The 142,410-nt window shown below is 39.9% G+C and overlaps 5 protein-coding genes across 10 annotated transcripts; 3 read left to right on the forward strand and 2 right to left on the reverse strand.

Moving 5' to 3' along the window:
- Positions 1–7,600: 7,600 nt before the first annotated feature.
- Positions 7,601–20,072, forward strand: PLK4 (polo like kinase 4). Of its 2 annotated transcripts, none has more exons than XM_030948290.1 (16): positions 7,601–7,810; positions 8,243–8,338; positions 8,773–8,868; positions 8,965–9,079; positions 9,974–11,006; positions 12,526–12,626; positions 13,869–14,260; positions 14,691–14,795; positions 15,173–15,275; positions 15,718–15,867; positions 16,189–16,319; positions 16,704–16,795; positions 17,022–17,160; positions 17,950–18,090; positions 18,968–19,074; positions 19,464–20,072. In XM_030948290.1, the coding sequence occupies exons 1-16, from the start codon at positions 7,781–7,783 to the stop codon at positions 19,561–19,563; spliced, it is 2,931 nt and encodes a 976-aa protein (XP_030804150.1). In that variant the 5' UTR covers positions 7,601–7,780; the 3' UTR covers positions 19,564–20,072. The 2 variants fall into 2 exon arrangements, with proteins under 2 accessions (XP_030804150.1, XP_030804151.1); XM_030948291.1 differs by lacking the exon at positions 7,601–7,810 and adding an exon at positions 8,053–8,106.
- Positions 20,073–20,641: 569 nt separating this feature from the next.
- MFSD8 (major facilitator superfamily domain containing 8) lies at positions 20,642–31,625 on the reverse strand. The gene is made up of 12 exons (XM_030948397.1): positions 31,510–31,625; positions 30,414–30,499; positions 29,432–29,475; positions 27,906–28,146; positions 27,271–27,384; positions 26,528–26,672; positions 25,873–25,931; positions 25,170–25,278; positions 24,010–24,144; positions 23,533–23,636; positions 23,184–23,443; positions 20,642–22,065 (listed from the first exon to the last, which is right to left on the reverse strand). The coding sequence occupies exons 1-12, from the start codon at positions 31,611–31,613 to the stop codon at positions 21,850–21,852; spliced, it is 1,617 nt and encodes a 538-aa protein (XP_030804257.1). The 5' UTR covers positions 31,614–31,625; the 3' UTR covers positions 20,642–21,849.
- A 107-nt stretch (positions 31,626–31,732) lies between these two features.
- ABHD18 (abhydrolase domain containing 18) lies at positions 31,733–51,419 on the forward strand. 3 transcript variants are annotated; one of them, XM_030947865.1, is made up of 14 exons: positions 31,733–31,820; positions 33,860–34,003; positions 34,778–34,886; positions 37,441–37,525; positions 38,028–38,128; positions 39,729–39,807; positions 39,898–39,982; positions 40,456–40,483; positions 42,263–42,401; positions 44,133–44,222; positions 44,505–44,606; positions 45,500–45,878; positions 47,838–48,000; positions 48,640–51,419. In XM_030947865.1, exons 3-14 carry the CDS (start codon positions 34,795–34,797, stop codon positions 48,689–48,691), a joined length of 1,395 nt encoding a protein of 464 aa, XP_030803725.1. In that variant the 5' UTR covers positions 31,733–31,820; positions 33,860–34,003; positions 34,778–34,794; the 3' UTR covers positions 48,692–51,419. The 3 variants fall into 3 exon arrangements, with proteins under 3 accessions (XP_030803725.1, XP_030803726.1, XP_030803727.1); XM_030947866.1 differs by lacking the exons at positions 31,733–31,820; positions 33,860–34,003; positions 34,778–34,886; positions 37,441–37,525; positions 38,028–38,128 and adding an exon at positions 38,137–39,474; XM_030947867.1 differs by lacking the exons at positions 31,733–31,820; positions 33,860–34,003; positions 34,778–34,886; ... (3 more) ...; positions 39,898–39,982; positions 40,456–40,483 and adding an exon at positions 40,493–41,855.
- Positions 51,420–53,897: 2,478 nt separating this feature from the next.
- Positions 53,898–78,901, forward strand: LARP1B (La ribonucleoprotein 1B). 3 transcript variants are annotated; one of them, XM_030948034.1, is made up of 19 exons: positions 53,898–54,121; positions 61,262–61,323; positions 62,047–62,106; positions 63,888–64,056; positions 65,453–65,596; positions 67,724–67,867; positions 67,972–68,140; positions 71,882–72,026; positions 72,228–72,402; positions 73,181–73,353; positions 73,522–73,893; positions 74,760–74,880; positions 75,404–75,609; positions 76,000–76,106; positions 76,580–76,737; positions 77,047–77,191; positions 77,683–77,792; positions 78,016–78,143; positions 78,384–78,901. In XM_030948034.1, exons 1-19 carry the CDS (start codon positions 53,899–53,901, stop codon positions 78,576–78,578), a joined length of 3,006 nt encoding a protein of 1,001 aa, XP_030803894.1. In that variant the 5' UTR covers position 53,898; the 3' UTR covers positions 78,579–78,901. The 3 variants fall into 3 exon arrangements, with proteins under 3 accessions (XP_030803894.1, XP_030803895.1, XP_030803896.1); XM_030948035.1 differs by having other exon boundaries at positions 76,583–76,737; XM_030948036.1 differs by lacking the exons at positions 53,898–54,121; positions 61,262–61,323; positions 62,047–62,106; ... (2 more) ...; positions 67,724–67,867; positions 67,972–68,140 and adding an exon at positions 68,522–69,129.
- Positions 78,902–83,636: 4,735 nt separating this feature from the next.
- Positions 83,637–96,094, reverse strand: PGRMC2 (progesterone receptor membrane component 2). The gene is made up of 3 exons (XM_030947851.1): positions 95,713–96,094; positions 85,889–86,044; positions 83,637–84,870 (listed from the first exon to the last, which is right to left on the reverse strand). Exons 1-3 carry the CDS (start codon positions 96,041–96,043, stop codon positions 84,773–84,775), a joined length of 585 nt encoding a protein of 194 aa, XP_030803711.1. The 5' UTR covers positions 96,044–96,094; the 3' UTR covers positions 83,637–84,772.
- Positions 96,095–142,410: the final 46,316 nt, after the last annotated feature.

The following is a 142,410-nucleotide window of genomic DNA, read 5'->3' on the forward strand; positions in this document are numbered from 1 at the left end:
TTTTTATATCCAGCATCCTTGCTACAATTTAAAAGCTCCTCAAAGTCTGCATTTCATCCAGGCTTTGCATCCTTAGATCTCAATAAATAATACAGTATTTCAGCTATATTTCACAGGACAGGTTTGGAATTTTGGGGTGGGGAAAGGTCCTTCCTATTGAAAGAACTGTATATATTTACATGTATATAAATGCTCATATGTAGTGCAAATGTAAAAATGTACACTAGAAATCAACTTCCCCTTATCAGTACAGGGGAAAATACTGCCCTTAACCTACTCTGCTGTTTCAGCATCTCAGACCACTCAACCAGCTCCTTACTCCAATATTTCCCAGCTGTGCAAAGATGTTCTATCCCACTGTCACACAGCAAAAGGACTGTTATAGCAAAATAAGGTGAATGTTGAAAGAATCACAGAGTATCCTGACTTGAAAGGGACCCACAAGGATCATCCAAGTCCAACTCCTGGCCCAGCAATCCCACCTAGAGAATTGTCCAAATGCTTCTTGATCTCTGCCAGGCTTGTTGCTGTGGCCACTTCCATGGGGAGCTTGTTCAGTGTCCAGACACCCTCTGGGTGAAGAACCTTTTCCCATTACCCAACCTAACGCTCCCCTGACACAGCTTCAAGCCGTTCCCTTGGGTCCTGTCAGCTGAAGGTAGCCAGCTAAAACTCTGAAGGAATTAAAAACACAGCCACGATGTAAGGCCAACAGTATTTCCATCAAAATGCTTAAGTACATTGTGAGGCCCTAAATTACAAATTTTCCCTGAAAAGCAGCTTCTCTGAACTGTAATATCCTAACACTGCCTCAGGGGGTTGGCTGGGTGCAGTTTCAGGGAGAAAAGAGCTGCTTGCAGAATAAAAACAATTTATTCACAGGGACGGTGTTTGTCACAGAGCTTCTGAAACAAGAGTGTCCCTGTGATCATTACCATGGCTGCAACTAAATATTATCCTTTACTTTCTCAGCTTAACTCTGTCCTACATTCTTCATTCTCCCTGCAAATATCAATGTGCTCTTTCTTTTATAAGGTTAATTAGATTTTCAGTGGTGCTGAAGCATTTACAATTACAAAGAAGAAAATGACACCTTCTACAGCAAACACAATGTTTAAAAGCTACTGGTCAAGAGCATTTTACTTGCAAATTTCTTCAGAAAATAGCCTTATCCTCACATGAGAGAACACTCCAGGAATAAAACTGAGCATTTTATAAGCATTGAAAAGACAGAAGTAAATGTGGGTTACTAATTATGCCTCTGAAGGACAGAGAAATTAAGTGATGCATTCAAGTCACAAAATATCTACAGCAGGGGAAAAACATGCTACATTCCCAGAAAAAGAGCCAACACCACCAGGAAGGCAACACACCAGCACAAAAATCCTAGCCAGAGCTTTGAGTTCCTCCTGTGAAGCATGGCAGCAACCAGCAGAACTACTCCTGGAAAATAAAATGACAAAACAAAACAGGAAACATTTGTCTTGACAATACTACAGGAAGATGTGGCCCAAGAAGTCTCCTTCCTCAACCAAAAATAACTTTTCCCATTTTACTTACTCTTTTCACATCTTTCAAATCCTCCTGTTGCAATAAATATTCCCCACCTACTCCATCATCTACCTGTGCTGCCTTGTCTACAATATCAAGGCAGGACAGAATACTCTTACATGGTGATTTTGGCATAGAGAGTGGAGATGGAAAATGTGCAGACTGTGTGATGGATTTAATGATAATTCCAGACCAAGCTAGGTCTTACTAAACAGGTCAAATACTGAGACCACCCTTTTTCATGGAATTTATTTTGACTTGCAAAAGTTTTCCCTATTAGAAACTATCACTTAGTGCTCACAAGTGCAGTACAATCAAAAGAATCACAGAAAAGGCATCTGGAAAAATCTGCAGAGTGGTTCATGTCCTGCTCAGGAACAGGGCACGATCTGGGGTTGTGTTCCATACAGCAACAAACACAGACACCTACAGCAGAGGCATCAGCCAAATGAGCAAATCCTTCCAACGACCTCATTGTTTCCATAACACAGGCATGATGTCAGCCTGGCTCTGGTGCTCAGTCACTGACTAAGCTCACCCCCGGTATCCACAGAGAGAAGCTCGACTGTAGCACAGTCACAAATTCTCTAACGTCACTAAGACGGACAGAAGATCTGAGGGGGGAAAAGCTTATGCTGGCATAAATGGTAAAGTCCCACTGGGCTACCAAATGCTGCCAGTACAGTCCAACACAATCAGTAAAAATAAAATAGCCACCTGCCTTTGACAGCACTAACACAAGCAACACAATGGTCCTGTAGCATAGGCTTAAGGCCAGTAACTTCATAGGAGGGTTCAAAGTTGGAATGTTCATAAAAAGGTGTTAGTCAGCGCAACAAAGCCTTCTGCCACACCAAGCATTTTACTCAAAACAGATTATATTTAATAACCAGCTTCTCAGAATCATTCTTTCAACAAACTATTTTTTTTCTTCACTTATATTACAAATGACTTCCCTTCAGCCAAGGATGAAACATGTCACTTTTACAGATGAGTAAACTAAATCACATGGCTAACAAGTTTGACTTGTTTCTTAAAGATACAGATTTAAATAAAAATTCTTTCTCTGAAATAAACTGAATTTCACTACCAAAGAAGTAGGGGAGGTGAGGAAACAATTTTTTCCACATCTTTTTTCTCAATCAGCACAGTAGTGGCACAGTCAGTTCCAGGATGAAGAAGTTTTCAGTTATTTTTTTCTGTCTGGAACATGTTCCCTCTGGAGAACTCGCCATCATAGAGACAGATGAGAGCTGCAGCCCTTTCCTGTGTGAGGCAAAGCATCAAAAGTGATCCAGGTCTCAAGATATTTGTTCAACTCCAAGCCTGTCTCAACACAAAGATTCTGCCATCTGAAATCACATTTCCTCTGAGCATGCTGAAGACAGAAATGTCATTCTCTTGAGCAGCTATTGTAAATTAGGGCAACCCCGACGAAGGGGAGGAATGACAAGGAGGACTCTATGGATATCAGAAGGTTAATTAATCACTTTATTATATTATTCTATACTATATTACACTACATTTAAACTGAATTTGTACAAGCACTCAACCTCACTCCACTGCTCAGAATTTCGTGACTGTCAGCTCATAGTCCCAACACACACACATGGATTTAATGGGTTAATGAATCAAAACACTCACAATAGAATCTAATTACTAATTTCTTTTAGGTAAACAATCTTCTACAATGTATTCCACTCGTAAACAACAAGAGGAGCAGCAACTGAGGTAAGAATTGTTTTTTCTTTCTCTGAGGTTCAGAGAATGTGAACCTCAGAAAATATCCTGGGGAAGTTGTGCTTTGCTTTTCTCTGTGAAGAGAGATGCGGCGACAAGCAGACACATGAGGAATCTGAAGTGGAGAAAGTTTAAAAAAAACAAAACAAACAACTAAAACTTGGGCTACTGCAAGTGTACTGCACTGTAGCTATGGTACTGTTAGTCAGACTTCAGCAATAAACATGTCATGGAAAGTTCTCAAGGAAACCAGTCCGGTCTCCCTGGCAGGAGAGAATATCAGGGAGGAGAACTAAGAGCTCAATAATTAAAGCTGAGCACAGGCTTTTGGCTAAGAAAGGAGTTTCAAAGCTAAGCTTTGAACACACTGCTTCATGTACCTCCAAACTTGAGGTACATTGCAAATATACCCCTGGCAGTTTGAAACCACCTTGTTTGAGTCCTGTTGCAGCCACAGCAGCAAAAAGCTCAGCACAGGCTACTGAATCCTCAAACACAGGCCCAGCCTCTGGCCCCAGTAAAACCAGGCACACGTGGTTGTCATGGAAGTGACACAGATGTGAAGCAACTAACTCCAAGTACTTCTGAGAATGGAGCATGCAGGAAAAAAGCCACAAACAAACCAAATGTGAATTTCACTGGGGGAAAAACCCCCATTATTCTGATTTTGCCTCCTGTTCAATATGAGCAAGGCTCTTCACTATTGAGCTGCAAACGTCACAGAAGAAATATAACATCCCTGCTTTTGAAAAATTTAAATCCCAACTAGGAATCAAATTGCACCTTTGTACAAAGCTATACAACTTCTCTAATTTCAATGGAACTACAGCTGCTTATGTTTACAGCTGAAAATAGTCCACTAGAGTCTCTGTCCTTGGAAAATACTGTCCTTTGATTGCTCCAGAGGAGCTGCATGGTCTAAGCAGGCACTTCAAATTTATTTTCAGCCAAGATGATGGGAAATAACCACATTCATTGAGTCAGTGATTGGTTCTATTGCTAAAACTGACAGAAATCTTATTCTCTTTTCCCAAGCTCCTCTTATTTTAGAGGAAGAGGAAGCTGAGGTTGTTACAGCCAAGCAGCTATGTGAACGTCCCAGGTTGTCTGGGATCCCAGGAATACAGCAATGGTCACTTCAGCTTGTTCATTGCCACCACAGAGCTTCTGTGCTTCATGTGACACAAGGTAATGCCTGATGGCTGAGGGAATAATCCTGCATATTCACAGCACACCTCCTACTGTGCTGCCTGTGACAGGTACAGATAATTCCTTCTTTGCTGCTTGTTTGAAGCACAAAGAGTAAATCCATTCATTCTCTTCTGACAGAAGAAGGAATAAACAGTTCTACCAAGGCAGATTAACTCATTTTTTTTACCCAGGATGTCTTAAAAGAAGATCTGTACTCAATAAGATGTAGGCTTTTTAACTCTAAAAGACTGTTGAGATATGAATGCTCCAATTATTTAATATAAAAAGTGTTTCTTACTGTATCTTCCTGCATGGAGGCAATAAAGTGCCATTCAAAATCCAGTTCTTTTTTATTCAGAGGTCTTTTTGCATTCTGTGGAATACAGACAAAATTCATGTGCTCACAGTAAGCTCACTGTACAGGTAAGTGCTAATCCCTGAGTTCTGAAAACATATATAAGAAGAAATGCTAATTAAAAAAGAGATTAAAATATAAGACAGTAATTGCTCTCATGACTGTTGCACAGTTTGATATGGCTTGGAAACACCATTAACAAAGGAATTGTGCCTAAGGGAGCAGTCCACCTTTGCAAGTAAGACTAGCTGTCAACACTGGCAGCTACACCCTCTGCTGGCAATTGAATATTCATCAAGGGAGACCAAGGAAAACTCCAGCCAACACCTAAATAAACTCTCAGGAAGATGGAAACAATGCTGGCATTGGGCATGGATAAAAACAGCAGAGCAGCAAATCCTCAGTCACCAAACCACACTGAGTGCACACCTCAGCCAGTGCCTATCTGCAGGGCTGCATTTCCAGTGACCACGGCTCTCAGTTGCCAAGAGAAATGGAAAAAAAACACAGGAGAAAAGGTTTACAGAGCAGGAGACAAACAGGTAAAATTCCACCTGAGGATAAACTGGAGACCAGCATCACCTGTGGATATTGTGATGCTCAAGATGGAAAGAGAGAGAAATAGTACACTGAAGACTTAACATGAATAAAGTGCACTGGCAATAAATTGATGCTGCAGTCTTCTCATTTTTCCAGGCTGAATTCAGCTCAGATTAAGTCTGAGGTGGAATGTGCCTTGCATGAGCATTTTTTGGTTTGGTTTGGTTTTTTCCCATGTTATATTCTGAGTCATAGAAGAACACTAAATTATTTGGCTAGATTGTAACTTAGAGCACAAAATAAATTTACAGACAGTGAAGGTGTGGATAATACCCATAAGGAATAGGTCATATACTCCTAATGGAGCACAGTCAGAGACAAAACTTTTAATGAGTTTTACTCCAAGCTTCAGCATAATCAAGACAAAGAGGTTTTGTTCTCACACATTTTGGCCCAGTGCATTTTAAGATCAAGTATGTGAGTGGAAATCCTTTCTTCTGCTCATCTGTAAAATGTACTTATTGCAATTATGACTAAGAAGCAGGGTATGAAGACTGCAGACCACTGTAAACAGTGAACACCCAGCAAGTATGTTCCAAAATTCATGATCAAACTGCTGAAATACCAGACTGAAACAAGTGCCTGGAAATGAATTGTTACTGACAGAAATCTTGCTTTTCACCACTCAAGTTTTAATCAGACAGGTGATTCTAAATGACAAGAGCAGGGTTCCTCATCTCTGAAAGCAAAGCTGAAAGGTGAGCTCCAAGAGCATTTGTGTGGGCGGGCATAAAATCAAAGCAAATTCTCATTTGATAAAATTTTCTATTCTTTGTAGAAACACAGAATTCAATTTAGTGAAAAAGAGACAGAAGCAGCCAAGTCTCCATGATCACGTATTTTCCCTTTAATAAAGTAAATTAACAAAAAACTACACAATAAACCCACCGCAAACATAACATGGATTTGTGTCCAAGACACAAGCAGAGCTGCAGAGCAACAAACGAAGATGTATTACAATTTTTAAAATCTAACTTTATGCTGCCTTTTGCTTTTTATCATCCTTCCTACTCAGCTCCTTTTTACTTTTGCTGCTAATCAGACTTCTCCACTTGATGATGTCCAAAATCTTTACATTTTGGTCATGCAATAGTTGAAGGAAGGCCTGCATGCCCTATTTTAAGAGAGTCCTTTTACTCTCCTAAAACTCTTTAAAGAAGATTTTATCATAGCATTTCTAGCAATGCTTAAGCCTTGAAAACAAGATTAGGTATCTGTGCTCTGTGATAAAAAGTGTTAGCAAAGGATTTGTTCCATGGTTGGTTTGTCTCACGGGCTGTGCTCGCAGCAGATGCTGACCCCTGCAGTCATAAATGCAACCCAACAACAGAAGAGTGATTCCAGTTCCTTTTTAATGGAACAGAGGAAAGCATCATTTCACTGCACGTTGCAGGCCGGGCAATCAGTGGAGCTGCACCTTCATCATTCTTCAGGGAAATAATCTGGCCTTGAAAATAAATTAAGTCTCTTTTTTACTAATCTTCCACCCTAGTTACTCAAGCCAGTGATGTTAATTCCCACAGCTCCTGGTTTATCTGTAAGGACTCTCAGTGATTAACACAAACGCTTATCCACAATCCATTTTACACCCATGAAGGAGGGCATGAAGGAGAAAGTGCAGCTTGATTTTAGCTGTATTTTATTTCAACAATGAAATTTGATAGGTCTCGGGGAAACTGCTTGAGTTTACAGCCACAAGCTGGCAAACACTGGAGAAGCTGAAGCGCTAATTCACTCCACCTCCTCCTTTCATCCTGAATTCCTGCCGTGGCGAAAATAACATCGGGAGCATTCCCCTGCTACAGGAGACAACAAGACGTTTATGAGGTGGGATAATTCAGGGGGCAAACAGAAACCAACAAAAATAAAAATCTTTTCCCCAGCCCAAACCAATTCTAGTAACTTGATGCAGGGGGTGTGTCCCTGCCCCTGGCAGCGGGGAGAGTGACCAGAGGATTTTCAGGATAACCCCAAATACTCCAGGACTCCCCCATTGTGGGACGCCCCGCGCTGAGGCGCCACGCGCTCCCCTCACGGCGCACGCGCCCTAACGGCTGCCCGGGCACGCCCCGCGCATGCGCGGCGGCTCCTCCGCCTCCCAGCCCGGCCGCTGCGTGACGCGCTTGCGTCAGACGCAGCCTCGTCCCGGGTCGGGGCGGGGCCGGGAGGTAACGGCGCGACTTTTCAAAATGTCGGCGGGGGGGGCGCGGAGCGGCCGCCCCCGGGCCCGGGAGCGAGCGGGGCTGCGCCGCGGCGGGCGGCCCGGGGCGCCCTGATGGGTTAACCGCGCCCCAGGCTCTCGGCACGACCGGTAGCGGGACCCGAGGGAGAACGGCCGGCGCCATGGCGACCTGCATCGGCGAGAGGATAGAGGTGCGGCGCGCAGCCCTCGGGGCGCGGAGGGGCCGGGCGCGGGCTCGCCCCGCTGTCGGCGGGGGTTGGTGGGAGCGCCATTCCTCCCGCGCCTTCGCCACGGCCCCACGTGTTGGCGGGGAGCGGTGCTGCCATGGCAGCCGGGGGCGGGGGTATCCCGCGTCCCGGGAGCCGCGGCGGGAAGGCCGCGCCGGCCCGGGCAGCGGCAGCGCGGTGCCGGCAGGAGGATGCGGCGGGGGTGGCTGTGCGGGCCGGGCGGGCCCCGCCGCCGCCGCGCCACGGAGAGCTGCCTGCAGGTAGCCCCGGTTCGCCCCGGGTTTGCCCGCATCTCGGGGGTGCGGGGACTCCCCGGAGGGTCCGCGTCGGGAGGGGCGCTGCGAAGCTTGAGTGACAAAGGCCCAGGGTAACGAGCGCGGTTTGTTGGTCTTGCAGGATTTCAAGGTGGGGAACCTCCTGGGGAAGGGCTCCTTCGCGGGGGTCTACAGAGCAGTGTCCCTGAAAACCGGCCTGGAAGTGGCCATCAAAATGGTAAGGCAGGCGGCCAGGAAGTATCCGTCTCCTTAGAGACCGAATGGGTTATGCAGTTGGGCACTGATGTTTGGGTTGAGTGTTTGTAAATAACGGACGTTAAGATCGCAGCTCGATCCTGAAAGATGCACCATAACCAAAAAGACTTAGTAACTAATAGAAATGCTTTTTAGTGTTGACTATATTTAGCCTATCTGTGTAGCAAAATGAGATTTAGGTTTCTCTGCTTAAGTATTTCAGGAGAAGTATTAATAAATGTTAGTGTTGATCATGTTAATGCTTGGCTGCTTTCAGTTGTGGTGTTCCTCCAATTATCTCTAATACTTGTTCATTAAGAGAGTACATTAAATTAAACTATGTGAAAACTTTATATTTAAAAATTGTCAGGCGAACAGGCACCGAACATCTTAAGTTATGCTGTGATCCACTTACAGATAGACAAAAAAGCCATGCACAAAGTTGGAATGGTCCAGAGGGTTCAGAATGAGGTGAAAATACATTGTCAGCTAAAGCATCCATCTATACTCGAGGTAAGAACCTTGGGGTTTGTGGAGAGGGCTGTATATGTGACTTGATGCAGGGTCTGCAAAATGGAATTTCATTTTTTCTTTGGTTTTTTTTTCCAGCTTTATAACTATTTTGAAGATAGCAACTATGTGTACTTGATACTTGAGATCTGTCACAATGGCGAAATGAGCAGATACATAAAGAACAGAAAGAAACCCTTTTCAGAAGATGAAGGTGAGATTTTTGTTTTTGGTCTGTGGAGCCCTCTGCATTACTAATTATTAATATTAATAAATATTAAAATCTAGATGAAGTGTGTTTAAACCTACCATCAAAGTTTCTATACCTTAAAATCTCGTGCTAAGTGATAATCTAAAGATTGATTATTATTGTGCATGTATTCACTTGCATTTCTATATACATTTGTTTCTGTTTGTGCTGTTTGGAGTATAAAAAGATGGTGATCTGAGAAGGCAGACAGAAAGTAGAGCTTACCTTTGTACTTAAAATTGTGTTGAAATGTAGGTTAAGACTGGGAAGAGGAAAGAAGAAGAACAGAACATTTGTTTCTTTTTGTGCTATATGGAGTATAAAAACATGGTGATTTTAGAAGGCAGAGACAGAGAGAAAGTACAGCTTATCTTTGTACTTAAAATTCTGTTGAAATGTAGGTTAAGACTGGAAGAGGAAAGAAGGAGAACAGGAAAACTGGCAACTTCTGCCTTTACTTCTTCCAGACTCCCCTGACTGCTCAACTCTCGCTCAGTTCTTCCAGCTTACTTTCTTCTCTATCAGTTTCCAGTTTAATTCTATGATTCTGCTATAGATAGGGATTTTTTGGGACCCAGGCCACAAGACTGGATTAATGGGGTATTGCTATAAAGGCATCATTAGTTTAACTTGTATCTGTTTCCAGAAGTGATGAGAAATGTTCTTGTATTACATAAAGAACAACGTTGTGCCATTTTGCTTAAAGCAGAAAGGTAATTCCAGTTTCACTAGTCTGACACCTAAACAGCTTTGTAAGAAAAAATAGAAGCAAGACAAATAGCAGGCTTAAAGTTGAGTTTCATCTTCAGAGCTAGGATTTCAAATGTAAGAGTGCAACGTGTGGTTTTGTTTTGACAGCGCGGCACTTCCTGCACCAGATTATCACGGGTATGCTGTACCTCCATTCCCACGGAATACTGCACCGGGACCTCACCCTCTCCAATATCTTACTCACCAGCAACATGAACGTCAAGATTGCTGATTTTGGCTTGGCCACTCAGTTGAAGATGCCTCACGAGAAGCATTACACCATGTGTGGAACTCCCAATTACATCTCCCCGGAGATCGCCACGAGGAGCCCGCACGGGCTGGAGTCGGACGTGTGGTCTCTGGGCTGCATGTTTTACACCCTGCTCATTGGCAAGCCGCCTTTTGACACGGACACGGTGAGGAACACGCTGAACAAAGTGGTGCTGGCAGATTATGAGATGCCAGCCTTCTTGTCCAGAGAGGCACAGGACCTCATTCACAGGCTACTGCGCAAAAACCCCGCCGATCGCTTGAGCCTTTCCTCCGTCTTGGATCATCCTTTTATGGCCAGGGGTGGCTCTGCACGGAGCAGAGATCTGGGAACCTCAGAAGATTCCATGGACAGTGGGAATGCCACCATCTCTACGACCTTCATGGGCTCTTCCAGCATCAGTACCAGTGGTAGCTTGAAGGAAAAGAAGAAGCTGTTAGTTGGACAGCCGCTCCCAAATAAAATTACTTTTTTTCCTACAAACAAGAATTCCAGTAATAATTCATCAGGAGATGCAAGTGGTTCTTTCCAACAGTGGGGAATTCAGGGAAAGGAAACTGGAGTAAGTGGCAGGGGAAGAACCACGCAGCCTGCTGAGGAGAGGCCGCATTCCCGCTACCTCCGAAGAGCGCACTCCTCAGACAGGTCTGGCACATCCCACAGCCACACTCAGGGCATATCCAACATCATGGATCGATGTCACTCCTTGGAAGTGCTTTCCAAGCCTAAAATAGGAACAAGGGAAAACACAGAATACTTTTCACCTGCCAACAGCTATACTGATATAGGAGAAATATTTAAGGAGAAGACTTCTAGTACTTCTGGTTCTTTTGAAGAGCAGATATCTCCACCTGTAAAAGATCAACCACAGTAAGAATCAGTTTTTTTATTCCTTTATTGTCTTCTTTCCACTTGCAACAAGTTGATGATTTCTTTCCCTACAGTAATTGTAGTAGAGAGCCTTGCTGGTTGTTCTTTGTAGAAGAGACAGATGAGGGGAGAAGGCATTCAAAGTGCAATTATCAACATTTTTACTTGCTCATCTCTTGAGGTGATTTTTATTTATGCTTGGAGAGGATAAAACACAAATTTAGTAAAGATTAGGCAATAGATTATAGAGATGTGTACCAGAAGAAAAGTGTCATAGATCATAGATAATTATCTGAAATTGAGTCCTGTACTTATTTGTAACTTCTTTGGGAAAATCCTGGCTCCTTTTCTATAGACTTTCTATGAGCAGAATATCAAAAGAATAATTTTCTGTTTTAATATAAGGTCTTCCATATCTTAGTTCCTGCATTTCTCTCCACATTAAGAACTGGCATAATTTCCTATGTTTTCTCTTTGCAAATCAGTTGAAGGAAAAGACAAACAAGAAACTGTAAAAAAAGTAAATGGAGTAAGAAGTTTTTCTTGACTATTCTCAGGTGTATGACATAAGCAAAGTTCAGCGGGCATGTGCACTCTTTCTATGAGAAAGAAAGTATGAGAAATGTTTGAAAATCAAAAGTTTATACAAATGTTACTGTAATGCTTACTTTTGTTCCCCATGACTTCACAAAGCCATGCTGAATGTAAACATGAGAGGATATGAATGTGAGTGTGGGGATTAACTTAATGGTTACAACTTTTTTTTTTAATAATAATTGATTATAGGAAAGCTTCTTACACCTGAACTTAGCTTGCACATCAATCTTAAATGCAAGTCCTAAGACTTGAATTAGATGGTTTATATTCTGTGGTTTTGGGGTGGTTTTGGTGATAAATGAGCCCTTGCCAATGGTGAAGTCATCATCATCACTATAAGAAAGTGCAGACAGGTTCAGGCTGTGGAGATAAAAAAACCTCACAGGAGCTTAGTGTGAATTTACAACAGATCAGTGACTCTGCAGTAACTGGTTTTGTGTGTATTCTTTATCCTTCACCACGTGGATTCTATCACCTGTGGCTACATATATGTGATCATCTAAAAAACTGGTAAAAAATCATTATAATTTCTGGGTTTGGCTGTATTTTATACAAATTCAAATTATTTTGGGCGGTAAGATTGGCATCTTTGAGCTGCATGTTTGTTATGCTGAGTGAGACACATGGGGCTCAAGGGTGTCATGTCATCACTGGGTCTTCTCCAAGGCTGTGAATTAAGAGGTAGATGTAAGAACAGCTACTGCTGGCAGCATTATCATCACTTTTCATTCCATTTGGAAACTATTTTATTTGAAAATAAAATAAAAAGCAGCACTTTCTATGCTGCCTAGAGCTACAAAATGCCACCTGCATTTCCTAAATGTTCTAAGTGTTGTGATTTCTGCAGCTGTAGCATTTTAACTTTTGTTGTGCGAGTGTCTTTGATGCAAACTTGATAATGTGTGTAACTTTTATTTTGTAGCCCAAATTATCTGTGCCCAGTGAAGCCCCAGGTTGGTTTGTTAGAGCAGAAGTCCCAGGCTGAGACAATGCAGCAGTGGCTTGGAAGCATGCAAACAAATGGTGTGTTACTCATCACTTCTGTATTTTTGCAGTCAAGTTAGAGACTTGTATTAGTTTCAGTGGGATTTTCTATTCTTCTTTTATTTCTTTGTACATTGAATTCGAATATATAGTTTCCTAAAACAAGCTTGTTGTTTTCTACTACAATTTTAGCAAAAAAAAAAAAAAAAAAAAAAAAAAAAAAACAAACAAACAAAAAAAAAAACACCAAAGAAGAAATCAGAATTTTAGACCCTGACATAATTACTCAGTTGTGTAAATATGTCAGAGTAAATATATGACAAAATATTAGCAGGTGACTTGAAAGCCCTGTTAATTTAGTTGTGCAATTACAATTAAATAAGAGAAGATGGGACCTCAATGAATGAGAAAGATAATAAGGCTGCAGAAGGATGGGTGGAGAAAGGACAAAGACACAGAAGGGAAGGAGGTGTTCTTTGTTGTGCATCATATTACATCATTTGCAAATAAAGTAATTTAATCATAAGAATAAACCATAAATCCATTCTGGCCTTTTTTGGATTGATATTACTGGACTCCTTCCCTTCCTGTCTACAGGGATTTGGAATCAGAGAACATATGGTCTGAATAATCCTATTTAATTTTTGGTCCCTTCTCAACTGTTCAGCCACACAACAGAAGGAGCACAATAGTGATGTGGGTGAGGTGAAAGTTGATCAAGGACTTAAATATCAAAACTAGGGAAGGAGTTATAGGAAGGTTAAATCTAAAACCAGATGTTTAAAAGAAATAAATACAAGAATTTGGAAAATAAAACAAGGGTTTTATAGTATGCATTTAACATTTTGAGTACTAAAACCTCTGGGAGATGGTAAAACACTAGTTAGATCAACTGGAACTTAGGAAATTTGCTACTAGTGGTTATCTGAATGGTAAATAAGCTGTTTTTCAACAAATTAAACTAATTCTTGTATAAGAATCTGTTTGAAGTCCTAGTATTTTGTTTATAAATTATTCTTAAAAACTACTTGATGTATAAAAACTGAAGACCATCATAACTGAAATGTAGGAACAGCTTAAAGTAGCACTGGAATTTTGCTAGCATTGGTATTGATGGTACTAAAAGGCCTGATGATTTGGACTGAGAATTAAAGAAATCCCATTCTTCCCTTAAATAAGCCTTTAAGACAATCCCTTGAAAAGCTTTTAAAGCCCTATTAGAATTTTTTCCTTCTGGCTCTGACTCTTTGAATCTGCAATGTGCCTTTGTGGTGTTTTCAGATGCTCTGGGACCACCTGCAGACCTGAGTGGCAAAAGCAGCGCACAGGGAGGCTTTCGGTACCACCTGGATGTGCAGCAGGATGCACCAAGGAATGCATGGAACACCTTGAAAGACATAAGGAATCATGGAGCAGCTGGGGACTGTCCACATTCTTTAAACCAGAGAAACCCAAAGCAATGCATCCCTGGAGTTGTCTGCAAAAATGAGAAAATTCAGCCTGGCCTCTGGCTGAACTCCAGAGTGACATGTGGCCTTTGGTCAGCTCCAGAGCAAGACCAAACTTGTGGCCAAGAACCATCAGCACACCAGAAACCTACACTGAGAAGTGTTGTGTCACCTCTCACTGCTCACAGGCTGAAACCCATCAGGCAGAAAACCAAAAATGCAGTGGTGAGTATCAGTTGTGAAAATGGGAACGATTGAAGTGCTTAATATGGTGTGACTGCCTCTTAAAAATCACTTGGTAAAATAGAAATAGATGTTTTAGGAAGCTGAATCTAGAATAATTTAATTTAAAATCACAGTAGTAAGATGCATCTTATCTTTTGTATAGAGAATACTTAAAGCATAATAGAGCAGAGCTGTCTATGTTTGCTTTTAAGAAGCCTCAGCCTCAGTTACCAGGCTGATACCCTTCAGTCATCTTGAAGTGCTCTGCTTTTAAAAAAGTAGCACTAATAACAAAAGTTACTGTAAGAAGCATTTATCTGTTTGAAGTGCATTTAAGGAAAAAGAAGAGCATTTATTAAAGCATTAGTGAGGAAAAAAAAGTGGTATCTTACCTTTTGCAGAAAATAAATTCATGTTTAATATATTTTAGGTGAGCATTCTAGATACTGGGGAAGTGTGTATGGAGTTTCTGAAAGAACACCGCTCGCAGGAACTTGTGAAAGAAGTTCTCAGAATATCTTGTGATGGAAATGTGGTGAGTACATTTTGGATTTCTTCACTGTTTTCTGAAGTGCTTGGAATTCATTCAGAGCTGGTTTTTTCTTTTTAAGTGATTATTTCTTTTGAAATCCACTGTTTATATATGCACAGCTGTAAACTCTACCCCTCCATAATAAAGCCATATAAATATAGGGAGCAAGCAATTATTTCAGAGAAAAAATTGGACTTGACTTTTGGAATAGGTGAATTATTGGTGAAGAAGTGCTGCTGTTAAATAATTACTTAGAGGAATAAAGCTTTCATGGTGAATCATAGTAATTCATTAAAATGTGAATTATTTCCATACCTGTTAAAAGTGCACAGTGCTGTAATAAGTTGCAACTACACACAATTTTTGTTCCCTTTTTGTAGATTGCAGTTTATCATCCAAAAGAAGGAAGAGGTTTCCTTCTTGATGACAGACCTCCTCCTCCTCCTGAAGGCATCTGCACATATAATTTTGACAACTTGCCAGGTAACCTGAAATTTACTTAAAAATTATCATGATTAATGTGATATTTTAAGTGAATCTTGTGACTTTATAGCTTTTATCTATTACTTTTCAGATAACTCTGAAGTAAAACTCCTTTCAGAATTAGATTCAAACTACAGTTTAACTGGAAAATGTTTTGAAACTTCACAAGGAAGTGTAACCCACAGGTTTTGATTCCTTTTAAATGGAAGCTTTAAGGAGTCTCCCCTTTACAATGTAGTGTACTAAAATTAAAACTCTTGTAATCTTTTCCTCATTCATACCGGGAGCTGTTGGTGGAAATAAGTCAGTTTCTCTAAACATGCCTGTCAAGTACTTAAATACTGCTCACAACTTTCAGCTATCAAATATATAATTTAAATGACTTCTCTTCAAGCTGGTGCACGAGTGTTTAATCTGCTAAATTCTAAATTTTCTTTTTTAGAAAAGTACTGGAAAAAATACCAGTATGCAGCTAAGTTTGTGCAGTTGGTGAGAACAAAAACCCCCAAAGTGACATTTTATACAAGATATGCCAAGTGCATGTTGATGGAAAATTCACCCCCTGCAGATGTTGAAGTTTGTTTTTATGATGGTATGTATTCATTTTTGCAGTTATGCAAATAGCTAAATCATGATTTTAGGGCTGCACTAAAATATTACCTAACACTAAACAACCACCACTCCAGTTTGAAGAAAATAGTGCACTATAAGAAGGTTTTTGGACACCCTGCCTTTATTTTAGCACTTGTAGATTGAATTGATTCTTTAATTCCTTACTGATATTTTTTCAGGAAGTACATGTTACAAAAGTGTAATTTGAATTATATTTTGGTTTTATTCATAAGCTCTTCTTTCCATGGTTGAACTGTTATTTTATACAGCTCACACTGAAAGTGTTCACATTTTCTTGCAGGAGCAAAGATCCATAAGACAGCTGGTATAACTCGTGTGATTGAAAAGTCAGGGAAATCCTTCACTTTGAAAGGAGAAAGTGAAGCAGGGTTGAAGAAGGAAATCCAGGCTTATATGGATCATGCAAATGAGGTAAGGTGTTCTACACAGACCTTTTCCAAGCAACTTCCTGAAAATTCACCTTCCCTTTCACAAATGTGCTTCCTGTGTTGCTCTCCATGTTTTTCATTACACTATTGAGGAGGGAGGGTGATGTTTCTGGAAGAGCAAATATCAGAGTAGAGGTAATGGTTACAATCCCTCACAAGCAAGACTGAGGAGAAATTCTTACTAGTGTGTAAAGCAGGTTTGTCTGTCTGGTAAAAGGATTAAACACTACAAATGAAGCTGCTTTATACAACTTGAAAAATTCAGTACTGTTGAAATTTCCTTAGGTGGCCTTACTTGCCACACTAAATGTGTATGAAATAGTTATACAAGTCTCAATTTAAAACTTTATTAAACTCCTCATTTCAGGGACATCGTATATGCCTTGCATTGGAATGTGCTGTTTTGGAAGAAGAGAAAAGGAGTGGAAGTGCTCCATTTTTTCCAATAATTGTTGGAAGGTAATATCTTTCAGTTCAAAATACTGATGTGTTTGAATATTTATGTATTTATTGAATATTTATTGCATACTTATGTATTTGAACTGAAAAACAGTTCTGTAGAAGACTCCTGCCATCAGGTGCTTTGGACAGTCCATAGTAAAATGAAAGAAGAGCTGTTTCCTCATTTGTTTCTTTAATCCCTTTTGGACAGACCTTTTCCCTGTTTTTCTCATTATTTTTCCAGAAAACCTGGTAATACTGAATCACCACTGGCTGTAGCACCTCCACTGTTGGACAAGACAAACTATTCAAAAGAAGTTGTGGCTTTGGATAGAAGTCAAGCTGCCAGTTCTACTCCAGTTCAGGCTCCAAACTATGCTCCTGTAAGTACAGAAGGATGTACCATGGAGACCAGTCTCCCATGTTGCTGTTTTACTTGAATTAATGGAATTACATTTGTATGGCCATAGGCTTTTATTAGCCATTTGTGAGCATACTGACTAGAATATGTGGATTTTGATACCTGGATTTAAGAGCATCTGAAAAATCAGAACACTCCAAAACTTTACCACAAATGCCTGCTGGGAACAGAGTTTGAAAATTGCTTACTTGTGTTAGACAGCACAGTCTTTAGTTTGAAAGCTCTGATGTGCCCTCAGTGTTGTATAACAAATGGTGTCACAAAAGGTATTGGCACTTGTTGTTGTTCTGAAATAATCAAGTGTTAGTGTGTATATAAGAAAAGGGTAAGTGAGAATAGATGTGTAGCCAATAAGGCTTTGTGAGCAATTTCATCTGGTTTGTTTAAAAGGCCCCCCAAGCTTTGGTTCCTGATAAAACTTCCTCAGCTGACTGAATTATACTGGGGTCTTGGCACACTGAGTTTGTATTGTGAGCTTCCTTGAATATACATCAATCTACATTTGTAGGATCTGCATGTATTTGATTGTGTAGTTCATGTCCCTAGTACAGAATCCTGTACATTTCCACCTGACTGAAGTGAACTGAATACAAAAAGTTGTGTCCCTGTGGGGTTTTTCCACTGTAATGCTGTGTAATGAAGCATGGAGGCTACATCTGTCTGTATACATGAACAGGTGGCAACTGACCACTGCAGCTCATCAGGAGGATTAATACCAAGGCTGTTAATTCTGTGCATCTCTGGGTTTTAGGTGGTGCCCTGTGAAAAACCTACATTTCTGACTAACACTGTGGAAAAGACCTGCTCCTCTGTTCATCCAATGGAATGCAGCCCAAACTCAGCTCAACTTGTCAAATCTGTTTTTGTGAAAAATGTTGGTTGGGCTTCTCAGGTGAGAAATTAATAAAGGAGGCATGTCTGTTCTTTTTCCTACTAGTTTGAGATACCTATTTTTATTGAAACTTGATTTGTGAGGAATCATTCAGTTGTGCACTACAGCTTAAGTCTAAAATTTGTATGCAGAAAGATACTTTTAAATAAGTGTCTTAGATCAAAACCATGGTGGACTGCATAAGTAGAGGAAATCAAAATAATAATTCAGTATCTCAGTTACCACAGTTTTCCTGTGGCTATTACTGCCTGTTTCAGTGTCCTTTGTCTTTTAAATTTGACTCTAGTAAAAAACTGAAACTGTTTAACCTCTCTGTTTACTAATATAGATACAAAGGTGTCATGACAGAGTTTTTAATAGCTACAGACCAGATCTGTACAAGAGAAATGTATTTTCCTCTAGAGCAGGAAAAGCTGTTTCCTTGCAAAGCCATCTTCCCTCTGCTTTTCTGTTGGATAAGCTTTAGGTTTAAAACATTTTTCTTGGCTATCCAGATAAAGTAAGCTTCCTCTCCTAACCGAAAAATCCTCTTGATTATATATAAAGTTTAAATTGTGTATAGCTGTGAACTTCACAAATGGACCTCTTTTTAGTGTTTGGCCCTTCATAAGATTTCTTTAGGAGTGGTTAAGCTAAAGGTAATTCTTCATTTATCTGGTATTGACAAGGATATCTAAAGCCAAGCATCTGAAACCTGAGGAAGTCAGCATGAGACTACTTCCTCCAAAGTAATATCCATGCAATCTTTATCTTTAAAAAACTGACAAAATACCTAAGTCCCTTCAGCAATTTTGAAAAGCTTTCAGTTTCCATTATTAGAAGAGTTACAGGTTTGTAATTTTGTATACTCAAACCACAATGTAACTTCTCTCATCAGCTGACCAGTGGAGCAGTATGGGTTCAGTTCAATGATGGATCCCAGCTGGTAGCCCAAGCAGGTGTCTCTTCCATCACTTACACTTCTCCAGAGGGCCAGACAACCAGGTGAGTCTGTTCCTGCCATAAAAACATCCAGCTAACTCAGTACAAGGCTGCTGTACATCAGGGAACTTCACAGCTGCTCCTGACTCTGTTTGTAAATTTTAAACCTTAGCACTGCCATCACTTCACAGTTGGGTAGCTTATGTAAGCTTCTTAAATAAAGAGAAGCACCCATAGCCAACTGATAACAAATAAATATTCATTTGTTATCTGGATAACAAATGACTGAAACAAGCTGGGAATGCATCTACTTGCATTCCCAGTACAGCCACTATTCATGTGTAGTATTAAAAACAGGGAGCTTGAGGAAAGTAGTGTTTTGAAATAACTATATTGTCATGAAATAAATTGTTTAAGCATCTCAATTTTTCTATGCTGCTTTGCCACTCTAGGTATGGAGAAGATGATAAGTTGCCAGAATACATCAAAGAGAAGCTGCACTGTCTGTCTTCTATTCTTGTAATGTTTACCAATCCAGCTGGTCCTCACTGATTCAAGGAAACCGGGTGTCATGCCACAAGAGCTTAATGAACTCACTCACTGACTTCCCAGTAAAGTGATGATCTTACTCAGCTTATGCAGAGATTCTTCCAAAATCTGGTAAAAAGCTAGGAAGGGGAGGGTTACTCTCTTTATGTGTAGCAAATTGTGTGTGAAGTCTCATACAAAACATATTTTTCATTAAAGTGATGGATAAACTCACTCAAGCCAAGCTTTGAGAATCTTAGTTCTTGACTGTGTTAAGTCTTTGGAAATAATCTGAATCTGTTGTATTTTTTTTCTTACTCCACTGCTTACTCAGTGCCAACAATCAAGGAAAATGCATCTGTGCTGTTCAAGTATTTGTATTTGTAAATAACTTATATTTTTATGTCTTACAAGTAATATATGTAAATATGTATATGTTTTATAAGTCTGTTTTTATTTTTTGTAGCAGCAGCTTAAAACTTCCCTGCACAAGCATGTTATACAAAAAAAAAATAAATGCAGTGGTAATTGCCTGGATCTATTTATTTGTTTCATGGTCAAGTAATGGTTAAAGGAGAAGAGTTAATAACTTGAGGTGGTTTTACCTTGTTTTACACATTGAGTAATACTTACAGCAACTGAAGGAGCATTAACAGTAGCTTTTCTCCCAAGCATTTGGCTTCAAGTGTGCTAACACTCCTGATGGTGCTTGTATCTGTACTTAAATACTCTATGACTTCCTTATCAGGCAGGAAAAGATCTTAAATCCAAAATTATGTTGGAAGGGGGGAGGATGAAGAGTTTCAGAGGAGCTGCTGCTGGCTGTGTGCAAGCACAGCTCAGCTGAACTGATTCCAGCCAGTTCTCCTTGTTCAGGTGCTGTTTAAAAGACAGAACTTTGGTTGCTTTGTCATGTCCAAATCAAGGAAATAGCTTGCAAATAAAGAATTTAGCACTAGGAACATCAAGACCAATATACAAGTAGCACTTACTATGAATTAGCTTATAAAAGTGAAGTCCTTCTTCACAACATTTTGTGATTCTGTAGCAGTAAAGCCCATAAGAATAAAACTTCTGTATCCCCATCAGTTAGTATTGAAAAAATCATCTTTTAATTCAGTAGTTTTCTAGTGTTTGAACAATTGAGTACATAGGAATAATAATTACATTTATTAAATCCAAATAGTAGAGACATTAGACAGCAGCCACAACTCTCATACTGGAGTTACTCCAGAGGTTTTTTTCCCCAGTAGCATTAAAAGAGCTAAACAAACCCGTACAGATGAGCTTAGGCCCCGTTATGAAGGAAAATTAGAGTCTCACTTTTTAAAATAAAACCTGAATGACAAAAACAGTATAAATTCCTGTTTGTTGTACCCTAAATCAGAAGAAATAGAAGTCTGCAGATAATAGTGAACACCTAGGAGCCAGTTTTCTCCTTCCACTTAATTAACCACCACTGCTCAGCACAGTGCATTCATTCTCACCAAGCACAAAAGTGTAAACTATTGTGCTTAGACTTTTTTTCTTGTAGTTAAGAAAAGCTGTGCATTTTTCAATGCTGCAGGTTATCCTTCTTGCTACAAAAAGGCATTCAGCAAAATAGTAGAGGAAAAATTGCACATTTGGTTCTCTGTAGTTCAAGTAACAGCTGCTGAAACTGATTTTCAATGGCTCTTGGTCAACTTCAAGACCCAAATCCCACATCAAGTACCTGTATGGAGGGCACCTCCCTTACTCTATGTTTCTGTCACCTGTCATTTGGAATCCTGGAGGAGATGTAACAGGTTCCAGAACCAGGTGGTCTGTATTAACCAGTGCATACAAGCCAACAAAATCAACATCAGAAGGTTTGCTCAAGTAGTGGCATCTCCATACAAAGTGCATGCAGCTCAACTAATCTTGTAGTTACAAAAGAGTTACTAATCCTGATTCACAGAATCAAGATAATATTTCATTTACTTCTTTCTGGAAAGGATGCACATAACCTGTGACCTTCACAGCTGCACTCAGTGCACATGTACATCACATAAACTGTACACACTTCAAATGTGCCATGATATTGCTCTGACCCGTCACATTCCTTCCTCTGCTGCCAGAAAAGCAGGACACAGAAGCCAGCTGCAGCAGGGGTAACCAGTATTGGGGTATGACCAAGTTAAATGTTCTGTCAATGTGTAAGTACAGGTGTACAGTTGTTAGCACACAGCCAACAAGGTCAGTGGTTAAGTAGTCCTCATTCAAAAGCAGTAATAAACTAAGTATTACTTCTGCTTGGTTTTACTGTTTGGGTTTTTTTAAAATACATATTTAACAATTCTCTTCCTGCATCCTCCCATATCTGACAGAAAATGCAATTAGTCTCTTGTATACTATCTCCAAGAGTAAGAGAGAGACTACAACTACTCCACAGATCAAGCTGAATGCCCAGCGTGGCCCCAGGTGAGTGTAGATTTGGCTCACAAAAACAGGCCCAAGGATCCGTGCTCCACTTCCAGAGGCAGTCAGCCATCCCATGTAGACACCCTACAGCAGATCAAAAGCTTATGTAAGTGATACTGGCATTATTTAGCTTGCCATTAATTCCAACCCATTAGCTTAACTAGAAAATGCAGAAGTATTTAAACAACCACTTATCTTTCTTAACTCATTAAGACACTGATTATTTTGTTTCCAAGAGTACTGCTCAGCCTCTTCAAGCTTTAATTCTAAGGCTCCACTCATAGGTACTCTACTGCTAACAAAAAAAGAGTTCTGGCTGTGTTCTGGCTCAAAGCATTAAGTCTCTTTCACCAAAATATAACAGGAAAAATGGGCAAAGGGGGAATAAAATTTTTTGTTAAGCAATAATGTAAGTTTGCTATTGTGTTTCACTATAACTTGCTCACCATAACTTGCTCATTCCTATGCTCATAAATACACACTTTACCTGACAAGCTACAACAGTTTTGAGTGAAAAGTACACTCAAATGACCTCTTCACCTCCCCAACACCACAGAAAACCCAAAGAATGGAAAGAAAATCCAGTTTATCAGCACACAAAAAATAGCTCTACTTTTTAACCTTTGCTTTTCTTATAGAAAACAGCAAGTGTATTAAGTATTTCTGAGAAAGCAAAGGTAAAGATGTGACATGTGAGTGTGGAGGGCAAGCTAAATTAAGAGATGCTTTGTTTGACAATAAAACTTCTAAAAATACTACATTTATGTCTTTTTTCTAGAGTTAGGTGCATACTAAAAAATGCCCATACCGGGGGTCTAGTAGTAGTGTTTATAGTAGTCTATTTGTAGCCTTTATATAATAAACTTAGTAAGAGACATTATTCCATGCTGGTATTCCAAATATATAATTGGTATTTAGGAAAAGGACTCTGCCAGAACAGTCATGAAATTTTCACGTTGTAAGATTTGCATAAGTAGCACAAGCCTTGCTTTCTAATTCCCCATAGAGACTTGCCTTGGATTTTGAAAAGGATTGGAGCTCCTGCAAAGTTCTGCCCTGCTTAAAACACTTATTATTCTGCCCTGCAAAGTTCTGCCCTGCTCATTATTTGGCTGATGACAAAAGGAACTTTAACTAGACCTCTTATTCTAATAAAGAGAGTGCACAGCAAATGAAATAAACCTTTTAGGGATGGTGCTTACCTGAGGCTTTGGTCCTAGGACTTTTGAGTATAAAGTGTAGGACATGACATTGCAAACAGGATAGCCCAAGCCTATGAGCACATCAGAGCTGATGTACTGGGCCAGGTAGATCATGGGAGTGTTCAGGCACCAGGACTGTGTGACAGGGCAGCCCACGGGTTCTGCTGTGTGGTTGGATGGCAGCTGCAGCTCTGGCAAACTCCAGAAAGGTGCTAACATTTCACTGGGGGCTGTTCTGGGAATGGAGTTGTTCTTTATTTCTGTAAAAATAAGTTATTCAGATCATTAAGAACAAAAGTGCAATGAAAGGCTTTCAAAAGAAGGTAGTCTGGTAAGACTTGAACTATACCTTGCCACTGGATATTTGGTAGTTTCTTCCCCCAAGGCAGTAAGATAAAGAATCCAACCAAGACAATCAGTAAGCCTGCATGGAGTATGGCACGCTCACCAGTCCTACCAAACAATGAAATTGTAGTTAAATGTATCATTTAATTAATGTAAAATTTAGGTAGCTGCTAATGACACAGCCCATTAGTTTGTAGAAATGATATCTGACCAAAACACTGGCAAGAAAATTTACAAAATCACAGTAACTCAAAACAAGCATTTCTTGTGATTCAAGGGTAAAAGACAGTCAAATAAGAGGGGGTTATGTTAACAGAATAAAGAACAACCACAACATCAAGGCTGTGCCAAAACTGGAAGTATTTCATTGTCATAGTAAACCCAGACTCAATACCAGTAAAAGACTTGAGTAAGAGATTTGGCCCAGCCATGAAGCTTTTCACATTCAGCCAACATAAGAAACAAAATGCCCAAAACTTACTTTTTTGATAGTGTTTTAACCACCATGAAAACAATAACTGATTCAATGCCAATCACACTAAGGATTATTCCATTATAAAAAACAGCTTCTTTCCTGGTCCAGGAATACATATCCATTGTCAGTGGAGTAGCTATACTGGAATGACAGAACAAAAATACAGTAATCATAAAAAGCTTCTTCCATACATTAGTGTCCACACATGTATCTGGTATACACCAAATATACTCTGAAGCATCATTAATCTATTTCTGATAGTTCATGAAACAATGCTGGAGAGAAAGCCAAGCCAGTGTAATAGAGACACAAAATAAAAATCAGACTCTGTGAGAACAAAAATAATAAACTTTTGATAATGTTTAAATTTTAGCAACCAACCAGTCTCTGAAACCTCAGTTTTCTAAAAATAATGCAACTCATGACAGAGCCAAATTGTAAAATAAACTTTAACTACATTAGAGCTCAAAAGACTTGCAGAATAAATCATATATATTCAACGAATTTCCTAAGTTAAAAAAATGAAGTACACTTAGGCCTGAGATAATGATGTTATGTTTTACTTTTTTTCTTATAGACAGAAAATTTGGGAGTAAATAACATACCTCTTTAAGCTAAAAAAATCCCAGTCATATAGAACAGTGTATTTTAGAATACAACTGTATTAACTCTACTATACAATTGTTTTAATCATTACTGAAATAAAAGATGCACTGAAGCTTTTGGAGATAATCAGAATCATACTAAGAAATCACACAAAACTAAAACAAAAAATAAAGAATAAGGTACTCAACTGAACACATGTTTTCTCTGAAGATTTTAGGTAGCCTAAGCGAAGCTATTTTTTTTTTCAGTACTTAAAAAATTGAGGATATGGGTTTGCCTCCATTGAAAAGCTTTTACATTAATGATTTCTCTACCACAAATATGGTAGATATGGTAAAGGTATGTACTGTTCTGTACATATCTTTAGTTATTGCTGACCTTTAATTCATTACTTCAGTTATCACTGACCTTTGATACATTATCAGTGCATATCAGCTTGATTGCCTGTGGTTTTGGACTTCTACTTAGGAAGATGAGTGGAACAGAAAAGCCTTTACATGTATCCCCACTCTAATTACTCTACATGTCTGAATATTTTCAGAGAAAATAGACAAGCTTACGTTTCAAAGACAGCAAACACAAACAGGATGACAAAGAAGAGAACGTTGAGTGCTACCACAGCAACGTGGTCAATGCTTCCTTCTGTGCTCTGATCCAGAACATCACTTCCTGCAGCAACACAAAAGAATTACCTGAACTGCACACTGAGCTTTTTCTTGTACCATCACAAATTACAAACAGCAATGATTCCTTAGGTCTTCCAAGTATTTAGCATGTAAGTTGGTGGGCAGCTAGGCAGTTATACTTTGACACTCAAATTATAAAATTTTTATATCAAAATGGAGTTGTTCAAATTTCAATTCCACTGTCAATTAGAGAAAATGATTTCCAAACTGGTTACATGGTCTGTTTTCCCAATGAATCTTGAGTGACAGCAAAATAAGCAAACTTCTTGAAATATCTGAACAATGGAAACCAAAAAGTTCTCTTCAAAGGTCAAAATTACATAGCAAGATTCTCAGGGTGAAAATATGGAAGGATCCATACAATTTTTATTTTTTTCCTTCTTTGCTACCAGACAGCACTATGGGCACAACACAACAAATGAAGCCATTTCTGGACCAGCTAGGGAGAGATGCAGCTTATTTTCCACATCAGCTTCCCAGTGCATCAGACTTCAGAATACTTCTAAATGCTTCTATGTAATAAGAGAGTACTTCAAAATTAAAATCACAGAGTAAGTTTTCAAGGAAACACTGGTACCTTCTCCATCAGAATTGATACTTTTGTACTGGCGTCCCATGTCATCCACTCGATGCTCCCTAGAAATGTAAAACTTTTTTCATTAATACACACATTTATTTGATCTACTATTGAGTCAAGTTTCTATTAAAATAAATGTAAATGGTATCATCTATAGGATAATTATTTGCAGCTCCATTAAACATCATCTACAAAACTGGCACCTGACTGCAGTGAACACTGTTCAAGAAAGGAAATATTCTAGTGGGAGCATATTGTATATCCATATGCATTTGCACCAGTGGGATAATGCAAAAAAATGTCCCCTGAGAATCTTAAAGGAAAGACACAGACAGTGAGATCCCTACAGGCAACCTAATTTCTCCTTAGAGAAAATACATGGGCAGCAACTGCCAACATTAAACTATATCAAGCCTAATAGTCTTATATCTTTAACTTTTAAAATCAGTTTACATTGTAACCATAACATCACCAAGATGCCTTTATGAGCATCAGAAAAAAAAGGTATTAAAGAAGGTAGAAACACTTAAAAAATGAATAACAACTTCTAGTTTTAGCAGGTTTATTATTCCTCCTGCTGAGCAGCATATTATTTGCTCCAAGTCACCCACAAAAACAAGGTAAGGTATTTATAAGGTTTTTTTTACTTGATTACCTGAATATGGCAAAGATGAGAATAATATTAATAACTCCTAAGAGAGCTCCAAATAACACAGGTGTTGTGTACATGTTCAGCTGAAGACAAAGGAATTTCCACGTTACTCCTTCTTCTCCAATAAGTGTAAAACATGTCTGAAAAACTTAAAAACATCAATGTACTGTGAAAATCTTGAGAATCATTAAGGAAACATTAGAACACATAAGAAAAGTTGTTCAAACTGCCAAGTAAAATTTAAGTATTATACCTGTCAAGCCTTTTACATTTTGAGAATTCTACTCTAAATAAACAAAATGGATACCAGTGGGATCTCAGCTAGCCAGGAAAGTACTTGATTACATAAAATAAACAGTATAAACAGCATCATGACACTTATAGAACTGAATTCTGAGTGTACCAATAATTAATTTTCTTGGCAGACAGATGATTTTTTTTTCCTCTTGCTTTTAATGGAAAACATTGGTCCTGGGACTGGATTATCCCTTGTGCTATGGGCAAACTAGAGAGAAAAGATGCAGTGGGGGGGTTTTAAATTTTAGATTGGTGCAGAGCAATTGGACAGGAATGTTTCATTTATATTGGCTTAAAGAAGTACAGATTAGTGGACCCCATTTATTCAATTTTGATATCACTGACAAACTATGCCTTAAAATCCCCTGCATACAGCTGCCGAGGATTCCTACTTCCAATGCCCAATTTCAACCTAGTAAGAGAAGTGAGGAAAGAAGATTTTGCTTTACCTGGGCCTAATATGAAGCCAACTGCTTGACAGGCACTGGTGTTGGCCATGGCACTCGTTCTTTCCGTCAGAGAAGTGGCACCCGCAATATATGATCGAACTACAGCCACATTGCCTTCAAAAAACCAAAACCAAGCAAGTGTTCATGTAACTATCAAGTTCATATTGTTAAACTGTTGAGTGACATTCATTTTAGGGGTTGGTTTGCTTGGCAGGCACCGGTACTGGCCATGGTACTCGTTCTTTCCATCAGAGAAGTGGCACCCACATTATACGATTGAACTACAGCCCCATTGCCTTCAAAAAACCAAAACCAAGCAAGTGTTCATATAAGTATCAAGTTCATATTGTTAAATGTTGAGTGACATTTATTTTAGGGGCTGGTTTCTGATTTTGCAAGGTAATAAAAGCCAGCACTCCCTCCAGTATTTTTACACAACAGCACAATTACACAATTTTGTTACAAACCACTACAGGCCAACCCTTTGCTTTGTTAAATATTAAGTTCTTATTCACATAATGGTAAATCTGGTATTAAAACATAACAATAATAATACATTAAAACATAACATTAACCATCTTACACGAGACACAGAATGTAACAATTTCCAGAAATGTAAATCCTGCAGTGTTTACCTGCTCCAAACCCCACGAGAGCACGGGCAGTCAGCATGTAGTACTTGTTGTGGGCATGGGGCACGTGGACGTAGGCATAGAGACAATTAGCAGCGACTGAAATAGCAGTGGAAATGACCAGAGGCTCTCTCCTGGGCCTGTGGTTGGACCAGAGGCCAAAGAGGGGAGAAGCAACCATTTGGCCAATGCTGTATGAAGCTATAATCCAGCCCAGGAAACTGGCATCTGCTGTTGGATCAATCTGCAGGAACACATGAGTCAGATCTGTGGGGAAAGCACTGCAGTGTTTGACATTACCAGCAACACCCTTTGAGAATCAGTACCTGGGACAACAAGGACTCTGCACTGTCATGCTTCCTCTGGGGTAATAAACCTTGCCTCACTCTCTCCAGCAATGCACCCAACCAATAAAACCCTCTTTGCTTCCAAGCCTGGAATGGCTCACTTGCAGCAAACTCCAGGAGATTTTGATGTTCTGGGCTAGAACTTGAGCAGCACAGCAGGCACCTTCCATGCCAGGAGCAAGGAGTCACTTCCACTGTATCTGCACATGCCTGAATCTGTCCTGATTTACAGGGCTGGTTGTCACTCTGATTTTTTAAGATTTTCTAAACCTTCTGATGTTTACATTCTTGTAACGAACTTTCTCACAAACTTTTTGTAAATAACTTATTATTTTGCATTCTTTTATAGAAGAAAAGAAATTTGATAAACTGTTAGTTTGTGCAGTGTCATTGGAGAGGTGGCACTTTCACCCACCAATCCACTGTCACTTTTAAAAATCTATAAATGTTAAAATCAAAAAATAAACTTTCCTTTTTTCACCTTAAAAACAACAGTGTGTGCACGTCATGTTGTTTCATATCCTATAGCAACAGCTGGTAATGCATTTTCTTGTTTTCTGCAAGAATTCAGCATCAGCCTCACCTTCAGCGACACCTCTAGGTCCCTGCCCAGGTTATACTCTCCCAAATTTGCATTTGAAAATTGCCTTCTACAGTTCCAGGGGCACTAAAATCCTAGCACAGATTAAACTGAGGTTTTAGGGACTTTTGTGCTGCTTTTAAGGTCTAAGAGGTGAAAATCCCATATAAGCCAAAATCACAGGAACAATGGCTATCCCCTGTTAGGAATACCAAGATCTATGTGCAAAAATGTGACATCTACAGAGCAACTTCCACCTTCAGTTTCCTCTTCTATTTTTATTTTTTTTCAAAACACAGACAAGCCTTGTGTACTATGTTTTAATAACAAGACTTCTATTGATTTGCTCTCCAGGAAATCATGATATTGGAAAACCAAACATTTCTGGATTATGATGTACCTTTATCAATTGTACCTTTATCAATTTTGCAAGAAATAATAAAAGCTGTCTAAGTGGATGAAAGAATAAAAGTCTCTTAAAGCCACACACCTCCCTCTATTTTTCCTTTTCCTAAATAAAATGTCAGGTTTTCTATTATCTACTTTCTGAGCAGGAGTTTTCTATTCTTAATTCTTTTAAAAAACACCCCATATTTACAAACCTTTTGGAGATACGGCCACACGGACATAATTACAATTGAGAAACCTGTAACACAGTAAAAAATGAAGTTCTTTTATTTGCCATTTTTATCAATAATTTTCTTTCCTGAAACAGTTATTACAAGTCCATTTTTCTGCCTCTAAATGTATTACAGTATAAACCTGTGCATTTCCTGCTTCTTTTATGGAGTGCTAATTCTTCCTATCAGGAGGAACTATCTTCAAAAGATCATTTTATAGGTGCATACACACTAAACAAAAAACCTCCTATGTTGTCCTCCCAATGGAAAGAAAACAAGGCCCCCAAAGTAAAAAAAAAAAAAATTCTTGATATACTGACATATCTGTATTCATTAGTCACAGAGATTTTAATTAATAATAATAAAAAAAAAGAGTTACTGAAGTATCCTATCAAATTCAAGATAATTTCTAGGCCCACAGAAAATCATCAAAGGTCAAAAATCAATTCTTGTTTCTGGGGGGAGTTATTTAGGAATAAAATTTCAATTTGTCCTGCAATGGAGATGCAAAGTCCAGTAGGAGAAAACAAGTTTTGATACATATTTTGAAATAGACAGCATACATTCCCATAAAGTTCTTACCTCTTAAGAATGCCATGTTATTTCTGTTTTCATTCCCTAGAAGTTTCACTCTGGGTGATAAAAGTGCAACCTCTGTTTTGTTTGGTTCTGAGCTATACCCTTACCTTGCCACTACCAAACTATTAGGGAGTCATAAGCCACAGACTTATATAATCCATCACTTTGTGTAAAATCAGTTTTATTACTTATCAGATGTAACTTTCTCTTTGACTTGCTAAGATTCAGACATTCTCTTTTAAAGAATCAAACAATGCACCTCTTTTGAGGTTAGAACAGTAGCATTAAAGAAGCTCTCTAGCTGGAATTTACAAAGCCCTGTCATTTTCAAACCAAAGTATATTAATTAAACAAATAGCATCAAATTCCACATGTATTTACTCACCTACACTACTGAGAAACATTGTCAGGTACATGATCCAGATGGATCGCCACCTGCTCTTATAATGCTCCTGTGATTCCACAACATCCCTGGTTTTCAAACAAAAAGTAAGAGGGAGAAAGAAATCATTATCAGATCCTCTTCTAGCTGCTCCCACACTGCAAACATTTTTCATCTCCTCAATGCAATTGTGTAACTTGTTAAGCAGGAGTGGATTTCCGCTTCATAGCAAAGACTATAAAGAATTTATTTTTTGCTGGAAAAATACTAGATTCACAAATCAAACAATATAACAGAAATGCTATCACACACCAAATGTCACACAGAGAGATCTTAATCTAGGGAGGTCTTCAGTTCTGCAAATTCTGTATAGACACTTTGGAGTATAAAACCTTTAAAAAGTGGGTGTTAAACCCCTCACAGCTGTAACCTCAAAAGAACCACAAACCTGAACAACTCTTGATTTGACTAAAAGCTACAGCCAGTCTGTTTTTATGATGAGAAAATAACAACATACAATGTAAAAGTTGTGTGTAAAAGATACTGCTGTAGATTGCAAGGGCTGAAAAAAATTAGAAGTTACAAGCTAAGTTACAAAGTAATGTCTATTCAGATGATGCAGACTCAGGTTATAGATGTAGATACCTAAACAGAGTTTACAAACGCTGTTTACTCAAGTCGTACCTAGACTTAAAATCTGCGATTTTAAATTCAAGACACTTGTTTTGCTGTCAGAAGGGGGGAAAAAAACCCCAAGCGCCGAACAGCTGCCCCCACATGAAGGCTGCTATTAACCACCCGGACTTCAGCCGCACATTAATCCCGTTGGGCGTTTTTTAGGAACTTCCCAAGCCAGTGCGTTTGTGTTTTCCCTCAGAGGGAAGCAGCCCCCGGCCCGCTCCCACAGCCGGGCCCGGGGCGGTCCGAGACTCGGGCTCCGAGCTCCGGGGAGCGCTGGGGACGGCGGCTGGGCCGGGACTCCCGGCCGGGCAGCGCCCCCCGGGCCGGGCTGCCCCTGAGGGGCGGGGAAGGACCCGGCACCCACGGGCGGCTCCTCAGTGCACCCACGGCGCCCCCTCACAGCAGAACCAGTCCCTACCTGCTCTCCTCCTCCTCCTCCTCATCTGCCGCGGCTCCTGCGGACCCCAGCAGCGGCTCCCGCCCGTCGGGACGCGCCCCCGGAGCGGAGCCCGCGGCCGCCATGGCCCCGCAGCGCCGGGCCCCGCCCGCGCCCGCCCCACGCACGCCGCCAGGGGGCGCCCGAGCGCGAGCGCGGTGGGCGCGTGAGCCGCGTCCCGTCCCCGTCCCGCCCTTCGCCCTCCCCTCCTCCTCCTCTCTCTTCTTCTTCTTCTTCCTCCAATTCCCGCTCCCGCCCTCCCATGTGGTGCCTCAGCACCGGCAGCGCTTCGGGTGAGCAGCGAGTGACCTTCGCGGGCCGGGCCGGGCCGGGGGAGCGGTGCCAGAGCTGGTACCGCGGAGGGCGGGCAGGCGGGAGCTGCCCGAGCCGCTGCCCCTCACGGCATTGCTGAGGCGAGCGGGCGGAGGGGTGGCGGTGGCCGTGTCCTGCCTCCCACCGCCCCTTCCTGCGGGTGCTGGGGCAGCGGATCGGGGGGATGGCGGAGGTTTGGGATCTGGGGCATGGCGGAGGTTTGGGATCGGGGGATGGCGGACGTTTGGGATCGAGGAATGGCAGAGTTTTGGGATCGCACCTGCCCCCTTAGAGTGCTCGGGTCAGGCTTGCAGGGAGCTGCTCGCAGCCCTGCTTTAGGCCCCGTTGTTTATGCTCCGGCTCCTGTGCGCCCGTCCTGTTTTGTGGAGTTGTTGTGGGGATTTTATCTGCCTTGGCGTGACTTCTGTGTGATTTCTTTCATTCTTAAGCAGTCGTTTCTTCCATCAGAAAAGCAGCTGACGTTAATTGTAAGGGAGGTTTTTTTTAAATAGAGAGGGAGGGTAGGGAAGTTGACAACTCCGCCTTCTAAAACAGGCTCGGTGTTTTTTTCAGGTTGGCTGCTGGGTGGGAGCTTTTTCACATCCATGTATAGAATAGAAACTACACTGTGGGCCTTGTACTTTCCAGGGCTGATTTTCTTGTAACTGGAGCTCTTTGCACGGATAAAAACCAAGAGCTGACCTTTTATGTGTTGGGTTTTGGATGAGTTTATGTGTCTGTTTCTGTGTTTCTTCTTAGCGTGCTTTTGTATCTGCTGCAGTTTCCATTCACAGATCACAGTTATGTAAAGCTTTCTGTGTTAACAGTATATTCATTCGAGATTCATAGCACAGATCCTCTCTCTAGGGCCACACAGCTCCACAGCATCGTTATCAGGTCACTGCTTCCAGCTGACCTGTCTCACAGTGGGAGCGGGATGTGGCATGTGAGCTGCCGAGTGGAGGAAATCAAGCTGAATTCTGAAACAGCCTTTCCTGATTCTCTCATTCATTTCTAATCCTCACTGCTGAAATACTCCTGTTCATGTGAAATTATAAAACTTCAGCCTCCTGCAGTTGAATTTGCCTTTCCTGGGACTAAAAGTGTTTGTGGTTGTCTTGCCATGCAGGCATGGATGGGCAGTGACTGGAGCATGTCCTGCCCTTTTGTTACAGAGATACAGTAGGGTCAATCCTCCCAAATTTTTTATCTCAGTGATATTTCTGAAAAGTTCTATGCAGCATACTTCCTTCACATACTAGGAGTATTTTTTATTTGATTTAGTGTTTCCTGTACTCTTTCCAGTAATGCTTTTATCTTGATTCTGATTAGTTGAAATATCTTGAGTTACTTCAGAGTCTCCATTGCATCAATGAAGCAGGAGAGAGGATGAGACAAAGCTTTTGCCTCAATCAATATTACATTTAAATATAATGCACTTGCCTAGAAAGTTGTTTTGGCACTCCCTTGGCGCAGCAGAGAGCTTGTCAGACCAGACTTTGGACTCAAAGCAAAATCTACATCTTCATGTTTTCAAAACAAAGCCTCCCCACTGTGACTTTCTGCTCATTTCATGTATTTACTTTTATCCTGTAGTGATTGAACCATCCTGGAGCCATTGTGGCTTTCTAACATGCTTGTTCTAAAATTCAAGTGCCTATAATTTTTCTTTTGATAGTAATTTACTCTAGGTTTTCTCTAGAAAGAGAGTTCTCCTCTTTATTCTGTATATTGATTCTTAAATGTTGGCTTTCTAGAAGTGCAGAGGAATGTTTTTGTTAATCTGAGCACAATTTTGACTTGTTATAGTCAAACAACTTTATTTTTAAAAATGACCTTATTGGAGTGTGGCAGAATAAGTGCTTTTGGATGAAAATAAAATTTCAAAAACCCCATAAATTAAGTTACACTATTATGGAGTACATTTAGTATGGAGGGATCTGGAAATAATAAAAAATGCCTGTGAGCTCAGTGAGCTCAGTAACCAAATGTTTGATTATTAAATCTGTTGTTTTCTTAGGTGTACACAGATCCTGGACTTTAATTGAGTAACCTGTATCCTGCTGACCAAGAAACCAGATTTAAATTCTTTTTAGTTGTTTGGGTTGTTTTTTTCCTTCCTTCTTCCTTGGAAGAGCTCAGCAGTGGCTCCCTGTTCACTTCAGTAAGTATTGCTTTGAAAATAATACTCAGCTTGCCTAAAATCTTGGTAGATTTAGCTCTGTTTGACCTGGTCTATTTGTAGAAAGAGAAATGATCCTGGCAAGGATTTTGAGGGTGTGATTTCTTCCCAGAAAGGAGTGGGAGGAGCATCAGTTTGATAAGAAATATCAAAATTGGAAAGGAACAGATAAAATAAGGATTAGGATTGTTGCCACACCAAAGAAGGCAAGATTACAAAAATGAGCTTTCTCTGCAGCAGAAAGCTGCTTCTGCTTCCCTCCTTCCTCTTTCTCTCCTTCTCTCCATTAAGGAGATGAAGAGATGAAATCTTCTGATGGTTTAAACCCAACCATTGTTTCAAGCTCCCACTCTGAGATGTGTTTATGTCTGCCCCCACTGGCTGAAGGGTTTTGCCATCGTAGCTCTACGGAGAGGACAGAGATCAGTGCTGCTCTTTGTTTCATCAGCTCAAGTACAGGACAGTTAGGACTGCTTGAAGATGTAGTTTTGATGTAGTTCAGATGTGCCTCTGCAGCTGGCTTGTCATCAGTGGTGTAATGAATATCTGGTTTTAATTAGCATTTAAAATTCTTACATGTTCATTTCAAAATAAAAAGAGTTGCCCTGAATATCGAGGTTAACTTTCTTGGAATACATTGGATGGCTTTTCCTTAATGCAGAAGCCAGAATAAGAGACCATTTTGTGTTACAATCAATGAATTTGCCTCTCATGTAGACTTTAACTGCCTTGTTTTTACCTCTGCTTTTTCCCTAGATGACAGTGTGCTGCTAATGGGTGTAAGTAAATTAGATGTCTTGTACCGAAAGCTTCTCCTCACTAAACTGTTCATCAGAGGATGGGGAAAGCCAGAGGATCTGAAAAGGTGACTTGTTAAAAAGTAACAGCATAAAGGAAATGTTACATTAAAGGAAAATAACCTAACCCTTGAAGTAGCAACAGTAATTGCTATCCTGTATTTAAAATACCAAAAGTGTTTATCCGCTCCAGAAATCATGTGTTTCTATACCAAGGGAGTAACTGGATTTAAAAGAAGCCTTTAAAGGATTTGCAATTTTTTTCCTGTTTAAAGAGGCTCTTCTTGGGAAAATGTCTGTGTGTACAACTACATTTTTACTTGTGTTTATCTGATGACATACTTGAAAAACTATCTCTGCAAGTGTTTTCCAAAAGCAAAACTTGATGAATTGCTACAGAAGAATTGTTTCTGTTTAACATTGAAGTGGTTCTTGCTATCTTTCTGTAACTTCCTAATTAGTTTTAAAAGTGTAAGATTTAATCAGAAGTTTCTCTCACAGCCCAAAGTAGTACTATAAAAGTTGCCCAAAAGTCTTTCTTTTTAGTTGTCTTGAAAATAAGAAAAAATGGAAGCATCTCCTAATTTTTTAAGCATTTGATTATTTTTATTAATTACTATTGAGATTAACACTTTGAAGTTGAGCATTTGTATTTCTTAAGTATAAAAATGAAGTGATAGTATATATTTTCTGCATTGTGCAGTATTTAAATAGGAAATGATAAACCTGCATTTAATAATAAGCTCACTCTTATGTATATGAAAATCAATAAAGAAACATTTGAAAACTACTGAAATAAAATTTTGTGCACTAGATAGCAGTGGAGTTTTATGGGAGCTTGTTCTTGGTTTCTTTTTAAGTCCATGTGCGAGATCTGATGTGGAAATGGCACTTGGATTGCTTTGTGTGTCTCTTCAGTTGATATTTCTCTTAAGTGGCAGACTTTCCTGCAAAATGACAATGTTGGCTTTGGTTGGAATAACCAAAACCAGTGGGGTTTGTTTTGATTGCAGCATTTCTGTATTCTATTCCATGTGTGTATCCAGAATGGGATGCTTTAATGTTATCAAACCCTTTCTTTTAAAGACCTTTGGGTTCCTGGTGAGACACAGGGAAGTTTCAGTGCCCCATCTCCCTCCAGTCCAAATGTGTCTCTGTAGAGGGAGCCTCTGACTGATGCTGCTGCTCCCCAGTTTAAGGCTTGGCCTGGGCTCTGGAGGGTGATCACACCCACACCAAACAGCAACAGGGGAGTGTTGCTGGTGGTAACAATGATATCAGCTACAGTTCCTTCTTCATTCAGGGGAAAAACCCTCTCCCACCAGATCAAAAGTGGGGGGGAAGCAGGAGGACAACTTGCTGGTCTGAAAAGGGGAAGAGAGTTTTGTTCTAGTATTGCCCCTGACTGGGAGGATGATGAGCTGTTCCCCAGCAGCCTGGCTTCACCTGGGTGAAGGAGGAGGAATGCTGCCTCCTCCTGACTCCTCACACTGCCTCGTGGGAGGAGGGGGTTTGTTTTTGTTTAACTCATCACTGTGATGGTGAGTGATCATTATTCAGTCTTATCCAAGATTGAATGACAGACTGCTCTGCCTAATCTGAAATTTTGTGTGCACACCCTTGATGTGATGAATGGTAATATCCTAACTCTTTGTCCTCAACTCATTAGCAAGGGTTGAAATTCCTCAGCAGAGGTGAGATTTAGCCTTCAGTATGCACCCAATTCTAGAAAAAAGACATAAATGTAGTATTTTTAGAAGTTTTATTGCCAAACAAAGCATCTCTTCATTTAGCTTACCATCCACACTCACATCTCACATCCTTACCCTTGCTTTCTCAGAAATACTTAATGCACTTGCTATTTTCCATAAGAAAAGCAAAGGTTAAAAAGTAGAGCTATTTTTTGTGCGCTGATAAACTGGATTTTCTTTCCATTCTTTGGGTTTTCTGTGGTGTTGGGGAGGTGAAGGGATCATTCCTCTGTACTTTTCACTCTTTAGCTTCTCAGGTAAGGTGTGTATTTATGAGCAGAGGAATGAGCAAGTTATGGAGTATTTAAAGTTGAAGGGGCCAATGTGAGGGCATCAAGTCAAAATCCCTGTTCAAAACAAAGCTGACTTTGTTTCTTCAAGTCTCTTGGCACTTCATCCCTTGAGGATGAAGATCATTTATAATTTCCCTGGGCTATTTTTTCATGTGCTTAACTGTGAAAGCAATCTTTCACTTTGCTCCAGGTGGGATTTCTTACATTGCAGCACACAGCCATTGCCTCTTGAATGTTCATGTCCTTCAGTAATCTTGTCCTCTCAGTGTATACCTCTGAGAAGAGTTTTCTTTCATTTACTCTGTGTGGCTCTGCAGCCCATTTAACTAGCAGAAGAAAGCAGCCAGATTTGCCTCTTAGTTTTCTGTTTCCCAGCAACCTGAGAGTTTTTTGAACTCAAAAGCATCCTGTGGTAGCTACCTCCCCTGTGGTGGCCTGATTAATCTGTAAATGTAATGCTGGCTTCATAACTTTTATTTGTTTGTGGCTTACTTTAGCTCCTGAAATTTTATATAAATATGTCTCTTCTTTTTTTTAGATTAAAAGTTGAATCTTCTCTACTTGTTTCCTTTCAACAGAATATTTGAATTCAGAAAGATTATTGGAAACAGGGAAAAATGCCAGAAGCTGGTTTCCAAGGATTACCCAGTGTTCATTGACAAGGTACTTCAGAGCAAGAGATTATGTGATTTAACTACATTTATTTATTTTCCTAAGGGTATATAAAGGTGAAATAACTTGGTACTTAACACCAGGCTACTTTTATAGGCTACTGGAAGAGAATGGAAGGAAATAGAGACTAAAGCAGTGCCTGTACAGATACTTTTTTTTTCCCAGTAGTACAATAGTTGTGCAGTGAGATGTCAAATGTTAAAACTCAAAAAGTGTTCAAAATTTAGTCTGTGTTATCAAATGTGTTTAAAATAGGGCAGCATTACACCTTTGTTTGATTCCTGTAAAAGGTTATTTAATAAAAATAAAGTTGAAAACAAGTGGTTTGACCCTGTTGATAACATATATCCCTATTTTTAGGAGTAGGCCTCAACTTTGGGGTTTTCTAAGCAAGTTTTTTATGCTGTAACAAATTCTACTTTAAGAGATTTGGTTTCAGAACAAGTTAGAGGCTGACAGAATATTTATTGCTGTTGTCCCATTCTTTCTGCAGGTTGAGGGGCAATCAGACTGTAAAATCCTTGAGGGGCACTTCATCTCCCCCTTGGCTCACTGTGTCCCAGGTATCCTGCCAGTCGAATCTCTTGTAGCAAGGTAAGAGAAACCAAGAGGTATTTCTGAAATTAATGCTGCAGGGAAATAATGGTCTGCAAGTAGTTCTATTGTGCAGCTAATTGATTGCAATGCAAACAATCTGTAAAATAAATCTTATTCATGTGATAGTTCAATCTATACATTAAAAAAATATATCCACTAGCAAAGTATTACTTTTTTTTTAGTGTAGAAATCATATTGCACAAAGCTGTGGGATATCCTGAATTTTTTGAATTATTGATTTGGGTTTTGCAAATGAGGGGTATGCTGGAAATTTAGAAGAGTAGTTACTGCTTTATATATAGCAGGAGAAACTGTTTATATGAAAACATATTATGTTGTATTTGAAGGAGCCTTTCCAGCTTTCCATTTCCATTGAATACAAAAATTTTGTATAGCAATAAAGTAGCAGACTGATTCTATTGTAGCCAGAGAATCTGGTTCCTTTCTTACTTGGCAAACAAACTAAAAAAAAATTTAAATCTTACAGAAAGCTGGAGGCTCCCTAACAGTCCTGGTTTCACATTAACACTTCTTTGCAGATGAGGAGTGGGTTTGCAAATGGAGCATAATTTCTGTTTGCTTTTAGTTTGGAGCTGAACTGTCATGATGGATTTTTTTTCCCCAGACTTTGTTTGTTTCATAACATAAACATAAAAGTTGAGTTTAAACATAAACATTGAGCTGATACTGACATTGGAAATTTTGTCAGTAATTCTGGTTTGTTTTTATATGTGTGCTTAAGCATGTAACATTAAGGAATGTGAGAAAAGTGTTGATTTAAGAAATCAGTTCTGTTCTACCTCTACTGGTTAGAGAAAGAAACTATCTGTTAACATTATCAAACTAATTAGTGCCACACTGGACAATGCAATATGATTATTGTTTCCTTATCTCTGCTCTTTTGTGCTTTGTAGCCAAGTTATGATAATTGTTATTCTGGCCAGTATTGTGACAGTTTGGAAAGCTGTACAAATTTCCCTCAAGATGGTATGAATGTATTTCCTGAAGTGTAACACTCTTGTAGGTAACAGTGCTCCATCTTGTGGGGAAAATAGTGGTGGCTCAGAAGGGATTTTTTTTTCAGTAGTTTAAACTGTAAATAAGTAACAGCAGAAGAGATTAATTGATTGATGTTGAGTGTATAGAATAATTTCGTGGTTTGTATGCTGGGGTTTTGATATTTTTTTTTTATTTATTACTCATCTTAATCTTCAATTTCAGCTGTTGTGCCTTCAGGAGAAAAGTAGCAATGATGCCTAGGAGAGCTGGACATGCTTGTTTAGGCTGCTCTTTATCTGAAGTTGCATTTCTTCACTCTGCAAAGTTTAAATTGTGATGATGAGGTAGTAGTCTTTTTTAGGAACATGATCTTTCATCTTGGCTCCTTTTCTTGTTTGGCCTTTCTTCTGTCCTACTTTCAGATTCCTTTGTTTGCTGAATGTGTTCATGAAAAATGATGTTGCTGAATTGCTGGCAGTTTGCCTGCATGGGTTACAAATATTTCTGTTGTTTTGGTTTTGCTTTCTAATTAGTTTCTCTTGATGCAGCTTGTTAATAGATATTCTTATTCTGCTAAAATAGATGCTTTTTCTCACAGATTTCAGTTCATCATACCCAGAAGATGGAATGGCAAGCACAGACCTGTGTGCATTCATTTAGCAGGCACTGGAGACCATGTGAGTGTGTAAAATGTAAAATTGATTGTTACTGAGAAATGAAATCATAAATTTTGCCTTATCTGTCTTGTTTGTGCATCTTGTCTTCAGCACTTCTGGAGGAGACGCACATTAATGGCACGGCCAATGATTAAAGAAGCCTGTATGGCTTCCCTGCTGCTAGAAAATCCTTACTATATCCTTTTGTGGAAAACACAGTCCTAATGTCCCCTCTGGAAGCTAGAAGAGTTACCACACTCATAAAATATCAACTTTTTGGTACCCAGTGGGTAGAAGCAAAGAAAGTATGGCCATTATGTGAAGCACAATTCTATGGTACCTGAGGTTAACTTCTGAGAAACTTGCTGTTACCACTTCAGATTTGGGAGGTTTTTTAAAAACAGTAAAGTTTTGTTCTGTCATTTTGTATAACAGTATTATTCTGTTTCATTAAGTTACACTTTTTTCCTACCCATATATCTGACAACAGTAAAAAGTTGCAAACTGCATCATTGAACTAGATGGAATTTATTGCAGTGACAATAAATTTTGACAGTTTAAATTCCAAATTTCAATTAATTCATGCTATTTATGCATATTATTTAGCTATTTTTTTAAATGACCAAGTTTGATAAGACCTTTTTACTTTCTTTAACTGGAGTCTTTTACATGGCTGTAGAAAACCCAAGGATCAATTGTAAGTATTCCTGTTGCATTTATTGATACCATGTTTTTAAAATACTGCTTTTCTTTTCTTTTCTTTTGATCCAAAAGTTGTTTAGACTTTGATAGCTTATTAAGAAAAAAACATTTCAAAAACCACTTGTAACCTGCCAGTGTGAAATTGGAAATTGTCTGCTCTTTGCTAAACTGCTTTGGGTGTTTTGTTAGGAGATCTCAGGGATCAGGAGTGTTTGCACAAGATGAACTTGCAGTATGGAGTGAGATGCAAACATCTTTTGTGAGTACAAGCCAGGGCCATTTTATATTCCTGACTCACAACTGCAGTACAAGTGCTGCTGTTATATTTCAGTCAGCTCTGCATAATCTTTGCTCAGACAGCATATTTCCATTATAATTTATAGAATAAATTATAATTGCTAGGATTTTGCTTTTCCAAGACCTTTTAGCGATTTACAGGCATATGAATAAACCTGGTGTTGATTGGTTGTTAGTCAGGACACTATGCAATATTCAGTATTTTACAGGATTTATTTCTTCAGTCAGTTTCTTAAATTGGAATTGGCAATTGGTAGTCTAGATTTTTTTAGTTTTTACATTTTCCAACCCACAGACTTATTATCAGAATTCAACAGGATATGTGTCTGAGGCAAAGCTTTGTCTCCCAATATTTCTGAAAGTCCAAATATGAGTTGGTGTTTTAATCCTTTTTAATCCTAACTCAGATATTTAACATGACTAGAAGACACAGAGAAGGTGCTTTTTGTAAGATTATAGAAAAATGACAGGAGAAAGCTTGTACTGGAATGCATCCATTGGTAGGTTAATTTCCAGTTATGGGGACTCTAATGCCCCAGTAGGTGATTGTCACTCTCCAATGCAGGGTCACACAGCCCCAGTGTAACAGGTGACAGTGTTCAGTAAATACAGCAGCTGCAGAGGGCTGAGGAATCTCACTGAGCTGTAGGAGAGAATTGCATTAGGCTGTAAATGCTGCTCTGCAGCAGCTCTGCTCCTTTCTGTGTGACTTCACAGTGAGCTTTGTGCTTGTGCTTCAGAGTGTCGCAAATGTGACGCTGGCATGCTGGCAGGAGGGGCCAGGAGCCCTTTGTAACCTGGCTGTGGTACTGAGAATACTCAGCCCCACTCCCCAAGTTAGAGGTCTGTTATTTTTAGAGTCCCTCTGATGGCTCAGCCAAATAGATTTCTACTTGTTTTGTGTCTTCTGTGTTTTAGTGCTTTGCAGTACACTGCCTGAATTCTCAATACTGTGACAAACTTCCCACTTTACAGTTTCAGTCTTACAGTGACACTGATGAGTGCTTCCAAAGCTGACATACTGATTGCTCTTCAAATGTTGTGTGCAATTTTTCAATGGTGTAAAACAGGTAAATAAGAAAAAAAAATCCTTGTTTCTGCAAACAAGCTAGTGTATGCCTAGGACTGTATCACTTTGATTCTATTTCTAAAATATCTGCTACAACTTCACAGGACAGAATATTGCTACTAATGAGATGCTAATGTTGGTAATTGTTTCCAAAAGACCAAGCTGTCAGTGATATTACATTAAAAGCATAGGCAGGTGTCTATCTCTAGTCCTCATTTAGACAAAAAATTACAAGTGTCAGAAAATCTGGGCTTGCTTTTTCCTCCTGTTGAATCAACAGGAGTTCAGCTCCAAAATTCTCTGAGATTGTGCTGAAGCTGTGTATAAAAGTATGTATAGAATGATAAGAACTGTCAGAGTCTAATCTTAGAAAATAAACCCTCTATTTTCCTTTTCTGGGGAGAAAAGACGGTCATGTTTAAAAAATGTCTCGGACCTGTTTGTGATGGGAGGAGCTCTAATTCTAGAATCGGCAGCTCTTTTGCACTGGCTAGAGAGAGAAGGCTATGGACCCCTAGGGATGACTGGAATATCCATGGGAGGACATGTAAGCTTTTATATCTCCTGTTCAGTAATTTTTTTCTTTCAACTTCTCATTTGATCATGTAGCATACGGAAATAATTTGTTTTACAGTGTTGATCTCAGAAGTGCTTTAAAATAAACACTTGGAGTCATGAGAAACAAATTGTTGGCAATTCTCCTGTTCTGTGGTGCTGAATTAGTGTAATCCTTAATATGTACTGACAAATCATAGAGCCCTTTGTCAGCCATCTCCCAGCAGGCTTAATAAGAATATAAACTTCTCACATAATTGTTTTTTTTCCACAAGGATGGGGGGCAGAAATGTTTGCTGAAAGAAAGTCTGCACTGATCGATTGCTAATTCTCCCTCTTTTCCTCCTTTCTTCTTGCTTAAACCTTTGTGTTTTAATGCATTGTGTGAAATACCCCCTCTTTGTGGGCATGTTGTAATTGAGGTGACTTTTGGTGTCAGTGATCATTGGTACTAATCAGAGATTTCTGTGGTGAGGTGGATAACATTTTCTGTGTGACACTGTGCATGCTCAGACTAAACCAGCAGTGTATCACTAAGGAAAGAATAATGCAAAGTTAAAATGTCTTGTGTCTGTGCAGATTCTCACAGCTCTGTGAGACACAGGTGCAAAGCTGATTAAAACAACATACTTTTCTTTGTTTGTTAGGAGCTCAGTAAATAATGTTGGTAATGGTAGTGTTTCCCAAAAGGGAAATATTCCCCTAAAGCACAATTTTATAACTGTAAATGTCATAAATGTACAGAGCACCTTTGGTTTACATCAACATCACCCTGCTGAATCAGAAACTTCTGTGAAATAAGTGATATTTGATGTTGATCCTCTACAGAGTATGTTTTGCAATGGAAGGTTGTAAGCATTCATTCAGTTCTACCAAAGGGGAAAAACTTCTACTGGAAAGAATCAGAACATAGATATGTGGGATTCTTATAACTTTTTATTAATAAAAAATAATTAGAATAGAATTATAGTTCAGTTGCATAAATCCACATATTAGAACATCTAGAACAGACACGAGGTGTTTGGTATTAATAAAACAAAATTTGTCAAGTACTTATCATGTAGGTACATAGTTCTGTACATTCAACTTACTTGCTCTGGCTTTTTCTGGAATAAACAGAAATAGTCACAAAAATAAGTTCTGAGAACTAATGCAAAAGTAATAATTCAAACTTAAAGGACAGAAAAAGACTGCTTTTAACATGTTGAATTACTTCTCCTTCAAATTTTGTTTCCTGTATACAAATTTTGAAAGTATAGTGTTTTAAATAGTCCTTCTCATAGATTGCCTGTGTTTTGCCTTGAAATGAACTTGCAAGAGCTTGATGGAAAGCTTTATAAAAGTTTTTTATGGTTTTAAACAAGTAATAACTTGTATTAGTTTTTATAATGATAATTAATGGATTACAAATATAATTAATTGAATTTTAATTGTAATAGATGGAATATTTAGTAAATATTCCATTGGGAATTCTTATAGCCAAATGATATTCAGCCTTGAAATGAGTCCTTTCCAGAGCAATGTTTATTTTTTAAAATATCATTGGAGATTAGATAGTAACTTCTAAATAGGTGAAAGTATACCCAGCTGCCACAGTCCTTAGCTCTTTGGCACCACATGTTTCATAAATACCATGTGAACAAAGAAATTGAAGATGAGAGAGTTCTTTTTACCATATTGTGAATTCAATATTAAAATGTGTAATAAGTGCCTTTGATTCTAGATGGCTTCACTGGCAGTGACAAACTGGCCTAAACCATTGCCATTGATTCCATGTCTTTCCTGGTCAACAGCCTCTGCAGTCTTCACTACGGTAATTAACAAATTACTAAGTACATTTTTTGTTAATGTGCTAGATTATGATCAGAAATGTAACCTCAAATATTTGGGCTGGCCACAAGGGAGGTGGGATTCCATGTCCTGTGTTATAATATGTGTTTGTGCTTTGATTGCAATAATTCTGAGGGCTGTCTGGGAACAGAATTCCACTGAAAAAATCAGGACAGGAACAGGTGAATTTCCTGCATGTATCATTATTTTAGAGTGACCTCTGGGTTTTACTTGTGTACTGAATGCTTTTGATTTGTCATCTCAGGGTGTGCTGAGTAAGGCAGTGAACTGGAGAGAGCTGGAGAAACAGTATTTCACACAAGCTGTGTATGAAGAAGAAATCATTCAAATGCTTGAATATTGTGGAGTAAGTATGGTTTATTTTACCCAGCTGCTAATATTTACACACACAAATCTAGCAAATAATGCAACTGCTTTTTACTTCCACTAAAACCAGACAATTCTTAGCTAGAACATACTGGCATGTTGTTTCTGTATGCTTTGATGAATTTAGTCTTTGAAGGAAAAACTTGAGAAACAAAACTAATATTTTGGTTGTACAATGAGTTTAAAGTGTAGCCCTTGCTACAAGTTTTTCCTTTGATCACACTTAGTGTAATCTACAACATAAAATGTATTCTATCAAAATTCTGATAAATGCCTTCTTTCTTCTTTTTCCCCTAAGATTCTTTCCTTTGTCATAGTTTTTTTTCTAATACCTCACAGCAGGAGAAGAGGAGCTGGGGTGCAGATAGTTGTTACTTGGGCACTTGCCATTTTTAAGTCAAATACACTCCACCAACACTGATGGAGAAGACAAAATGAAAAGAAGAAACATTTTTTAGCTTGTGTCACCCTAGTATTTAGAGACTGTCAATTTTTCAGTCTTAAACGTAACATTAGACCTGGTTGCATATGTTAATTTTTCTATAATTATTATTAGGTTATTTAAGCTTAAATGACTGTAATTACAAATTCAGAGTTTAATATACAGAGAAAAACAATTGTTTATATCACAAACTTCTGTACATGTAAGTACCTCCTGCATTTTTTTAAACTGTCAGAAATGTAGAATTAAATTATCAAGAGGTTATGATGATCGGGATTTAATTGAATGACCTGCAAGCTGAAAATAGAATTGAGGAGTGCTGGTAGAGTTTTTTTAAAGTTTTAATTTTTTTTTTAATTATGACTTCATCTTAAAAATAAAATTAACCAACTGGTTTAAGGGAGAAACCCTTAACTGTTGTCTTTGTTTAGACGGATTCTTTCAAGATGGGACAAGACTTTGTGAAGAACTTCCCTGACAGTGTGGACAGTCTGGCAGACATGGACATGACTTCCAGAATATTCAGCTTTGAGTCTTTGAATGACACAGTATCTAAGGAATCTGTTCCCAGCTTTGCCACAAATAGAAGTGCTCTAAGTGCCTCCTCAGAAGGACTCTTAATGCAGGATGCTCCTAAAATGCAGTGCATAAATCAAACCTTTTCCACCAGTAGCAGTAGCAATAAAAACTTAACCAGCCCACAAGGACACAGGATAAATACAAGGAGGAGGAGTGACACTTTACAGAGAGAATCCTTAATGTTCATGAAGGGAGTAATGGATGAATGTACCCACGTAGCTAACTTCCCAGGTATGTATCTCTTTGTTTCAATGTGAAAAGCTGAATAAAATACAGTGCAGAGAAATGTATTTTCTTAAATGTAAACCTGCTGGCACCTTTGCTGACATATGGAAATATTGTGAGCATTATTCTGCAGTGTCTATTTACTACTGCATTTCCTAATTGTTTGTCTGTTCCTTCTTGATGGCCAACTAATGAGAAAGTTAATTAAAAAATGGCCTCTCAGTATCTTTACACATTTTTCTCCTCTGCCTTGCTGTGGTTTTTTTTCAGATATGAGTTAGAGCAAATTTGTATTATCTAAAGGGAAAAAACACCTGTGTGATGTGAGTAATACCTAGGTGTAATTAATCTTAATTAATAAGGTTTTTCAAGCAGAAATCTCATCCTGACTTCAGATAGAAAGCAGCCTACATAGCTGAACCCCAAGCTTGAATGATATTACCAGTAAAAACATTTTGGGGGTCCTTCTGCAGGCTGGTGAATGCTGTTTCCCAGGACAGGCATAGCATATAGGGGGAGCTGTAGTCCAGCATTCCTTGGCCAAACCCTTTGCAGCAGTGCTACCAGGTGATTGCTTCCTAGAGCCGCCTTAAAAGGTTCTGCTGGAGTGGGGGCTCAGAATTCCTTTTGTGGTTTGTGCATGAACCTGATGCTGAAGGCATCTCCTACAACGTGCTTTGACTTCAGACACAGTTGTCTTTTAGTGTCAACGCTTTCTTGGTACTGAGCCCCTGTGCCGCCTCATTTCTTAATCCTGGCGTTCTGTACTCCATTGTACAAGTGTTTAGATTTAAATAAATGTTAAAAATAAATAAAAGGAAACACACAATAAAAGGAACCTACACCAGTGTAGATTCTTTCACTGCTAGCCAGAGATGTTTTGTGATGAATACCAGTGAAGTGCTTTCCTTAAAGATTTTAAAGTTATTTCAGTCGACAGAAAAAGCCCTGAAAGTGTTATTCCATGTGCAGACTTTCTTGTTTATCTGGACTTATCCAGGTAACACTTAGCTAAGCACTGACCTTTCTTGGAACTAAAAAGCATCTGTGACCCTGATGCACTTGTCAAAGTGATGGAGTCCATTGTGTCCATAGTCTCCCAGGTTTTGTCATTCTCTGGGAGACTTTGCATTCCTTGGAGTGAGGCCAGAGAGGAGCTTCAGAAAATCTGCCTAATGCTCCGATTTCCTGGAAAATTGAATGGAAGACTTGAATTTATCTTAGCATTGCATATTCTCTATATATGATTTAGTATGAAAGAAGGAAAGGTTTAAATTTGTGACACCCCACTGCCAGTCATCTTGGCTGGTCAGCCTTTAACTTATCACATATTTTCTTTATGAAGGGAGAAATGTTCTGTGTTTAACATGATTCTGGTGTTATTTTTCTCAACATCATATTGGTGTTATTCCTGCTAGTTATCTGATTGGTGCAGTTCTGCTTATGAGTAATAAATATGTATAACAATATGTTAGGATTTTTATATTGCAAGTAAACCATGTAGGAAACAGAAAAGAAAGTGAACATAGGCTGTACTTTCTGACCTCTTGTATGAAAAGTTGTCTTTTTTTCCTCCTTGAGGGGAAAAGAATATATGAAACTTCCACTCTATTGAATTTAATAGTTCTTTTTGCCAATAAAAAGGGATCTCAAAGAACTGACATGAATGCTCTAGAGTTTTGTTGATAAGAGGAAAGAGAATTTTCTGTCAACTTCTCAAGTCTTGGAGGAATTTCTGCTCTAGGGGTGGGAATGGAAAGGGCTAGTTTGTTTTTCCACTGATGGCCTCACCACTGCAACATAAAAAACCAGATAAATTCTGCTGGAGACTTTTAGAACATGTAATTGTTTTAAACCTTCAAATAATTTCATTTTTTGTGAAAATAACATTTAGACAACAGAAATCTCAGCTGTGTTTCTATTTCTTAGCACAGATGAATTCAGTTGTGCTTTGTTATCCTTTAGTTCCAGTTGACCCAAGTTTAATCATAGTGGTACAAGCCAAGGAGGATGCGTACATTCCTCGCACCGGCGTGCGCAGCCTCCAGGAGATCTGGCCAGGCTGTGAAATCAGGTATCTGGATGGAGGTCATGTCAGTGCCTACCTCTTTAAACAAGGACTCTTCAGGTAAGGTGAACAGAAAGGTTTAAAATTAAATTTTAGATTTAATCAAAATTTTAAAAGTAGTATTTGCATGAATTCGTGCCTTAGTAATATCATGTGTTGATTTTCTAAAGACAGTTATGAAAATCAGTTTTATGAGTGCAGTTCTGTAGTTTTCAAAAAGTTAAATATTTGTGCTGGTAATTTTAAAATACAAGGGATTAGGAAGTCTATACACATAATTTAGGAAGTCTAAGCAAGAGCAAAAAAGAATAGCACTATATCAGGTTGATGTAGGCTAACCAGTAGTTTATTGCTATTTAAAACTTCGGCCTCACTTTCATGATAGTTGCCCAAAAATTTCAGTGCATGTCTCTCATGTGTTTGAGTAGAAAACTCCTAATTAATCTATATTTCCACTTGCAATAAACTTGGAAAATAGTCCTACTCATTCCTGAAACACAAATGTATTACTAGATTGAAGTGAGAGATCCCAGAAATAAAGGAAGGAGAAAATGCCACCTGATACCACATTTTTCCTGAACACTGTTTTGAAATTGTGATGATAGTTTAGTAGACATATTTGTAAATATATGGAAAAATGCCACTTCTATCTGCCTTTTCCCAGATTATACAAATTCTGCTCTCCTTTCTTCGTTTCAGACAAGCGATTTATGATGCATTTGACCGCTTCCTCCAGAAATACACCATGTGATCTTTCTAATGCATTCAGACTGATCTCATTTGTAATTCAGCTTACTGGAACTCATGTTTGGAAAACAAGCCTCTTGTAGTGTTGAGCAGATGGTCACTCACTGTTGTAGGTAACAATTACCAGAAGTGGTAAAGTACCAGCATTGCTTTCATTTCAACCCAGTGCCATTCTGACGCAGCTGCTTCAGCGTTACCTGTGAAAAAACAACAGCAGCTCCTGTCAGTGCATGAATGGTTCATGTACTCCATGTCTAATCAGATGGTGTGTTCCTTCAATTCTGAGTAAATTCTGAATCGTGTGCCAGTAGAAAACAGACCAATCAAGTATTGGAAGAATGTAAAATGTGCTGTGGGGCTAAGCTGCTCCCTTGTGTTTGGTGTAGTTTTGGTTTGTTCCAGATACCTCGGTTATCTCTCGCTTCCTCATGGCCTTGCTGTTCCTATTGTGTTGTACCGTGGCTTTGCCAGCACTCAGCCTCTTGTGTTTGTCACTGCTTTTCTCTTCAATTATGAATTGAAAATGAGCCTCAGCAGAAGGCTCAGCACCACATCTTGGAAAGAGAGACTTTGACAATCCAAGGAAAAGTGAGAGAGAGATGGTTTCATTCAATACGTCTGTGAAGTTTTCCTGCCACTGAATCAAACCGTGCCATTACAGAAGGATCATGTAGCAATTCATCAACCAGCTTCACAAAACTGGAATAAGTGAAAATCAAGTGTCTGGTAATTAATTGTTTACATTAATTCAGTTGGATAACATAAGCTTTCAGGTTTATTTTCTTTTTTTTTTGATTGATAGATGAAATAGAAATATTGTTTTACTTTCTAAGCACTGGCTGATTCTAAGCGGTTAAATTGACAGCAGATTATATGGTGCTATAAAGACCTGTTGGAAATATTTCAACAGATGTCCTTTCTAAAGTGCACTCAGTGCTGATATGCAAAACACACTTGCACTGTATAATTTAAAAGAAACGTGAGACTAAAGGTTATTGAAACAGGTTTGCTCCTTATTTTTCAACACTTGTCTAATTTAATTGGATGGAAAATAAAGAAATTTGGATTTTGAACACATTTAAGAAAATCCAAAGTCTGTTGTTTCCTCTTTTGGGATCAAAAATGCCAACAAATTACAGCAGAATAAAAGGTTGTCATGTACCAACTGTGTGGGTATCTCTCCACATCTTTTTTTTTTTTTTGTGGTAATCTCCTATAACATTCTTTAAAAACCAATCTGCAGAGAAGTTGAAAACTGAAACACTTCAGTATTTAGTACAGTTACAACCAGGATTATTCTGAAACAAACAGAAAAATCCAGCCATTTTTCAGGATGTGTGACTTCTGCACCTTTCCAATCAAGCACTTTTCATCTCCATGGTTACTGTAAAGGTTTTTAGTAGGCAGAGTATGGAGCAAACAAAGCTCAGTTTATATATTCTTTTGGATTTTAGTCAGGTAGACAGGACTAGTAACTGTGAAGAAATCATTGTTCATTTGAAAATCAGGTGTGCTCAGATAAAACTGGAGAGAAACAATTCTAAATAACCCAAATGATGTAACAAAAAAATTTACTGAAAATGTAGAAGAGATTCTAGTCTGCTGGAAGTTAAATTGCTTTTTCAAATGGTTCTTCATTATTTCTTTGGAGAGTGTTGATTTTATATGTGGGGAACAAGTGTGAAGTGACGAGCACATTTAAACACCAAATATTTGAAATTTTGGGTTTGAAATTAAATATTAGTAAGCTTACAAATTTAAAATTGAAGTCTTGACTAGTGTACTAAAAGATTCACAGGGTTTACAAGCATATTCATCAACTGAGAGTGCTTTACCAGAGCTCTGTCTGCTGTTCAGCAGCTTTTGGAGCTCTGACATTTTAAATGTAATTGTGTGCTTTGTGTCCTGCTTCTGTTGCAGCTATGAGAAAGGGAGATAACTGATGGCAAGGGAAAAGGCTTGAATAAATGCAAGAGAGAAAAGACAGATTTTGTAAAGGCCAGGAGTAAGCACAAAAAAAAATCAACTCTGCTACAAAGTATAACATGCCAAAGTCAATATTTTCAAAGCGCACAATACTGGGAATTACACAACTGATGGGAACTCTGCATCCTGAGGTTAGTGTCCCAGTGGTATTACTAACAAGGTTTAACCTACCAAAAGTGCACAGGAGGAGGTTTAGGCTAATGCCACTCCTGCTGTGAGAGTGTCTTTTGGGACAAATGCTACTCCTGGTTCTGAGAGTGTCTTTGGGGACACACAGTGAAAGATTGGTTTCTGACAAGAATAAGGAATTGCACTTTGCCCTCTAACTGAAGTCGTGTTGCCAAATATGAAAGCCCAGTAAGCATTATTTAAGAAATTTCTCAGGTTAGAATAAAAAAAAAAAAAAAAAAAAAAGGAAAAATGAGCTCAGTGGTTTATTTCTGCCACTTATCAGACATAGGAAGATGGTCTGGGAAAGGGGGAATCTTGCTGTGTACGTGTTTTTAACCCTTGGAAAATTGACTTTTTAAATCATATTTTAAGGTTAAATCCTAAGAAAGTATAAATAATCCATTTTGATGTTAAATGAGAACATGATTTTAATCCAAGAGTTGCATGAGAGAAATATTGTAATAAGGTTTCTTTTGTGTAGCAGGCAAACCATTCTGTATGTCTTAAATTTATTGTAAAACTGGCCTTGGTAATTTTTTTGGTTTTAAATTTTTTCAATAAAAGTCCTAAAACCATTTTGGTGTGGGGGGGGTTTTGTTCTCTCTTGTTAACAGGTGTTCAAAGTGCATCCCACTGTCATCCTGTAATCCTTTCTGTCCCTACTAGGGCTGTAGCACGAGGAGAGCAGGTAGTCTACAGGGCATGATTAAAGCTTCTCACAACAAGCAGTGCTGCTGCTTTGATGTTTTTCTACATGCCAAGAAACCTAGTAAAGAAAATAAGCTTGTATCAGCTAATTAAGATACCATTGTGATTCCATTTTTACATGTGCCAGTGCAGAATTCATCTAATAATTGTCAGATGGAGCGTTTCCTATGTTTTTCCCCAAGGCAAATAAAACCCCCCAAATAACTCAAAAGGAACCACTCAGGATTTTTTTTTTTTTTTTTTTTTTTTTTTTAAGCAAGGAACAATAAAACACTTGTGTTTTATTACTCCAGAAAGGAAACTCTGTATGAAGGCGTGGAGTCTTGCTGCTTTTTCTTACTTCTTACTGGAATGTCAAAAGCCTGTAATTGAGATACTTTCTAAACAGTGGAAAAGTGAAAATCCTTGGATCCTTGGAATACTATTTCTGCTTGGTAGCTGCTAACACTTTGAGGCAGGTATTTTTTTTTTTAATTTAATTGTTTCTGTCTTGTGTTAGGTTTTTTTTTTGAAATGTTGTTCTGAACTGCTGTTGGTTGGGCAGGGAAGTTTCTTTATCTCAGCCTGTCAGGTTCTCTGCCAGCTTGGCAGTCATGATAAGTTGCACAGCATGGAAAGGAGCTTTGGGGTGGTCTGTAACCCTGTAATTCCTCCTGAATTTTTACTCTATACAAGTAAAATGCTGCTATTCCATGCAGTCCTGGAATTTGCAGTGTTCCTTGCTAGGCTTGGATGCTTCCACACAAGATAAAGCATGAGCATTAAAACATCAATAAGAATTGTTATTCTCCTGGTTTCATTTGGTGTAAATCAGCCCCTTTTCCAAACAGGAGCATTTTAAGTACCGTGTTCCCTAAGGAAGGAGACTTTTGCCAAGGAAATCTGACTTGCACTGCTAGAAAGTAACAAGGAGGATGATACAAGTGGAGAAAATGTGAAGGATGAGTCCTAGCAACTGTAACAGCATTTATATCCTCTGCACTCCCAGTCCATCCAACAAAGTCTGCAGGAGGCTCCATCCTACAGAGCTAGCAAAGCAAGTATGGTCAAAAACTTCTCGAGTACCATGTAACTGATCAACTTTAGTGCTTTTTTGCCCCCCAAGTAATTAGCCCTTACTTAGTTTCCTGCTTTTTTCCTGCTCTGTTTAAATTCCTGAGCTGTAGAATTCCTGAAGTCCTGGCAGGCTTGGGACTGATCTGCTACTATTGGACACACAGTTCCAGAATAATCCTAAAAATGTTTCAGCGCCTGATGTGTCAGCTGTGGTGGGAATTGGTTGAGGTTTTGGTTGATTTGTGGTGGATTTTTTTTTCCGATGAAGGGGTAAAACTCCAAATGATCTCATCAGAGCAGAAAACAGCATTACCCTGAACAGAACATATTTTGGTGCTGCAAAACCCAGCAAATTTGTGTTTTGTGACGCTACCGCAAAAATATTTGACTAGCTTTATAGAAGCCTATTTGGGAATTTGCTTAGTTCACTAAAGAAGTGTTGGAAGTGAAAAGTGTTGTTTTTGGAAGGCGTTTTGTAAGAAAGGGACTAAAACACGGCTGAGAGATGAATGAAAGAAATAGGAGAGGAGCAGGTGTCTTAAGGTGCAATCAAGGAGAATTGTGGGAGCACTAGGGGCTGGCAAGGAGGGTAAGGAGTGATTAATGTCGTGCTGTGGTGGCTTTCCTCATCCTGTGACTGGAGTATGGGTGAGTGTGGAACGAGTGTATGTGCTACCGTGAGATGATTTTCTGGGGGATTTTTGGCAGAGGAAGATGGTGTGATGGCAGAGGTGTACCTGTCTGTTGGAATGCTTAAATGATACGGGATTCCCTCGCTGCTGGGACCTCAAGTACGTTCTCCTGTGCCTCTGGAGCGCGTTCTCGAGGCGGAGCCCCCTTCTCACCAACGAGACGCTCCCATCCTCCTGCCCGCATTATCCAGACCCTCCTCTCGCCGTGCAGGTGCGGGCGAGGCCTGCGGAGCCGAAACGTCCGAGAGGGCCTGGAAAAGCCTCCCGGCCGCGTGCGGTCACGGCGCACGGGAGAGCCCCGGGTCCCTCCCCCGCGCAGGCGGGGCCGGGGCGGCCGAGGCAGCGCGCCCGGAGCGCCGCCCGTCCCCTCCGCAGGCGGCGGCGGCCCCGGCGGGTCGCGGTCGCTGTCGCTGTCCCTCGCTCGGCGCGTCGCCCCCCGCGGCAGCAGGGAGCCGGCGGCGCTCGGCCGGGCCGGGGGCGCTGGCAGCGGCTCCGGGGCGGGGCGGCGAGGAGAGGAGGCGGGCTCCCCTTCCCCCGCCGCGGGCTCCTCGCCTCGGCCGCCCCGGCTGCGGCCCCTCCGGCGGGCGCACGGCCGGGCATGTCCGCGGCGCAGGTGTCGGAGCGGCGGGGCTGGGGGGCGGCCCAGGAGCCCCGGCAGCCCGAGCCCGGCTCGCCCAGCGGGGAGGAGGCGGCGGACGAGGGCGGCCGGAGCAGGGAAGCTCCGGCGCCCAAGGAGAACGCGTGGACGCGGCGTAGAGCCCGGCGGGACAGCCCTTCCCCGCCCGCGGGGCCGGACGGGCGGCTCGCAGCGCAGGAACCAGGTGCGGGGCCGGGAGCGTGAGCGCGGCGCCTCGATGGCACCGGGGCGGGTTTGCTTTTGCGGGGTTTTTGGCGTTTTTAGCGAGGAAAAGCGCGTGGTTGCCGGCGGCCGCGGAGCCGGGCCCGTGCGCGGCGCAGCGCGGCCGGGTTTGACATACATGGGCACGGCAGGCAGCGCTCGGGGCGGGGGACACGGCCGGGGACAGCAGCGCCCGGCTGGCCGCAGGTCCCGGGGCTTGCGAGCGGCCACCCCGCGCCGGCGGTGACCTCCGGCCGGCCCCTGGCGCTCGCAGGGAGCGCTGCTCGCCCACTCGTCTCGTTCAGGCTCCTTCAGAAACGCCGCTTTGCCGCAGCTCCTTTTTGGCTGCTTGTGCAGCAAGGCCCTGGGAAGGATCCGTTAGCTGGGTTTGGTTTGCAGGATGGGGCTGCGGAGGCTCTAAGCACTGACCAAGGCAGACAGTGCGCTCGCTGGTGGGATTTGGTGTGTTTACATAGGGAGAGGAGCCACGGGATAATTTCCTGGCCTTAAATCACTACATGGAAGATAAAGCTGCTTTATGGGCACCGCGCTGACATGGCTTTACAAAGCTGGTCGTCAAGGACCTAACTTGAAATTGCTAGGCTTTGTGCTTAGGCTAGCAAAGAGTTCCTAGAAGTTTGGTGCTTCTTGGAGTATTGTTCTTGGTTGCAAGTAAACTGCTGACCTCAAAATAAATACTTCAACCAGCGCTTCCCGAGAATTTCAATCTCAGCACTTGCTCCCGAGGGCACCTGACAAACCTTTTTTGTGACCTCACAGTCACTTTTATCCTTGAATTAAACACGTACTTCCTTGACAAAGAGAAATATATAATTTACAGTTTCAAGGATACAGGTCATACAAACGGAGACCACACTCCAGACCACAGAATCTCTTACTTGGCTGAAGAGCAGAACTTTTGGCAACATCTATATACCCATCTTTATTATCTGCACTGTTTTGTTTAGGTGTACTGACGCTCTCCTAAGTACCTGTTTGTGCCCAGCTTCCAAAATCCAGCTGGCTGGGCAGAAGCTTGTGGTCTGCTTCATGCATGAAAGGGGACTTGTCACTCGTTTGCCTTGCTGTGGCAGCAGTAGCAACAGTGCTGCATCAGAAGCAGTGGGAAAGCTGCTTTTGTTGTGTTAGCACCTTGAGTGCTTCACCTCGCTAAAGTTTGCTTTCCCAGCAAAGATAAAACACACAAATAGCTGTTGAAGGAAGGAGGAGGCAGCAAGCAGTGCACTGTGTGCATTGTCTGCTTCATTTCGTGATTTTGGAGAGCCTTATATTGTTTTTCTCCTGCAAGAAGTTGTGCCTGCCATGTATGGAATTAATAATTAAGCTGAGGAGTTGTACTAGAACATAATTTTCAGCGGCCAGGTGTGTAACTGAGCAAATAAGGGAGTCAGCGTTGCTGGCAGTGGCACTGGTGAAGAACACACACCAGGAGGGTGTGCTTTGGTTTGGCCACCTCCAGAAGCACAGTGAGGAAGCCACCAGCATTCTTGCCCTTATAAAAATCAAAGCAGCTGATCCTTCCCGGCTGTTTGAAGGAAGAAATTGCCATGTGCCTCCACCCGCAACAAGGGATGTATTTTGAAGAAACTAATTGCACCTTGGCAAAGCAAAATCTGTCACACTAGGCCCTGATGAATGTTGTAGTATGGAAATTAGTCATGTGAAATAATAAATGGATGAGCAGAAATACTCCTGGGATGGAATGTAGAACTATCCGTAAAGAGGATAATAAAATGTACAAGGATCTCACATCAAAGCAGGGACTGGATCCTGCTAGACTTGTTGATCCTGGTGTAATTTGTTAAAAGTTTCCTGAGACGTGCACCTATGGTATGTTCAGTGATAGTTACAGACTTGAGAAAATTGGCTCCAGCCTGTCATCTCTGGACTTTCAATTTAGCATGGGATTGGTTTGTGATAGAGGCAAACCTGGCTCTTGTTATGAAACAAACTGTTAATGTCAGCTGATCCTACCAGGAAAATGTAAAATTTTGGCTGAAGAATTCGGTCCCAAGTGTTGTTACTAGAACTGATTATATTTTTGTCTCAGATACCTTAGTGGGTTTTAGTCATTGCAGTAAACCAAACACCCAATGCAAACATACCTGAACTTTTCATGGTGTGTTTGTCACCACAGTTCAGTGTTTCTGACCAAGAGTTGCATTAAACTTTGCTTTTAAGCAGAATAACTTCAGAGGCTACTTTTACATCCTCATCTGCTTTTAACTTGTGGGGAAAGACTCATATCAGGTATAAAATTGCTCATGAAATTAATAGGCTTCTCTCTAGTTCAGGAAGAATTGTTTCCCTGAGAGAGTGGTTGAGCTTTGAAACACGCTGCCCAGGGAGGTGTGGAGTGTCAGTCCCTGGAGGGCTTCCAGAAATCACTCAGTGCCAGGGTTTAGTTGCCAAGGTGGTGTTTGGTCAAAGGCTGGATCTTGGAGGTCTTTCCCAACCTTGGTGATTCCATGGTTCTAATCCTGGTGATTGTGGTTGGATGGAGTGAACTTTAACAGAGGCTGCCAAGTGATGAAAGTGCTTCTGAGATGTCCTCCCTCCCCTTGTAGTGCCAAGCCAATAAATTGCAGTAAGTCCTCACTTCTTTAGGTTGAAACTGTGAGTTTGCCATCCTCCACCAAAAAAAAAATCACAGAGGATCGAGTGGCTGAAATAATTTTATTTCAAAAGTTCTCCCACCTCTTCATATGATGAAACTTTCAGCACTGTCCTTTTTGTGAGATTGCAAAAAGGGAATCTGAATGACAAGTTCTCAAGCCTTCATGTGATTTGTATAGATGATGTGGGTCTCTAGTGACTTATTAGATGATTATTCAAAAGTTGTTCATAAAATTCATGAAAATATTCAGTGAAGCAAAATACTCGTGCTGCTGAAGTGGTTGAAGTGGGTTTGCCTATTAGTGTGTGCTTGAATGATGTAGTTAATTAAAATAAGTGCACGGTCCATTCTTTTAGTTTGTGCTTATTGTGTTTATTTCTGGGCATCAGAGAGTACATTTTATCTGTTTGATATTTTGGTAGCAGAACCATTTCACTGTAGTGCTGTTGTGTAAATCAATTTGCTTTAGCCTGATAGTAAAACTGGTTATAAAGGTACAGTTTAGTGAAGATACACTGTGTTGCTATCAATAGCAAACCTTAGATGAGTAAATTCATAAATTATCTGATTATCAAATCTTTTGGGTGTATTTAAGTCAGGTGTTCTCATTAGTTCTTATGAATTCATGGAGTGTTTTAATAGCAGTGTCCAAAATTATTCAAAGCATTATTAGAAGTTTCAGCATTGACAATTTTTTCAGCCCTAAAGGGATTAAAAATGTTATCAATACAAAGCCGCTGCCTGCATTTTAGTTGTACATAACAGCTAAATGTGTAATTTTGGATAGCTGTTTTTTGTCTGGGGTTTTTGTTTCTAAACTGGAGGCCTGTTATGAAACTGAAAGCCACCTCCCTGTGCTATGGCATGTGCTACATTTAACCATGAAAACTTTGGTAGAAATTGAGTCACAGGTTGCAGTTTTCTATGAAGAAGCTAAGAAAAGAAAAATGAACTGAGAAATTAAATCTAAGGAAAATAAATAGAATCATAATTAATCAATCATGGATTGGGGATTTCCCCCCCTATTGCTTGTTGTATTGAAAAATTGATGTGTTTTGAGCATAAATAGGTGGAAGGATGCAGGTGTCATAACTCACTGCCTTGGTTAATTGTTCAAATATTGTGGAGATTGACAATCTAATGTAGTTTTTGCTATAAAATTCTAGAACTCCTGTAGGGCAGAATGTTAGGATAGTAATTAGGAATTTTTTTATTGCTTTGCAGAATCTCTGCTCTAATCCATGCTGTGGATTTTAATTAATGATATTCTCCAAGGGATAATTGTTACATTTGCAATACTTCATCTGTTAAAAAACAATAGATATAAGCACAGCTTACCTTGTTTAAAAATGGAATATACTGTCTAGTTTCAAACTGAGCATTGAAAGAAAAATATTGTACAAGTTCAACACACAGGCTCCAATAAAGTTTTGTAGAGCTGAGTGATTTTATCTGCTCCCTGAAGCACTTCTGGTATTTATGGGGATGCTGTTCCTTCACAAAAGGGAACACACGTGCAGTCCAAGTAAAAATAAAACCTGAGCATTGTCTAGAAAGCCTCACAGCATAAACAGTGTTTGTATCAAAAATCAGAATGCATTCCACCTATATTAATAGATTTTACTTTTAGAAGAAATTGGCAATATCATCTTCCCTTTCCATCAGAAAAAATTACTTGCTGGCTATTTATTTGCAGAGCTTCAAACCATCTTTGCTGAAGTCCTATTACCTGTGATCCTATTGTCTTGTGACCCTATTGTGGTTGTGATCAGGGGTAGTTTGGTGAGAGATCTTATGTACAAACTTTGCTCCTCAGCCATCCAGTCTGCTTTTCCTTCTCTGTTGCTGTTGTCCCAGAGGATTGCTGCAGTTTTGGTGGTTCCAAAATTCATCTTTTTCATTTTTCAGAGCTGTTGTTCCATTTACCTTGACATGCTGCTCATGGCATGCTTGCACAGCCTTGTCTTTCTGCAGGAACTGCCTCCTGTGAGGATGTGGTCTGTTGGGAAACTTGGAAGAACAATAATAAAAGTGGCTTTGGAGGCTGATTTCTGTTTTCATCTGAATGCCATCTCTACTGGATGGAGTTCAGTGATTGAAAGATGATCATTGGCAATCAAAATTCATCATTTATTTCTTTCTCTCACACCCTCAAAACTCTGAAACCCAGTGAGTAAAATCATTGAAGAGCAATGAATTCTTTCATCAGCACAGCACACCTCTTATTAACAGGTTCCTTGTATCATACCACAGAATAAACCATTTTAATGCAGTTGTGTTGGAATTAACAAGTGAAATCGTTTATTTGGACTGAAGATGCCATTTTGGGGTACCCATCATTGTTATGGGATGTTAAAACCAAACCCCAGAGTGGTTTTAAGCAGGGGGCTTTAATCTGAAAAACCAAACCCCAGAGTGATTTTAAGCAGGGGGCTTTTGCCTGTGTTCAGATGCTTTTTCAGGTGTTTTGTGGCTCTAGGCCTGTTCAGGATAGCAGAACAGGTGTGAGCTGGGTAAAACCTTTCAGTGATCTCATGTTATGTTCTTTTACTCTCCCATCCTCCTTCTTGTTTTTCCTTCCCCTTTATCTTCCCTTTCATGCTTCACACTGAAGTCCAGCTCCCACGTGATAAGCCCCAGAAAGCTGGCCAGGAAGGACCTGTTGGTAAATTTGGTTCTAAATTTGGTTTTCAGCGTGGCTCTTTTGGGAGGACAAGGAACTTTGTGGAGCTGGGAAAGCACAGAGTGAGATGAGATCTCAAGTTCCAAAAGGGCATTATCCACCAGGCAGTGCATTGCCCAATATTTTCTTTTTGTTTAGCTTGCAAATGCATCTTCCAAGTCTTGGATTACTCCATTCAGATAAGAGAGATTCCTTCAAGCAAGTTGGGTCTCATTCTGCTCCATTCAGATAGCTTTTCCTGCCACCTGGAATAAATTATATCCCATGACTAAGAGAGTGCAGCAACAATGAGCCTTGCACTTCTGGGTGCCTCGCTACGCCCTGCTGACACACAGAGCAGCAGTTCTGGCAGAGCAATCCTTCAGCAGCAATTGAAGTAAAAGTGCTGTCAGGTGGAAAAAGGGCTTCAGTCAGGTAATTGGACAGGGATGTGTGTTTACAGCCACGCTGTGGCCACTCAGTTTACCTGCATGGCTAATTGGCAGCTCTCTTGGAGAGAATTACAAATTTGTTTGCTGCTCCACCCCTGCAGTTGTTTGTCTTGTTTTGTAGAAGGGTAATTAGTTTACTGCTGAGTGGCAGAGTGAAAATTAGGGTTACATGGTCACTGTGTGTTTCTTAAAGCTCTCAGTCTGAAGTGAATTGAGATGTGTGTTTTGTCTTTGTTTTAAAAAGCAGATCTGTAGGAGAGGCAAAAACCTGCTGGCAAATGGTGGTCAGGATTCACTGGATTCGTGTCTGGTGAGATGTCCAAGTTGTAGGAAGCACATCCATGAAATTCATCATTGATATGGCTATAAATGATATTAAAATTGAGGCTGGAATGTGGAGTAAGCATTAGTTTGTGCTTGTAATGTTCACTGTGTATTCCAGGAAGCAGACAGAGAGGCTTTCCAGAGTCACTGGGGCACAAGGGTGGGGTTCCCAGTGTGGAGCCCTGATAAGGGAGATTAGTCACTGGATGTGAAAGAGATAAGGGCTGAGGAGGTGATGTTATCCCCGTATAAAATAATCCACTTGTGATTTCACACACGTTCAGTGTTTCAAGCTTGTCTTGCAATAAAACACCGAATGGGAGGTTTCAAGGAATGCCTGTGACTCCCTCTGTATGGGAAGACATGCACTGGGAGAGCATTGAAGAAATTAAGAGATGGTTTCCTCTTGCTCAGGAGATCAGATGGGATCATTATTATAATGGTTAGGCTTTAACAAAGTAGTATTTTTCTCTTTGCATATTTTCCTTTGTTGTTTATTTGTTTGGTTGGTTTTTACTTTGGCTTGATTTTGAGCTATATGGCTAAACTTTATTTGGCATCTGAGTAATTACTTAGAAATTGACTAGGAATTTGGGAATATATAATTGTTTTAATGGTTTTTCCCCCTTGCTTGCATAGTTATATATTTCATTAATTCTGCCCTATAAATATAGCTTTTAATAGGAGGGCTTATTAAATGTGTACCAGGGATTTTCTTAGCCACCTGTTAGGTTAAAATAACAGCATTTTGACATAGCCTTGAACTTCTTAGTTGAAAAAACAGTAGAAAATTAGTAGGAAAAAAATGCTTGAATACAGAGTAAGGGAGCATCTTGTACACCTGGTTTGCAAGAGGATTTGCTCTTATTATGAATGTGAGTTTTCAGTGTCATGTAATATTAGTGACTTTATTCACTAAAAAAAAGTTCATTGACTTTGATATCAAGCCCTCAGAAACACTTTGTTAACAGAGTTGTTAACACACACCTGCCTTGCTCATTTAAAGTGCAGCCTAATTCTTCACCTGAAAATCTTCTTCCTTTTCAGAACTACAAAATTCCACTAAAGTGATAAAAGCGGGAAAACCCAGGACAAGAAAAAGCAGCAAGGTCTGTATTTTTGCCTGTATGATAAATAGCTGATACTGCTCTAATAAAAAGATACAAGATATTTTGGAGTTCCAACCAGAAGTGTTATGTTATGCCTTGGTAATAGACAATTTTGAACACAGAGAGAAATAAAAAAAAAAAAAAGGGGAATTAAAATAAGGAGAGTTGCTAAGTTGGTGTATGGATGAAGGATAAAGGAAGACATTATTGTTTAAATAATCAGTGGGATTGCATAAATATGTGAAGGGGCTGCAAAAAACCAGCATCACTTGAGTAGAAGTGATGCTAGATTGGTTTTGGAAATCCTCTTTGCATCTTAGTGATGAGTGTCCTTTATGTGCATAAACTTACCATTACAACAGGACACAGCAAGCCCTTTTATTGAAACATTTAAGTTCCTAAAATTTTGTACAGCCACCCCTTTTAGGCTGATAAATAGCTGTCAGGTTTTCCCAAAAACTAGGAAGCCTTGAGCAGTAGACACCTTTTAATCACACATGTGTAGGACAACATGTATTCTGACAATTGTCTCATGTGAACTCGAAATTCTTTCAAAAGTTGTGTGTTTGTTTTCTGTTGCATTACTTGTTTTTATAAAAATAGCTACTTTTGACAGGTCTGCTCCAGGGGTTAGTCTGGCTCTCTGAGCCATGACTGACATCTTTCCTGTGTTAAAAAGGGCTGTGCCAAGGAAGGAATATAAAGTGTTTGTCACTTTTTCAGGCTGATGATTTGGGCGATATCACAAGCTGGCCGACCCCGAGCGAAATAGCAAACAATGAAGTAAGTGTCCTTTGTAATCCTCAGGATTATTATTATTTTTTTAAACCATATTGGCTTATCTGTTTCATACTGTCCCCCCCAGAATGTGCTTCGAGTGTTGTAGGGTTTCAGTAGAAGTTTTGTCAGTAATTCAGGATACTGGTGTGTGCTAACTGTCTGCACTGTACTGGAATTTGGTAGTGGTCTGCCATGGACATGTGCATTAAATAGTGCCTTATTTTTTAATTCCACTGTTTAAAACGTTTCATTTACTTTTTCTGCTGTTTTCATCTGTTTATGCACGGATGAAAAGGCTTTGAAGTTGTGGATATGCTGCCCTCTCTCGTGGCTCAGAGTGCTTAGTGCCCATTGTCTGAACACAATTTAGTTATTCTTGGTTACCTTATTCCTCTGATATATTTTTCCCCTTCTGGGTTTTAAGCTAACTATTCTGTCAAATTATCCTCCTTTCTCTTTATCTCAAGTGATAAGTACATAATGTATTTTAGACCTCTCTGATGCTATTTAAAACAAGAAGAGAACACAGATTATTGCAAATGGTGAGGTGCCACTTCACTGTGCTGTAGCTCTGCAGCAGCATCCCTGTGGTGCTTTTACTGTGTTCTTGGGCAGGAAAACCACAACATCTGGCTTCAACCACATGCATTTTATAGCTGAAAGGCTCCAAATTCATGTAGTGTCTGTAAAACAAAATAACATTTGAACTTAGTTTATTTGTCATGGGGAAGGCTTTGTGCTCAAATTAATTAGAGCACAGTCCTGCAGTATCTAGTGTATGTATTCCAGCAGGTTCAAAGCTGTCTCCACAACATAGTGAAATTCTTTCTCTTTAGCAGAAATGTCTGCAAAACTTCTCATGTTGCAGGTAAAAATTTATATCTGATCACAGAATGATTTGGGTTGGAAGGGACCTTTAAGGGTCTTTAGCCCAGCCCCCCCAACCCAAATGGAAGGGACATCTTCCACTTGATCAGGTGAGCTTCATCCAACATGGCCTTGAATGTTTCCCAGGACGTCCCAGGGACATCCAGCCTCTCTGGGGAGCCTGTGCCACTGTTTCACCACTCTCATTGTGACAAATTTCTTCCTATACCTTGTCTGAAACTCTTTCATTTTAAAGCCGTTCCCCCTTGTCCTATTGCTACAGGCCCTGCTAGAAGGTCTGTCCCCATTTTGTAATCCCCCTTTAAGCATTAAAGGCCATGGAAAGGTCTCCCTGAAGCCTTCTTTTCTCCAGGCTGAGCCATCCCAGCTCTCAGTTTGTCTTCATGGGAGAGGAGCTTCAGCTCTCTCATCATCCTTGGCCTCCCCTGGACTCTCTCCAGCAGGTCCATATTTTCCTGTTGGGGACCCCAGAGCTGGAGGCAGCACTGCAGGCAGGGTCTCACCAGAGTGGGGCAAAATCCCCTTCCTCCCTCCCAGGATTCCCTGAGCCCAGCTTTTTAAAGATAGTAACTCTGAGCAGTAGATCCTAGTAAGAATATTTCTTTCTTTCTTCCCTATAAAATAAACTTTCATGTCTGAAGTCATGATTGTTGTGCTCGCTTCTGTAAAAACAAAAACTTTCTTAACCTAAAAATTCATTTGATGCTGTTGCCAAGTTAGCAGAAAATAAAGCTGTTTATAAAGGGACTTTACAAAGCAAGACAATTCTTAAAGTTCACCCTGCTGAAGAGGCTGAGAACAGGTAATAAAAAAGGAATTTTAATAGCTGAAGGAAATGTGCACCTCCTGCTATCAGCAGCTGTACTGCCAGAAATAATTACCTGTGTCTCTTACAGTGTAAGTCTGGAAGTCATAGTAAGAAGCCAACAAATAAAAGAGAAAAGGAAGAGAAATCTGATCAAAAAAGCAATAATGGAATCAAGGACAATCCTGAGGCAAAGCCAGATGGTCCAGCAGATAACACTAGTGAAGATGAAGCTCAAACTAATAACCAAAGGAAAAAAGGTGAGTTTAGCCACTGTGTATAATGCAGTAAGTCACTGTTGATACAGCTGCATTGATTCCAGTTGAGTGCCTCAATAAAACTTCTCATGATGTGCATTTGCTGGGTGAATACAGAATATATTGGTGTCTGCATGCAAGCCTCAGCCAGGCTGCCTCCCTCAGGGTTTGGAGCCTTCTGTTCAGTCACATTTCTGGGGGAAAAGCAGCTCATGCTCTGCTGATGGTCCTTGGAGCTCTGAGGATTTCTGGAAGATTTTATCCTGGCTGTACAAGCCATTTCTGTCTCTGCTATCTTTGTTTCCCTTGATAGGTAGCACTGTGTTAATTTAACTTAAAATATATACATATTATGTGTGTGTGTGTGTTACTGCATATACACCAGCACTTCCATTTTCGTGCTCTACTATTAGCTTGATCATTTGAAAACAAAACCAGATGATTTGCTTCCTTTTGATCCAATCTTTTACACTCAGAATGGGAAGCAAACCTCATTTGGCCAGGAGATTGGAATAGGCTGGAGAAACAGCAGAAAGTGTATCATTACCAGTTGTTTTTTTGTCTTGCTTCCCTGCTGGTGCTTTTCCAGATCCTAAAGACCTTTGCTGTTCAGATTTATTAATCTTCCTATATACATAGATATATATTTTTAAAAACCTATACCACTTTTAAATTTTTTCAGTCTAAGTGGAAATCTAAAGCAAAGCATTCCACAGGTAAAACATGTTTTTCTTTTTCCCCCCCTGCCCCAGTGCAGAGAAGACATTTTTATGTACCTGCTTATATTTCTTAGCCACAAAAGAATGGACCCCACAATACTAATCAATATTGTAGTTAAATAAATTGTTAATGGATGCTTTAGGCCAGCCTGCAAATAAAACAAAATAAAGCTTTGCTAGTAATTTTTGATGCATGTGAATGAACTTTGAATATCTTGAGGTGAAAGTACAGTACCAGAGCTAAATTCTTAGGAAAATTTGTATGATTTGTAATTGAAATCTTTATTGTGGTGGTTAATTTTATATGTTTTATTTTAATCTAAAGTTTCATGTACAAGTTGTGAAATTATATAGCAAGGAATTTACTGTCTGTATTTAACACTGGCATAGCTGTAAATTCTTGATCATAGAGCATCTAAAAAGCCATTAAATAAAATGTTTGCCTTTATTTCTTATATTTGAAGCTTAGGTGAGGTTTCATTTCAGTTTCAGAAATTCTTGTTTACTGTTTTGATTAAGTAATTTGTAATATCTTAAAATTTCCATGTTAAGCTTCTCTTGCTTTTTAAAATTTGAAATTTAACTGTTGCTAGTTTTACAAGGAGACTTCTATGGAGTCTTTTCAGGAGCTGAAACCTCAAGTATTAGTATAATAAAGAGTAATATATTAACTTTTCAAGGTAACAAGCAGAAATGGGTGCCGCTGCACTTGGACGATGTGAGGTCAGACAGCCAAGACAGAGCAGGCTCTCGAACGAGCTCCAGATTTGTGCTGGAATCAAACAAGTTAATACCTCATAACAACAGGAGGAATGAGGCAAGAAGTAAGTACTTCTCACTCTTTGGGTCTTGCTGTTGGTGGCAAATAAAAGTGTAATATCACATAAGATGGCAGTTTGTGTCGAAACTTAGGTGAAACCTGGTGTTTATGTTTGCCAATGACCAGCAGGAATAGAATTATTATATTACATTCCTCTTCATGGTGCCCTACACCATCTCATCCCACAGTTTTACAATGCAGAAAGTTTGGAAAAAAGCCTCTGAAAGTGTCTGCTCAGTCCTGCTCTGCTGATATTCCCAGAGCTTGTTGCTACCAGAGCAGCTGCTTGTGGAGCTACACTTTGAACTCTGCTTTGGCAGTTCTGCTGATGTTGTGTTTTCCTTTGAGCTGGACCGATTCCCTCAGCTCCCTGACCTATTTCTCAGCACAACTATGCAAAAAGCTGTACTAACACCACAACTGGTGCTGCTTCTGGTCCTCAGGTGCTGGGAACACAGCTGGTGAGGCGGCAGAAATCTTAGGCTGAGTGGAAGTTTGTTGGTTTAAGTTTGAAAATTGCAGTATACATTGCCAGTTTGAATGTTTGCTCATTATAATAAGTACTGGATGCTACTGATATGGAATTTATGAAGTCATTTTAGGAACGTGGATGTAAGAGTTTGATCTGGATGTCTGAAGGATGGACAGGAGTGAGAGGAGGATTTTTACCAGTTCTCACTACTCCCTTCAGCAGTTTTTTCTTAGGATGGTCAAATGATTGAAAACCACACACATACAGATTATATTCTCTGTAATATAATTACAGATTATATTCTCTGTAAATTCAGAGCCTTATTTGACAGGGCTTGAGTGTATGAGCATACATGTGTGGGGTTCACTAAGAATCGTTGCTAAAGCAAGATTTTGAATACAATTTTTAGTACGTCTCTTTAGTCAGTCCTTTGTTAAATTTAGCAGCTCTCAGTTTGATCCAGTAGGGTTACCCAGAAAAGCTGTGGATGCCCCACCCCTGGAAGTGTTCAAGGGCAGGCTGAGTGAAGCTCTGAGCAACCTGGTCTAGTGGAAGTTCCAACCACCCCATGGCAAGGGTGGTTGGAACCAGATGGTCTTTAAGAGTCCTTCCAACCCAAGGCATTCTACAATTATGTGATTCCCATCTTGTTCCAGTAGTGGTGAGAGTTATCCACAGGAGGAGATGGAGCTGTTGTGATCATTCCTTCCATCCCTGAGCTGATCATGGGCACTGTGACCTCTGAGCTGGCACCAGGGTGTCCTGCTATGGAAACCCAGGACACTGGGAATATTTCTCTCTCTGCTCTGGGGTGCCCTGACCCCCAGGGGAGCACTGACTTTGACCCTCATTCATGGAGAAAGTTTCCTAGACTTCAAGATAGACTGGAATCCACAAAAGTGGGAAATAGATTATAGAGAGCAGTGTAGGTGTATCACTTGGTGAGAAATTTAGGTTTGGGGATTTTTAGTGTGTTGTGGATGGAAGCAAGATGGAGGGCACAGGGTGTTGTCCTGGGTTTCTTCTTCATGCTGCCTCTTCCTTCTTCTCCATGGGTTTGGGTGGCATTTTGTAATTGGGCAGAAATTCCTCATTGTGAGCTCTTTGGGATCAGTTATTGGGTTAAAAGGGAAAATAATCCAGGTGTCAGTCCTTAATTGGATAGTTTAATCTTAAAAGCCCTTGTAACAAGAGATTGTTGGCCATTTTGTGCCTTCTAATGAAAAGCAGCTGACCTCATGGTTGTGAGACTGTTTTACTGATAAGAAATAATAAACACTTGAGTCTGAACATGAACTACTGTCTCAAGTGCCTTCAGTCCAAACCCCAAAAAACCAACAACTGGTACCTGGCATCCAGCTGCTTCAGAAGCATTTGGGATTGACTGCCTTTCCATCCATTACCTCCTTGCTGCTGAGCCCTCCTGCCTGCCTCACCCTCTGGCAGGGCTGGCACTCCTTTCCTGCTCCTCTCCTGCAGCTTCAGCTTCTGTGGTTTCGGAATTTCTGAAACCTCAGCGTGGCTGAGGCTGTGGCTTGCCCGGGCTCAGGCTGAGAACTCTGGTGCCATGAGGGACCATGGCTGGCATGGACTTGGAGGCACCAGGATGTTTCATTGTGACTGCAGGTATTTATTTTGTGTTTTCTTGCTCTCTTGAAGGTTGGCGGCGTGACAGAGACAAGAGGGAGGACCATGACGAGGTGTGCAGTGTGAGGAGCGAGGGCGGCAGCATCCGAGGCTTCTCCAGAGGCAGAGGAAGGGGCAGGAGCAGAGGAAGAGGACGAGGCAGAGGAAACCCCAGCAGTATGCTAATCCAACAGACACCTGGCAAAAACTGTCAAAACTATGGTTCTAATGTTGTTTTCGTTTTCTGATGTTGTTATTTTGTGTTCTCTTTTGTGTTGAAGTGAACTTTGACTATTCAGTTGGTTATCAAGAGCTGTATGGTGAAGGAATTGACCAAGTGTTTCAGCCTGAGCTCAACCCTGGTGTGATTTATTACTATGGTGACGGAACAGGAGTGCAGATGTATTCTGTGGATGAAGCACTTCTCAAGGAATATATCAAACACCAAATGTAAGTAGATTGCTTAATGTAGAAATATTTTCCATAAAATTACTCATTTCAAACAGTGTTGAATCCTTACTATCCATGTCAAATTGAAGATTAAGGCACTTCGGGTTAACTTTGACCATTACTAGTGTCAGCTCAAATTTATTGACTGGTGGGTGGAAAAACTTGAGTAATGGGGAGGAGTTTTAAGGAAGCTGTTTCTACATCTTGTGCTGTAGTCTGGCTCTAACTCGTATAACTGCTTGATTTATGGTACACAGCCCTCTTTATGTTGTCATGTAATTGAGATATGGATGTGTCTGAGCTTGTGCTTTTGAGTACTGTTGGTCTGTTTGCCTGTAAAACTCTTCTTGGGTGATGTTTCCCCCTATTTGCTCTCAATTTCACTTTGAGAAGTCTCATTAGTTTGATGTTTTCAGTGTGTTTCACCTGAAACATGTAACAGAGAGAGAGAGTAGTTTTGCAATGATACTTGATTTTTCAATAATCTGAAATGTTTACTTTCTCGTGTATACCATTAGGCAATGAGAAACCATCTGGAAGACTGATTATCACCAGGAGACAAGTCTAAAAGGGCCTGGAAAGCACTAGTTCATTTTAAAGAGACAGTTTCCACCACTGGCAGATATTTCATCCTCTGTACTTGCATTTCTCTGCGATGCCTCTGTGGTGGTTTTTGATTGCCCTCGTGTTCCGTACAGCAACTTGCTTATTTTATTCTCGCTTCTTTTGTTACAGTTGTCGCAAAAAGGAAGAGAAAAAGCCTCTTTAAAGGGCAGAAAGTATCTGACATGTGGCTATCAACTTCAAAACTTCTATTGCAGTCTTTTTTTGCTCTTGCTGCCAGGCCCCTATGAGACCTGACAGTGGACATGTACCCCCATGTCAGGATATTCGGCCTTCACTGTCCTCAGACAAGTGGGGGAGGATCACAGCCACTCCACTGTTGGCCAGATTTCTGGGCATGCAGTGTAGAATCCAGACCTGCTAAGGTAGGACATGATGATGTCCCCTCTGCTGAGAAAAAATGTCAGTTACAGCACTGGTCACATCTGACTTTGGGTGTATTGGTATTCCCTTTTGGCACCGAGAGGTTGGCAGGTGTTGGTAGAAGACTTGGCATGGCTGGGTAACCACGGCCATTGGTTGCTTGCCTGGTGTGAACTCCTAAGGCTTTTGGTTATGGAGTTTGCTTTCCATGAGAGGGAGATTCCTGAGCAGATTTAGAACAGAACTCCACTAGTTTTAGTCTCCCTAGACAAAAAAAAGAAGTGTTTTTTATTTATTCCCTTCTTTTATCACATTAATGATGATGGGAACCAGACTTTATTCTTCAGTTACCTGTTATTAGCCTCTAAATTGGGGTGGCTTTGTCTGCTTTTCATAATTTAGCTATAAAATATGAAAGTGACTATGCCAAAGAAGGAAGTATATACAGAATAAAAGTTCTGTCTCAGAGTTCCTATTGGAGTCCAAGATAAATCAGGATATATTAAAGTGAGATTGAATCCTAATGGATGAATAAATTTTAAAAGTTTACCTGCTTAATAGAGGAAAAATATTAGACACTGTCCAACTGAGTTGATGTGTAATTACAGGAAGAAACACATTGCTATCAAGCAATTTGTGCTTGTCCCAAGAACCAGCTAGATGTACAAGAGAGTAATATTTGGATTGCATACAAAAATATCTTCTATGTTTTTAATCACTGGCTGAAGCTGTCAGCCTGAAAAGTTTCAGTGCTTAGCAGCTCGTGCAGCAGAACTCCATTTAAAAAGTCCTCATGCTTTAGAAAATAAACAAAAGTTCAAACGTCAATTCAAGAATAAGGACAGGAACTCTGAGGAAAAGGAAGCAGAGAAAAGCTGGAGGGGGTGTGCGTGTTTAGGTTTGTCCCTCTACTTGGAGCAAACTTGTGCATTGTCTTCATTTATCATTAATGGTCTTTCACATTCCTTTTTCTAGAGTGATGGACATCAAGTGAGGCAGTTTGAGTCCAGTTCAGTCATTGTCCATTTCTGCTTGTGGAATTTTTAACTAGGTGAATCGTTACAGGATTTTACCTTTACTGTATGATTGTAAAGGTAACACTAGTAAAATGTTGGTTGATGGCATTTGTGCTTGCTTATCTTCTAGACTGGGAGGGCAAAAATAACGTAGCAGCTCAGAACAATAGACAGGATATTCTTGAAAGAAACCATCTCTTTGTGCCCAATTGCTTCACTGATCATACTTGGCTCTGAGTAAGAGCTTAATTCTCCAAAAGCCTTGTTCTCTTCTCTGTGTGCTTTGATTTAATAGCAGCGTTTCCATTTGTCCTGTCTTGTCCGGCATTGAGAATTTAAATTCATTCTGTCTTGGAGCTGAGTGTTGGTCAGAGCACGGTGCTGATACTGCCAAGGTCTCAGGGTCCATCCCTGCATGGGCCTTTCACTTGGGGGTTGGATTCAAGGATCCTTGTGGGTCCTTCCAGCTCAGAATATTCTGTGTGTGGTCTGTGTGGTTCATAGAGCCAGCTTTTCCTTCAAATTTCTTCAGCTACAAAAAGTTAGAGAAAGAAATGGTATCAAGGTGCTGCTTGGGTCAGTGATGGCATCAGAGTGCCCTGCTCTTGGAGACTTTTTGGCCTTGATCCCAGCTTCAGTGGGGAGACTTGTTGTTTTACTCTTTTTTGAAATAGAATGATCTTTATTTCCATTTGCATGTGCAGCTTTTTTCCGCAGCATTTTAATACCCTCTCATTTTCTTTTGTGTGCTACCTCTATTTTTGTCATACAATTTCAACTGCTTGCCATTAAGTCTTTCCCTACCTGTGCTTTTCTGAATGTGATGAGGAGTTAGTTTTCCTTGGATGTACTGTGCAAAATCATGCTATGATGTGTAAGCTCTATGAAAGGCCTAGATTTCAGCTGTCATGTCAGTTGAGGGGGTTTTCCATTCTTTTCCATAGGATCTTTTCTCATTCCCTTGCTCTGTGTGACAGATCATGATTTGAATTCTTTACCTATTGTCTTCACTAAGTATGAAACATCTTGACACCTGGATTATTACCTAGAGCGGCTTCATTGTTGAAAATTTGTCTTTCTGCTGTTTGTCCCTTGTCTCTGTGGTATTACCAGATTCCTGGAATGTCCTTGTCCTTCAACATCATCCATTCTTTAAGGCTTTTTTCCTCCATGAACTTGTGCCTTTTTTTTGGTACATTTTCATGCCAAATCCAGCATGACTGGTTTTGTTTTCTCGTCTTCCCACAAGCATGTTTGATGGTTCAGGGTATCCATCTGTGCCTCAGCACTCAGATAGGATACTTAAGCCTTCCAATGCACTGGGAACTGGGACAATAAAAGATTGTTCAGTTCAGGATGAACTGGTACTGCTGTGTGGGACATGAGTTATGCTCTGACTGTGAGCACTGCTTGTCCTTCATCTCTGTGGGGGCCAAGACAGTGTTGTTCCCTTCTGTCCATGTAAGTAATGAGGGAGGGGGTGGGTGAAGGAAAACTGGAGAGTAGTTTTTGGTTGTGCAAATGTCACAAGGCTTTGATTTTGATCCCTCTGTGCTGTACTGAGTCATAAATCTGTCTTAACCTTGCTGCTGTCTGGGTCTTCTGCTGAAAAATGGTTTTGTTGATGTCAAAATACTCTGCTTTTTTAATGGAAGCCTTTAACAAGGACTCTAGGTTGCTGCTTTAGGATTTTCTTGAACCATAGAATAAGCTCAGGTTTGTATGTTTCGTTCTGCAGTGAGTATTATTTCAGCACAGAAAATTTGGAGAGAGATTTCTTCCTGAGGAGGAAGATGGACCAACAAGGATTTCTGCCTGTGTCACTGATCGCCAGTTTCCGTCGGATGCAAGCTCTGACCACCAATGCTGCACTCATTTTGGAGGTAAAATCATTCAGAAGGATGTGTTTGAGAAGTTCCTTGGTTAATTCTGTGCTGCCATAGCTTCAGAGCTATGAAGTTAAGAAAAATTTCTGTTTGTAATGACAAGGATTCTATAAAGAGGCTATAACTGGCCAAGTTGGTGTTTGGGTTTTTTTTCTCCTTTTTTGATAATTTTAATGTTATTATATGCTTGTCACACAGGCTCTGAAGGACAGTACAGAAGTTGAAACTGTGGATCAGAAACTAAGAAAAAGGGTTGATCCAGAAAAGTGGCCAATTCCAGGTCCTCCTCCATGCAACCTGCCTCCAACTGACTTTTCGCAGCTCATCAATTGTCCAGAATTCATACCAGGCCAAACTTTTGGCTCTCATACTGGTAAAGGATTTACATAAATTTAGGGCTGTCTGTCTAGCTTAGGAAATTTGCCTCATGATACTGATTTCATAATAGAAGTTGTACTTTTGGTAATGGTTTATTCAGCTGCTCTGCCTGCCAGCCTTGCACTTGCCAAGTCACATGGCTGATGTGAAGTAGATAAAAATGTCTCTTGTGTGTTATGGCTGTGACCATTCTCCAGGATATAGAATGGTGGGCTACAGTCCTACAGTGAAATTGGTAATGGTAATCGTAAACTAATCCTAAACTCTGCTTCATTTTTGTGGAAGTTCACTCTTTATTTGGGGCATCCTTGTTTTGGATGGGAAGCTCATTCACATTTTTAATGGGGAGATGCATTTGTTTGCTGACAACCCTTGGCAAGGGAATCTTTTCCTAAAATGTTGGCTGAAATTAAATGGGGAGAATGAAGATAGAGTTAGGCAGCCATCCACAGAGCTAGAGAATGACACAGGGAAAACAAGATCCTAATGATGCTGCTCTTTTTATTCTCCTCAACAACATGTAATGTCTCACAGGCTATGAAGAAACTTTCCATGGAAATAAATTCTTAGAACTGATTTTATTCTGAAATGCTGAGTGAACTGTGAAAAGCTGTCTCTTAAAAATGAAAAATTCTTTGATCAGTGTTATGTTTATCCAGAGAGGTAGAAAAATGGTAGCTGTGGTTAAAAGAAAGACCAGTGAAACAATTGAAAAACAAAATAGAACTAAAGCAATCCACAACAGGAACTGAACTGCTGTTTTCTACTGCTAGAGTCTGCACCAAGTTCTCCAAGAGTGGGGAGCCCTCTGAGTCCGAAGGAAAATGCTGAATCAAGTAATTTTCAGACAATGTCTAAAGGACTGTCTACAAGTTTGCCTGATTTGGACTCTGAACCTTGGATAGAAGTGAAGAAGAGGCATCGTGCATCCACTGTCAAGCTAAAGGTAAAATCCAAAATCTTTATGTTATGTTTAAATAAACAAATGCAAACCCAACTTTGAGGTTACACTATAAACCAAGATTTAAACATCTTAACATATGTGATGCTTGAGAATGCAATAAAGTTTGGAAAATTATTATCCAATTCAAATATAAAACCTTTTCCAACTTAGGAGACTGTTCCTGTACCTGATCAAACACCAGATCAACAGCAGCCACCCCCACCTCAGGAGGAACAAGAACAGGAAGAACTTGAATTTTTGTTTGATGAAGAGATGGAACAAAATCAGTGTCAGAAAAATAAATTTACTGATTGGTCAGATAGTGATTCTGATTATGAAATTGATGATCAGGATGTAAACAAGATTTTAATTGTAACACAGACACCACCATTTGTGAAAAAACATCCTTGTGGAGACCGCGCTGGCAACCGTGTGTGCCATGCAAAAATTACATCAGAACTTGCTAAAGTCATTAATGATGGCTTGTACTACTATGAACAGGATTTGTGGATGGATCAGAGTGAAAATGATGCCCTGATGAAGGTAATTCTCTTCAATTTTTGACTAGAAAACAATGCCTGTCCAAACAGTTTCCAAATTAATTTCAGCTTTCTGCTATGTAGTTGTAAAATGCTACAGCAAAGTGACAGTAATTTGCAGGTCTGCTGAATTTTACAGTTGAAAGCAAACCCAAGTTTTGCCAGACTTGCAAAAAAACCAGACTTGACCAAAACCACTGAATGATTTTTTTTTTTGTAACATTTTGGAGATGGTTCAAGTTTTCCAATGTTTTCTTGTTCTGTGAGTTTATTTCATAACAACTGCAAACCCTTACCCAGAGGGGAAGGGGGTACCTGTCAGAGATGAGATGATGAGAAGGAGTAATTTTAAAATAGTTTTATATTAAGGTTCTGTTGGCTTTGTAGTTTGTTAGAACAATAGTTAGAATGAAGTTTATCTGAACACTGAGTGGTGAGGGAAAGGGGCATTATCTGGGCACAAAGAGAGGGAAGAAGCTGCATGGACAAATGGAGCATGTCTGCACAAAAGCAAGATGAGAAAGGTGGAAATGGTTGTTGAGAATAAGAGCAAGAAATAAAGTGGATGGAATTTAGAATAAATAGAATTTAGAGTACAGATTAGAATGGACCAAGAAAACCAGCAAACATGACGAGGGCAGTGAGAAATAGCAAACTGCAAGGGAGAATATTTCCTTTTTTGTTGTTGGTACAGACTTGACAATGATTTGATGAGATTTTTCACACCCACCATGCACATGCCCCACCTGAGACAGGTGTGGGTACTTGTGTATCAGTTCTGGCTTGTTTTCTCTTCATGAAATGCATCTGTCTCTCAGGATGGTATCTATTGCCCTGCTTTGCATTTACAATTTGCTTTCTCTAATTCAGCAAGAGATTGAGAACTTTAAGAAGCTGAACCTCATTAATAAGGACGAATTTGTTAGTCTTGCACCAGAAACTGCTGATCCAACCCAAGAAGTTCCTCCAAGACCTCCAGGGTTACAGAAAGGTAAGTATGAAAGAGTTTGTTTTTCAGAATCTCTGTAATAAAGAACAACTCTGTAGGTGTTTTAGCTCTTTCTGCCTGTGCAGTATTTTAATTTTGGTTCAGTCAGCAGTCTGAGGGGGCTTTTTCTTTGCTAATTTTTCAAATTGCCAACTGTTCATGGGTAGTGTGGTTTCAGTTGAATGACAAGAAGCTGGTGCTTGTTCTGCTTTGCTGTCACTCTCCACCAGCACCAGGTGCTCTTTGTTTGACTTGGAATTTACAATGTGTAAAGTTAAACTGAAGCTGTGAAGCATTTTATAGAAAGCAGCATTTTTTATGGATACAGGGATGGAAGGAAATGAGATTAGAGGAATTTACTACTTGTGTCATACCATTACTGAGCAGTCCCAACATCCAAATCTTATCTCTGGTGGTATTTCTGATACAGTGATACTATTAACATTTACTGGGTTACATGCTAATAGCATCTCTAAAGTAGCTCAGTAAAACCACCTCACTTTCTCCTTCCTGCCTCCATATTTAGCAGAGGAGCTGGCCTGTAATTTCGTAAGTGATGAAGCACTTCCCACAGCAGGAATGGCTCGATCACTGCCAACAGCAGTCCCAGATTCCCCCTGTTTCCACCCTGGCTTCATCCCACGAACACCTCGCACCCCAAGGCTCCAGGATCCCAGTAAAACACCCAGGTTCTACCCTGTTGTTAAAGAAGCAAGATCTTTTGATGTAAAGGTAAATGGAAAAACATATTTAAAAATAAAACCCAAACAGCAAAAGCCTATAAAACTCGTGTTTGTGTGTACAGTTTAATGAAAATTAAAAGGCAAAAAGTTAAATGCTTCTACTCCTGTTGCTTAACTCCAAAATATTTATCATATTCACTTATTTATTTCTATTAAATGCTTTTTGAGTCTTCTTCCTTGAAAGTCCTTACTGAAAGAAGTGTAGTGCTTAAGACTTTTGATTAGTTACATAAGACTAATCTTCAGGTTATGAAACTGTGTTCTTGTGACTTTGTAACTTGTTAGATAACAGAATAGAAAACGATTAGATCTCTGTTTTAAAAGGGAGACAATGCACGGAGTCAAATTAGGGAAATAAATCCTTCATTTACTTTCTTAGGCTCCAAGGAAAAGAAAAACTCGCCACAGTACAAATCCTCCCTTGGAATGCCATGTTGGTTGGGTGATGGATTCCAGAGACCACAGGCCAAGAACTTCCTCTGTGAGGTAAATGCTGTTGCTGTTACTCAAAATTTATTTGCAGGTAGTTCTCACTACTAATGGAGAAGCAGGCTATAAAAGGCAATTTATAAATACAATGGAAGCAAGAAAATAATAATCAAGAAAGACAAAAATATGGAATACAGAGCTGTCTGGAAACAAGCTAGGCAGATTGGTGTTCACAGTGTTGTCTGATCCATGACACAGCAGCAGTAATGTTACTTGAGACACTGATGTTCACTTCAGTGGTCATTTAAAATCAAGCAGGACAGTAATGTTTAATTATTGTCCAAAGCTGTTTTACTTTTGTCATATTGGCACAAAATCTGATTTTCTTGAGGTGCACCCCAACCCAGGTGCACTGCAGCAGTCCCCAGGTGACCGTACTGCAGCTCTTGTGTGGGTCAGGCTGGGTGAGAACTGACTCTGCAGAAAAGCTCTGTTTACAGGGCACAAATATGTTGGTTTTTTTCCTTCAGCAGTTCCAATGCCTCACCTTCAGAAGGAGCTCCACTGGCAGGTTATGGCTGTACTCCAAATTCTCTTCCCAAATTCCAGCACCCATCTCATGAACTGTTAAAGGAAAATGGCTTTACTCAGCAGGTGTACCACAAATACCGGCGGAGGTGTTTAACAGGTAAGCTGCTCCATGCACTTCCTAAAACTTTTAGAAGCTTCCAGGTGTTGTCTAAAACCAGTTTTCTTCCCATTGTTCCTCATCCTTAATTTTTCTTGGGAAAGGCAAGGAAAATTTCTTTGGTGCCTCTGTTTTAGGAACCCTGCTTTCCATTTAACTTTACATTCCCTGACAAAAAAAATCACCCTCAAATCTGAAGTTACCAGAAAATCTGGTGTGGCTTTTTTTACTAAAGACAAGGCACTTTAAAATATTCTGGTGAAAAATTAAAATAGTGGTTTTGTTCTTCCCTTTCTTTTTTTCTTCCAGAGAGGAAACGGTTGGGAATTGGCCAGTCCCAAGAAATGAACACACTTTTTCGTTTCTGGTCCTTTTTTCTGAGAGATCACTTCAACAAGAAAATGTATGAAGAATTCAAACAGCTTGCTCTAGAGGATGCAAAAGAACACTACAGGTATTTTTTCCCGAGGTCTTACCATTCCTTTCAATGACTGTGAAGTTTACATACATCTGCAGTGAACATTGTTAGTACTGCATCTGACTTTTTGTAAATCTTTAAAATAGCAGTGTGTGTAAGTTACTTTAATAGCAAAATCAGTACAGAATTGTGCTGTGCAGATGAATAGCTGACTGTGCAGCATTTCCTGACCTGTAATCAGTTCTGAATTCTACAAAATCCTGTAACATGTTGACCATGACCAGTCAGTTCTGTACTAACACTCCTCAGATTCTTCCTTGTGTAGGTGAAGACATTCTTAAACCTCATTTTACTTGTTCAAACTGATTCTTGCCTTACAAAAATACCAGAAAAACGACCACAAAGGAAATTGTCACTGCCCTTTAGTTCTTGGATATAATTCCCTTCCTTCCACCCAGTTCCCCCACCTCTGTTTCTCTGAGCCAAAGAGTCAAGGTGGATTTTTGTACCTCTCTGTTCTGTTCCAGGTACGGCTTGGAATGCTTGTTCAGATTTTACAGCTATGGCCTGGAAAAGAAATTCAGGAAAGAAATATTCGAGGATTTCCAACAAGAAACAAAGAGGGACTATGAAGCTGGTAATTATCACAGGCCTGTCACTGCTCACACTGTGGCAACATTAGTTGAAGATAATCCCAATTCCTTGGCACTGACCTGTTAACTAACCAAGAAACGCTTTTATTCATATGCTTTTTGTCTTCAGTTCTCTTAAAAATAAAATATAGTTACCAGTGAATAATTAAGTTTATAATTAAATTTGACCTTTGTAAAGCAGTAAAATTATCTTTTTTCTGTTACTAGGTCAGCTGTATGGACTGGAAAAATTTTGGGCTTACCTAAAATACTCTCAGCACAAGACTCCAGCTGTTGACCCCAAACTGCAAGAATACCTGAGTAAATTTAAGAGGCTAGAGGACTTCAGGGTGGATGTGAGTTTCAATGCCTATTTTACATAATATTTGATTAAGTTTCACTGCCTATTTTACATAATATTTGGAATATTAATATTTTCACTGCAAGGTAATCTGAGAGCAGTGCTTGATTTCATGAAATGGCAGCCTGATAAATTCAAAGAGCCGAATCCTTTCAGTCCTACAAGTCTGTGGGGAGGCAAAAAATACCTGGCTTTATGGCAAAACACCTAACAGGCTGCCCATGTTCCTTTTCAGCCTCCTCTTGGTGAAGAATCTGGCAGGAGGAGAGCAGGTGAGGATTCAGGACACCACAGGCATCAGCCCAACTCTTCTAAAACCCTTCCCACCACCAAACCTGCTGCCTGTCAGTCCAGGGCACTGGGAAGTGTTTCCTCTGGGAATACTGTACAAGCCACAAAATCTATAGAAAGTGATGTACCAGAAAAATAAGACTTTGGATGAGCTTGTGCCCTCGAGAATCAACTTTGGCATCACTCCCCTAATGTGGAGATCTTCAAGGCGAGGCAGTCTCTGCTGCGTGATTAAAAATGTCTGGGAAGACAAAGGATGGGATGCTCTTTTTTACAGGATATAGTTCCAAAACACTTGCCCTAGGAGAGTTGCTCTTGGTTATGGGATCATTGGAAGGATGCTAGGGAAGATTGTTTGGCTTCAGTATTGCTTTCCTCAAGCTTTTGTTTACAAAGAACTGCATTCCTTGCATATGCAAAAAAATACTTCGAGGGATGCCTTACATTTCAGCTCAGATTTCTTAAAAAAAGGTATGATGTATACCCATGTTATTTACTGTGCTTTCCTTACCCATATTTCCCTGTTATTTGTATTTTACCAAAGCAAAAAAAGATTACATTATATGTAGAATATTAAATGGAAAGGAAGGATCTATGTGACAGATTTGCTTTCAAGGCTAACTATCAAAAAGTATGTTTTTCTGCAAAAGCACATTGGAGAACATGCAGCTGTATATGAAGCTGCATTTCTGGATTCTATTTAAAGATAGAGTTTCTATTTTTTTTCAGGGTCTCCATAGTTAGTATTTTGTTAAGTATGGAGTTTGAGTGGACATAATGGGATAGTTTTGCAGGTATTTCCTTCAGTGCTGGTTCTTTAATAACTCAAGCAACAGAAAAATACAGGGGAAAATTGAGCTTTTGATTTCGTAGTGTCTTAAATTAACATTCAATATCTACAGTTTGTGCAGGTTGTTAAAATAGCCAACTATTCATACTCTGGGCTTGAGAGGTGTCTTCATTTGAATTCTCTTATGATTATGATGTCTAGCAGGAGAGGCATAATTTTGAATTTTATTTTTTCTCCATACTTCAAGTAATAATTAGTTTGGAGGGAAAGGAAGTATTCCTTGTAAATTTTAATTTTAATTTGCTTTGTTTTGCAATATCTGAATGAAGTTCTGCTTAAATTGTGCTCGCTAAGCCTAAGTGATTTCAAACAGGTCTAAAGACAATTTCACTGAATGTAAGTTACTCAAAATACAAATCCATTTTTGTAGCTGAAAGAGGGGGATGTTTATAACCTGTCATGTCTTATTAACTTCACTACTTTGTTTTTAAAGATTCAAGAAGAACCAAGTGAATAACTTCTCTTCTGGGGTAGGTGAGAGGAATTCCAGCTTTTGGTTAGTTAACTGCAGAATTACTTCAGTTAATTTAAAAAAGAAGTTATAAAGTGATGTCTAGCACAGATGCCTTAAACTGACTGCACAGCCATAGATGGAGCTTTAAACTAACAGCTCTCAGAGGTTATAGTGAATCTGTTAATTTTTCAGTCATTGTGCTGTGAATCTCACTGAAACAAATGATGGATGTTTGCATTGAAAGGAGTGGATGGTAGCACTGACTTTCCCCACAGTTTCTACCATTTCAGCACAAAATCCAGCCTTTTGTCAGTGGCCTGTTCCAAATAAATTTAAATGAACACATACCAAGATTTGAAGTAAATATCCTATAAATATGCTGAAGTGACACATCTCAATCCTGTGTTTGATCCATGCCTTTTGCTACCCATGAAAATGCGAATGTAAATTTGAATTGAAATTGTATATACGAGTAATAAATTTAAGATATTTCAATTTTTCATTGGAAAATGTGCAGATTAAGCTTTTAGTGTGTGTAATTTTGTGATATCTTGAAAAAATTTTATAAAAACAACAAAAAACCCCTAACAGTGTTGTATTTCAAGTTTTTTTCCCCCCCAAAAGTGTGAAGAAAAACAACTTGAAAGAGTGGAAGGCTGTAGATTTGCATGGGAATTTGTGCTGCACTGAGATGTTGCCTGGTAAAAGCAGAAGTGCTTCTTGGAATTCAAGCCAGCTTTCTTCAAAAGAATCCAGAGAAGAATATTGATTTGTTTTTGTCATATGATTGGGTATTTGTCAAAAAAAACAACAGGTGAATGATAAACATGGGGCAAGGCAAGGAGAGTGAACATTTCACCTGCTGTCCCTTTAGAGAGCTGGACAAAAACCACCCCAGTCCATCCACAGCTCTGGCTGCCTCTCAGGAATGCCCCTTTCACTTCCTACAGGCTTGAATCTTCCTTCTCTTCCCTTGCAGATAGTGGCAAAAACAATCCTTGCGTTGCTGATGGTTTCACTGTCTGGTTCAGGAACTGATGGGAGTTTGTGTATCCAACATCCCTTCCAATGCCTTTTAGGTTCATTTATTCCAACCTTAATTATGTCTTAAGACAGTGATCTGTAACTGACCACTTTGCAAGTCTTGGACCTTGTCTAAAAATTCTCCCACGTGCTTGCTGAAGAATTTTTAGGTTTGTCTTTATTTCTTCTGTTAACAAATAACCATACAAACACTTCAAAACGTTTACGTTTCAAAAGTGTTACCCTGCCAAAACCCAGATTTTTGTCATGCTCAAAACACTGGATTCTAAACAGTTTTTTTAAAAGGGAAGATTCAAGCTGGCTCTTGTTCTTGTTGGAGAGCAGATCATGTTTTCCTGCAGCAGCAGCCTGTCTGTGTTTTAACTGGGATTGGGATTTCTGTGGCAGATAAAGCATTGGAATGGATGGAAAGGAGTTGGTATTCGTGGCAGTCTCCACACTTCAGGCACTGCTGAGGTGACAAATGACACTCCCTGGGAGAGGACACTTCAGAGTAGCCAAGGATCTGCAAAAACATTTTACTGCTCCCTGCCCTTTACAGCAAAGACAGTAAAAATGGATTATAAAGAAAAAAAAAGTTAGAAAATAGCTCAGCATTGAGAAATTTAAAGTGCAGCAACATCCATAGCAGAGTGCCAAACTGATTTTATATGCTGTGTCCAACTCAGAATAATAGAAAATTTAAGCCTTAGTCAAGGAAAAGTAGATCTAGCTCAATAAAAAGATACAAACAAGTACAAGCACGTGAGATAATTCTGTAGTCCTTACTGAAAATTCAAAATGTTCAGATCAAGTAACAACATGGTGGGTTTTTTTTCCTCTTTAAACCAAGGAGGTTTGAAAATATATCTACTGCCAAAATGAAGCATTTTTGGGAAGTGGTGTACAAAATGAGACAGAAGTGTCAAAACAAATGATGACTAAACCTAATTTAACACCAAGTCTAGCCTTGGAAAACAAGTAATATATTAAATTGGAAATGTATTTTGTTTCTGAAGATGAGGCATTCTTCCATCAAGACCTTCATGTTCAACCACAGTATCAATGTGCCTGTCATTTTACCCAACAGTGAATTCTGACCAAGAGATTGACACAAATGTTCCAAGGTTGAACGCCTCCATCAAATTTTTATAATTGCACTGAAGTTTGGATGGATCTGATGTTATGCTAAATTATGCTGTGTATCAACTTTTTATAAATATGATAGCTACAGCGTGCTTTAAAGCACTTTTTTTAGGTTGTCAGCTTTAGACCACTAGTGAATTTGTATGTAGGATGGACGAGGTTAATTTAAATCCACTAGACATTAAGTCTATGCAATGTTCTGCTGCCATGGGACAAGTTTTGTATCCTTCAGAGTTACCATTAAGGTGATTCAAAGCAAAACTCACCCTGTACCCATCCTGTTCAGCTAATCTTGAAAGTTAAATTTTAAACATTGTCCTCCTAAAGAAATTTTAAAACCCCAGCAGCAGAACTACATGTGATTTCACTGTGATTAAGCTTCACTGAATTTCTAAAAGCAAGGGAAAGGACTTGGGCTAGTAAGTCAGAGCAGATACAAAACTACTCCTCCTTCGAAAGTTACCTTTCTTGCACCAGTAGGAAATTAGATACAAGCATGATACAAGCATGAGGAGCAGCTAATGCCACAGCTGCACTGAGGGAAGAGCAGAGAAACTCAGAGCAAGGGCCAAGAACTTCCAGCTATAGCTCTGTACAGCAGAAGCTGGAACACATACATGTATTTTCATGTGGAAGCCTGGGGACAAACACTTATCTGATTGTCCTAAGGGATGGTTGGGCAAGCTGCCTTTTCTTGTTCCACAGCTAGACAAGCTGGGTGCCATGATGAGCTGCAACAGCTGTGCAATAGCTAAAAGTGAAAGGCATACTGTAAATGTACTGTAAAACCTTTTATAGTGAGACTTACCTAAAAGAAAAAAATTCCCTAGCGAAGCATCCAGATATAGAACTGGTGTTTAATTACTCCCAGCCCCTGTCCTATGCAAGGAAGCTTTTATTTATGCTGTTGGTTCCCACTGCTCCATCTAAACCACATTTTTCTGGGGTTAGTTCCAGCAGCATGCCCAGCATTTCAGCAGAGTTAGATGATTAGCAGACACTCAATCCAAGCCTGGACACTGCTCAGCTTATAAGGACGTGACTCAAACAGAAGCCAGTGCTTGCTGAATTCACACCTCCCAGGAGTGTCCAGTCTGCAAACACTTCTATGGAGAAACAGCTCCATTTCTGTTACTTCTTCCAGACCAAAACAATTCTATTTCAAGGCTGGAGATGAAAGAAACAGAGTTCACCCTGCCTTCTAGGACATGTGAGTTACACACGATTCCACAGAGGAGTTTTTGTTTATTTGTTTCATTTACATCAATATGAATCTCTTTCAGTCAAATAGGAATAAAAAAGTAGTCATCCCTGGAATTTCACAGGTTACAGTTCAACAGAATGTATATATATCAACTGTTACTGTAGACTTAGCACAGGTGAAATCTGCAACCAGAGGTACAAACACGAGCCACAAGGCCGCTGCTCTTGTCCTGTTAATGCCATGGGACATATTCCTTACACTTTATGTTGCACTTGGTTACTACAATGCTTTATTTGTATCACTTTGTCCCCCAGCACCATAAATTCACTGGCATAGCTCTTAAATAGAGCTTACCTGAGCAAGTCTTTGAGATTCCTCAACAGCTGGGATTTGAAAGGGAAAATAACTCCACCAGGACAAAGAGCAGTGGCTGCTTCATCTACCCAAGACTTCTCCCCCTTTTTTATTGCATCACATTCCAGCTCTGCTTAGCAGCTTCTACACAGAGTCTGACAGCACATGTGGTATTGTACATGCTTTATTAAAATGGTACTCGTATTTACAATATCTGCAGAACCAATCCCTCCCAAGTCTTGCATTCAGACAGACAGACAGACACACACACAGACACACGCGCGCAACGCCCCTTCACTCTACGGGGGTGTGAAGGCTATGCTCCCAAAAGTTAGGCAGCTTCTGGAAGAGGAGGAAGGGAGACTTTTTTTTTTGTGTGTTTGTAATTCCTTAAAAAGAAGCATGGGAGTATGCATTTGGCCATCACAATGCTAATTTAAGTATATGTAGTATTAACATATGGCAGTAACACTGAGTGCTCCTCTTTTACATTCTATACACAGAATGACATCAAGGTTTGCCAGTCAACAGAACATTCCAATTCAGTCTCACTGCTGCTTGTAGTGACTATGAAACCGCAATTTGGGGGCTGTCCCTTAAAACAATTCAAGTCTATGGAAGCGAAATAAGGCACAATTAATATTTGATTTGATTTAGAGGATGGGAAAAAGGAGGAGAGGCAGGTTTCAGATAATAGTTGTTGCAGAAGAAACATTTTTTTACCCAATCCTTTTGAGAAAAGGATGAATTTTATCCCCACCCTAATCTACGTGGACTTCTCTTAGAGAACTGAAGGATTCTGCCGGGCTACCGACGCCCACACACAAAACAAAACTGGAAATTCACATTTTTAACACCGGCTTCAGTAGTCTCACCTACTGCTGCTGATGTGGATGAGTACATCTTTCTTTTAATGCTGAAGGAGAAGACACACATGAAACAAGATTCAAACCTTCCTCTGAGCTTGAAGACTCACATCTTTTAGAGAGCTTGTAAGGTACACTAGTTGAAGGCTTCAGCTTACTGATAAAAAGGAATAGCATTTTTGCCTTTAAATCCCTGGCCCCTCTTCACTAACGAAGCCTAACCAGACATTACAAATAAACTGCAACAAAAAATTTGGCAGCACAAAGAATGTCTAGTATTCAAATCTTCATTTGTGAGTATATTATTTTCCTTGTACAAAACCTGTTGAATGTTTTTTCGCAGCAGATGAACTGTACCCAAAGATGCAGGACATTCTGTGATGGGGAATAAGAGGTTGCAGTTCCGAAGGCCCCTGACTTTGGTTGTTTACAAAGTTCATTCCTGTTTAGTGTGATCCTTGGTATCTTCCTCATCTGTGTATTCTGATGGTTCTTCCCCTGGTTTTAGGAGTCTACCTACGTAGTCATATTTTTCTGAAAGAGATTTATGATTCCATTACAATTAAATACAGCTGCATTTGCTTGCTAGCCCATACTACTGCAAATTCACTTTTTCTCCGACACACTACAGTTCTAAATCTCAATCACTGAAACTGATGGTAATTTAGCAGCAAGCTCAGCCTCCTAAAGCAATCTTTCTACCATTATTTTCTCTAACTGTGAGTACTTTGTTTCTATTCTCCTCCAGCTGATCAGGCAAGATTTATTACCCAAGGGCTAAAAACCCAAGCTCTTCAATCTTTCAGCCTGTTTTGATTTCAATTAGTGTGAAAAATTATTCCCCCTCCCTCCAGAGGCATAATTCCTTACTTGTCAGAAATTATTTCAAGACAAACTCATTCAACCCTTTATGTTAAAACAACTCTGAGTCCTAATGATCATTCCATGGCATCCAAAGCCAACAACCTCGAGCAGGAGTTCCACCAGCTAAGCAGATGAGATTTGGCAGTGAAACTCTGTGCCAAAGAGCTAACAGAACAGTTTTATTGTATAAAAAGAAAAGTTTATAAAAGCTATAGTGACATATGGTGAAAGCCTCTGTGGAAGGTCTGAAATCCCTGGTCTGGTCTTAACACTGCACACACATGAGAGGGGACCTTGCTGCAGCCCACACCTCCCTGAGGAGGGGACAAGGAGGGACAGACACTTGGCTGTGGTGCCCAGGCTGTGTCAGGGGAGGGTTAGGTTGGTATTAGAGGAAGGCTCTTCACCCAGAGGGTGGCTGGGCCCTGGCACAGGCTCTCCAGGGTCACAGCACCGGCCTGACAGAGTTCAAGCAGCGTTTGGGCAATGCTCACAGGCACAGGGTGGGATTTTTGGGGATGGTCCTGTGCAAAGCTAAGAGTTGAAATCGATGATCCTTGGGGGTCCCTTCCAACTCAGCATATTCTGTGATAATATTACTGTCAACACCTCTTTAAAAGCTTCCCCGAGCCCAAATCAATCATTTTTATTAAAAGCATTTCCTTAAGCTGATAATTTCAGAATTTACCTTTAAATTGCATTTCCCACTCTCTTACACTTTCCATCTGTACAGCATTTAAGTCCGATAGGTCATCATATTCATCTCTGAGTGCATCTTTATCTAGACAGAAAGTTGCTAGTCCCCTGGAGGCATCTCTGCCAGCAAATATTCCATATGGACCCTCTGAAAACAAAAAGACAAAATTGATACCTTCATGTCTTTGCTTATGGTGACCAAAGCTCAGTTCTTTACGTAGTCTGCCAAAGCCATACATTAAATTTCTGCAGTGATGGGAACAGCAGCAGTTTCAATGCCATGGCTGTTTGACATTCAACAGCACTGCAATTCAATCTTTAATATCACTAGGAGATAAACTCTGCTGAGAGAAGCAGAACCAGGAAAATAGCTTTGAAGGGATATCTGGAAAAATCCCTGTCAGTTGATGCAAGCCAGTTGATGCAAATTCCAAAGGGACCAGAGGCTGGAATTCAAAAGAAATACACTTCTATTAAGCAACACATTGAATATTTACAAGTCAGATATGAACAGAAGCAAACTGCATAGACATCTTAATTAGAAATCCATTATTATAAATAAAATAGAACTTTAGAGGGCTAATTAATGATTTCACTTCACTTACAGAATCACAGGAACTTTCTACATCTTTTGTGACATTTCTTATTTCTGAGGAAGTACTCACTTATTTTGGTGCAGCAGATCCCCTATACCCTTAGCCTGTAATGCTCTTGAAACCAGCACAAATTGTCACATTAGGAATATAAAGCAACTGCTTCCTCTGTGCTTTCTGACCAATGCAAAGCAGCACGAATATCCCAATACAATTTTGAGCAATGACTGTGAAATAAACATTATTACTGAGAGAAATGGATGGTTTGTAAACCAACAATTTGCAGGGTAGGATCGGTAACTGGCTTTCCCAAATTTTAATTAACTCAAAGAACTTTAGGCATATTGTTATCTTAGATCTTCTTGACCTAAAACCAAATACCTTAAATTCAGATCAATTAAAAAACCCAAACCAATACAAAAAAACCAAAAAACCAAAACAATACACTTTAAAATTTTCTGCATTAACTGCAGCAGCAGGTTTGCTACAGAGTGCTCCCTATGGGGTGGTAAAAGGCCAGAACCCTCCTCTGGCTTACCTCTCAACAGTGCCTGAAGAAAAGGCAGCACCCATGGGCATGAATGAACACAAGCAAGTGGCACCACACTGTCCTTCACCCCTCTACTGCCTGCTGGAGCACCTCAGAGCCTGCTGGAGCACGGATGAGCCATGGGGAATCATTCTGTAAGGCTGGCTCTGCCCAGGCTGCTCCCTGCAGCCCCCACACCTATCTGCTCCTGCTGGGCACCAGCTCCAGGGCTGAATGCAGCAGGGACAGCTCCTGAAGCAGGGAAGCCGAGCACCATCTGGATCAGGAGAAGTGATGTCCTCACCAGAACTGGTGTTGTGTCTCCACCCCAGAGTGCTTGGCATTGTAAGCTGCTTACAGTCAAACCTGAGAACAGAAGGCTGTCCTGTGTGCCAAAGCCAATTCCCTCCTCTCTCTGGAAATAAACCAACTGATTTCAAAGCACCATTTCACAAGAAGCAGGTATTAGAGAATGAACTGTCAGCTGGAAGTTTGCACTGTACCAGTCTGACCAGAGTGATGAACAGCATCTCTGTGCTCATCCTTTCAGGTATTTAGCTCCAAAAACAGCATCCATGAGAACTGCCTCAGGGATCAGGGACTACAGGTCCAGTGCTTCAGGGAAACAAAGCCAAGAGGGCTACCTTTCCTATCTGCACCCTGAATTAGGTATTTCTTTGAAAAGCAGGATTTAGAGACTGCAATCAATCCTATACCAATGCACTCTGCATGCCTGGTCACTTCCACAGGACAGGCTAAGAGGCAGCAATGACCATCATCTGCAACACAACAGAGAGTGTTCTTCAAACAAAAAGTTCTGCTTCAAGCAAAACTCAATGACTGCTCATTCAAGTGATCTGATTTTTGATGTTCTGAATGAAGAACACGGGAGCTATAAACAACTCTTACAAACACCAAAATTAGTAAATCCTTAAAAGCAATTAGAAATTGTTACATAGTGACCCCACTAACAGTATTCTGTCCCCATTTTTTCCTTTCTCTGAAGTGTTTCAAGCAAAGATGTCCACAAATCCTACTATTTGCACAAGGTGTTTTCCAAACTCTGGCTAATCAGACAGTAGCACCCTGCTGCCCTTCCATTCTACCCTGCATTTAGTGCTTTATGGAGTTTCACAGAATCTGCTGAGATGCCACTTTTTGGTCCACCAGCTTGATTCCAATTACTTCTATTAAAAAGAGAATGATATTTATCTCTATCAAGCACTGAACATTCTTAAATCTCAATAACACACTTAACTGAAAGCATGAAAACTTTTAGAGTACATCAGCTTGCATTAAAATTAATGGATGCAAAATTACTGCAAGCATCTTGTAATCTCAGATGCCACACCAATGGTTTTTTTTTTCCTCTCCTAAAACTGAATTTGAACTTTAAGATTCCAGAATGATTTTTACAGAAGTATTCAGAAGTCACAGAGGACTCATCAAGCCACGTCCAAGCACTCAGTGGAATGCTAACTTGTAAAAACCAACCTTTGGACTCGGCAGACAGCGTTTTAAATTCCAGCTCTGCAAATGGAACTTAGAAATGTGTTCTATTCTTTAATCCTGTACTAAAAGGTAAATATTGAATTGGGATTATTAGCAAATGGTGCAAGCTTGGCTTCACCTTGGTTCCTAAAGCAGAAGTTCAGCAATTCCCAGTATGAGCAAGATCTACTTCAAGATTTAAAGCTTCCATTCAGGTGCTTCTACACAGAGTTTAACTACAAATATTAATATATTAATACAAAACATACAGGTCTGGGGCTCTGCTCTAAGCCCTAGCCTGTTACTCACTTTTCTATAAAAAACTGGTGCAACAGTCTGAAAAAGCTATTTTGCACATCAGATTTCACTGCACTTGGGGAAGTGTCCAGGAAGGTGCCAGCACACAAAATCCCAGGGAGAAAATATCTTTCAGGAACATGACTGAGGTGGAGACATCAGTGCAATCCTAGACACACTCCCACGGAGCTCCTTCATGGCCTGATGCAGTTTACTCTGCAGGCCCTATCCACAGCCCTTCTTTCCTTTCCTTTTGTCTGCCCACCTATTTAGCCTGGCTCCTGCTGTAAATAATTGATTGCAGCATGACATGAAGACAGGCTGAAGAGAGGGCAGGAACAGTGGCTTGGAGCACAGGTATGGAAACCAAAGCAAGTTTCTGAGACCATATCACAACATTGCAGTGGGGTTTTTTTTGCTCTATCCCCAAATTAGCCATTTCACAGTCAAATATATCTTTAAAAAATTCTCCTCCCACTCCTATTTGGGATAGTACAACAACAAGTCAGGGAAGTGTAAAAACCAATTAAAACACGTCTGCTACAGGTTACTTGGGTATATGGAGGTACAAGTCTTCCATAAAGGAAAGCTGCTCCTTGAAGAATGCTTTTATTCCCATCATGGCTTTCACATTTCAAGACCTCTGTTCCAGAGCCTTTGTTTATTTTAGCCCTGAGACCAGTTATCAAGCCCACATATTTGCCTGCCTATCTGCACATCTATACCTCCACGTTCATACTCTGCATTTCCCCTGTATAAAGTCCTCCTCTACCTTACAACTCCACCTTGTATAAAGTACACCCTTCTCTAAGCTACAGCACATGCAAAACCTTGCTACCCACCACCTGCAGAGCTTCGCTTCCTTTCAGAATCCAGTTAAGAATTTAGCAGCCTTGATGAATTTGACATCCTGCTCAGCCTGACATTTGTCTCTATTCACAATAAACCTTGAGAATTGGTAAAGTCAAAGTCTCTTCAGACCATAAAAATACAAGCTTCAAAAAGATTTCTGCATCTCCTAGCACTGGTTTGGTTCTCTGATGAAAATTTAATTTTTCTTTGCAGACAAGGAAAAAATCTATTCAACTTAAAGCAGCATATTAAAAATTTTGAACCACAAAGTTTTTATTTGGAAGTAATGCTTCTAGTCACTTCCTCCAAAACAGGGTATACGGGATCTTGGAACAGCACACATTTCAATTTTCAGCCAGTTTGGCCAATAGTTCCCCCAGCAAAACCTATGCTGGATCCAACTTCAGAGCATATTCCTGGCTGCCAAAATGCCCCCTGAGCATTTCAGTTTGGTAGCAGCTTTGTGGAACATCCCAGACTATTGCTCCAACAGCAGGAACGTTGTACACTGAACTTTGGATGGCTCCAAGGGGCAGCACAGGGAATACACCACAGATAGCCACATGTGGACTTTATAGCTAATGAAGTGAGAGGTGAGCTGAGAATTGTGTTCCTTTTCACAAGGCCCATGTGATCTCTCTAAAGAAGTCACACAGGTTAACAACAAAGTTCAGTTTTAAACCAGCAGCTCTGGTTTCTTCATCTAGTCAAAAAGCACTTCGAGGCAATCACCAAATGTGCATCTGTGGGCTCCCTACAGCTACTGGAAATAAACCCCAGTTTTGTCTGAAGTTTAGATACTCATGGACAATACTTCTTAATCTGCAGACAAGAAAATGGACTAATCTCCCCTCACTGTGAGTAAAGACAAAGGGAGACAGGCTACAAAATTATTAACAACTTCATTATTCTATCACTTTGCTTACTTTCCCCACTCCAAACTGAAGTGAAACATTGACTGGCTGTTTCCAATTTTGTATCTGAATCCTGACACGTGTTTGCTCAGTGTTGCATCTTTCATGAGAGAATGAAAAAGCTGAAAGTTAGACTAAGCCATCTGGAGATGTAACTTGAAAGCAGAAGGTTTCTAATAACATTTATCACTGGGAATTCAAGGTGACATAATTTTAACTTTACTGCTCCAGATTTACATGAAAGGGAAGATGTGGGTCAATTTTAAGTTACAACCTGCATGGAAAGTATGTGTCCTTAGGAGACCAATCCACATGCTAAATGGGAACTCTACAGATGTGAAGTCTACATGCCAAGATGGAACTGCCCAGAAACAGGGGTCTAAACCTGACTCCTCAGGCACAAGGCCAGAGTCTCATTCTCTCTTTTGTCTACTTGCTTTTTAACTCTGTGGAAAAAAAAAAAGTGCAAGAATCAATGACCCAATTTCTACCAAAGGGGCAGCCACCAGCACTGGTAAGAGAGCCCACAGGCCAGCAGTCAGGAGCTTTTTAGAAGACAGCTGCATTCTTAAGATGGACCAAGATTCCACATCTTGGTTCAGTGAGAAATGCTCTGACCAGCAGTTCATTTCCTAATAAGCAAAGCTGGCCAGTTTTTTTTCATTCAATGAGGGCAATGCTGCTGTGTACTGGACTTAACATCTACATGTGACAATTCATATTAACTAACAATTCATGTGATGTCACTATCACATTTCATATTATCTTGCTTGGAGCACACCTGCTTGATCAGGTCCCTCAAATGTCAGGTGACTCAATGATCTCAGGGGTTTTTTTCCAGCCTTATCAATTCTGTGACTGGAACATGATTGGTTTAAATAGGAACTAGGAATTTGTACACACCTCTTATGAAACACAGAGTTGTTCAAGTTTTAAGGGATATACTGAGGTTGTGAAAAAGGGAAAAAAATTAAAAAACAAAAAGAGAGAGCTGACAGACACATAGGGCAGAAACAGAGGAGACAGAGGGCTGATCTTCCTGCACAAAACCACGTTACTGCTCTCCATGAGCATGGCCTGGAGGCTCAGAACAACCTCCACCCTGGTAGCAAAGGCACTACTCCCTTTAACCACAAGTATGAAACAATCTCTCACCAATATGTGTGCATACACCTTTTAGTTTTACTGCTTCTGGCTGGAACTCCACTTCTCTGCCCAGAAATGCTGTTTCTCTGAAAAGCTGAATCCCAGGGCGAGAGACACTTCACTACACACACAACCAAAGAGGTGACAAACATCAGAACCACTGAGAAGACCTCTCACACTTTACAGAAAACATTTCTTTGCCCCAGTTTTATCCTCTGTACTTATCTGCAACCCCTCAGCCTGTTGTGTTCTTAAGATAAGGCCACCCTTAACAGTATTCTCCAAATACAACATATGTAGAGGCCCTCCTGCAACATTTCACTCTAACCATACCCTTGGAAAGGATGTATGGAAAAGCACCATTGCCATGTGGTCAACAGAGACACAGGGAAATTTATGGCAATGAATTCCAAAGAAAGTCAAACAGCATCAGATTATTTTTATACAAATTATCAGAAAAAAATGATGGCTGTTTATTACAACAAAATAAAGGCAGATTTCTCTTCCTGGAAAATGAAATAGGATGGAATATTTTTTGTGGAAGGAACTACTACTCTCTAATCTATTCTTCTTGGAAAATCAGAGATCTTCATGACATGGTGAAAGACAAGTGGGATGAGAGATGAGTTGACAGTGACAACACACTGCAGCGAAGGAAAGTCAGGAAATTGATTTTTTTAAGATCATGAAACATTAAGAAACAGAAGTGACGTGAACAGTTGCATACTCAGGGCTGCACATTATCTTGCTTTGTCATGCTCGAAGATGTGTATTTTTCATAAATACATAAAGTATTTACTAAGCTAACCAAAACCTGTTTATGGCATTACCTTGGCATGCAAATTTAACTGCTAAATATTAAGATTTGCTCACATAAAGTACACTAACTCTTAGAATGCTCTTCTACTGACAGGTACACAACCAGAAACCTCGATGCAAACAAGCACACCAAGTTCAATGTTACTATAAATGAAAAGTAAAAAACTGTCTCTCATTGTGAGATATAAAACCAACACAGCACACACAGAAGGTATTAATGACTAGACCCTAAGTCATGAGATGTGATTACAGATGAGACATCATCCCAACAGAGGTTCTCTAACAGTCTGGTTATGTGACATTTTTAATAGTGTACCACTAATTGTTTCCTTTATCTCTTTTGGAGTTTGTGGGTGATAAAGGGAAAGGCAATTAATTAGATTTAATAATCAGTCAAAGCATTCTAGGTCACTTACTCATCTGGACACAAGCAGAGGTGGAATTTAATACACCTAAGTGAAGTCTTGAAACAAATGGCGTATCTGCAGGACAGAGCAGCATTTGGGAAAAGAACTTGGCAAGTAAAATTTTAAATTCAGAGTTCAATGTAAGCAAAGTGGTTCTTGGAGGCACAGACTGTTATATGTGCAGTGCAGCCTTTCTCTACTCTTAGCTAAAATACATTAAGAGATACCAGAGACTGACAGGATACCAATGAGATAAACTGCAGAAGGCTTAAAGAAGAGAGCATGACAAAAACAAACAAAAATCGGGAAACATTTGGATTAAATGTTCAAGAAAATGAAGTTTTCAGTCATGGTTGTTTGAAAGGATGGCTTCAACACTCTACATTATACACTCTTTACTGTGTGTATGTAAAGGGCTCTTCAATGAAATGGACCAAAATGTAACAGCATTTGCTGGATGGAAACTTAAACTCAGGAGAACTCTGAATAAAATCAGAAGTTTGGTGGAAACTTTAATGGAATCTCAATTGTTGGACAAAAATCTGGACTAGGTGACAATTTTGTGCATTTTAAACTTTCTGCTATAAGTGGAAGAAAAATGAACACCTTGGCATCCAGACAACACCGAAGGAGGAAAGCCAGACCTTGCTATGGAGACATGAGAAGCCACCTGAGGCAGCCACGTTATTCAACATTAACCCAGCCCTGCAGACTTGCTGAGTGAGCCCTCAGCCTCTGCTCCCCACTGCCCTCAAAGCTCAGGCACTCTCTCTGCACATCAGCACCTCAGCTATCCACTAAAGGCTCACAGTCAGAGCCTGAAACATCAGCACAGCCAAAGTCCTCAGCTCTTCCTTCTGTTAAGATCTGGCCATGCTTTGCTGGTATGCTCTGCACTTGCCTTGCCACACTCCAGCTATATGAGACATAAAATTTCCATGAGAACTGCTGTGGACATCTGGATACCCTGGCTGAAGCCTTTCTGAAAAGATCTCAACCAGCTGTAGGAGACTTTTTCTATTTGAACTCTTCTCAGGTTTTTAAGGCCTGCAAACTATCTGCTAGTGTTCTTTTCAGCCACAAAACAGTTGCAAGAAAAAAATTCCCTGATATGTATCCAAAGAGGGAAACCACATCAGCACAATTCAGAAATCCTCATGTTTGGCAGAGAACACACAGCTGATGATGCACTGCTTGAGCTTCACATGCAACACCCCAAGTTACAGATCTGAAAACGATGTCACTCCTGTTAGAAAAAGGCAATCTTTCACTAGAGGGACAAAAAAAAATAAAAAAGCCTTTGTCCCTCTTGATGAAAAGCTAGAAGCACTGCTTTTAAGGAAAACTGCTACCAGTTATCAAAAAGCAGACTGATGTCCTGGAACATTAAGTTTTAGCTTCCTCACAATAAGAGGCCTCCAAAGGTTGACAGTGTGAACCACTGATGGTATCTGGAGAGGAGAGCCCAACATTTAACTCTGAAGTTTGATACACAAAAGGGAGGAAGTCAATGTTTGGATCAGGGTTCAGCATTATTTCACAGAGCACTCTGGCAGCTTGCTGCTGTTTTAAGTTTCATGCAGCATGTGTATTACCTGCATTTTATGTCAGCACCCAGGTCTCAGTTTAAAAAATCCCTAAATAAGAGAGACAAAAGAACTAGCCTGATGAAGTGGCAGGAAAGCTGCAGCTCATCAGGCTGCATTTTCTCAGCTTTACTGGTTAATAAACAACATAAAGCATGGCAAGGTACTTGGGATTCCACTGGGAACTTTTACAGTACCCAGCCAAAAAACCACTTCAATTCAATTACAGCAGGTTCACTTTCTGCAACTGGTATCACCAACTTTGAGCATGAAGTAGTTACAAAATTCTAGCCCAGTTCAACCACAGAACTGCCTGTCCCTTCCCCACCAAGAACCAAAGGCTTGTAACATGCCAGCTCTGTATTTTTCTTTTTGGAACCTCAGTTATTAAATAATAATAAATGATTATTTAACTTGAACTATTTCCTGGGGGAGTGGGAAATATCCTCGCACTCCTTCACCCCTCTCGTAAAAAAGATTGCCACAGTTATTATGAAAACTCCTGCATAGTTTGATTAGAGCAAGTTTTCCAAACCACCATTGTTTAAAGAAGAGAATTATCAGCAGTCATAAGCCTCATTTCCTTTGGCATCAGTCGTGAACACAGTGCTCACCAGTAAGTTTACCCACCTCATCATTAAGAATGCTGCTTATCACGAGAAAGTGTGCTGCAGTTTCACAGTGTACAAGGTGAATACAAAACCAGAACATTTCTCTGAAGCCTGCTTTTGTGAACCTTCGAAATACACATTTCCTCTCCGAAGAGGAGTGCTGGCTGGCTGGCTGGCTGTTTACGAGATTGGCTTGATTTCTGCACTCTTCCCAACAACAGCAGCACCATACTAGTCCCAGAGCTCTCCTTGCCTATCATTATCCCGACTAAAAGTCACACTCAATATGGCATTTACACCTAAATAAATAACCAGCCGGTTGGCTTCCTCTCCTGAGCCGTAAGCGCTAGAACGAAGAAAGCACTGCTCAGCTGCACTTGGGAAACCTACTAGAAGACATAGAAGGGAAAAAAAAAAAAGAAAAAAATAGAATTAACCACGGCACATCCAAATCGAGGCATCTGGGCAAACGACGGCTGCCTGAGGAGAACCCATTCCCGCTGAGCATCACCAGGGGAACAGCGCCGGTGGGTCCCCGGCCGGGACTCCCCCCATCCCCCCGCCGTCTCACCGGGCCCGTAGAACTTGCTGCCTTTGGTCACGTCGAAGACTTTGCCGTTAACAGCCAGGAGGATGCGAGGATTGCGAGCGCCGTCGAACTCGCGCAGCTGCTCCAGGGAGAAATCCCGGCGCTTCATGCGCGGCAGCGCGGCGGCCTCGCCCTGCCGGGCCGCGCCCCCCGGCCCGTTCCGCGCTCCCCAGCGCAGGTACAGCCGGTAGGCCGCCAGCAGCGCCAGGGCCAGCAGCCCCACGCTGAGCAGCAGCATCTCGCCGCCCGCCAGGGCCGCGCCGCCCGCCGGGCCCTCCTCAGTCCTGAGCCGCCCCTGCCCATCGTCCGCCATCGCTGCCCGGACAGCGCGCGCCCGCCCGCCCGGGACACGCCCGGCCGCGGCCACGCCCCCTGCCCGCCGCCCCTCCCGCTTCCCATTGGCCGCCGCCCCGAGCCGGCCCCCGCCCCCGCCCGGCTCGCTCCCCCCGCCGGCGAATCGGGACGCGGACACGCCCCGCGCCCGGCCCAACGGCGCGCGCGCGCCGCTCGCGCGAGAGGCGTCGCGGCCATCCCCAGCGCGCGTGCGCGCCCCCTCACCTTTCCCCCCGCCATTCGCTTCTTTCGCCCCCTCACCCCCCACTCTCCGCCGCGCGCCCAGGTGGCGTTGGCGGGAGCGGCGCGAGCCGGCCGGGGCGGGAGGGGGGGGTCGCTCGCGCCGCCGCCTCACGGCTGAGGGCGGGAAAAGCGCCCGGAGCCGCGGCGGGCTCTGAGGGCGCCGCCATCGCAGCAGGCGCCTGTCCCCGCCACCGGCGAGAGGGTCGAAGGCCGGCCGGCGCGGCGTTGGGCCACCGCGGTGCGGCCACGTCGTGCTGGCCCGCTGGGCAGCCGCCGAGTGAGCGACACGTCTGCCTGCGCAGGGCTGTGAGGCGGCGGCGCTGCCCGCTCGGGTGGCACAGGGCCGGTCTGTGGGGCGGAGGCGGCTCAGGGGGATGCTCGGTGCTTAGCGTGAATGTGCTTTTCCATTTCTGGCTGTCAGAAAACGGGGTGCTTGCTGACATAGGGCTGGTGCAGTAGGATTGCCTCCCGTGCTGTGAAATGTATCGCTGGCAGCGCATAGATGGCTCTCGTATACCTCGTTACGTACCACCCGTGCTCCTCAGTTGCTTGCTCAGTTAAGTGAGGAGAAAGACTTCTTAAAGGTTTGGTTATTTCCAGGGGTTAGAGATGGTGGATGTAGCTTGTCTCAGGAGAACACCTGCAGAGAAGGCAAAAACCTGGGAGCTAAATGAAACCCTTGTGCACCTCTCGCTTGGTGAATGTTTTCCCCAGCAGCGCGGATCTCACCGGGTAACACAGCAGAGCCACTCTATGGATGTGCACCAGGGCTCAGGCAATGTAAGCCTGGCTCAGCCACTCTCCCTGCGGCTGGAATGTGGTGCAGAGAGTACCTCGCACTTGAGAAACGCTCTTACTCCGCGTAACTGCGGGGTGCTGAAGCATCCCTGCCTAATACCAGCTCTGGGAGTAATTCACAATCATGTAACTCAAATGTTTTCACAAAGCTGGGAAGACCGCGCGGGGGATTATACCCAGTGTGAAATAACATTAAGGATACTTGGCATTTTCATGGAGCTCCGAGTTTTCAACACCCTATATAATGATTAGGTGTTTAATCTTCTGCCCTCTGAGCCGGTTCAGTAATGACTACCTCTGTGAGGAAACAGGATAAAGTTCTTGCTAGTTAAAGACCTGCAATTAAAATACTTATCACTATTCTCCTTAACCTGGCTGGCTCTATTTATTACATGTCTAAGTAAACACTATTAAGAAAGTCCTTTTATCTGAGCAAGTCACAGCTTGATTGTGGTTAACAGCAGTTTTTATTATAGAATTATAATGTGTGTAAATTGTCTGGGCACAGCTATGGTGCAGATCAGAAAAAGACAGTCATAGTCTTATCTCTGGATTTCCTTCCCTCTTAAGTTTAATACAGGTTTTTCCACATCATCTTAAAACATTCTCTTAACTTCCTTTGTGTTTTTCATTTCAGAAAACAAAAACAAGTGGTAAGAGATGTGAAGTACTTTTACTCATCTTCCTAGAAAGATCTTGCCTCTAAATTCACCCAGAGTGGCTAAATCATTCTATATGTTTCTTTGAAAACCTGTGGTTTCCCACTGCATGAATGTGGTGGTGTGGTAAATCCTGGCAGAAATACTTTAAAAAATCAGTGTGGCAACTCCAATAGTTCCTTTTAATCTTCATTTTTTTCCTGTTCTGGATGCCTTCTTAAGAGATGATATTGCTGCCTGGGCTTGGCTGGGGCACCTTGGCTTAGTTCTGTGAGCCATGGTGGCTCTTTTTGATCCCCAGATAAGAGCTGGAAACCAAGAGGAATTTCAGGAACCCGCCCTAAGGACATGAAATAATTTAAAACACCACGTTTAGAAGAGTTGTACTTGAAAGAATTGAAGCAGTAGAAAATAGACAAACACTAAATAAATCTGGATTAGCCAATTTCCAAACCTCTCAAATGTTGTTACAGTGCTGTTAGCTTGACCTACCAAAGAAATGCCAGAAAAGTTTCTCCACTGTGACTTTTCCCAGCGTTTCTTCCTTGCCTGACTGGTTTGCCAAGACAAGAAGTCTGTCCCTGCACAGTGTAAGGGTTACACAACAGATAAATGGTCTCCAGAAGTCTCTCAGCGTTGCTGTGCTGCTTCTCCTGTTCTTTACCTGTGCTTCTCAGTGGTTATTTAGGGTGATAAATATTTTATTTTGATCTAATTGACAGCCAGCTGTCATAGATCCTGATCCATGATTGGGAAGCTCAGGTATAGCTAATGTAATTGCAGGTGTCAGGGGAGTAATTGCAGCAGTATGATTAAAGGAGTGAAAGTTGGGCACTGTGGGTTACCTGTGGGGGAAAAAACCCCAGAATGTTTCAAATTCTGAGATCCACACACAGCTAGTTCATTCACATGGATTTGATCTGAACAGCAAACACAATAGCAATAATATTTACATAGGACAGTTTCCCATAAAGTGCTTAATAAGCCCTGAAAAAATGAATGAAAGAAGTTTCTAATTACAGATGCTATAGCTTTAGCTGTTCTTGAGTAATTGCTTAATTTTATAGGTTTTTTTTTTCCCTGAGAAAATTCAGAGTACACCTAGCAAGTGAATAACTCATCACTGCATTCACATGCAGTCTCACCTTGTTCTGCTTCCTCATCTTCTGGATAACTTATCCATTAGGAGGTGAATGCCTTGACTCAGAGTGATGCTGTTCACTTTTACTTTTCAAACACTCCTTATTACAGCCTCTGCAAAGAAGACAACTCAGGGAAGAGCACAAGGAGAGCCCAGCTTTAAGGACAGAAATTGAACTCTGATGCCAAGCACACTCATGGCTGAGGCCTATTTTCCATTGATTTGGAAGCTGAAGAGACATCTCTTATTGTGCAAGGACAAGGCCACAGGATGGATTAGGAGGTGGACTGTGTGTGAAGGAATGCAGGGATTTCTGAGTAAATTTGGACTCACAGAACAATCAATCAGCTCCATTGATCTGGGGTATTTTTAAACCCAGCTTAATGTATGGCATGCACCGACCATTTCGTTTTAAGCTGATACAGCTTGAAAACATTGATGAGGTCAATGCAATGCTTGAGGTCTTATTTCAAGATAGTACCTGCCTGAATTCCTTTGCACAAATTTATTTCATAATTATTTGAAGTTCTACTATGTAGATCTATGAAAATTGTAGTTCTATGTAGACCTATGAAAAATCATATCATGTCTTATAATGAAGGACTGCTGAATTGTTCAGGAATTTCATTAAAAATTTTTGAAAATGCAGTATGAAAAGTCACATAACAAAATTCACGTTGGCCCACTGTGCAGGTTTGGGCTAGGAGAGAGTTAATATTCTTCAGACTTATTGTTCTGGAGCTCAGTTTTTCACTGGTAACAAATCAACTGTTATTTCCTTAGTCTTTACAAACGGTGTTTTACATTTAAACTCTCTCTTGGGGTTATCCTTGTAAAATGCTGTTGTGTTAACATGTTTCATAGGATCAAAGTGGAGGAACCCATGTGCCAAGCCAACATTCATTTTTTTCAGCCCTATCTGTTACAGTGTTGGTTTTTCCTGGAGAGATCAGCTTCTGTAAAGGGCAAAAAGCCATTTGAGCTTACACAGAAGTTTATGGCCTCTCTTCCATCTCAAAGTCCTCCTCATTGTGGAGGAGGGACAATGGTAAATACACAGCCAAGTGTAAATGTGTCACAGTAGTGACCTATATATTTTAAATAGGCACCATTCATACTGTTAGGTGCCTTTGCTTTTGTGTGCTGTCAGAATCTAGAACTGCATCATTCACACATAGTGGCAAATAGATGGAGATAGAGTTGTCATGATAATTAGACCTCTTCATTGGACAAAGCCTGCCAGGGTTCAAAGTCACCAAAAGTCAGTCTGTCCTTGTCTTTTTTTTTTCCTTCTCCTTTTTGGGAGGGGTGTGTGTGAAAACTGCACACATGCAGCTCCTGTTCTTTGGCAAGCAGTCCTAGCAAGGAGTAAATTGCTGAAGTCCTCTGTGGCAAAGTCCATGTTTGTTTCAGGGTTTGCCCTTTGTATTTGTCTATTTTTGATGAAGAAAGGGGAGGAAGTTGAGGAATACAGTCAGGTTCTGTGTGTCAGGTAGGATCACTCACATCAGCAGCTCATCAGTAGCCTTTGCCATTTTCTAAAAAATACTACTTATCAACATATTGCACAGCCAGAATTTTGATTGGTTTGATTAATAAAGTTAATTTTTCTGGGTAATTTCTGTTATTAGGATTCACATTCACTGGTACACGGTCCAGTCACCACAGAGTCTACAAAACCTTTTGAATGGCTGAGGACATTCCTGTACTGGCACACAACACCTTTTCATTTCTTAGACAGCACAGCCTTTGTGTTACAGTTTGCAAACTGGGGTCCTTATCAGGGAGAAGCCTGACAACATTTTTCTTTGAAATCTCAGATCAACAAATCCTCTTTTCTCCAGTTTTGCAGGTACTCAGAGAATGGAGGGGTGAGTTAGGAGGCTGAGCAAAGCCTCTGCTACAGGTAGCAAGGAACTGTATCTCATTCCCAGTGACATTGCTGTGGAGATGCACAAGAGGAACACCAAATTCCAGACTTGCAGCAGGTACTACAGGAACAAAGGATAAGAAACTCTGACAATGGCATGAGGAAAAATGAGGGAATAAGGCAGTTGCTAGAAGGGCAACAAAGTGTTTCCAGCGTCTAAAGTTTATGTGCAGACACAAATTCTGTAAAGACTAATTACAAGGTCCCTGAGCAATAACTTGTATAGTGTAGCACATAAAAGTTATGACAGTGCATTTATAGAGTTTATTTTCACATATTTCACTTTAGCTTTGGTCTGCCAAACTCCACTAGGTAGTTAAAACCAGGGTTTTGTCAGCTGACAGAAGGTTTGATAGCCTTGCTCTTAAACATTTCCTTTTAAATGTTTTTAATGTTAATTAAGTTGTTTGTTTAGACATTTTTGTTCACTTAATCATAAAGAAATGGCCATCATGCCATTTTCAGAATTTTTGGAGACAACTAAAGCAACTAACCTGCAAGATCAGCTGTAACAGCATCCTGTGCTCACAGAAAAGCACATGCCAAGATTTATGTTTAATTTGACATGCCATCTATAAAAGCAATCAACCCTATGGAAACCTTACAATGATTCTGGCACCATAAAGCTGAAATTTATGGCCATCTAACCTAAAGCTTGTTAAAGAATAAGCAGCACAGGCTAATAAAAGCCTCATAACATACAGGCATGGTGGTTCCAAACCATTTCTCTAGCACCAAACCACCCTATCTGTCAGCCATAAACTGTTCCCTAAAATGGCCTCATCTGAATACACGTAGTCATTCTAATTTTAGCCTTCCTGATTTCTTTTCAAAAGCATGGATGCTTCCCAAAAGTGTGAGTCAGCTCAAACCAACTCCTAAAAAAAAGTTTACAAGATCCAAACCTTGTCAGAGTCCTCAGTTTCAGTTTCTCAAGTGGAGGTACAAAATGAAGCAGGCTACAAATGAGTGTAAACTGTTGATAACATAAAAGGACGTGTTGTCCTGCCTGCCAAACCCATGTTCTGTTTCAGCAGTGGCTGAGAACAATAGCTGATTTTTCTCTGCAGGTCTCACATTGTCTGGGACTTGCTCGTAAAATAATGTCAGGAGAAGGTCGATGAGGTTGACCCAAGTATGTTAACAACTGCTAATTCACTGCAAGCAATGCCACTGGTTCTGAGCAAGGCTCCAGTTTGTCCTTTCAGTGCTTGACACTGGAAACTAGTGGTGTTGACATAGGTGTCACCAAATTCCTCATGACATTCAGAACAGGACTTATATTTCTTCTGGGGTACTTCCTATGGTAGTTGATATACACAAACCTTATTTGAGAAGACACAACCATATCCTTTTGGGAGTAATCTAGATCCTGTGATGAGAGGAGTGTAATTATGTGCATATAATAAATACATTAAGTATTTAAAGATTTGAAGGACAACTGGAAAGAAGAACAACAACATGATTTTTGTGTTTTGTTATGTTTTCTTGACTGTACTCTTTAGTCTGAGAATATCCAAGGCTAGATTCAGAATTTCTAATTCACAAGTGAGATACACTAGATAGCTTGAAGATCATTGGTTATTAAAACCTCTCTGCAGTAAGTAAATAATACTAAGAAATTAAAATAGGAGCCCTTGTCCTGTGTTCTGCACTCACCTGGCAGGCCTGTGTGTGACTAATGAAAGCACAAAACACTGGAAAAGCAGGCTTAGTGTGTTTATATCCATCTGTTTTCTCTGTACTCCTACGTCTTCCTTTGGATTTTGAGTACTGACCAGGACTAAGCTGAAACTGAGTGAGAAATCCATGTTCCAAAGAGGCAATGCAGTATTATAATTTAACAATCAGATTGTTAGAATTGGAAGCTGGACAGACATTAGGCAGAAAGAGCCTGGAGAGAGTCAGAGAGGTTGTCTTTAACACAGGTAAGGATTTGGAAACTTTGCTGTTAAAATCTGTGTTTGATGCAGACTTGAAGAAGTAATCGCAGAGCCTAAACTTTTCCTCCAATGGGAACAGCAACCATGCACTTGTATTAATTCGTGCTGAAAAGGGATTGAAGTATGCAGAGGTGCATAGGAGAGCCTGTGCAGGACTTTGAGCTGTTGGAAGTCAGAGTAACCTGTTTCCTCTATTCCAGTGCTGTTCATGGCTGCAAAGAGGTGAAAAGTAGCCCAAAAGAACACATGAGTTTGTCTCCAGATACACTGCCAGCCCAACATCTTTATTGCAGAGGGATGTTCCAGCCTGCTTTGCTGTGTGTGAGTTAATTTCTGTACAGACCACAAAGGTACACAATCATGTACACCAGTGTTATGAAAGGGACATTGGGATTCTCTGGAGATCATATTTTTTCCTACTTGAGGAAACATTATGCCATAGTAGACTCATTCCACAAAGTAATTTTCAGGGAGATTTTCAAATATTTTTTACTTTATTTTTTCAAATATCTGTATTCTTTATTTGTGACCATCATAAGGTAATTAAAACTCAATTAATATGTAGAAGAAAATAAAGCAATGTAAGGCTGTGGTTCTGCAGTAAGTCATATAAAATTTGTGAATGTGGGATTTCCTGGCAGTTGAAATTTGATCTGTATTGGTGTGAGCACACGACTGCATTTTTACCAAATGAGCCAGAGCATATGTTACATTGTTTATTCAGGGTTTATGCCAGCTTTCTGTCAGCTGAGCTGGATAAATTATGCTTGATCCAGCACAAAGTTAGAGTGGTCCAAACAGACACTATCTCATCTGATAGGACCTCTCCTGGGACAAAATTATTTCTTCAAGCTATTTACAATCACACAGAGTGATAGTCTACCACCCTAATATGCTATAAACCCTGCATAGACCTTAGAAAAATCTGTTTAAAGTCAAAGCATGTCTATAGCTGATTAGCTGTAAATAGACTGACAATTTTTTCCTCAGAGGGAAAGGAGGGGAAAGTCACAAATTCACATTATATTTTACACCTTAGGCAAGTACAGAAATGTTCCAGAATATGATTTGTATAGAAATTTTGAGTGTACTCATGTGTAAATGTAAATAATGAGGTGGGAAAAAATGAGTCATAGTGATAGTTAGAAACATAATTCTTGAAATTATTTGCTTAGGTTTGGGCCCATGTTGTGGAAGAAAAAGGATTTGATTTTGTGTGTCCCACCATGTTTCATCTTTTAAACATGTAGCTTCCATGCCATATTATGAATACTTAGCATTTCATTGTGAAGCTGAATTGTCATGACAATAGTTGTGGGAAGTAAAAATAGCAAACCAGAACATTATAGAGTGAACCCAATGATTTTTGAGATCTCCTAAGCTGGAGGGCTGAATCCATCAGTAAGCATATGCATGTTTTACCAATTTGGATATAAAATTGGCTGAGGTCCTGTAGGACTTCTGTTGGGATTTTGTAAATTTTCATTTAAATTTCATTAGAACTTATTAACTTATTTTTGTCACTGCACCATTGTCAGTCTTTGGCCAGGAGCTGTGACTGACTGCCGCTGCAACATTCAATGACAGCACTGCTTAGCATTGTTCAAACCACCCTGGCTACCTTTTTCTGTACTGCAGCCTTCACTGGGCTGGAACAGCAGTTTTTTGGGTGCTTGCTAGACCAGCCTATGGAGCTGATTTAACTGAAGAACAGCAGGAATTATGACAGCTGGCGCTACCACTGGTTGTTTTTTTGTTTTTTTTCTTCAAACTACCTAGTCTATTAAAACAATTGGATCTGAGAACTTACAGCAGACCTGGCAAAAGGGTAAGATGGCAGTGTGGAATAAACTGAAAGGAGTATTATCCATGACAAACTTGAGGTAAGAGCATACCTGTACCTCTTTCCCAGTAGGAAAAGATATCCTGAAGTAGATGCACTCATATGGATAGAAGAACACTTGAAAAGTACAGCATGCACTGGGGGCTGTATGTCAGGTTTTTTCTTGTATGACTGCATCTATACCAGTGATGCTGGTATCGTTGTTAATAAAAATTTCCTCCTAACTGAGAGAGTGATGCTAATAAAACTTTTACAGGTACAAAACCACTAAAAATTGGAATCAGTAATCAATATATAAAATACCCATCCACTGTAAACTTTGCACACCCCAATTAAACAGGAATTCCCATTCTGCAGGCTGAGTTTGTAGAGCTGTTATTCTACTCAGCTAGCACTGTGGGAGAATGCAGAAGTTGTCTTTTAGAAGTTGCAGAGCCATTTTACCTCCATGCATACATTTTGGTGAACTTTCCAAAATCAGTCTTGGCACAACTGGAGCATCTTTAGCATTCTTCCATTACTGCTACTTCTACCACTATTACCTCTTAAAAGCTTGTGTTTGTTCCCCAAATGGGACCAGACTGTACTGAGAGATTGGTATTTCTAACCCAGTTTCCTGTGCAGGAATAACCTGGCAGCACACCACAATTCAACTCCTACAAAACACTCCCACGTCTCACTCCAGACACACAGGCTCGGACTCCAGACCATTCTGATGTAATCTGCACCAGCAGTACCATTTTAGCTGCAATCACTTTACATTATATGCAAGTACTAAAGATATACAAGAACTTTAAACATCCTTTGGGTTGAATCTTGCAAAAAGCTCATCAACAGAAAACACTTGCAAGCGATAATTGGTGAAATATACCAAGTTAAGGGCTGATGACACGCAGCAGTTTGCTGAATATGAAGATACTTAACCCAAAAAGTGATTTATATATTTGACTTCTACCTGCAAGAGAAACACCTGCTGTGCTGTTTATGATTCCAGTGCAATTGGGATGGAATGGATCCAGCTGCTGAGCAGCAGGCCTTATAGAGGCACTCTTTTAGACAGGCTGCTGTGGATGCTCTCAGGACTGACCACAAATCCTCAAGTAAAGGAACTGCTGAAGATTATTGAGTATGGCTGGCCCAGATACTCCAAGAGGATCCAATCTCCTTGAATGATAGGGCCTGTTACTTTGAGGTAAACCAGGGGGGAATCAGTTGTGGAAAAAAAAAACCAAACCCTCCATGCATGTGATTTCTCCTGGTGCATTTTCCTGTAAAATAGTGGCAAATTTCTGTAACATCACACTCTAGGAGTCAGAATTTTCCTCTGCCTTTTTGGTACCCTTCCCATAAATGCTGTGCTGAACTCCTAAGTGTTCTTGCTCTTTGCATAGAAAAGGCAGAAGTACAGGGAGGACTAGAATTCAAATTTTTTGAAGCCACTTGTAAACTGAGCTTAGTCACAGGCCTTGGTGCAACATCCCATTAGAGCAGAAGATGTGAAGATTCCCAAAAAGAAAACTCGCACATGCTGGGCCTTTATCAGAAATCAAAATATACAGATTATTTTAAAAATGCATTGACAGTTTACTCTTCTATTTTGGACATGGACAATATGGGAGAGAATAGTGGGATGTGACTGAGGAATATACCAAGGGATTTTTGGTATATTTTTACCATGTCATTTGTACAGGTTTTGTATAAGTCTAATTAGCCTTTTTTAGATAGAAATCTCTAAAAAACCCACAGCTTTCACATTGCACTAGTGAGGCAAAATGCACAGAAACATTTTACACAATTTATAATTATATACAATTATTATAATTGCTATGCTGTTAACTCCCAGTGTGCTTAGATCTCATTGCACAGCAATGATAATGACACACCTAACTTAGGCTTTGTCCACAGATGATAGGAAAGGAATTCCCCCAAACAAAAAGTGCTTGGAAAGGCTCTAATGCAAGGCAAAACCACATTCTGATTTCCTGAGTAGGTCTCTTAAGGTATTCCAGCCTTACAGAAAATAATAATATTGTTCTTATAAAGAAGTATTTATTTTACTTCTTTTTTTTTTGTAGACAGTTTGTGGTAATTGGGAGTGGGACTACAGCAGAGCCTCATCCCAAGTGGGTACAGCTGTGAGCAGCAGGTGAGCAGCATTGAAGGTAATGAATGCCCAGCGGCACTGACCAACCACCAAAGGGAACAGAGGGCACACAGGTGCAATGCATCAGCGTGAGGGGATAAAAGGCTGGGCTAAAGAACGAGATAAGCAGATGCCTGTAGCCTTCTGAAGTGGCAGCATGTTGCTCTGTTTGGGCAGACACAAGAAGCCCTCTGATGAGGTAAGGTGTTACTGTGTATGGGCAAATGCTTAAAGCCTTCTGAAATTGTGTGGTGGCCATCTCAACTGCAACATTTTTTTTGTTTTGGAAAGATAAGGCCTTTTACCTATCCTTATCCTTCTCATTTTTTCCTGAATTGCACTTAAGCTTCCCTAATGTCAAGGCTTCCCATAAGCTCTCTACTCTTCTAAGAAGTGCTAAGAAGGAATGAGAGCATTTCCTGTGCTATAAACAAGCTCCTGTTTCCCTCACTGCTCTGATGCAACTACTAGCAGTGTCAGAGCTATGGGTGTTTCCTTAATTTCCAAAACATTTGGAATGGGAGGTGGGAAAAGACATGTGAGCTCCATTGTCAGGAAGGAGGCTCGAAACCTTTGCTACTATCAACACTGAAATGGAAAAGAACTCTTCATCTTTCTGGTGTTGCTTCTAAACACTGAGCTTCTCCAAACTGCCTGTTACTATCAAGTGCTTACCTGTCATAATTTAGTGGGGAATTAAAGTTAAAAATAAAGGGATTTTTTTTTGTAACCTTAAGAGCTTGAGGAAATGCATAAGTGATAAAAAGGATTGAGGCTTTGCTTTATTTAGACCACTCCTTGGGATTGTTCCTGAGCTATTACCTAGTTGAACTCCTTAGAGCCTCATCAGTCATGCCCATGGTACTCCTTGGTGACAGAATTGCAGAATAATTTAATTTGAAGGCATCCTGGAGGTCACTTGGTCAATCTCAGACCAAACCAGGGCCATTTGAGATCACATTAATGGAGGCTTTATCCTGCGGAGTTTTGAAGAATGGAGAGTCAAGAGACACCTTTGGACAACCTGTAGGACTATCTTTCTCTATATCTTTATTTTTTTTTTTAATTTTCCCACAGTAGCTGTTCTGTCTGGCCTACAATCCATCCTCTCCTACTATCTAATCTATGACCAAGACCATTTTAGGAAATAATTTTATTTTTTCAGAATCTGCTGCACTTGTCTGTTCTTCAGGACTTGGGCTCTGATGTTCACGGGCACAACTGGCAGGAAATTTTGAGTCAGACACCACAGAGCTATCATGGGAATCCTTCTGGATTTTAAAACCAGAGAGGATTTTGTGCAGTGCTTTGGACAAGATTTTAGTATAACTGCCACTGAACAGCTGAGCTGAGGAATACCTTTTGCTAAGGGTAGTCAGGAGGGCCAAGGTTTGCACTTCACTGCAACCCAAATTTGATATGTCTTATTTTTGTTTTCCTTTAGGCTGGTGATTTGCAGTCAGGTGCTGGGAGCACTGCTGCTTCTCCAATCCCTGCTCTACTCCCAGAAATGCGGGCAAATTCCCTCACAAACACTGCTAAAGGGTTACTGCTGCCTCAACTTACTGCAATACTTAAAGCTGTGGACCACAGCCCTGTGAGTGGCCAGTGCACATGCAGGTAAGCAATGCCAAGATGACAGCAGTGACTGTATTGTTCCATGCACACTTTTGCCAGCAGCAGCCAGTTTCCAGGCATTGCCAGGACCCAGCTCAACTGCCAGCTGCTTGTTCCTGAAACCCTTTCAGCTGTGCCAACACAGCTGTATGTGTTTATGTTTGGGAACCGATTCAGGTTAAACTAATAATGCTTTTTTTTTTAAATATTTCTCTAATACCTGATTAGAGACTTACAGGGTGCCCTTATTGATAGTTGTGTTGATGAAAGTCATATGGCCTTTGAGAAGACAGGCAGCAAGGAAGGAAAAATTTTTTGAAAATACCTAATGTCAATCCTGCTGCCAAAGGCAATGTCTCTTCAAATTTACAGCCTTGTGGTGCTTCTGCTGACAGCTGAGCTATTGCTGTTGTGTCCATGTTACAGTCAGCCTCTGCAATGCTGCCACGTCCAGGTACTCCTAGCAATTTGCTCATCAACAGTGGCAAGCTAAAGGTTAAATTTCAAGTATGTAGTGGAAAGGGATGCCTCATAAATGTGTGAAGTTTTTTTAAAAGGAATTCCTGGCTCTTTACAAGCAGGGCGCTGTTGAATTTGCAGAGCGATGCTCTTTGCAGTTGTGGAATAGAATCTGAATTAGGAGTGTATTTAAAACTGAGGTCCTCATTTAAATTTTTATGTTAATTTTAGTCTTCCACTGATGTCACACAAGTGTACAGCAGGAATAATTTTACTGAAATCACAGACATTGCTGTGTCCCTTGTGAAGTAATTTCTACCTGTGTAAAATGCATGTGAAGTGTTACTAAATCAAGTCAGCATTTTTTATTGTCTTGACACCCATATTGCAGTGATGTAAATTGTTGCAATATGAGGCATCAGTGAATAAAATTGCACTAGAATAAAAGTCTCGTGTCAGAATTTGATCCCATATAAGTGTTTAGTACTGTTGTTTTAATGGAACATTGCAAAATTGAAAAATCATTAGTAGTCCTGCCAATGCTTTAGCATTTAAAAGGTCCTATTTTCCATTTCCCCGTAGTCCCTTTATGCCACTCCATTAGTTTAAAAAGGCTATAAAGAGAGCACGTTTAGCCACTCGGGAATATTTTCATTTCTGTGTTACTCTTGCCTTTGGCATAGCAGATACGTTGGGTTGTGGCTGAGGAGAAAGGGTCACGGCTGGCCCGCCCCCTTGTTCCAGCTATTCTTGGCTGCTGGAACAGCTCCTGGGGGCCCCAGGCTGCCAATTGTACTAAAATTGCTGGTAGCCTTAAGACTATTCAAGGAGTAATTAGCTACCAAATGTGGGTAATTGTGACAGAGTCTAGCTAATACTGCTTTTGTCTAACAGGCTAATTAAAGGCTGCACATATGAGAAGGGGAAAAAACACTCTTCTTTAAAGAAAACTTGATCTAGTATTAAAAAAACCCAAAAAGTTCTGTTTCTTCTTGCAGGATCCTAGAAGTTTTTGAGAATTAATCTTGGAAAATGAAGCACAACTAGAGTTCTTAGATTAAATGCTTCATTATGGCACCCTTTCATACTCTTTTTTGATTTCATTTTCAAAAAAGATATTTTTTTGTAAAAGCATTGTTCAGTGCAAGAACATTTAAAAATATTCTTGCCTATGAAAAATCAGGAGTTCTAATTGTGCTGTCAGACATAGTTTGAGTTTAAAGAAGCCCAGCTGGAGATATGTTATTGTGGGTACCTATGGTCTGTTTCTCCCTCTGTACAAAATGGGAAGGGGAATAGTGACCTGCTGGCCCAGCAAGAGTACAGCCCCTCCACGCACCAGCAGAGCTGTGTTTGCTGTAATTTGTACCTGTGCTCTTCCCCTCTGCTGCTCCTGCGATCAGCTGCCAATGGTTCCATTCCAGCCCACTTATGTAGTGTGTCTTCAGTGGCACTTTGATTAATGCAATCATAAAATCTCACGTCTCAGCTGAATTTTCTGTGCCTTTAGCTGTGCTGCAGGCAATAGCAGGTTTCTGAGCTGCAGGAGTCCCATCTAGAGCTGATTATATTTACTCTTTCTCTACTCTGAAGTAGATCACAGTTAAAAGTGAACAAGCAGAATGAGATCTTGCAAGAACAGCAGACTGAAAATCAAACAGTTCCCTTTCCTTCCTCCTGCTCAGCTGAAACAGATTATTTTAGAAAACAGTGCCTTGTGTTCTGAGAAGCTGCAGTGTCACTAATACCCTCTCAGCCAGCACTTCCCAGCAGCCACCTGGCCACCCTGAACATTTTATTTCTTTCTCTTTGACCTGCAATACATCTCTCAGATACAGCAAACAACTTGCTGTGTCCTGCCTTGTGAGCTGACCCACATATGCAGACAAAGTTCAAACCAGACTGAATTCCAGACATTTCACAGGTAGGAATACAAGTGTTACTTTATTTTATAGCCAGCTTCAAAGAGCAGCTGATACAGCCTTGTCTCCCTGTTTAAATACCTTCCTGCTCCATGTCCTGGAAGTGGCTTAGAAATATCCATATTGCAATTGTTCTTCATGATCCAGGAAAAAGACCAAGCTCTGTGACTTACAGCAGATTTCAACTAGAATGGGCAGTTAATGATTGTCTTGCTGGGGATCAGCAGGGTTTGTGGCCAATCCTTGCTCTTTCCTTCTGTATCCTCTCTATTGGCTGGCACTTGGGAGCTCATCTGAGTGAGATGTTCTGCCTTGGTGTGAGGGTTGCTGTGGATATGGGAGGACATGGCAGCTCTTTGAGCTGAAAATTCAGGTGACTGAATGTCAGCTCATGAGAAAGCTCTTTGGTAAAGAGTAGCAGAGATACTGGTTTAACAGGACAGCCCAATCTGAAAGTCTTCAGGTGGCTTTTGAGGCTGAGGATGAAAGTTCTGTGTGTGATGTCTGTGGAAAGATGACACAGGGTTTCAAGCAGTCTCCTTGTTTACAGTCTTTGTAACAGCAATTCTTCTTCCCTTGGTGTTAACAATTGGAAGCATCTTGAGAATGAAAGGCAATCATTGCAGCCCATAGGAAGGGGAAAAAGTAGAAATGAGGCTCTGTAGCCTCATCACTCTTTTGTACAATTCAGGGAAGAGGAACCCAAAAATAGGACTGGTGATGTCTGTACCTTTTCAAAAAATCTGACAGCTGATTGTTGCAAAATGTGGAATATATAATTTTTTTTTAAGAAAGGGTGTTCTTATATGTTTGATCTTTGTATACTGTCAGGCCTAAATAGCTAGAAAGGAGATTTAATCTGTGAAGCAGGCAGCACCTAACAAGATCTAAGTGATGCCCAGGTGTTAGAAAGACAAATTACCTGTTGCAGAATTGCCTTGTTAAGGTTTAAGGCTGGACATGCTTCAATTATGTCAGACTTAGGGAGAGGTTAACCAAGCTTGGGAAGAAGGAGGTACCACTCATAGAGGACACAAAGAATGCAGAATTCAGGGGCTATGAGGAAGCTTGGCAGAACCCCCAAGATAAGAAATCAACTTATAAAGCCAAGCGAGCAATTGTGCTGTAATCAGCTCCAAGTGAGTGCAAGGTAATTCTGGCAGTGGTAGATCTGTGGCCACCAACTCATAGATCACAAGTCCATCCAAGAAACACACTGACCCAGAAGAAGAGAAAGTCTGAGCATGCAGAGTAATTAGCATTAGAAGCGAGAGAATCATTAGCCAATAGAAGATGGACTACTAATTAATAAGAGCACTATGCAACTTGTAGCCAATTAACATTAACCCCCTTCCTTGCTAAAATGTGTAAATAGTAAAGTTTTGGTAGTTGGTGTGCTTTGTTTGTGGAATACCACTGAGCACCCAGGCTTGTGCAACTCTGAAATAAATAATCAGAGTCTCTTTTGAGTGTGTAATTATTGGCTTGTTGCACACTGGTTAATGAATCCAATTTGTGTGGACAACAATATAAGCTACATTTTAGAAATACCTGTCACTGTCATTATTCACATAACTTTGGAAATTGGAAGGAATTTGAGATGGAAATTGAGGCTTCTCTAAGAGTGCTACCTTGCAGCAGGAACTGCAGAGTTGATAAAGTAAATGAATGTGAAGTAAATTAATAATATAATACTTCATAAAGCAAATTAAATTTAATAATAAACATGCAGGTTCCACCTGGATGTATGAAAAAATCCCAGACTTAAAATTTTAGAGGATAGATCTGTGGTTTGAGTTGGGGTATTTGTTTTGATTTTAATTGACACTAACTAGCAGCTCACATGTGAGAAAGCTAAATCTTTTTTTTTCCCCCTTGTTCATCTGTAGAGGTGTTTCCCTTACCTATACTTTGTCATGTTGTGAGGATGAGTTCCTTTCTTTTTACATAAAAGGATGAGTGTAGTGTTTTCTGTCTTGCCCTTTGAGCTTGGAATTCTGGTTTCCCTTCAAGTAGCACAACTACCAGAGCCTGACCATTCCCTTTGCTCCGGCCCTCATCCAAGAGCCAAATGTTAGCCTGATGATCAGAGCACACCTCTGAGAGGTTTGTGTTTCACTGCATTTGGCCAAAGGAAGAAATTAGGCCAAATCTCCTGCCTCTGACCAAGGTTTAACACCATTTTGTAAAGTGGAGAGTTATTATCACCGTGAGGGGATCCTGACAAACAGAGATGGAGGACAGGACAGCTGCTGTCCATGACTGTGCAAGCAGATTGCCTTGTGAGACCACAGGTACAGGCTCTAGGTATTTTGAGGGAGAAGTGTTTCTCTATTTTTAGATGAAATAGCATTGCCACTCCAGTTTATCTAAGTAGTCTGGCTACAGAATGCTGCTATATTTAGAAGCCACTTAATGCAAGAACAGCATCTTACAAAACAAAGGTCACAGTACACTTCTCTGTTCTCTTAGTGCTGTTTTACAATTTATGCTAAACCACTCTATTCCTCTTTAATTACCATACACTTGAATGTACGTGTTCCCTATGTAATTGTGGCCTCCATTTCCATCAATATTTGACTCAAATGTACCTGTAAAGACCATTCCACTGATTTTTCAGTCATCATTAGCTCTGAGCTCATCCAGAGGCTCTGAATGGCAGAATAGGAAATGCATCCATGAAATTAGAATACATATTGGTACATACCAATGCATATTGGTACATGAAATTAATACCTTGCATTGTCCTTCCCACTTCTTTTCAAGGAATCCATTCCCTTATTAGGGTTGGATTGGCTGCCTAATGAGGGTGGATTTATGGCATGCAATCTGCACAACATGCAATCTACACATCAGACTTGCATTTCTAAGGAGAAAGACACTGTGTAACACACTTCCATGTCTGATTTTCATGAGTTTAGGTAAAGAACAAATTCATAAAAAGACTTACCTCATTGTAAAGCAGTGAGGATCAAAGTCAGGCATGGATAGCAGGGACATAGGACAAGGAGTCACTGAAGAACAGCAAAATAAGGGTAGGGGTACCCTGGATCAGAACCTGCTTCGTTGTACCTATGAAATAAATTTGTCAGCTCTGGATACCCATTAGCTAGTGGGGACAAATCTGTTCTAACCAGCTTCTGGCTTTGGAATTTGATTATACATAAATAAAAGGAGCTGTTCCCCAGGATAGAATGTTTATCAATTGTTTATCTGTTACTCAGGAGTTGCAAATTGTTATTTTTCCTTTTGAATTTCTTCTTTTTCCTTCACATTTGCATTGGAGTTTGCTGTCAATGAGAAAAGCCTATGTGTGTGTGTGTGATATCAGAAATTAAAGTCTGAAATGTGTTACAGAATGCATGGAAGCATGTCCTGGTAGTCTTTATACCTTTAAAAAGCTAATCTGAACTGTCAGGAGATAAGAAACACCTCTCAGCATGAGTGTGTGTAATTCTTGGATTTTCAGAAAATGATTTGGCATGAGGTTTAGACATTTCAACCATTTCATGTTGGAGTTGAGCACTGTGAGCACTATTATCTTGTTATTTCCTCAGAGTGGCATGTACAAATGGCCAAAGAGAAATCAAATCTCTAAATTTGAAGAATATACTACTAATTTTTTTTGTGTGTGTGTGTCAAAGAAAGTACACAATGTTAATTAATTGAGGGGAATTCATATTGAATATCATATGTCCTCCACACTTGCAGTGTTCCAAGCTGTGCTTAGCCTGTGCTGTGACTTAATATAAGCAGTGGCATTGCACAGAACAGGTGGGAATCCACAGGCCTCAACACAGAAAAACCAGGCAGCCTTGGCACCAGTTCTCCTGATATTTGTCATTTGGCTGTAGCAGGACAGATTTGCTACTACACTTTCAGGTGTACAGTAACAGGAACTGGTTGGTTATTAATTTGAATGATTTTAGTGGTGCATCCAATGCAAATAAACCAATTTACCAGGCAATCTGTCAGTAGAAAGATAGAGTTTTGCATCAGTTTTGTCATTGGTGAATCTAACAGCTAAATGCCTGACAGAACTCTACATAAAAGCAGCATTATGGGTGTAGATACTTCATATTTCCTAACTAGAGTAGATTGAAATAATTGTCATAGCAGTAGAATAATGAAATTATTCTTCAATTCCTTGGTTTTAGAATTTTAGACAACTATTTTCTTCATAGGAATAAACAGTTTGGTATTCAGTGGTTCAGGCAGAATAAGAAATTGCTGAGATTTTCTGTCTGAAGGAGGACCACTCCCAAACTGAACTCGTGTCTCTAAGCAACTTGAATTGTAACATGTAATTTAGAAGCACTTTAAAAATGTAATTCATGTGAGCCAGTCCCCCATTATATACCCAGTATCATGTATGTGCCAGAGGCTTGATAGACCAGAAAGGCAGATGATTCACTTGATTTGCTTATGTAGGTGGTTAGATAAGTGATACCACTAATTCCATGGGCTCTGTCTACATCTCCCTGTGTCATATTCCAGTGCTGCCCCACCCATTTTACTGTCCTAGCTCAGAGCTGGCAGCTCCTGGTGCAACCTACCCTGGAAGGAAGTCTGTGACCTAATCTCTGTAGGGTGGAAGATTCCCAGTGCAGCAGCTTAGTAAAGGCTTTTCAAATCAACACTGGGATGGGAGGATTCCTGCTTGCTTGGTCTGGTGAGGTTAAAAGTGGACCAGCACCTAGTTCCAGAACAAGGTCAAGACATTAAAGGAGGTCAGAACAAGCCAAGAATAGCAGGCTATGCTCAGGGGCTTTGCAGGGGAAAGCATTCCTGGCAGAGGGATGGAGTTTCCTGGGAAGACTTTAGCAGGGAAGCACACACCTGTGACATGACACTCTGTGTAGTAGGGAGAACAGGGAAGGGATCTCATTGCCTAGTGCATGGTACAGGAGAACCTGATTTGTCACAATTTTGCTTTTAGGCAATGATATATGTCAGGCAGCTCTGGAGTTTCCAGCCCCATTCCTAGTCTCTGACTCAGGCATCCAATATTCCTGTAGCCTGACTTCATTCCTGCAAGATTCCTGGTTCTCTAATTGTCAAGAGGGGCAGGGTGAGAAATGGGGTGGGAGAGAGAGGAGCCTGCAGTCTGCAGTGCCAACTGTGGAGCTTTTATGCCAGATGGTATTCCCTCATCTGAGGTCAGAACAGCATATGGCATTCAGGAGTCCTGGCATGCCAGGGACACACTGCATGCATTTTGTGTCCAGTGATGGGCACCATGACTATTGTAAGAGGTGTTATTCCATCCTCTTCCATGATTTGTGTGATCCTTGCAGGCAATTAATTCATGGATGTCAGCTCCTGACTTAGCATGGTGTTAAAGTGCATAACTTTAAATGTGGCTGCTCAGTTAGTTTCTTTGGGCCCTGTGAGCAACTTTGTTTGCTTTTCTAAAAAATAACAGGAATTGAAAGAATATGGTAAAAAGCAGCAAAACCAGTGAGCTCCAGAAAGATTTTTCTTGCAGGTGTTTTATTATCCCCAGAGATGCTGTTACACCCAGGGAAGAAGTGAACTAGGCTGGGAAGGGGTTGTTAGTTGACAAATGTCTGCAGTCTCCTTTCATGCCTTGTTCCAGCAGAGAACTGACAGCAGCACTGAACCTGACCCAGCCTTCCTTGGCTGTGCTTTTTTCTCACTGTCTCTCATTCATCCTGGCTATAATAGGTACTCAGTAAGACTATCCCATGCAATTAAAGAAAGAGTCAGAGGACATTGACTCACTACACAGACTCTGCATATGACCTTCACAACACAAAGACTGAAGAAATCCAGGCATGAGGAGTTAGGTCTGGTGCCATTCTGAATTGTTTGGGACAGAATAGGGTGAGGCAGACAAAATGACAAAATCACATGATCCCCTTTTAGATCCTGTAACTGAGTGTGTCTGCAGAGGCGGGGTGAAGGGGCCATGCTTGTCATTGTCACTGCCCACAGATTGACATCTGCAGGTATGGGGGGATTTATGCAACAGCTCTTCATCTCCTGAGCTCACACATCTCTACTTTCATCCCCCAGCTTCACTTAGTTCTCCCCACAGCATCACTGTTTGCTTCCTTGGAGGTGAATGTTCTGAGTTTTCCTGCTACAGCTGATACCTAATACAGTTTCCTAAAATACCTGATACTGCTCTTACCTGCACAACAGAAAAACACAGTGAATAGAATTACATTTCTATTTTATCTCTGTTGTGTACCCTGGAACGGTAAGGGGTCTAGAAAAGTGAATTAAATTAATTGTAGTATAAATATAATAATAATGAAATAAGTTAAATATAATACACACAAAATACTCAGGAGAAATTTTAACACCAGCAATAAAAAAGGAAATAAAGTTTTTATATTAATGGATGGCCATACTCTTGATGCAGGGCATAGTTTTACACTTACTATGCAGAATAGTAGGTTCCTATTCCAGAAAATGGTAGGGGAGCTTAAGCAAATACTGTTCTATCTTATTCTTAAAGAATATGAGCATTTTAAAATAGCATAAATTAAAAAAAATTAAGCAGTATTTTAAATAACTATGATCTGCTTCTGTTTGCAAACTGAGCTATCCAAAAACCTCTAGCTTCTTTTCAGTACAATTTTTAGTGCTTTTACCCTAAAACTTTAATGCCAAATAGTCAGATTTGGAACTGACCTGTATGTTCTACAAACCAATTTTCTTATCACTCTGGTTTGTTTCAACAACATTGTTCTGAAACTAAATGTATTGAAAAGCAAGTACACCATTCAAAAGGAAAAACTAAAATATCTGCTTGTACCTCACTTTTTAGGCTCAAACCCTCTTTTGCAGAAAGCTTCTCCTGGCCAGAAGGGAAATTTCTTGCCAGTTGCTCACTTAATTGTGCATCTTGCCTACAGTCAAAGGTTTCACTGGTTCCATAAGTCCATCCAGTGGCTGCATGTGGGAATTGCATATTTTCAAGGGTAAATGCCAATTTTGTACAATTTAGTATATTAAGAAGTGCAGTTAATACTATTACTGGAAATGAGGATGAACTGAAATGTAGAATTGAAATACTCCCAGCCTTTGCTGATAAGTAAATATGTATCTGTAAAGTACCCTTTGAATAATACTGGGAGCTGCTTTGTTATTCCAGGAGCAGGAAAAATATAAAAGCTTATGATTATTTATTAGTATTTAAATTAATTACCTACTAGAACAAGGAACAGGAACCTGCTGAGTGAAAAGTTTAACTTACTGTCATTGAGAACCTGAGAGAGCTGAGGACACTGTGAATACCAGCTCTTGTGAAGTTGTGCTCTTAGATCTCATGCTTGGGTTTATACTCAAGCAAATCTCCACAAAGTTACAGCTTTTGATTATTAAATATGTTTTTTGTCAAATGACATAAGGTACTGCAAAAAGTAATTAAAGATCTTAATGTGAAAAGATCTGAACAGTGTGTTCTAGAAGTCATACTGAAAATTTATACACAAACAATTTCCAGAAAATCATGTTTAAATCATGCATCAAGACCCCAGTCTTGATGGGTCATCAGACTAAATCAGGCCAGCTGATTGTTTGAGAATCTATGATTAGTTGCAGCATTTCCTCTTGATGATGATAGCAATTTGAGCCTCAGTGCCTTGAACCCTAACTCTAACATCACTTCCATTATTGCTGCCACTGTTGGGGTTTTAACTGTGGAGAATATCAATGGAATACTTTTACCAGTTAGAAAAAGTCCATTTGCTAAAAGCCTTTTAATTCTCTGTTCTTAGCAAACACAGGCTTCTAAAATGTTCACCATCATTACTGCCTTTTTTCTTCCCATGAAAGTAAATGTATCTTTAATTTTGCCTTCTAGACTGAATACATTATGATACAGTGTACAATTACATGATAGCCTATAATTTGCCTAGGGGTGCCCTGCTTCAGTTAGTGCATAGGCTGGGGAGGCATAAATAGAGAATGACTTTTGTAACACCAGCCTAAATCTAGCTCTAAAAAAAAAAGGATGTTTTATTTTTTCTATCTACATAAATAAATTTTACCTTAGAAAGTTTCAGAAGTGTGTCTAAAAGATACTTTGTGCATGGTGAAAAAACCATATAACTGCTGCACGCTGTGGTACAACAGTTGCCTTTATAATCCTTCCCAGGGTTTTGCACATTTCAGATCTTCATTATTTTCAGTCTAAAATTGCCACTGCTGAGGTTGCTGTGGTTGTAAACTCTAGCAGCTTCCCTTCAACACGGGGTAATAGAGTTTAAAGTTAGAATATCACAGTTCTTTCCTGCTGCAGTGATTATTACAGAAATAGGTAATGTCAGTGTTGTGAGGATATAGTGCAACTCCATCTTTTCTACTACAGAAACTCTGCTTTCAGGTTTGGATTTATTTTTTGTTTGTTTTTATCTAGGACTGCCATAAATTTATACTTTATTTGGTAGCTTAAGTACTTCCCAGACCTGAAAACAGAGTCCTGTATTTAGGCTCCATGGGACTTTGAGTTAAAATAAGGTGGTTGCACAAGATGAATGCAGAAAGCATCCGGCTCATCTCTGTACCCCACTCTAGCAGATTTTGCATGGTTTTGACTTTACATAGTTGGCTGGTATCTCAGGGATTCACCTTCCTCTGTAAGGGGAAAGAGCTGAGTGGCACAGAACCACTGAATGAGCTTCTTTTCCTTTCTCTGCAAGCTGTGACTCTCAGCATATTTCTTGTTGGAGCATAACATAGGTTTCCTTAGAGCTGGGTGTTTATTTTAATACTATGTGCTTGATCAGGCCTCAAAAAACTTGCTATAAACTGCCTTTGTCCTGTCCTTTCTTACAACCAGAGTATCACTTGGTTATTTTATTTGCATTTGTCACTGTTGGGTTTTTTTATTGTTCAGGTGTCAATTATGACTATCTCATTTGCCAGAACCAAAAAGACTCTGCTTCTTGTTACATTGCATTACAACAGCTACAAATCTTTCCAGAGGTGTCCAGTGTGTTGTTTTTGTTGTATTTGTTCCATTAAATATATAGGGAACTATTTTCTTCTAGAAGACAAGGAATAAACACAATGTATTTCTGATTTGTTCTCAGCTCTTTACTGGAGATGGGAAGAGAGCTCAAAAGCTATTACAGCTTTTCTTGATGTCATGGCAGAGCCCACTTTTGTCCTCTGACAACTTCCATTCTTTCTGTCTGAGGAATATTAATACTGCAGTGTTCTTCTGTTAATGCAGGGTCTGCATTTTACCATGTGCTGCGATATCCTGATCAATAAACCCCTTCAGTGGGGAGGCTGCAACTAAAGCTGTGCAATTTACAGATTTAGAAAATGATTTTCAAATCAGCCATAGTTTTTTAGCTAAACAAAAGAAGCTTAATAAGCACCTGCATGCCAAACTCTTCCCGTGAGAGTTCACAAACTTTACTAAGCCCATGGGTTTTTCTTACAGATTAGTGGTTTTGTAGTACACCCTTAATCCTGACCTCAGATAATAGATTGTTAGAGACATCAGTGTGGAAAAATCTGTGTTGTTCTAGTTTCTCTTCTAAAGGTCTCCAGCAGTTCTAGAAGTCATGAGATCCATTGTCTGCCTCAATTTTGCCCTTTCACAATTACAAATAAGGAGAGGCAGTTTTCTGGGGTTTGTAGGAAACTTCCTTTTCTAGAGTGAGCACAAATTAATTATTAAAATTTCCACTTTTGGCATACTTCTCATTAATATGTTCTTGCTGAATGAAAAGACTTCACTATTGTATGCATATTTACTTCCAAGTGGAAAAATACAGAAGGAAAGAATAAAAAAAATAGAAGCTTTTCAGAGAAAATAATGGTCACAGAATTGAGTTTACAGGTCAGCACAAAGCTTACAGGCTTATGTTAGTGTGTCATAATTATGGTTGTCCATTTGTTCTTGCCTTATGGATAAAAATAAAGTATGACATTTATTATTTGGAGGCCAGATTTTCTTTCATCTTTTTCTAAACCGAGCAGTCCTAATCTTTTAAATCTTCTCCTGTGCACAACAGGGGCCAGTTTAATAAGGATTGTTAAAAACCCATTGCAAAACTGGGTTTTTCAAATTCTAAAATAATTTTTAAAAAGTCTATTCAGGGTCTATGATGTGTTCCATATTCCTTACACTTAAATGCAGAGATCTGTTTCAATTATATTTTCACAGAGGTTTGTCCAGTTACTATTTGGTTATGAGGTTAGAAGTTACTTTTAAAACATTTTTTTCATGACTATTTACAGCCCATCTGTTTATGAATGAAGCACAGACTGAGGAGACAGAAACTGGTTCCTAATTATTTGACTTTGGAGATTTGCTCCTGTATGGTCCTGCAGCTGCTGACTCCTGGCCTTCCCTTCAATTAATCTCTAACAGAGCTGCAGGACTTTTGGGTACCCTTTATGAATCTTTTTTTCTGGGGAAGTTTGTGTCAAAGAGGGTACAAGCAGAAACCAAAGGAACTAAAGTAACTTTGAAGCAGAAGGGCTGATTTCAATGAAATGGGAGTGGGATTATTTTGACTAAAGAGTGCTTTTATAGCAACAAATCTAGAAAAGTGTTATTCCCAACAGAGTACCAAAAAGGTCCAGTGGCATTTGAATTATTCCTGCTGTAAGGCCTAGCTTACTTCTGAAAAAATGTTAAGAGAAACTGTTGTGCCAAAGCCATTTAAAAACAAGATTTTATTCAACATGAATAATAATGGATTCTTCTCTGGATAAGATTAGAAAATTACTCTGTTTTTACCTAAGCGAGGGAAATAAATTGATTAAGAAAACCAGCAGTGTTTATGCAAACCCCAAATATTCTTCTCATCTTGGAACTCTTGCTTGTGTCTTGTCAGGCTGGCTTTCCAATAGTTTTGTTTCTGTGGACAGTATTTACAAGGCAGCTCCTCTCGTTTTTGCTCCATGGTAAATATTTTTGTCCAGGATATTTTCAGGGCTGATTGGAGTGGGGTAGCATCAGGCAGCTCACAGTCAGCACGTAAGGGATGCATATTGGCTGCTGTGCATACGTTTGCTAGGTCACCCATGCAGAGAGTAAATGGAAAGGAACTGTAAATGACAGGGTTATAAATACATGAAGAGTCTCTTGAGCAAAGATGGAGTGGTTTCTGATGTCAGCAGAGCCCTGAGATGAATTTAGTGTCCTGCTTGGGTTTGCTGTTTCTCCATACTCTGTGAAGAAAGGCTCCTTTATAAAGAACAAGAGAACGCCAATGGTATTTAACAGAGACCTTGGACACTAAAGTGAACACTGAAAATTTATAGGATGTCTTGTTCTGTCATGGCCACAAACACATGCATAAAATTGTGTTTCATGGATAGCTCAAACAGGAATTCTGAACCTATTAAATAAAAAGTACTTCAGTTGTTGCCTAAAAGGCTGTTGTACTTGGATATTACAAAGAACAATCTTTAAAATATTCTTGGTATGGAAACTGAAGTATAAGATCAGGACAAATGTTAGTACATTACAGCTTTAAGCAGGCAAATTAGGAAGATAATGAATATATATTATATACTAAAGAATATGATAATCTATTTTCATGTCAGTGCAGCAAAAAATAATTTAAAAGACAAAGAATTTAACATTTCTGTAAAATCAGAGGTAACCAAGGAGGACTAATCTCAGTCAGTGGCAATCAGAAAAAAAGAAAAAAAAAAAACAAATGAAATTGTTCTTGAAGAATTATCCATAGGCTTCAGTAATAAAAAATTGTACATTTTGCAAATTGCACTGCAGATTACTCAAACCTTAGGGAAAATCAGTGTGACAATGCCCAACTGTATTTGCTTCTGAGTCAGAGCAGGAAGAGTTGTGGTCTGAATGAAAAAGACAAATTAACAGCATGTTCTATGTATGAGCCAAAGCCATCAGGCTTAAATTAACTCACAGCAAATAACTTTATTTCTATAGAAATATCTATTTTTCACATTGTACCTCATAGTAATCTCAAGAAATCAGTTGTGATTGCATTGAAGGATGTTGCATATTTCCTGTAATTAGTCTGAAGGAGCTTTAAGCATGTGAACAGCATCATTTGTTTCAGAGGTTGAAGGTCTAGACCAAAGCCAAATTGTCTGCTTGGATCAAAAGTCAGAAACTCTGACATTTCAGTGTGGGGGGAATCTATGAAAGAGTGAAGACCCCCCCAGGCAGAATTACCTTTGTGGCACAGCTAAATTGTGTCTATCTGCCAATGCTTATTTGAAATACCCCAATAATCTATCAAAATCCCATGATATGTTCTTATGTCAAATCTGAAAATTTAGCTAAGGACAACTGTCACAGAGAGGTTGTGATTAATCTGTGACCCTATCTTTCCCTATCCTTTGTAAAGTTCTGTAAAACTAGAAAATATTTTCTAATATTATTACTAAAATATGTTGCCCTGGCAAAATTGGTACCATGACTCAGCTGTGATTTTTAGGTGTGCATGGAAATAAGTTAGAGGTTATGAGATTACAGTTTGAGATGATTTCTTCATGTCCGATTCTCTGTGGTTGTGATGAAAATGCTCACTAGATTTCAGGTAAAAATGTGGAATAAGACTAAGAGTAATGACTTCTGTGTGACCACACAGCTCCTTCTTCTGACAGTAAATTTATCTCAGGCTTTAAGGTACTCTACAGGCATTGAGAATTATATTTCACATATTCCATGTGTGCAAAAGTGAAACAGAAATTTAAAATACATTAATTTCAGTCACGGATGGGATATAACTCTTAATATTTCCTCTTGCAGCCTGGACAATATCTCATGGCTCTGTAAAATTTCTTACTGTAAATGCAGGTGTTTTCTTAGAGCAACCCTGTAGAGAAAAATACCACTCCTTTCCCCTTGGAAATTTAGAATAATAACTTGCAGAATAGAGGAATAAATTAGTTATATCTGGGCAATGTTACAGGTTGAAAAGGGGGGGAAAAAGCCAGAAAAACACAGGTCTGATATTGCTTTCCAGATAATGCAAAACCTTGATTGAGCACATGACTGCATTGTCATACCATGCTTGAAATTGGCAGTCCCACATGGCATTGAATACAGTCCTCTCATTGAGTCTGTCCTGATGAGAAGAGAGCCCTCAACAACCTTCCCTCCTCTGTTGTAAAATCTTTCTCCAATTGGGCTTTTTTCCCCTCCACTAGATTGCTTTTAAAACCCACTATAATAATTATGTTGATATTTCTGGAATTAGGTGCATTTCAGAGAAGTGCACTGTGCTGTACTGAGCAGTAATGCTCAGAAATGTATCTAAGTATTTAATCATATACATTGGGATGCTCTTTTAAAATATAGGTCTTAATGAAATTTGGCTGCAGTAATACAGGAATAAACATACAACAGGAAACTCCTGAAAACTTCAGAGCAGACCAACTTCTTACATGTGTATTATCTAAAGATAAAGGATATTCATTATAACAATAGAAGATACAGGTGTAGATGAACAAGATGAATTTTTTTTAATCTCATTTTTTTCCTCTTTCATTTCAACACATTTGGGAAGATCTGTAATGGAACATTCATTCCACTTTCCCTCTTAGTGGAAGCTGAAGATGTTTTTGGCAGGATCTGTTACTTTAAGGTGTGATTTCCTGCTGAAATAGGATCTGGAGGCCAAAGGGGAGGTGAGGACTTTATTAATCTTAGCTGGAAGTAGGCGTGAGAGATCACATCATAAAACATTCTGTCAGTGTCAGCTATATGTTCCAAGAGTGGATTAGCATTTAAAAATCTTACTGAGTCTGACAAGCAGGGCTTTCCATTCTTAAAAAAAGGAGAAAACAACCTTCCCAACTCTGTACTTTTGTCAGAAATGAAATAATCTATTTATAATGAATGCTCACTAAACCAGCTTGAAATGATGTCATACTCATAGATTAAGGAATCTTGGAAATACTACATGAAGGTCTATGGTTTTATGGATGGGGTTTTTTTTGTATTTTGTTTGTTTTGTTTGTGTGGTTTTGGTTTTTTTTTTTTTCATGGCAAACTTGGTCTAGATCCATCATTGCAAAAGAGTAATAGGAACAATAAGTGTCAAGTTTTTTTATGTGTCTCTCCAGAACACACTAGTCAGGGCTTGTACCTGGAGCTGAAGGGTCTGAATCTCTTGTTTTCTGTATTTGGAGCAAAAGGGAGAGGAGAAAACATTGATGGTGTATTCAGAGAATCAGGTAACTCACATCAGCTATGGAAGAGCAAAAATCAAGGCTTCAATTTATCCAGAGCAGGAATTCAAACAAATCCTTACCCCTACAAAAGCAAAGTTACTAAATATTACAAATTGGGAAACTGAATTTTCTGTCTTGTTGGTTTTTTTTTTGGTTTTTTAATTTATTGGCTTGTTTATTTTGTTTGTTTGGTGGTTTTTTTTGTTATGAGGAAGGGCTGATGGGACATAGCTGTTCTAGAGGAGAGCCAGAGCCAGTAGCTAAGAATCCTGAATAAGGGTAGGCCCATAACTGGTGGGGCATATATTAGATCCTCTAATTTATATTTTTGTTCTTTTTTGGGGGAGCATCTTTTACTGGTAGCCTAGGTGTCAGTCTGTTGAGCTTGCTGGTTGGAATGCCTGAATTTCCTGCATTTTATGGAGACTGTAGGCACCTCTCAAGAAAGTGAATTTTGTTGTAGCACATGCATCAGTGATGGAAGTAAGCCAGGGTAATTTTTTTCTACTCTAAAAACAACTAAATTTGTTCTACAAAATAAAGTGCCAGTTTTGTGCTCATTGAGCATCAGGCAGGAAGCAAACCCAAGGTTTTGAAACATGCAGGTATGAGAAGTTGTGCAGAGCTCTGCTAGGATGTGTAACTAAAGGAATGTGAAAAGTTTTAAGCCCTGGTGTCATCTGATATGACAGACCACAGTATTGCAGAGTTTGCTGCCAAACCCTCATCTAATCAAGGCAGATACATTTCCTTTAGCAAAAGAGTTTCAAGTCATGTCAGAAACAAAAAATTAGCCAAACAGTGCAGGAAATTGTCATCTACCTAAGAAAACAAGGCAGTTCTTAATCTGGATAATATTTTATTACTTTAAATAAAAGGTTGGATTTAGAGTGGATATTGTTTTAGCTGTTTAGTTGCTGATGAGTGATGCATTTATTTTGGGAAGTATAGTAATTAAAAGCTTACTGTACTGACAAAAGAATATCTGTGCACAGCCAGAGTGGGAATTCAGAAACATGTAAGATTACATTTCCAATTAAAGTCTGTGAATTTAAGTCATTATAAATCAAATTTGTTTCACTTCCCATTGGAGTGGAAAAGGGTCATTTGGACATCACTTCATCAGAAACAAACAATGATATATTGTCTTTCTCAGGCCACCAAATTTGTGAAATAAAAAAAAATCTAAGTTTTTCTAGTACCTAGTTTACATAGATGTTTTGTGGGTAAGCTAATTATTTTTAACTGCATTAAATATGAACAATTGTGCACAAATAGCAAGAGAGGATAGTAATGACATGGAAGGACTGTATTAACCTCTTAGGTATTTTTTTATTTTAGAAAGGCTTCTTTTTTCTGCCTTTGTTGTTTAGAGCTACCCATGATTAACCTTCAGGTTTTGGACCTACTCTTCACATGTTTTATGTCTGAGCTTTCTGGAGTGGTCACACCCCAATTTCACATCCATGTTGCTTGAAAATACCACAAAGGCACTCCAGGATAAATGTATGTGATGATAATTGCCTAATCAGATGCCTGTAGGTTGCTTTGACTGCTGTGCTACATCAGGAGCTGAGCAGATGGAAATGGGGTTTGGTTTTTTTCCTGAAACACCTGCTCTGTCTCCATCTTTTCCATCTTCCCTGTCTTCTCTGCTTCCTGCCAGGAGCTGCTGTAGCCCACGAGATGGCACCACCCCATAGCAGGGTATCAGGACACCAGCTCTACAGCTCCAAGCTTAAACATGGATAGATTCCTTTTTAAATTCCAGAGATTTGTTCAAACTGTAGTGTCCTTTTGCCACAAATATCCTGCTTTCCAGACTGTCATCAGCTGGGAATTGCAGGTGATTCCTACTAGGGGACACAGGGGAATTCCAGTGTAGAAAGGGATCAAGTTATTAAGGAGTTTGGGAAACATGCTTACCATCCATGTTAGGTGAAGGTTCCTCTGAGGAACCAACAGGAGTGTCTCTAAGATATGCAGTCAGTTAAACAAGACTTTAAAATATTCAATTAATATGTTATTGGCCTATTTTCAGACTCTTATATCTATAAGGCAGAAGTTGTTTCTTGACTACATAAATAAATGTGATATCATTTAGAAGGTGTGTCCTTCAAATAACTTTTATCCAGAGCAGCACAGGGAGAGGAAATGCCTTATCAAGCCCCAGCCACCTGAGACCCACTGGGCTATTCAAGCCAAGTTATTTAGTTCTGGGCAGGGTGATACCAGCAAGGCCAGCACCCCTCCCTCCCCAAAATGAGACAGAGCAAAATCCTTCCTGTCCTGGAGCTGCTGTGCAGCTTTGCAGGAAGGAGAGCTCTTGCCTTCTGGAAGAGGAAGCAACCTTTGCAGCTGTGAAACCTGAGAGAACAATGGAGGTTGTGTAGACCAGCAGTTCCAGGGGGCTGCTCTCAGGGCTTGATGCCAGAGATGTCCCACAGCAGCAATCTTTTCTTTGTAATAAATTCTAAACTTCTCTTGACCTTATTGCTGCATTCTGGGCTGAAATGCATCTGAACAATTGATGGGAGGTACCCCATACCTTAAAATTTGGGGGTGCATACTGAATGTCCTGGAAAAAACCACAATGTAACTGAAAGCATTTTCCTCTTGTTCCCAGGCTGAATTTAAACTCAGCTTTTTATTCCTGCCTTAGCCATGCACTGGAAGAACATCTCATACCACTCCCTCCATCTTGCTGTTGTGAATTAAGTTGCTTTTAGAAGTGGTTCACCTGTGTAGTCATTACAGATCATTCTCCTTGATTTGGTTGTAAAACTGCTTCAATCCAGGTACATACTAAGGCCATAGTTCTTCCAATTCAGGAATATGCCTAAAATCTATTCATGTGAACATTCCCACTGTTTTTTTTTTTTAAATACAGTGTGCAGCAGGCATATGCAAAAATTGGAGCTGAATTTAATACTTTGTCCTCAGGGTATTAAAACCTTTAGAAATGTTTGTTTCTTGCCAAATGAAACATGAGATCCTGATTTGCACCCTCAGTTTTCTATAAATTGCAAGACAAATGTATTTAAACAATAATATTGTAAAATAATAAAATAAACAATATAATATTGTAAATAATATTATTTCCTCTAACATATAATGGTGGACTCTCATAGTAAGTGGCCCACAGCTGTTGGATTAATATATGTAAGGATTTTTAATTTGTTTTAAATTATATAGCTCAGGATGGGCTGTGCACTTTTTAATACATATATATTTAATACATATATATCTGTGTATGAAGTCTTGGATTGTAGTCAAGACTACCGAAGAAATATTGCTTGTGTGGAAACTCTGAACGGCCTCCTTCTACAGTCATCATCATGCAGGCATTTTCCCTGTTTAATATCTACTACCCCTCAATGCTGTTTCCTTTAGGTAACTATTTCTGGCTCATGTCACACTCAAAATTATTCCCTCCACAGCCTGTCATCTAGTTGAATTCATTTTAAATAAGGTAGTCACTATCCTTATCTAATGAATGATATAGTTCTTTGGCCAGTACAGTTTAAAAATTAGGGGGATTTATAGTTCAGCTGTCTGAACATAATACAAGATTTTTGACAGCCAAATAAGCATTTGAAATTCAAATTTTATAAATGGGTTCTTTAAAACTATTTGATGTCAAATCACACTGGAAAAGAACTTTATTACACAAGTGGCTGTAAGACTTTTGAATGCTGTCTGTATTTATAACACACCAACGCAAGAGAAATTATCTTTACTTACCAAAGAAATAAGCTCTGTTCTTTCTAGCTGGATTATATTTCAATCCTAAAAATTTTTTTACAAAATAGGAAGATGAAAGAGAAGGTCAGTGAAAGATTTAGTCCTGAAATAGTTGAAATGTGGTTTGTGGGATAAATGTTTTTTTATATTGACTGCATGTCAGCTCTGTATTAGATGTCAGCATGAAAATAACTGATAAAACAACTACCATAATTTCCCTTCCTTTATAAAAACTAGAGATTGCTGTTTGACCCATGCAAGGGTGGTGTTATTTAGCAATGTGGCTGCTTCTCATTCAAGGCACTTCAAGGCAAGTGCCTGTGTTGGTTGATTAGCCTTCCTAGACCACTCCAAAATTGTTGGGAGGAAGAGATTTCTACCACCTAGAGGGCAATTCAGAAGAAGGAGTCACCACAGGGAGCAGAATTACTCTCCTAATGAGTCCTTCTCACCCTGCTGATGCACAGAATACCAACAGTATCCAACTTCCTACTTTATTGTATAAACAGAAAAAAAAAGAATGGCAAAGTCAGGAATAAAAACCACATCAGGATAGATGTGTAGGTCTGTAGTATGACACATGCAAAATAAGGGCACTTCAGGCCAAAATTAGAAACCTGAAAATGCCTGCTTATGTGGTACCAATTGCTAGGCTTCCTCAAAGTGTGATACATCGCCAGGCATGTCTGGAACTGCTTGGGGACAGGCAGTGCACATCCTGCCTCCATGTAATCCACCTACAGAAACGAGATGTTCTCTCCATTATAAGGCAAATTTTCTTCTCCTCTGTTTTCATGTCAAGACTGTAATTAATGATTTTAGTGGTTAAAGCCATGGTTGAAGTGCCCATTCTTGTTTAAAAGTTGATAACAAAGGCATAGAAAATTTTTAAGCATTTACAGTTTTAATTACCACTATGATGGCCGTAGATGCTGCCCAGTAACAGAAGGAGAAAACCAGTTCTCACCTGAAGCAATTGTATAATGTAATAAGATACAAAACCTGTTTTAGTTCAGAACAGCAGAAAAAGTTTAATCAGACTCAAGGAACTGGGGAATTGGCAATGTCCGTTCCATATTTATTCCATCACTGCAGCACAGGCTTGAAGTTTCTAGTTATTTCTAGTGGAAATAAATTATAAAAAAGATTATGATCCTAATTATTTTCAGTCTTTATTCCTAAGAGACATTAAAAAAAAAGGGAAAAGCCAAGGAATAGTGTTAGCAGAGTCAAGACAAATTGTATTTATCATTGGCAAAGGAAGAGGTAGGTTGTAACTGATGTCTTATAATTTCTTTCATTTAATAATATCCAAGTAGTAAAGAAATCCAGACAAGCCTGAATGAGTGTTTAGAGACAGGACATCAGAAGATGCATATGCAACAGTGCTGTTGAATGACTGGCCAAAAATCAGAGCCTACATTAATTCCAAAAAGTACACACAAATGATATTCCTTGGCTCCATTCTCAAAGCTGCATTTGGAAAGTTATGCACACGAATCCTGTAACAATAACAGGATTTGTGTTGCCAACACAAGCACAGCTTTGAAAATGTAACCATAAGGGTCCAATACAGCAGTCAAAGTAATCCCTGGCCTTTTACCCTCTGAGGAAAAAGAACAATTTGCAAAAATTTTTGTCACTAAACTAAAAATATATCCTGTACCCTAGGGAATCCTCACATGAACATTCTCTTTCTGGCTGGAGGGATCTAAGATCATTAGGGAAATGGAGGAGAAAGAGAAGAAATTATTGAAGGAACCCAAGTCTGCTTCTTAACCTGTCTGAAAATCCCCAGTTTCCCCACCTTGCCACAAAAGCATTAGTTTAGAATGGTTTAGTTTGTAAGAGACCTTCAAAGTTCATCTAGTCCAACAGCAGGGACATCTTGCACCGGAGCTTAGAGCTCCAGTCTGACCTTGAATGTCTCCAGGGATGGGACATCCACTACCTCTCTGGGAAACCTGTGCTGTTGTTTCATCATGATCACTGGGAAAAAATTTCTTCCTTAGGTCTAGTCTGAATCTACCCTCTTTTAGTGTTAAATCATGAATTAACCCTTGAGCTGTTGCAACAGGTCCTACTGAGAAGGTTGTGACCTCAGGGAAGAGAGGCGAGTGGTGACTTTGGGTGCTGTAAGATTTAAACTGATACAGATTTAAAGATATAAAAGTAAATATGCTACTTTACTCTCCTGCTGCCTCACAGGGCAGGGTGTTGTCTGTTCTCCTTCAATTCCTATTGCCAGAGAATAGGACCTTTGGAAATTTTCAGAACTGGCATTTCTCTTTTTCTCTCTAGAATGTGACCTGTGTGTAAATCTTACATGTGAATAGGAGGTCAAGTGAAATTCATACAGAGAAGTAGCAAATCTATTCTGGAAGGTTTCAGCCTGGGACTTTCCATTCAGAATTCCTGTTGACTTCAGAAAAATGCAAGATGTGGGTCTTTTTCTCAGGAGAAAATCAATCCCCTGTATTAAATATCTGGTGGACTGAATGGATGCTGGTGGCTTTTTGTCTCATACTGAAAGCTGTTGATTCCTGATGATATTGGTTTCCAGTCTTATGGTTCAGAGCAGGGTTATTGGTTGTTATTATTATTTGTGACACCTATTTTAAAGAAGGGCATATTTAATATCTCTCCAGGATAGAAATATCTAAAGATTTCAGACACAAATATCAGTGTTGTTGCAAGTGTGAATAAAACTGCAATAATGTTTTTATTTCAAATTAATCATGCACAAAGTCGTCTTAGCATTGTTAAAAAAGAAAATGGCCTAATAATCAAATACAACAAAAGATATTAAATATCCAATATCTAAATTTAAAGAAGGGAGAGAGAATTTCCAAAACAGACGGATGTTATTGAAAAAGAAACAATGTTTCAAACCACTAATGAGGTTTTAAATGATGAGGATAAGGATTTTTAGGAGGAAATGGCCAAGAGGTGGCAGCACACCCTGCACTGCTGAGTGCCTGGAGCCCTCGGAGCTATTCAGTGCTCATTCCCAAGGGCTCAACAGCCACTTTGCTTCAAAACACCCAATAAGATGATGTCCTTAGAAAATAAATCCTTTTGTGGCTACATTTGGATTTTCTAGAATTACACAGGACCACATGAAGTTAAATATTTTAATAGGTCTGAAAAATACTCGTTTGACACTTTGGCATTCCAGGCTGCTGGTTCATGCTGTAGTCTCTGTACCACAAAAGTCAGACATATGTGTTTATGGCTTAATTGGCATCAGCCTGGGTCTATAACAAAATTTAACCAGATTAAGACTTGCTTGATCCTTCTGCTTAAGAAAACCCCAGGATACAGCTCATGTAGAATCATCTTGTATTTAGAAAAGTACCTGCAGGGCACCATTTAAGCAGGTTGGTTCTTTATGCCCAGAGTCGTCACACAATAATGGAAATAAACCTGCAGATGTGAAAATGGGAACAGCTGTGGTTCTTTCCTGTGACCATTATCCTCTCACAATCTTTAGACAGAGCCCAGCTAATTCTGGACCCCTTTCTCATGCTTGAAAACAACATCTGAAGGATCCTTGCTATTAGCAGTGGGTGGCTCCAGCATAGGGTGAGACATGGTAATGGTTCAGTTCCAAATGTACACAATACAGTTGCTGGTTCCTGTGTGCCAGGATTGTGTCTGTGGCACTCGATTTTGTGGTGCTCTGTCACAGCCTGGCTCTGAGCTTGACTCTGCCCCTATTGTCCTTTTCCTGTTCCCTTTGGCCTCCTCACAGGGTCCTCCTTCCCCTTGTGGTTGTCTTTTTCTAATGGAAATGTTCACCCTCCCTGCCCCGTGGCCAGGAGTGGTGCTGCTTTTCCCAAGAATAGCCCTGAGCCACCACACATTTGCTGGGGGTGGAGATTTGTGTGTCCCAGAAGGCAGTTCAGGTGATAAGGAGTTCATAAGGAGGGGGCAGTGGGGGAGGGAGAGGAACTCCTCCTTCTGAGGAAATCCTCTGTAGTGATCTTAGCCCAAAAAGCACATACTTAGCTGTATCTCCTCATTGATGGCTATCAGGGTGACAAAGGACACCAGTAATATTCTCTGCTGCTGCTGCATATCATGGTGCAGATTATTGCTTTCATTGCCAAGATGGGCTTATTTTACTGAGAACTGTAGTTCTTTTCCCCTACACCCTTTATACCCAGAAAATTTAAAAAGTGACAAGAGTTTCTCTGAAAAACTGTTAAATTTATGTGTTTGGGTAAATATTACAGCCAAAAGTAACTGAGCCATTGGTATTATCTTCAGTCAGAGTAAGGCTTTGTTGTTTTTCTGTTGTTGAACTGGTTTAGTGGCTTGCAGTGCTGAAAGGGTCAACTCAATTTCCCCTTTCTCCTGGCCACATATTCCAGTTTGCTTCTTTGTTGCTGATTGTGTATGTTTGATCCTACTATAATCTAGTTCCGCTCACTAAACCAGAGAGAACTAATCCAGCAGAAAAAGTGACTTGTTCTCTGTGATTTGGAGGGGGCTGAAGCACCTCTCACAGGGCTCACACAAATGCTCTAAGTGGTGTAAGGAAGAAGAGAGTAGGTGAAGGAAGCAAGACAGCTCCTCAGATAGCAGAATGATGTTATATTGGCTCAGAAAAGAAAGAGTCATTAGTAAAGTTTATTTGGCAAAAATAGGTAATTAATGAGCACCAAGCTATGCTGCCAGTGAAGTGACTAAACTCTGTGCTCTCTGAAAATACATGTGAGCCAAATGTGCAGGCCTGCCAGACATTGGTTACCCCCAAGAAAGCCAACTTCGGAAACTCTGTCTCCTTCCCTCAGTGGCTTGTTTCCATGTGTCCTGTGTTTGAATTGCCTGCCTCCTCAGATCTGCCAATATAGAATTATTTAGAAAGCACAGTCAACTGGATCACTGAAATGACCAGGCTTGAAGATCCTTCTGTGGCTGAGAATAAAAGGCAGGGAGGAAGAGCAGGATCTTAACCTTTGGGTGCTATTATGTTCTCATATTGACTCAGGCCAAACCAAACTTTTTCACCTTTGTGTGCGTCTCAAAGTGTGTCACTGATGAAATAGAACCAGGTACATGAATGGCTGTACTAAACCTGGAGGACTGTAATGCCGTTTTCCCATCCTTTTTCCTGTTTTAAACATGTTGTGCGCTAACAGTGTTTTGTTACACAAGTGTGTGTTAATTAATTAATTTGCAGCATTATGAAGTGTTCTGAACTCTGGCTGCTGCCTGAGAACACCAGTAACATCCTCTTTTTACCAAAAGTACCTACTCCAGTGTCAGTTTGCAGGGATGTGTCTGCAGCCTAAATACAGAGAGGCAGCAGCTGCCACCAGCCATTATTTTTGACCTGACAGTATCTCTTTCATTTCTGGCTCTCTACTATGGAAAATCCCAGAAATTTTTAATCTCTAAACCATGTTTATTGAGGTGTCAAGGAAAATATTTTTGTGAGCAGCAGCAGAGCCAAGGTAGTTAATCATCTGAGTGACTCTCTGAAGTAGATTGAGGTGATGTAAATGAAGAAATTGTTTGCTGATCAGCCCCAGCTGACTCCCTTGTTCTTGGCTGAGACCAGCTAGTTCCTGCTCATAATGCTTGAGATAATTATTAACTCAAAGGATCTTTCCTTTTTGTATGAGCGAACATTTTGATATCTCCTATTGTCTGCATGAATTCCTGTACTTACCCTTAATACAACTTTACTCCTGTTTCTTTCCTCCTTTCCTCTTTCCTTTCCCTCTGACATATTTTTAGTTCTTCTTATATCATTTAAATATAAAATTTCTGCCTGAATTCCCATTATAAGAAAGGGAAATCAGTTACCTTTCCTAAGTCTTAAAGAGCCTAATAGTTGGATTCTTAAACTTATTGCTGAACCTCAAAAGGCATGAATCCTTCTGATAGTTAAACAAAAAATTAAACAAACTAAAAAATAGGAAGAAATATGGCTTCTACTCAGTTGTCATAACTGTAGGTCTTGATAACTGCATGTTAGATTCTGTAAGAATTTGGTGCTGATATACCTTTAAAATTAGGTATTTCTAAAGGCATTTTGAAATTATTACAACTTAAATAAGATTAGCTTCATCAATGACACATTAAGAACACATTTGAATATATTATTTCTATCTTAATACTCTGTTTTGAAGTGTTACAGCTCTGTCATTTTCTTAAAAGTCTGCCATCCTCTGACTATCAACAGTGAGCAGTCAGGACTGTTATCAAATATTTAAAAAAACATGGAGAATGCAAAGTAAAATCTGTATTGATAGCAGTGATTAATACTGATGATGGCCCAAATTTGATCTTCTTATACATGACAGTGTAGAATTTGCAATATTCTCCTGAACAGACAGAATTGATTTCCTGGATTAGTTTAGGGAAGCATTTTAAAAGGTGTGCTGTGATATTAAAGGCCATTTTTTAATGCATGGTAGAGTTTTCCCTTGCCTGTGCTTGGAGACACGTAGGTAGTTGGGAAATCACTCTGTGATGATTCTTCTGAATTATGTGTAGCCCAAATCAGATGCAGAGCTGATGAAAGAGTACAGGATGTGTTAGCAGTCCTGCTTCAAGCCATGCTTATAAGTAAATAATATTAATCCCTTCAGAGCAATGTACTACCAAATTATTAAAGTGAGTTCCTGAGGAAACTTAGGCTATGGTGCTTAATAAAAATGTCATATTCCTTGAGTTATTAGTTCCTCCCACACTCCTGAGAATAGTTTTGAGCTCTTCTACTCTATCCAAGAATTTGTATCTTGTTAGGGAAATGAAGCCACAGCACTATCCAGAGCTTGGCTGTTACTTCAGATGTGCTGTGACAGCAGAGCTTGGGGAGACCCTTGGGAATATGCAGGGGATTTCTGAATGCCTCAGGTGAAAGGGGATTCATGTTAAAGGAATAGTCCAAAGTAAGTTAACTCCAGAATCTGAGTTTTCATGCCTGATTTTACAGTTCAGCTTAAAACCACAGCTATGTTATAATGCAATATTAATAATTTCTCTACCAAAAAATCTCATATCTGCATTTTCAAATTACCTTCATGTGTTTATTGAAACAAAACAAAAAGAACACAGCTAGCTGCTCAGTTGGCAAAAAACTGCTTTTAATTGAGATTAGAGAACTATACCAATTTGTATCCGTGGAGAAATTAGTCTACAGGTGTTAACAACAAGTACAATGAAATTAATGTAATCACATAAATTTTCCATGGTGATTTTCTGGTTTTTTGTGTAGCTAATATGGGAAGTGCAAAGATAATAATTAAATTATATTTGTAGATAAACATATACCATTTCTAGGTAAAAATTACACCTGTTATTCAAAGGTAATTAAGAGACAGTAAATATGCAAATTCAGTGAAATGCTTCAGACAGATTATTTGTACAGATTTCCATTTTAATGGTGCTTTCTGCAATAATTACCAAATTGTTTATGCAGGTCATTTTTATGTGTGATTGCTCAGCAATTCCTGTTGGGTAATTTTGCTTTCATTAATGCATCCTCTTGGAGTCACTAAATCTTGACATTCTCCCTACAGATTAACAGTTCATTATTTTTAATTGAAAGGTGACAACTTCTGTGATCTTTTCTATCTATAATTTTAACACATATGTTTTTCTCATGAAACATCTTGTACATCATTAATATTTTATGGTAATCAAAAGAAATTAGTTTAGAATAGAGCTTGAGAGGACAGTGTTTCATGTATCTGTTATAGTGAGGGGAAAATACCTATCTATGTGTGTGCCTATCTGTCTGCTTATCTAAGCATAATCCACATATAGAAAAGTATAAAGAATCTGCTCAGATAAAGTTCTTATCACTGATATGCTGAAATAAATAGCATCCTCAGTAAGCAAAAACATCTAGGCCTGCATTCAACCATGCACTGAGGCACTCACCTAAATGTAAGTGCATCTATAAATTTATTCCACTCTGCAAAACTCATATTTGATTTTGAGCATGTATTTCATGGCTTTGGGGGATTAGAGCTTTGGCATTGTGTATTCCCATGGGCATCTCACCATTGAAGTTCATCCTAACTTTGAGAAACACTACAGATACACTCTCAGATAAAATGTCAGAATCTGTCTGCTCACCTGTGTGTAAGTCTTGTAAGTGGTGAGAATAAAACAAGACTTATTCCAAACATTAAGGGCATAATTTTGCCACTAGTATAAGTAGTTTCGATTTGCAGGTGTCATGACTTATTTCAATAAAAATGCCAGATATCAATTCCTAAGGGATAAAATTTCATATACTCCTTCATCACAGCTAATTTTACCCCTCTTTTACAACAATGCTTGGTGTTGTCTCAGTTATCAACAAATATAAAACAGCTTAAAATGGAGTTAGTTTTCTTCCCATTCCTACAAAAAACCCACATCTCAATAACTGATTGGGGGTGCAGAGTCCACTGCTGATGGCCCTGATCTCTAGAGCAAGGCTTCCACCTTCTACATAAATCTCAGAGCACCCAGAAAAGAGCACTGAATTTAGAACTTGCTTCTTGTGTGGAACTCTTGCTGTCTCTGCCATATGGTTTGTGAGACAATCATGGTTGGGTTTTGTGAGGGCTTCCCTTGTTTCCTTCCCTCACTCTTGGAGTGTTACTGTGCTTGTGGTTATTTGCCTCTAAGTGTCAACATTTTTGGGTCAGATACTTGGAACTCTGCATTGCTAGAGGTAAAGTAGTCAAAGTAGGTTTGAGGACATTGAATCATGTCCCCAGACCCCTTATTTCAACCCAGAAATAGCTTGAATATCTCCAGGTCTTGCTCTCCATGAGGAGTAGAAAGTTTATTCAGAGTTTACAACGGGTATTTTGATTTGCTGAATTTGCAGGGTCTCAAAAGCTCATGCTCGCAGAGCCAACTTCTAACCCAGGTCAAGCCTTCCACCAGGGAGAACAGCTGCCCATCCCACCCCATCTGCTGAGCCTCTATCCCATCCTTTGGAGAAATTGTCCCCTTCCAATCTAATTACTGTGGTGGCTGGCTTTGTTCAATGTTTTCTAGACAATAGGCTTGGTCTTCCATTGTTTTTTCAGAATCCATGATCTACTCAATTGGATCTCCAAGGGATGTGTTACAGAAGTTTTCCCTCAATGAGTTAAAAGTCAGTGTAGGACATTTTAATGCAAAATAGTGTCATGTGAGGTCTTTTTTTTTTTTCTTTAGGTAATGGTAAATTATTTTGTGTGTCAAAGTAAAATTGTTCTTAGTGAGAAAGCAGCATGTTACATGATTGGCCTCTTTAGAAAGGAGAGCTAAACTAGTATTTATACCTGGCTGTTCCTGTGCTTCTTGGTAGATCTCAGTATAGTTACACTGAGGGTGAAGTGTAGGCAAAATGAACAACATTATTTTCCAAAAGATTTAGTTTGTGGGTGTATTACAAAAAAGTTGTTCTATAATGGCTTGAATCCACAGGAAATAGAAAGTGGATTTTGATGCTATTAACACATGCTTTGTAAAGCTGTTCAGAAGTCTCTACTGAAGGAAGTTTCAATTTTGCATGTAAATATTGAACTATTTTATTAAAATATTTCTCTTATACATGGAACATATTCTTCCTAAATTTACAGTACTTTTATGTCACATTTTTCTTAATTTTCAACTAAGGTAGCAAGTTTTATTATAAAAAATACTGAAGAAAATAGTCACTTTAGTTGTCTTTTCAAATGACTTTGATATTGAAGAATCTTCAAAATTCCTTTGTAGTTAAAGTTCAAAGTATAAAACTTAAATAGTTTAGAGGTTACTGGCTATTCTATCCCACTATTTTTGATATGTAAAACCAGGTTCTTCAATGATACTGAGTATTGATCAAGCTGTGTGAGCCCTGGGAGAAAACTGACCTCCCTGGACATCTCTTTTCTCTTTTTTTTCTCTGGGCTTATGGCTTTCTACAAATTTTCCTCTAAATAGAGAAAACATCACTATATAGTCTACTCAAAAAGTGGCACAGTTGATATTTTAACAGCAAGCTACTTGTTGGGGAGCACTAAGAGAGGCTGAAATCCAAAACAGGGTTAAAGTTAGAGTTTAAAATCATTTCATAAGAATATAGTCATTGGAACTTGGCTTGTGTGTTAGTTGTAACAGGAGTATTGTATGCAATCTGGCAGAGTATAAATCTTCTGGACTCCAATTTTGCCATGTTTTAATTCTGAGTTGTGTTTTCTAACATAACAGCTACTAAAACTGCATGTGCTGTTCACATGACTGACAAGAGATGCAAGGATTGCTACCTACAAATAAATTGTAGAGATGTTTACTGTATTCACTGGATTGAGTTTAAGTATACACTGATTTATAGAAATAAATTGGTTGGGGTTTTTTCTGTTATGTAGTAGAAGTTCTGGTCTGTTTCTAGGGTAATTTCAGAATCTTCATCTTTCAATTTCTATATGTGAGTGAATTCTGGAAAATGAAGGTACTTGGAGAGGTTAAAGAAGGCCAATGCTCTTGTACTTGAATACTTCACACAGGGAAGAATGGAGAGAATTGTATTAAACAAACTGTGATAGGTGGGACAAGTACAGAGACCGACTGCCATGTTCTGTAAAAGCTCAGTGACAAAGCCTAAAGATTTGTCCTGAAATTTCCATTTATGTTTTTAGCCAAGCAAACCTGCAATTAATAGTGTTGAGGTGCTAATGAAATTGATGAGAAGGAACCCTTTAAAAATAAATTCAGATGAAACAAAAAACCCTTTCATTTGCAACAAGTGAATTGCTTAGGGCTTGAAAATAAAATATGTTTCTATTAATTTAGAATCAGAAAAGATTTAAAAAAAGGTTTCAATTGTAACCTTCTGTGACAACTGCCTGTAATGTAATAACAGAAGGATTAACTGAGGATTGCATCTGTATTCACGGTGTCATTCTCCCTTATTGATTTGTAATCTAAAATATCTAATCCAGAATCTGTTGCTGGTACTGTGCTTTGAGGACTCTCCTCAACTTCCAGACTTGGATTCACATGTAGAAGAGATTTTGTTTCCTGTCCTTTATAAGGATGTAAAGTCCGGATGTGGACCCAACTACCACTAAGGTCCTGAAGGGATGACATTTTTTTCCCTTAAAATTAAACTGAGAATTGGAAGTGTTGTTGGAAATCATTTGGCAATTCCCATATGGAGTTGTCTAAGTGATGATTGCCTTTTACACTGGTGTCTGGTAAGGAAGATGGCTCTTGGGTTTTAGGTAAAAGGCAGTTTGGAGATACATAACTGGAAGAAAAAAGACAATGAAGGATAGCTGAGAGTACTGGGTAGCAAAATCATTGTGAAGCATAAGCCTGCAATAATTTATTTAAAGTGTTTCTATTAATGAAACCCTGGGAAAATCACCTGAATCTTGTCATCCAGTATTGCTTTCACTCTGCATAATATTTTCTGTTCTTTTAAAGACTGTGTATATTTCATGTGCTAGTGATAACATAATCAGGCCACATGGAAGTCCTATAAAGACTGGAGAGGAAAAAACACCTCTCATGAGAAGCAAAACAGATGCAAAGCTATAACCTTGCACCTGGAAGTCTTTCACATGGCAGTTGTGTGCATTCCCAAGCGCTCCATAAGGACAGAAACAACACAAGCAGCTGATAATGTGATTGTGAGGAATGTGTTGACCATAGTGATGACAGGGTGATACATTCACCCTCGAGAGCACCAGTGCACCTGTGAAATATTAGACTGTGCTTTTTTGCTAGATCAGTTCAAAAATGTTTAGGAGTAAGCTACAAGATGGAAGGAGGGGACAGTTAAAAGAGGCTGGGAAGAGACATTTGGGAAAAGCAGAGTGTGCTTTCAGAGCAGCTTATCACAGAGCTTTGGAAGCTTTTTCCAGTCTCATTAAGAATCGATCCTATGGAAGCAAATGTCTATCAATGCAGCTAAGTAAATACACTAGAATTAGTAAACAAGGAGAGAAAATTCCTAGTTTATATTAAAAGTACAAAAATTAACATGCAATTAGTGATGTGTATTTGAGAAAGGGAATGTTTCAGAAACCTGATTTGATTGCACTGGCTGTATTTCTAATTTATGTTTGATGTTAACACACCAAATGGTACTGAAAACATTACATGCAAGGAGAGCATCAAAACTGAAATTACTGTTGGTTTGGTATCCTCTGGATTTCCTGAATTCTTGGAATTTTTTCTTCCATACTCATAAGTAAATAATGCTTGTGATTATATTTAAGGAAAACTCTGCATGCTGGTATTTCTGTTTCTGAATGATGCTTTTCCATTTTGGAGCTCTCCTGTGGGATGAAAGAAAGAAGGTGTACTTGTGGATTGGTTTGGTTTTTAGGGTTTTGGGTTTGTTTTTTTCTTCTTTTTGGTACTGTTTAATGCTGTCTTATGGAAAACTTAGCAAACTTTAAGCTGGCTTGAAAGGGATACCTGTGGATCAAGATGTCTTGAAGGGAAAATTCTTCCCAACTAGCTGCTGTTGTGTGTGGGAGATGCTGAAATGCATTGGTCAGTTTACCTCCTTCCATGTTTTGTTGAAGCTGGATGAAAATGTGCTGTCTTGTACAAAGGCTGATAAAAAGATTGTAATGCCATCTGTAGAAAATAGGGAGTGTGCCTTATGCAGGCTTGTGAACAGATGCTAGCTGACATGTTTTTAGCCAAAAATGATGAAATTAATGGTAAGATTTCCTGGGAAAAATATCCTTCTGTGAGCATTTGAGGAAAGCAGTTCTGAGCTTAAAATGTCCTCGCAGTCTGTTGGATGAGGACTGATTTGGCCTGCCACTGAGGAGAAGTAGATTCTTCACTGGCAGCACCTGAAAGGAAAGGCAAATGCTGAGTGCAGAGTTGAATGCTGGGGAAAATCGCTGTCAGGAGCTCAGAGCTTTCTAGTGTGAGGAAAAGGATAGCAGGAGGCAGAAACAGTAGGACACCTGGATGTAAACTGCATTCTTAGAGATGATAGATTAAATTTTCTAAATCTAACTGTTGGAATCAACCTTAGGAAGAGAAAAATGCCTGGAAAATGAATTAATATTTTGGCACTCCATCCAACGTTACTTTGCTAGAGAAGAGGAGGAAATCAATACTAAATATTTTTAGGAGTACATTATGCTGAGTTATGCTGCCCTCATTAAATATATCACTAACAAATGGCCACAGTACAGTCAGTAGCAGGACAAAATTGGACTCCTAGTCTGCTGAAGCTTCCTTTAATGTCAAAGACATAAAGTAGCTCCTTCAGGACAGGGCTCAGGAAAGTTTAGCAGAGATTCTGAAGCTGGTTAGCCAGATCAGCTGCTGTCAGATGAAAAAAGGGAAATAAACTAATTGAAATCTCAGTGCAGCGGGAGCTTAGTAAATGGCAGGCTTCCCAAGCAGTCCTCATAAATGTGCTAAAGCAAGTCTGGTCACACACTTCAAAATAATGGAGGAGAAACTTGGTGCAAATGCTCTCTGAGACTCACTGGTCTTGTGCTTCAGGGTATGGGATGGGATGATCTGGAATAAAATCTCCCCTGGAATGACAAGCAAGTGGCAATCTGTGAGGTTTCTGTGAGCTGATGGGGAAGCTGCAAGGGTTTGCAGGACAGTCTCTCTGCAGTGTCTTGAGCAGTGTTATTGAGGGGAATTAAACCCCTCAGACTGAGGAATTCAACAGTTCACTGTTTTTTCTGAGTTTGGCCTGGTAAGGCTCTTTCAGCTGCTAGGTCATACTCATTTGTCAGGGTCCTCAGTTTCTCCTGACAAAA

Source organism: Camarhynchus parvulus, chromosome 4, assembly GCF_901933205.1.
Source record: "Camarhynchus parvulus chromosome 4, STF_HiC, whole genome shotgun sequence".
Lineage (NCBI taxonomy): Eukaryota > Metazoa > Chordata > Aves > Passeriformes > Thraupidae > Camarhynchus > Camarhynchus parvulus.

What these genes read in the sequence shown, in the direction of transcription:
- PLK4 (XM_030948290.1), top strand. Translation starts at nt 7,781, where the DNA reads ATGGCGACCTGCATCGGCGAGAGGATAGAG. An exon ending in ACCCTTTTCAGAAGATGAAG is followed by an intron (nt 9,080 to 9,973) that starts GTGAGATTTTTG and finishes TTGTTTTGACAG; the next exon opens with CGCGGCACTTCCTGCACCAG. An exon ending in TAATTTTGACAACTTGCCAG is followed by an intron (nt 15,276 to 15,717) that starts GTAACCTGAAAT and finishes TTTCTTTTTTAG; the next exon opens with AAAAGTACTGGAAAAAATAC.
- MFSD8 (XM_030948397.1), bottom strand. Translation starts at nt 31,613, where the DNA reads ATGGCGGCCGCGGGCTCCGCTCCGGGGGCGCGTCCCGACGGGCGGGAG. An exon ending in TCTCGTGGGGTTTGGAGCAG is followed by an intron (nt 27,385 to 27,905) that starts GTAAACACTGCA and finishes GGTTTTTTGAAG; the next exon opens with GCAATGTGGCTGTAGTTCGA. An exon ending in TATCAATTCTGATGGAGAAG is followed by an intron (nt 25,279 to 25,872) that starts GTACCAGTGTTT and finishes GTGTTGCTGCAG; the next exon opens with GAAGTGATGTTCTGGATCAG.
- ABHD18 (XM_030947865.1), top strand. Translation starts at nt 34,795, where the DNA reads ATGGGTGTAAGTAAATTAGATGTCTTGTACCGAAAGCTTCTCCTCACT. An exon ending in GTCGAATCTCTTGTAGCAAG is followed by an intron (nt 38,129 to 39,728) that starts GTAAGAGAAACC and finishes TTTTTCTCACAG; the next exon opens with ATTTCAGTTCATCATACCCA. An exon ending in AAATGCTTGAATATTGTGGA is followed by an intron (nt 44,607 to 45,499) that starts GTAAGTATGGTT and finishes GTCTTTGTTTAG; the next exon opens with ACGGATTCTTTCAAGATGGG.
- LARP1B (XM_030948034.1), top strand. Translation starts at nt 53,899, where the DNA reads ATGTCCGCGGCGCAGGTGTCGGAGCGGCGGGGCTGGGGGGCGGCCCAG. An exon ending in AACTTTTGGCTCTCATACTG is followed by an intron (nt 72,403 to 73,180) that starts GTAAAGGATTTA and finishes TTCTACTGCTAG; the next exon opens with AGTCTGCACCAAGTTCTCCA. An exon ending in TAGAGGACTTCAGGGTGGAT is followed by an intron (nt 78,144 to 78,383) that starts GTGAGTTTCAAT and finishes GTTCCTTTTCAG; the next exon opens with CCTCCTCTTGGTGAAGAATC.
- PGRMC2 (XM_030947851.1), bottom strand. Translation starts at nt 96,043, where the DNA reads ATGGCGGACGATGGGCAGGGGCGGCTCAGGACTGAGGAGGGCCCGGCG. An exon ending in CAGCAAGTTCTACGGGCCCG is followed by an intron (nt 86,045 to 95,712) that starts GTGAGACGGCGG and finishes TTTTGTTTTCAG; the next exon opens with AGGGTCCATATGGAATATTT. An exon ending in GTGGGAAATGCAATTTAAAG is followed by an intron (nt 84,871 to 85,888) that starts GTAAATTCTGAA and finishes AATCTCTTTCAG; the next exon opens with AAAAATATGACTACGTAGGT.